The sequence below is a fragment of the Motacilla alba genome, chromosome 1, assembly GCF_015832195.1.
Source record: "Motacilla alba alba isolate MOTALB_02 chromosome 1, Motacilla_alba_V1.0_pri, whole genome shotgun sequence".
NCBI classification, from domain to species: domain Eukaryota; kingdom Metazoa; phylum Chordata; class Aves; order Passeriformes; family Motacillidae; genus Motacilla; species Motacilla alba.
Window position 1 is genome coordinate 48,922,310 of NC_052016.1, and position 144,179 is coordinate 49,066,488.

Genomic DNA, 144,179 nt, shown 5'->3' on the forward strand with positions numbered 1-144,179 from the left:
AAGTATCCACTGGGCACTGTCTTTGATCACTTATTTGGCAATAAGTTCAGAGAGGATTGCCCAGCAATAATTTATATTACTAAAAGAAAATAAGCTAAGAAGCAACGAATGACTTTTTTATAAGCTAGTTTTTCATCTTCCATTTATATTCTGTGGTCAATTATGCATTTGGACAGCAAACATCTTCCCTTAATAATGTTTGTCTTCTTGAGCCAACACAGGTTTGTGAAATCCTAAAAATGATGCAATGAAAGCTGTGAGGTACCTAAATTATCCTTATTTATACTCAACTTCATGGTTCTGCAGTGATGAAGACAGGTATTGGTCAATGAAAGCCAACAAGACCTGGTTTATCACAGTTTATCATACTGAGGTATGTGTAATTTACTCATCTATGCTCTCTTTTGCTTTTTCCTGCTAGTTTTCTGCACAGAAATTTTAAAACTATTTATGCTTTCTCATATTCTGAAATTTGATTGCTTCATAAGACTCTAGATCTTTAAGTACTTTAACAATTAAGTTTATTTCACTTTTAGATGAAACTCTGTCTTAGGTAGCTAAACATATGTTTTGCTCTTTGTCTTCTCAGTGATCAAGACACCCACGAGCCCCAGCTGCTACTTTGTGTGGTCTTCCTTGATAGTGGGAAGTAAATAAAAAATTCTCAGGAAGAAGAAGGGCTGCATTAACCTGCTGGAGTCTTCTCTCCCACCAAAGATTTAAGGCTTACAATTTGGACCCTTGAACCCACATGCTTGGAGATGTGAAAATAGGAGGCGTCTTTTCTAGTAGACAAGTTTACTGATCACTCTCATCTGTGAGAAAATGTCATGGTTGGGAGGGATTATAGTGCCATGCCTGAGCCCAAACCAGTCAGTCTGTGGAGCAGATTACTCTTCTGCAGTTCATCAAGATCCTGTAAAGACATGAGGAATGAAAACAGAGCCGTTCCAGTTTCCAGGGAATTTTTTAGAATGTTTTCAATCTCAGCCACTGATATCAAAACAAGTAATATAAAGCTGGTTAATTGTTGTTACTTGGCTCTCTATTGCTCTAAGGTCAAGAACAAAGTTACTCTTGGATCATTGCTTTGTAGATTCAGCTCTGTAAGGCACATATTATGTCACATTTACCTTTATCTAAAGATATTCATAGCCTGCAGCTTAAATTTTTGAATCCTGTACCTCTATTCAGAGACTCAGAAACAGTTCTATTTTTTCTGAGGCTGATTCATGCCAAAATCACACTTTTGACACTTTTGTATTCATTAAAATCAGAAAAACCTCCAATTTTTTTCCTAGCATTATTTCAAGCATTGCAAATTCCTAACTGAAGTTTGCAGTCATGACAGGTGTAAGGCTTCACAGTCCACTTCTGAGATTTCAAGCATCCTGCTGCTGTTTTTGTCAGTCTAACTTTCCTCTAAGAGCTTCTTAAGTAACTTTCATTGTAGCTGATCAATATATATTTTTCTCTGGTTTCTAGAAGGCATGTCAAGCTACCTGATCAGATATGAAACTGAATGCTCTGAAATAGCTAGGGAAGTGTACCAGAATTTTCAGTAGGTATGGTTTCATAACCAGATAAACTAAAATGCTCTTTAACATGCCCACAATGCCCTGTGCCATTGGAGTAAGTAGTTATGCAATATCTGGCCTGTGCACTGTTATTATCTCTGTTATTACAATAGCTGAGCTCTTCACTAGCATGGAGGTGTCGGAATCCAGAACATCCCTCTGGGTGCCCTGGATGGCCAGAGCCGCTGGCAGGGGGCTCTGAGACCCTGGCATGCAGCCAAAGACACACGTGGGGTTTTGATCTTAGCCCATGGAGCAAATTACCAACTCTGTATGAAGAATTACAAGCCACACACAAGTTTAGATAGCATAGTAGAAGTAGTCACGAAGTGAAAGGAAGGATTTTTGAGTGCTGTACAGGGGGGTTTTAAGCCTTGTACGCAGGGGTCCAAGTTTTGTACATGGGGGTCAGGGATTCTAAGATGGAGGGATTTGGTCAGGGATTCTAAGATGGAGGGATTTGTCCTCTTTCTTTCTCCTTCCTAACCTCCATGTCTTTGGTGATGTTGGCACTCACAGATTGGTTTAGAGTAGAAAGTCACCATTCAATATAGATAGTAGGTATTGGGGAAAAGGTATAAACATGTAGTACGTAATATATGATATAAAAGATGGCACCAGCCCCCTGGGAGGGCAGTGTGCCTTTGTCTGAGCTGCTGAACGGGCCACAGCAGTTCAGGGAGAAGAATCTTTTAGATAACCAACAATAAACAACCTTGAGAACAGACAACAGAAGACTACTGAGTCTTTCTTCGAAGGCACGGGTTGGAGGAGAGACTTTTCCATCTTTTGGGGTCACCACAATCCGGGACGTGAAACCCCACATCTGGAGTCCCTGGGTGGGCAGAAGACCCGACATGGAGGAATCCATTATTCCTCAGAACACCTTGGGGCTTTGAAGTAGGAAATCCATCATGTCTGTGGGAATGAATGGAGAAGACAAATTAAGAGCTAAACCTCAAAGGTCCTTCAGGCTTGCAACATTGAGATGAACAACATTTAGAGGAAGACAGAGCCTGGGGTATTCTCATCTCCAGGTCAGTCAGCCCTGAGGAGAGTTTGACTGCAACTGATCCTGAAAAACACCTGCAGCTATCAAGGACTTGATTTCAGATGAAGGAGGTGCAATTTGAATGCCCCTGCAGGTTCCTGCTCTGGTGAGTACCAATGCTTGATGTGATGAAAATAAGTTATTGGACTGCATTTATCTGAAATACCTGAAAATTTATTCTATACTTACAGCATAGGAAGGGAAACCTGGGTTGAAAGCACTCAGTTAGACAGAAGAGGGATCAAAACTAGGTTTGCTACATACCACACACAGATCTACCCTACCTACAAGAAAGTCCTTGTTCTCCTCAGTGATTTTCCAGTAGTTCTACTTCATGCAGTTTCTGGTTAAGTGTTTCTGAAGGTCCACAGCAGCTGTAAGATTGCATCACTGCTCCTAGCACAGTAGCTTTGTAGAATCTTAGGTATGTGGGATGCTCAGATACCTCAGGAATTTGGGGGCTAACCAGTTCTTCGTCAGATCATCTGTGGCTCCTAACTGGACTGTTGCATAAAAAGAGATAACAGATATCCCTTGTCTACAGAGGCAAGGTCTTCTTAGTGTCACATTATTTTTTAATATGACCTTATTCCTGAGCATTTTCCTCATTAACTGTGCCAGTAGAGGTCATCAGAAGGAGAATACTGTTTTGATTTAACTTGTGACTATCTCTCTCAGAATTTATTGGTGTGAATTGGTGGAGCCATGGTCTCCAGATGGGTCTTTCTTCATTAAAGCATGTGACAGAAATCTGAGAATAGTACTGATACCTCTGTAAAAGCCACATATTTCTATGTGCTCCATAGCCTTAAGCCAAAAATACTTTGTCCTAATCATGAAAGAATATGATTTTAGAGACCTAGTTTTAAAAAAATAACCATTCACTTTCACCACTATCCTTGTTACTGTGAATTATCTGCAAGTTATTCACAAGGCTTTTGGTGACATGTTTACACGTTTTCAGTATTCATTAAATTCATTCATACTCTTCTAACCAAGTCAAATCATTTCATATCCACTCAATGAAAGGATGGCTTCCACAGCTGTCTTTGCCTTGCTAAACACTTCTGAACATATCATCCTTACCATATCACATGCTCAAGAAAACACAACTAGAGAGAGAGACATTTTCAGTTTTCTCTTCCTGGTTAAAGTATCTCTAGACTGCTGTACTGGAAAGAATCTGTTGACACTGAGAAATCTGGAGTAGATTATCCAGAGTAGAACTGTGTACAATATAGTATCCAACTGGCCAAGAAGAAACAACAGCTGGGAGGGTTGAGGTTGCAGGCGAAGAATGGATTCCTAATGTCTTGTTATCATTCTGCCTTAGAGAAATCCATTGTGTAGGAGACACTGCTAAACCTGGGCTCAGGGACCTTAAGCAGAGTGACTTAGCATTTCTCCCTAAGATGCCAAAGCTGATTCACTTCCATGGAATCATATATTCGTACAAGTAATTTAGGTAGGAAAAGGCTTTTAAAATAATGGTATCCAAACATCAACTCAGAACTGCCAAGTCCACTACTAAACCTTGTGCATCAGCAACTTGACTATACATCTTTTAAATACTTTCAGGGATGGTGACTCAGCCACTTCCTTGGGCAATTTGTTCCAATGCTTCACAACATTTTCCACAAAATTTTTTTCCTAATGCCCTATCTAGAGCTTCTCTGGCACAGCTCGAGGCCTTTTCTTCTTGTCCTGCCACTGTTATCTGCAAGAAGACACCAATCCCCACACTCTCCTATCAGGCAGTTGTAGAGAGTGATAAGGTCCCTCTGACTCTCCTTTTCTCCAGGCTGAACACCCCTAAACATCAGCTTTCTCAGCTGCTCCTCACAGCACTTGTGCTCCAGACCCTTCCCCAGCTCCGTTGCCCTTCTCTGGACACGCTCCAGCCCCTCAATGTCTCTCTTGCAGTGAGGGGCCCAGAACTGAGTACAGGATTGCAGGTGTGGCCTCACGAGTGCTGATCCAGGCCAGGATGCCATTGGCCTTCTTGGCCACCTGGGCACACACTGGATCACGTTCAGCCGCTGTCAGTCAGCATCCCAGGTCCTTTTCCACCAGTCAGTTTCCAATTAGTAGGTACATGATTTATAGAAGGTACTTGATATCACAATTAACATTCCAAGAACAGAATTATGCTTTCACTGCACATGTCCAACTAGCTTTTTTCTAGTTTCTTTGAAGTCAGACAAGGTATAAACATGTAGAAACATAGACAGTTATGTCAGATTTCCTCTTCTTTAAATAATATAACTCTTATGTGAGAATACATCTGTGTTCATGACATTTCACTTGATAGCTCTCAGTTATGTGGCTGAAGAAGAAACCATGACAGTATCACCCTTCACATTTCAAGACAACTCCAAAATTATACTTCTCTCCTCCGTAGTTTTACCTGACATCAGCCACAAACATTTTCACTCTCTGGTTTGTTTGTAATATTAAATTAACCCTAAAACTCAAAGAGAAATATAATGATTTGTTGGAGGAATCAAGCCTCTTAAACAAATAATTTATTAACAGTTAGGACATGTTATACCCTGTCAAGAGTTGTGGAAAATTTTAAAATAAGCTTACAACATGAACATTTACCAAAAGCTTTGAAAACAGGGAATCAGTTGAAGTTCAATTAGTTCTCATTCGTAAAATTAAGCGGAGGAAACCTGTAGAATATGCAGAGCTCACATCTAACTAGCAGATAACATCACACAAAACCTACTCCAAAGACAACATACAGATCTTGAGAGGTATCCAGCCAAGTCAACCAACTAAAGCAGAAGGCCAAGAGGTCCCATGGTATCCACACCAATAACACAATCAACTCCCAAAACAATAAAAGATGAAAGTCCTAAAATATTCCTGAGACACTGCTCTATGTTTCACCTGGATAAAGATAAGTAACAAAACAGCATGAAACTATCACAGAACATCCATGTGACCAGATAAGGGAAACTCTGAGCTATGGAACTAGTTTTGCTCCTTTTTTTTCCCCACAAAACATGAGGGATTATGAGAAAAACACTTCCCTAAGTACTCAAAAAGATTATGAAAAAATTCTCCAATAAATCAGTGCATGATGATCAGAGAAAGACAAAAAAAATATAATAGACCATAGTCTGCTGACAAATTAAGAACCCTCAGCGCAGGGTTGTAGGGGACAAAATCACCAGATTTGCTGCAAAGATTTTTTTTATCAAGACTGTGCTATATTTAGCTCTTCTTGAGTGATCTCATGCCTTAAATTACACATTATTTTCTGTGGCCCTACTTCTATAGTCTGTTCTGCCAGGAAATTATCTGGATTTGTGAAAAGCTAACTAGGCTAGAGCTGTATCAACTTAATAGTGCTACTGGCCTCAATTCCATGTGCACAGATAGGCAAAGCTATTGAGAAGTACTGGTAGAAACAAGTGTCTTATGTTGGTTCCTTTCAGGTCAAGTTGAATGGAGAGCACAGGGAAAAAGTGTAGAACACAATGGAATAATAGCTCTAAATATAGCTTCAAGGAGAGGCTAGGCCATACTGCAGGAGATTACAAAATGTATTTGAAGGAAATCATCTGTACCAGTACCTGCAGGAATATTGAGAAAGACTACAAATGAAGTTAACTGGTGACATCAGTGCTAGGGAAATCTCCAGCAGTCCTTCTCATGGTCACCAATATTGCCTGGGAGGAGGCTGGTAGAGGAGGTGGCAGCTGGTTTGGCTCCCACACTGTTTCTGCATCCTCACCTTCTGAGAAATAAACTTTAGAGGAATTTAGAGATTTTAGAGGAGCTAAGATTTTAGTTAGAGATAAGCTTTATTGGAGTTAATTAAAATAAATAGGTAGGCCTTGATGAAGTTAGGAGTTAGTAGTTAACTAATTGTTTGCTGATTGCTTATTAACAGAATGTTTAGTTAGCTGGGTTTATAATGAAGAATATAGAAACTGGCAAATAGCTTTTAGGAACATAAGACAATTGTGGGCCTCCTCTGTTCTGAAACCAGTTGAAGACGGGGAGTAGGAGTTCTACCAAGGGTTCATTTGTCATATTTGCATTGAAAAGGTAGAAAGGTCAGAATGAGGAAGACTTCACTTACTTCCTCATTTTGGGACCTCTCCCCATGAAAGGGACCACTGACCCATTTCAAGGAGCAAACTACGCATGCTTAATAGCTTTTGAACTAATTACCATAGGAAGCGGGGAATAGGATGTACCAAAGTTATGAATATGTATTTGTATTTTGGGTATTCAATACTTGTATAGATAAAAGGACTCTGTAATCACCTGTAAATTGTGGTGTGTATTTGGGAGTTATCCCACACGCTGCCCGGCGTCACAATAAACATACACTTTCTAACTTTAAACTGTTAGAGAGTTTTTGTCCGTCACAGTTGGATATCGGTACTAGATCAATATCCATACTTTTTAATAAATCATTTCCTCATCACCCAAAGCAGAAGGCAAACACATAAGATTTGTCTGCACTGCACCACTAAAGTTGTGGAGTGGAGACAGTCTAACTTCTCTTTACTGGGCAGAAAATACTCCAAACTAAACAGGAAACTCCATTAAATGCTCCGCTGCTGCTACTGTCAGGCGTGAATTTCACAGGTATGCTCAGCTGCTGACAGAGGATCAGTCAATCTGGTGATTTTAGGCACCTGGAGATCTCAGGCATTAGCCAAGCAAAGGTTTATGATAAGAGTTTGGGTTGTCTAAGAAAGAGACTTGTAGATCAGCAAATTCTTCCAGGAAGGGGATGGAGCTAGATCAGTTTTACAAATGAAAAAAGATCACTTGGATAATTTTTGTAATATGGTATCTATGTACATACAAAAAAATTGTATCTAATCATAAATGTTCTAAGTTTACTCCTCCATTTCTACTGTGCTGCTGTGCTGCTACTGTGAATTCAAGCTGCTTTTAAAAGAGAAGTCTTGAAAAAAATTCAAATTTCATGACGCATTCTTGCAGCAATGCAGCTAAAAAAAAACTCCCCTGTGATTTAGTGAAGTTATTCTGTGTGTAGATAACTACACCTCAATGAGATAAGTGGTCCACAATGCTGCCCAAGACTTCACTTGGTCCCCCCAGGAGCTCTTGATCTTTTCCAACACAGAAAGAAAGGCAGGAGTACATTCTCTTTAAAGCCAGGCAGAAGTTGTGAGAGCCTCAAGCAGCAGGTGCCAGTGTTCACCACCATGCAAAACCAGTATGTAAATGTGTGCAAACAGCTGCCATCCCTTTAACTTTGCACAAAACCTTGGACATCTCAGAGGCTGGAACAGGAGCAGCCGATCCTCCTTCAGGCAGCCAGAGCAGTGTTAGCTCACTGCAGCCTTGTAAGGGAATAGAGGAGTTCCTTGGGCAAGCTGGGCAGCAGCGTCATCAGACCTCTCACAAAACCTGATTTATGGGCAGCAAGCTCTGAGCCTGACAATGTGAGGAACAGCAGGCCCCAACTGAAGTTAATGGTGTTATACCAGGGAATAGATTTCCCTAGACTCAGGAAGGTCCTCAGGCATCAATTCTGAAAAAGAGCAGAGTATCCATTTCAGGATGGTCCTTTCCCAGATTTGGCAGAGACTGCAGAGACCCTGGAAGGCAAGCTAAATACAGAATCATACATGTACAAATTAGACGAATTGTCTGGGGAAAATTCCAAAGAGAATATAATTCAATTACAATGTGAACAGAAATCTACATTTGTCTGCAGAATCCTTCTAGAAGCAACCAAACAGATAGGAATTCTGCCCAAAAAATTGTATCCAAGGGTTACGGTAGATCAGGAATGAAATGAATGTCACCTGTGACACGCTCGCAAGAAAGAGCAGGGTCTCAGCTGGACAGCTACAACTACGATAGACATAAAAAAATTCAGAAGAAACTATCTTAAATTATAAGTGTCCAAAAAGCATAAATTTGAGGAAAAGAATTGTGCTTCAGCTTGAAAGAACAGACTGCAGAAACAGTTTTCCTTAAATGCATGGAGACTGAGGCAAAGAGGAAGATAATAATGTGCTCTGATCTGTGCTGGTACAGTATGGCCTGACCATGTAGCAAGAAAATTTCAGATACCTTTATAGACTTCCAGCCTATGGGTTTTCAAAAGGCCAGGTTGAGTCCTGACTACTTTTGTTGACCCATCAACGCTGACAATATTTTAAAATACTTTCAAGTCTTGTCTTTCAGAATACGCAGTTTTAAGGCAAAGCTGATGAGCAACACAGCACATAAAATATGTGTGGGAGTGTGACCCCACTGGAGCAGATTTTTAGTAGATATCAAAGACTTTTTCCAGTCATATTCCCACTGAACTCTTCAGAAACTTGTGATTGTCCCTATAGATTTCAGAGAAAAAGATAATGCCTGCATTCATCCAGAGAGAAGTAAGAGCTGGTAAGGATTCTAGAGGAGGCCTGAAAATTGGAAATCAACATTTTATTTTAAATTCTTGCATTCATGTCTCCTCCAATAAAGCCCAAAGGAAACACATGAACAGGAAACAAATTAGGCAGAGGAAATAGACCTCCCTCTTTCTGGCTTATGACTTCTCTGACCAGGTCTGGAGAGGGATTGATGGTGTAGCTGCCAGCAATTCTCTCATCCTAGCCCCAGCAAATAGCTTTATTTTTAAGAAATTTTAGATATTGTGAGAAATTACAGGATTTCAATTCCAGATGAGAAGAAACATGCTCCCACTGGCATTTTCAGTTGCAATATATCTAGCAGTTCTTTTAGAGTGAGCTCAAAGTGTAACCTATTCAGTACCCAAAATACAGAGTCTGTGTCTGGTTTTGACTAGTTAATGAGACTTTTTTCTGGCCATATAAATAATTTTATATCCTGTGGGCCCAAGTCAGTTTTAATAAATATCTAATCACAAAAAAAAAAAAAAAAAAAAAAAAAAAAAAAAAAAAAAAAGCAAAGCCCCAAAAGACCAAAAGAGGATTTATTTTAACTGTAGATTTATTTTGCTCCTGGAATTTGGCCCTTCATTTCTGATTTATAGTGGAAAAAAAAAAAAGAAGAAGTTTGGATTCTGTTTCTGAGATTTAACCTATATTGAAAGCACATCACAATTTCAAGTCTAGAAGACATATATTTTGCCAAATCCTTTCCTCACAGAAGATTAAATTAATAGTTCATTTAGTTCACACTATAAAGGCCAAATGCCTCCTTTTCCTGGTCTGGATTAATCATAAAGTGAAAATTTTGCTATTTTAGCATTGAAAATCATTGAGATAAATCCAGTGGTATCCAATGGATACTTATATACAATTGTATGCAAAATTGTCCTTATACAAATATAGATACAGATACACATAAACAAATTACATTGTATAGATAGATACATACAGAAGATATACATCTTATATATTCACAATATATTGTATATTTCTTGCAAACGCAAATTCCCAAATATACAAATGATGTAAGAAGATGAGGAGAAGGTTAAAAAGTAAGTTTGGAAAAAAGTAAACTTTTCCCAATCAGGAATTTGATGTAATATAAAGTTTCTGTCCCTTGCTACACAGAGACAATAGGAAATAGTGCTAGTCAAGAGGAGAAAAAAAAAAAACTTTCTACTGACATAAAGAAAATAATAAACCTTCACTCTCCCATTTCTGCCTATGCTATCCATTTGCAGGGAAAAAAAAAACATGCTCAGTGCTTCTAGAGCACTGGCAGGTTGTCACTCCAGGCAGTCCTTTGCCATTTTGGTGCTTTCTGAGGTCAGATTCTGGGATCTTTATATAAAAGTTCAGTGAGTAATAATATGAATGAAAGCACTGCTTTTTTTTTTCATGAAAATATACTTTGATTGGTCCTAATACCTAGTAAATAAATCCAGAACAGGGAAGTTTGGTGTAGACCTTTAGACTTCTTGGGGGCAGCCCATAGAGGGGTGACTGGAGCTCTGGGCAGTGCTGTGTGGATTCCTGCTGGCAAAGACTGCTCTGGGGGATCCTGTTGGGCAGTAAGGACACACAGATCCCTTCCCAACACACTCCTAATTCCACAGGGGCTCTTCAGTGTTAGAAATGCGATAGCCATGAAAGCAGTAATGATATAGAAGATGGAGGCAACACCATACCTTAGGCTACACTCCATGATAACAGAGTTTACTATTGCCTTTAAAAGTAGGAAGATATCTTTCTCCCCAGCAGTGAAAGGCTTCCAATGCCCTTTATTTTGCATATCACAAAGCATTAGCACCAAATACAAACAAATCACCTCTATCTCTTGGAGAAGAGTCTTGCTGTTTCGGGAAGGGAAAAGGAATATTTCCTTTCGGGAAGGGAAACGGAATCTTGAGATTTCAATGGGGACCAATTGGGCTATCTTTGCTCCATGTCCCTGCACTTGATGCCATCCCATGCCTTTCGATGGCTTTCACTTCGGCCATGAAATTTTTTGCTTTTTTTTTTTTCCTTCAGTATCCATGCCATGTCTCTCACATCCTCCCATCAAAGTTGTGTCTTCCTTCTTGATTTTTTCTCCTGATTTTGCCCCCTCTGTGAGCTTAGTTTTGCCATGTTTTGGCCCTTTGCACTGCACCACATGGAATCCTGGTCCATTTTCTTGTAGTCACCCAATCGCCCAATTTTTTTTTTTTTTCCCTTCAATTGCATTTCCTTTGATGGTCTCTCCATTCCCGAGTGTTTGTGAGTCCTTCTTTGCTGTTTCCAGGATTTCAATGGCGATCAAGCTTGGCAAGCTTTGCTCCATATCTCTTCAGCTGATGCCATCCCATGCTTTTTGATGGCTTTCACTTCTGCCGCGATTTTTTTATTTTTTTTTTAGTATCCTTACCTTGTCTCAGATATCTTCCCCACAAAGTTGTGTCCTCCTCTTTGATTTTTCTCCCTATGTTGCAAGATCTGTGAGCTTCGTTTTGGCATCTTTTGCTCCTTTGCACGGCACCTCATTGACTCCCAGACCATTTTCTGGTAGGCTGTCCATGTCCCAGTTTCCTGGGATTTTGGCGGTTTTTTCGGTTGCATTTCATTTGATCCTATCTCCTTTCCAGAGCCTTTGTAAGCCTTTCTTTTTGGGTTCGCAAGATTCCGTTTCCCTTCCCGAAAGGAAATGAAATTTCCTTTCGGGAAGGGAAACGGAATCTTGCGATTTCAATGGGGACCAATTGGGCTATCTTTGCTCCATGTCCCTGCACTTGATGCCATCCCATGCCTTTCGATGGCTTTCACTTCGGCCATGAAATTTTTTGCTTTTTTTTTTTCCTTCAGTATCCATGCCATGTCTCTCACATCCTCCCATCAAAGTTGTGTCTTCCTTCTTGATTTTTTCTCCTGATTTTGCCCCCTCTGTGAGCTTAGTTTTGCCATGTTTTGGCCCTTTGCACTGCACCACATGGAATCCAGGTCCATTTACTTGTAGTCACCCAATCACCCAATTTTTTTTTTTTTTCCCTTCAATTGCATTTCCTTTGATGGTCTCTCCATTCCCGAGTGTTTGTGAGTCCTTCTTTGCTGTTTCCAGGATTTCAATGGCGATCAAGCTTGGCAAGCTTTGCTCCATATCTCTTCAGCTGATGCCATCCCATGCTTTTTGATGGCTTTCACTTCTGCCGCGATTTTTTAATTTTTTTTTAGTATCCTTACCTTGTCTCAGATATCTTCCCCACAAAGTTGTGTCCTCCTCTTTGATTTTTCTCCTGATGTTGCAAGATCTGTGAGCTTCGTTTTGGCATCTTTTGCTCCTTTGCACGGCACCTCATTGACTCCCAGACCATTTTCTGGTAGGCTGTCCATGTCCCAGTTTCCTGGGATTTTGGCGGTTTTTTCGGTTGCATTTCATTTGATCCTATCTCCTTTCCAGAGCCTTTGTAAGCCTTTCTTTTTGGGTTCGCAAGATTCCGTTTCCCTTCCCGAAAGGAAATGAAATTTCCTTTCGGGAAGGAAACGGAATCTTGCGATTTTAATGGGGACCAATTGGGCTATCTTTGCTCCATGTCCCTGCACTTGATGCCATCCCATGCCTTTCGATGGCTTTCACTTCGGCCATGAAATTTTTTGCTTTTTTTTTTTTTCCTTCAGTATCCATGCCATGTCTCTCACATCCTCCCATCAAAGTTGTGTCTTCCTTCTTGATTTTTTCTCCTGATTTTGCTCCCTCTGTGAGCTTAGTTTTGCCATGTTTTGACCCTTTGCACTGCACCACATGGAATCCTGGTCCATTTTCTTGTAGTCACCCAATCGCCCAATTTTTTTTTTTTTTCCCTTCAATTGCATTTCCTTTGATGGTCTCTCCATTCCCGAGTGTTTGTGAGTCCTTCTTTGCTGTTTCCAGGATTTCAATGGCGATCAATCTTGGCAAGCTTTGCTCCATATCTCTTCAGCTGATGCCATCCCATGCTTTTTGATGGCTTTCACTTCTGCCGCGATTTTTTAATTTTTTTTTAGTATCCTTACCTTGTCTCAGATATCTTCCCCACAAAGTTGTGTCCTCCTCTTTGATTTTTCTCCTGATGTTGCAAGATCTGTGAGCTTCGTTTTGGCATCTTTTGCTCCTTTGCACGGCACCTCATTGCCTCCCAGACCATTTTCTGGTAGGCTGTCCATGTCCCAGTTTCCTGGGATTTTGGCGGTTTTTTCGGTTGCATTTCATTTGATCCTATCTCCTTTCCAGAGCCTTTGTAAGCCTTTCTTTTTGGGTTCGCAAGATACCGTTTCCCTTCCCGAAAGGAAATGAAATTTCCTTTCGGGAAGGGAAACGGAATCTTGCGATTTCAATGGGGACCAATTGGGCTATCTTTGCTCCATGTCCCTGCACTTGATGCCATCCCATGCCTTTCGATGGCTTTCACTTCGGCCATGAAATTTTTTGCTTTTTTTTTTTTTCCTTCAGTATCCATGCCATGTCTCTCACATCCTCCCATCAAAGTGTGTCTTCCTTCTTGATTTTTTCTCCTGATTTTGCTCCATCTGTGAGCTTAGTTTTGCCATGTTTTGGCCCTTTGCACTGCACCACATGGAATCCAGGTCCATTTACTTGTAGTCACCCAATCGCCCAATTTTTTTTTTTTTTTCCCTTCAATTGCATTTCCTTTGATGGTCTCTCCATTCCCGAGTGTTTGTGAGTCCTTCTTTGCTGTTTCCAGGATTTCAATGGCGATCAATCTTGGCAAGCTTTGCTCCATATCTCTTCAGCTGATGCCATCCCATGCTTTTTGATGGCTTTCACTTCTGCCGCGATTTTTTTTTTTTTTTTTTAGTATCCTTACCTTGTCTCAGATATCTTCCCCACAAAGTTGTGTCCTCCTCTTTGATTTTTCTCCTGATGTTGCAAGATCTGTGAGCTTCGTTTTGGCATCTTTTGCTCCTTTGCACGGCACCTCATTGCCTCCCAGACCATTTTCTGGTAGGCTGTCCATGTCCCAGTTTCCTGGGATTTTGGCGGTTTTTTCGGTTGCATTTCATTTGATCCTATCTCCTTTCCAGAGCCTTTGTAAGCCTTTCTTTTTGGGTTCGCAAGATTCCGTTTCCCTTCCCGAAAGGAAATGAAATTTCCTTTCGGGAAGGGAAACGGAATCTTGCGATTTCAATGGGGACCAATTGGGCTATCTTTGCTCCATGTCCCTGCACTTGATGCCATCCCATGCCTTTCGATGGCTTTCACTTCGGCCATGAAATTTTTTGCTTTTTTTTTTTTCCTTCAGTATCCATGCCATGTCTCTCACATCCTCCCATCAAAGTTGTGTCTTCCTTCTTGATTTTTTCTCCTGATTTTGCTCCCTCTGTGAGCTTAGTTTTGCCATGTTTTGGCCCTTTGCACTGCACCACATGGAATCCTGGTCCATTTTCTTGTAGTCACCCAATCGCCCAATTTTTTTTTTTTTCCCTTCAATTGCATTTCCTTTGATGGTCTCTCCATTCCCGAGTGTTTGTGAGTCCTTCTTTGCTGTTTCCAGGATTTCAATGGCGATCAAGCTTGGCAAGCTTTGCTCCATATCTCTTCAGCTGATGCCATCCCATGCTTTTTGATGGCTTTCACTTCTGCCGCGATTTTTTTATTTTTTTTTAGTATCCTTACCTTGTCTCAGATATCTTCCCCACAAAGTTGTGTCCTCCTCTTTGATTTTTCTCCCTATGTTGCAAGATCTGTGAGCTTCGTTTTGGCATCTTTTGCTCCTTTGCACGGCACCTCATTGACTCCCAGACCATTTTCTGGTAGGCTGTCCATGTCCCAGTTTCCTGGGATTTTGGCGGTTTTTTCGGTTGCATTTCATTTGATCCTATCTCCTTTCCAGAGCCTTTGTAAGCCTTTCTTTTTGGGTTCGCAAGATTCCGTTTCCCTTCCCGAAAGGAAATGAAATTTCCTTTCGGGAAGGGAAACGGAATCTTGCGATTTCAATGGGGACCAATTGGGCTATCTTTGCTCCATGTCCCTGCACTTGATGCCATCCCATGCCTTTCGATGGCTTTCACTTCGGCCATGAAATTTTTTGCTTTTTTTTTTTCCTTCAGTATCCATGCCATGTCTCTCACATCCTCCCATCAAAGTTGTGTCTTCCTTCTTGATTTTTTCTCCTGATTTTGCCCCCTCTGTGAGCTTAGTTTTGCCATGTTTTGGCCCTTTGCACTGCACCACATGGAATCCAGGTCCATTTACTTGTAGTCACCCAATCACCCAATTTTTTTTTTTTTTCCCTTCAATTGCATTTCCTTTGATGGTCTCTCCATTCCCGAGTGTTTGTGAGTCCTTCTTTGCTGTTTCCAGGATTTCAATGGCGATCAAGCTTGGCAAGCTTTGCTCCATATCTCTTCAGCTGATGCCATCCCATGCTTTTTGATGGCTTTCACTTCTGCCGCGATTTTTTAATTTTTTTTTAGTATCCTTACCTTGTCTCAGATATCTTCCCCACAAAGTTGTGTCCTCCTCTTTGATTTTTCTCCTGATGTTGCAAGATCTGTGAGCTTCGTTTTGGCATCTTTTGCTCCTTTGCACGGCACCTCATTGACTCCCAGACCATTTTCTGGTAGGCTGTCCATGTCCCAGTTTCCTGGGATTTTGGCGGTTTTTTCGGTTGCATTTCATTTGATCCTATCTCCTTTCCAGAGCCTTTGTAAGCCTTTCTTTTTGGGTTCGCAAGATTCCGTTTCCCTTCCCGAAAGGAAATGAAATTTCCTTTCGGGAAGGAAACGGAATCTTGCGATTTTAATGGGGACCAATTGGGCTATCTTTGCTCCATGTCCCTGCACTTGATGCCATCCCATGCCTTTCGATGGCTTTCACTTCGGCCATGAAATTTTTTGCTTTTTTTTTTTTTCCTTCAGTATCCATGCCATGTCTCTCACATCCTCCCATCAAAGTTGTGTCTTCCTTCTTGATTTTTTCTCCTGATTTTGCTCCCTCTGTGAGCTTAGTTTTGCCATGTTTTGACCCTTTGCACTGCACCACATGGAATCCTGGTCCATTTTCTTGTAGTCACCCAATCGCCCAATTTTTTTTTTTTTTCCCTTCAATTGCATTTCCTTTGATGGTCTCTCCATTCCCGAGTGTTTGTGAGTCCTTCTTTGCTGTTTCCAGGATTTCAATGGCGATCAATCTTGGCAAGCTTTGCTCCATATCTCTTCAGCTGATGCCATCCCATGCTTTTTGATGGCTTTCACTTCTGCCGCGATTTTTTAATTTTTTTTTAGTATCCTTACCTTGTCTCAGATATCTTCCCCACAAAGTTGTGTCCTCCTCTTTGATTTTTCTCCTGATGTTGCAAGATCTGTGAGCTTCGTTTTGGCATCTTTTGCTCCTTTGCACGGCACCTCATTGCCTCCCAGACCATTTTCTGGTAGGCTGTCCATGTCCCAGTTTCCTGGGATTTTGGCGGTTTTTTCGGTTGCATTTCATTTGATCCTATCTCCTTTCCAGAGCCTTTGTAAGCCTTTCTTTTTGGGTTCGCAAGATACCGTTTCCCTTCCCGAAAGGAAATGAAATTTCCTTTCGGGAAGGGAAACGGAATCTTGCGATTTCAATGGGGACCAATTGGGCTATCTTTGCTCCATGTCCCTGCACTTGATGCCATCCCATGCCTTTCGATGGCTTTCACTTCGGCCATGAAATTTTTTGCTTTTTTTTTTTTTCCTTCAGTATCCATGCCATGTCTCTCACATCCTCCCATCAAAGTGTGTCTTCCTTCTTGATTTTTTCTCCTGATTTTGCTCCATCTGTGAGCTTAGTTTTGCCATGTTTTGGCCCTTTGCACTGCACCACATGGAATCCTGGTCCATTTTCTTGTAGTCACCCAATCGCCCAATTTTTTTTTTTTTTCCCTTCAATTGCATTTCCTTTGATGGTCTCTCCATTCCCGAGTGTTTGTGAGTCCTTCTTTGCTGTTTCCAGGATTTCAATGGCGATCAATCTTGGCAAGCTTTGCTCCATATCTCTTCAGCTGATGCCATCCCATGCTTTTTGATGGCTTTCACTTCTGCCGCGATTTTTTTTTTTTTTTTTTAGTATCCTTACCTTGTCTCAGATATCTTCCCCACAAAGTTGTGTCCTCCTCTTTGATTTTTCTCCTGATGTTGCAAGATCTGTCAGCTTCGTTTTGGCATCTTTTGCTCCTTTGCACGGCACCTCATTGCCTCCCAGACCATTTTCTGGTAGGCTGTCCATGTCCCAGTTTCCTGGGATTTTGGCGGTTTTTTCGGTTGCATTTCATTTGATCCTATCTCCTTTCCAGAGCCTTTGTAAGCCTTTCTTTTTGGGTTCGCAAGATTCCGTTTCCCTTCCCGAAAGGATAGCTGTGGGGAGTGATTTAGTCTTTCCTTACTTAGCACTGGTGTCATGCAGAAAATACAGCAAAGAGAGAGTCATGCGTTGACTTCCCTGAAAGGATTTCTTTTTCTAATATTCCACCAGGCAAACTGATTTGGTCATTTTTTCTCAGTGGGAGGGTAAGTCCTTTGTCATATACTTGTTCCATAGAACTCCCATCACTTAGGACTTGGAAAGCAGCTGTGCAGACCTTATTGTCTATGTCCTCCCAAAAACCTTCTAAAAACATTTCCCAACCATAAATAGTGAAATGCATTTACTCGGTTTTTCTGAATCCTTGTCATATTCCATATAATTTCCCAAACCTTTTTATCTGTGGTTAGATACACAACTCCTGGGGAAAGATAAGTCACATAGTTTGCTCAAAGGTCACCTGCTTGCTTGTTGCTTTCTGAGCCACAGCATGCAGATTGCAGCACTGGCTTTAATAAAAATTACTTTTAAACCAGAAGCATATACAACAATAAATGGCTGTGTTTTTTCCAAGTAACCAGCAGTTTCAGCTCACCTTCTAGCAGGCATAGAAAACCTATGGTCAATTTACTCACATCACTCCTCTGCCTGCCAAGGCTTAAGAGCAAGGGAAAAAATGGATAGACACAAGGCCAGGTCACGTAATCATCACTTTTCTGCAGAATAAAATCCAGGCACTGAAGTAATTCAACCCTCATGACCTTGCTAGGACTGGAGATGTGCCAGTCCCAAGAGAAGAAATTAGTTATAAGGCAAATAAATGTAAGTCACAAGGACAGTGACCATTAAAATGAGATTTCATATGTATAAACGAGGCAACAGCCAGTCAAGTAGCAGTTGTGGGATGGTGAGGATGAGAAGTACAAAAACACAGCCTGACAGAACTGCAGTTTTCAGTTCCCACTATTGCAGCATGACCCCAGGAAACACATGAAGTCCAAAATCATGCAACTTGTTCAAACTGTGCCACCTCTGTGGATTTCTGTGGTGCCTCAAGATAATGGGATGGGTGGCTGGAATGTTTTGTTTTCTGTGAGTAAAATGAAGACAGCCTCTGGGCTATTCTGCAATGAGAGCCACCTGTGAGCCAGTAAACAAATCTAACATGGGAGAGCCAAAAACATGGAGCTGAGGTTTGTATGCTCAATGACTCCTCTGCAAAGCCAGAGCAGATAAGAACTGGGGTGAGGAGCACCAGCCACAGGGCAGGTGCAGAGCTGAAGGGTGCACTGCTCCTGGTCCTCACGCCTTCTCCCATTGAGCCCGCACAGATTTACTGCCTACTAGCCCCATCCGTAAGGGATCAGAGGCCAGGGCCCTGCCTAGTCCCTGAGCTGTGTTTGAGCTCCAGGGCTGCTGGGTCAAAATCTCTGTTCTATTTCCAAATATTATATATGCCCAAAGTGCATATATAATATATATTGCTTATGGGCTTCTCTCAGAAACTTCTGGCTCCATCCTGAGTGAGGAAATTACAGCACAAGTCCTATACAAAGCTACCACTATTGCTGGCTATTGGATTTGGGAAAAATATGCATTAATAAAAAAATAATGAATGAAAACAGATATCATAGTAAAACACCTTCTTTTTAAAAAAAGTAATACATCTAATACAAATCCAGGAATGAAGAAGGAATCAAAATACATTTCATATTTACCTATAACCTAATAAAGTTGATCCATGGCATTTAAAATACAAAAAATCTAACCCATTTGACCTTCTGCTGTAAATCCAGAGCAGGTTCTCTGCTTCTCTCTCTCTCAGCTCTCCCGTGCCAAACAAGCTCTGTCAAACCCTCACCTTCTAGCAGCTATTCCAAAATTAATATCAAGAATTGATGACCAAGGGTTTATTGGGGAAAAAATGGTGCAAGGTAGGAAATGAGAGAAAAATAATTTGGAGTTGTTTTTCTAGTAAGAAGACGATGTGAAAATAGATGAAGTAGTTTTCATGCCTGGAATCTTAGCCTGAGAAGTGACAGCAGATATATTTTAAGACTTAAAAGTTCCTATCTTCAGAGATTTCAAACATTCGTAAGTTCTACCTGAGGTGTGACTTTTTACAGACTTTCATTTTGATGATATAATATCTTTGAAAAGAATTGTTAAGACAATTTTCAATGCAGCTTTCTAACACTGCTGTATCAGATTAGAATAATAATGTCTTTCTACTACATACAAATTTTATATTCTGCAAGACTTTCTAAGTAGGGATAGGCCCTGTTTGTTTGCCTATATTGGTTTGTCTTTTTGTGGCTTTTGCTTGGCTGATTGTTACTTGGTTGTTTTCCCTGGCTGGGAAAATAAAATAAACAAATACTGTAAGTCTACTGGGTTTAGATGAGAGGGAAGTGATTAATCATAGACACAGAAGACGTATAAAAATAATAAATTTCACAAATTCACCAATGGAAAAGTGAAATGGTGAAATCTTAGAAGATTTCTTGCATCCATTGTGGAACACCAGCCAGAGGCTTTGTAAACATGGTCAACCCATGACCCCAAATAGTTGCTTTAGTTAAATACAGGTAACACATTCAATTACTGAGGCCTGTAAATGTGTTTAAAGTTATCCATAATAATCAAAGACTTATAGAATTATGGAATATATTAGTCTAGAGGGAGGGGAATAGATCATCTGTAACACCCTCCTGGTCAAAATTGATCCAAATCCTGTTAAGGTGGCTCAAAACTTTGTCCACTCACTTTTTTAAAATCTGAAAATATTAAGACTACACAGTGTCTGTGAGCAGCCTGTGCCAGTGTTTGAATGTGTCCAGTGGGAAAATGCTTTTCCTAATATCTGACCCAGCTTTACGGTCTTGTACCTTGTGTCAATGGCCCCTTATTCTCGTCACGTGATCAGGACACGTAACCGTAAATCTGAAATGATTTCCACAGCCTTTGAGTAATTTTACTGCCATCACAGTTTCACTTGACCATCTCTTTTACAGGAAGGATTGTATGGGAATGCCCAATGCACTGTAAAAATCAGATAATTTGGTGTCTGTATGTCTAATAGTACATGCATATGTGTTATATATATATATACTATTTGTGTATGTATAGAAGCATACATATGTTCATGTATGTGATGGGTGTACATTTACATGAACACACGTGTGTAATGACAGCGCAAAGACTGTGTGTTTGTGTCTGTGAGAGCCTTTAGCCAGCACTGCTCAGTGAGATGAGAGCACAGGTTTGGCAGGACTGTGTGCAGCCAGTCCATCACCTGCTTTTTAAGCAAACCCAGGGCATTGCTGCCCCAGCGTGGTGGATTGTGCTCTTGCAAGTGCCTTGAAAATTGCAGGCCTAGAATTCACTGAACTTTTCCTCACTTTGATCCTTACAGCTTTACCACATTGATACAAATTCAAACAGAGTTTTGTTTAAATGTTCACTTCAGTTTCCCTGAACCTCAAATAATAGGGGTGCTATTAGACTAGACGGCTCCAAAAGAGACATAATGTGCTTTTTGTTAAAAGGCATATACAAAAAATATACTGCATATCAATATAATCACTTAAACACAGATTGTTTAGAACACTTGTTGGAAGTGGTGCATTCCTTGGGATTTCCTTTGGTTTGGTCAACAAGCTTGCTCATGCCTGGAGAGACTTCATGGAGGCATTATCTCCACTCACACTCCATTTTCCCATATTACCCAAAGCATGTGCACTGAGAGGCTCTGGGCATCATTGCTGCCCATAGATGGCTGCAATTCTTGCACCTGTATTGCTGATAAGGCCTTATTGTATCTGATTTATAGGCTTTCAGACCAATCTAATTGTCCTGAGGGAGCCATTTGAAGTCAAATGAAATGACAGCACTGTGGGCACTACAACAGTGACCTCAGGCCAGGAGAACATCACATTCCTATGTCAGGTCCATATGCACTTTAGCTCAGAATAATCTTGACCCGATTTTGAAAGTGTGCATGGGCTCAGTCAGCCTCTGTGTCTGGCTTTTTCTTAACACTTTCATTCAAACCATCTCAATGGGAGGCAAGGCCTGGTGTTCATGCTTGCCAGGCAGGTCACAGGCACAATGCCAGGGAGATGGAGCTCATGACTGCAGAGGTAGAGAGAGTCAGCAGACCATCAGGGGCCCAGGTGTTTTATTTACTGTGATGCCCAGCCAGAACTTCCATTGCATTCAACTGCTATTACAGCCTGAGGGTACAGATAAAATAGGAACTGGGATATAGGTATTGAATTTTATAGGGCTGCAACCTGCTGAAGGGCATTTATCTATATTACGGTTGTTTACAGTCATTTGTAGTGCTGAAGAAAACTTCTCCCAGCAGAAACTGGGCTTTTAAGGTCTGTTTGTAATACTCAAATCCTGTCATAAGGTAAACAAAAAATAAGAATGAGGACAGTGGTTCTGACTTAGAGAATTTGGTTTGCTCAGACAAGTGCATTTGTGTTTCCTCCTGGTTTTGTAAAAAGATTTCTGAAAACATGATGCAATAAATTCATACCTTAATAAACCTACTGCATAAAGATAGGTAGTTTATATCATTACTGAATCAATTCATCTATTTCCTAATTATTAATTCAAACCTCTGGCCACAGTATAGTTTATGTTTGCCAAGGCACTGCTGCAGGACAGTACTGTTTTCAAGCTCACTTGGAAGTGTTATTAAGAAAAAGGGTAGAAGGAATGTGGAAATACATTTGGAAAAGAAAATGTTAAAATATTTGCTTTATTGGAAAGAGAATGATACTTCATGCATTTACATAGCCAGTTAAGATGTTTACAGGGGTGGACTTAGCAGAAGGTAGAGTTTAATGTGCAGTGGACAGTGAGTGTGCAGCAAAAGGGAATGGAGTTCTCATAAACTGAAGAAAATGGTGTTGATATACTTCTGGGTTATAGCAAACTTTCTCTTTGATCCAGACAGTAGTTACAATTATCTTGTATAGCACTACAAAAAAAAAAAAACAAAAAACAGCATTGTTGCATGTAGGAATGTGCCCCCTGTGGACAGAGTGACAGAACTATCCTCTGTTCCCCAAAAGGAAAGAGCCCAGAATTTTCTCCCAGTGATCAGATAAAAAAGCTACCTGATAGGACCTTTCAAACTTCAACTCAAGTTTGGGGACAGCTAATTGGATGGGAGCCAAAAAGTCTCGCCTGGCCCATTTTCTACTTAGTAGAAAAAGAACAAAGAAGCTAATCGCTTTTGTGAGGTGTTTTTACCAGGAGCACAGACCTGTGAACCTGGCTCTGTTTTGTGTTTGTTATTTTGCCTTTTATTAAACCTCTTTTGTTCCTGACGCTGCACATAAGCCTCCTGCTCATTTATGCCTCCCAACGATAGCTGAGCTATCTGGGGTATAAGTTTGGGTGTTGGGAGCTTATCAGATCAGCTCAAAACCCTAGGGCAAAACGTTATAGTTGCAACTCAGCTAAGTTGATGAGAAGTTGCCAATGGTTTCTTTTCCTGTTGTCCACAGGGAGACACCCTGCCCACCCTGTCAGTGGGCAGCTTTTTCTCAAGGAAATAATTATGTTTTTAACTCTCCTGACATGTCTTGCAGACCAAAAACCTCAGAAGTTGCTAGAAGCTGTTTTTCAGACAGTCATTGCTACTTCAGTTCTATTGGAACTATTAGGTTTTGTTTTACAATTTTTGGAACTATAAACTATCAGTAGTCACTGAACTTTGTCATTAAAGATTCTAGGCTGGTTCTTGCTGGGCTCTGGGAGCCTACCCACAGTCCTGCAGGGACTTCACTGTAACTCAATCCCCATTGCTACAGCTCCCTCTTGTTCCACCTTACCCACCAAGTCACCTGAACTAAGAAGCACCTGAGGTTTCATTTGAAGACTAACTTCTCCAGGTTGTATTCACCTTTGCTATTAGACAGAATTTACTTTAGACAAGCAACTACAGGTCTGTATCACACAGAACAGGGTGATACAGATATTTTTCAGTCCCATTATAAAGTTAATTCAAATTGTTTAGTGTACAGGAAGGAAAAGTCACTCTAAGTCACTGGAATGGATTGAGAGTCTCTACAATGTATCCTGTGAAAGCAAACACAATTTACCTGTCAGAAATTCCAGGTTCTTTTTGCTACAGTCTATTTAAAAAGATGGATATCTCATACCATCGGTCATCTTCTGATCTTCATCCTGGGGTCTGCAGGTACACAGACAGCTTTACCTTTTGCTGCATCAATTGATGGTATTCACTGTGCATAGAGGAATACGAGGATGACAAACGCCTGGCTAGGAGCTGTTGGCTACACTAGAACACCACCATAAAATTTACAGACACTGAAAATGATGACTTGAAATATATTTATTTTAGTTGAATTCCTGCCTAAACCAACTATGTAAACTAAAAATAAAAAATAATTTAGTTTTCAAAAGAAGTGTTAGATGAAAGGAAGGGATAAGTAAGCAGAAACAGTTTATTGAGAGGCATGTACCTGGCAAACTTGCAGTTCCTAAGACTGCTTCCAAATTTTTCAAGTTGGTTTTTTTTCCAGAAGAGCTAGAATTATTTGTACCAGAGCTACTGCAGTACAGTGACTGCTGTTCTGCAGCTTGGGTACTCCTCTCTGAATAAAATCAACCAAAAGAAGCACATGCATTTGAAGTAATTTCAAGCAAGCCTGACAACAGGAGCATCTGTTAAAACAAATTTCCATTCTTTTCAATTATGTGTTACTTTATTGGCCTATCAAGCTCCAAAGGTAACCCCTAAGGACCGTGGCATGCCACCATCCTATGAGATGATGGAGCAGGGAGGTGAAGATACCTCACGGGGATCATCAACATGGATCCTAATCCCAAAACAATCTCCTTCATATTAAATTTTGGCTGGTGATTAGAAAATTGACCTGCATTAAATAAAAAATATCTCAGTGTTTGCCTAATGCAACAGTTGAATTTGAGGTTTAATGAATAATAATTCTGCAAGCTGTTAAATCTTGGAACGACTGGATTTTATAGTCTAAAGACAAGGGTTATGTGGGTTAATTTGTAATATTCACAATTATCTGAGTCTTACAAAAGTACTCTGTTTGAAGCTGTAAAAACTTCTGCAGGGAAGAGCACTTGGCATATTTTTATGTGCAATTGCCAGCAATTCTTGTTAAGTCAATACCCCATGGAGACGTCTTTGCTGACCCAATAAGGGATTTACACTTTCTCAAGATCTTGAACTACAATAGCTTGGGCCAAGGTTTTGCCTCCATTTAAAGCAAATATGTACCTCTGAAATAACATTCAGAGTTTTCAGAGAGTAGGAGGGGAGCCTAGATGGCTTATTGTAATGTGTGCTGTGGATGTTTAATCAGAAGGGACAAAATTTGCACACACATGGAACACTCATGAGTGAATACAGGCTAACTTGCAACATTACAAGACCCATAGGCACTTTGGGAATTACTTTGTCTTTATTTCTTTCCAGATTGATACTGAGAAATATTTCTTGGTATAGCCAGGGCTGTTTTTTAACACTCTTGATGGTACTAGGTCAGTGGCCTCCGGTAGGGTAAGAGAGAAGCCTCTGCTGAAGGATTACAGCCACTGACATTGCTGTACCAGGCAGTTTAGTTTCCTCAAACAAAGTGTGATGTCCACTTCAGAGGGAAGTAACTCACAGAATTCTAAAATTATTCTGACAGATTGAAGCACAAAGTCATTTCTAGAATAAACATTTTCTTTTGAGAAACAGAATCAACATGTCGGGAGAGACCATGTGTGCTCTAGCACAGCCACATAAAGTAGTCTTGAATCTTTTCTGCCAACATGATTTGATAGCAACCTGATATTGTACCTTATCAGTTCACCAGAAAGATTTGCCCATGCTGTATGTATTTTTAAAAAATCACTGTGTCACTGGTATTTCTCCATTCAAAAGTGAGGATGTTGTGACCCAGCTGCAGAGCCTCAGTTTGCCATTAGGAGATGGGGGGACTGAATAAATTGGGCTACAGACAGGACAAATTCAGTGAGTGTCTCAATTAGAACTTTTAGAACAGCAGTTCTTAAGAACAAGCCCACAGCAGTGCCTTTTGCAGTGAAGACATTAACTCATGAAATCCCATGGGTCTTCTCTATTGAAGTTGATTACATCATTGGAGTTCTGGTAAAGTTACACAAAATCTTCTTTGAAAACAACAAAATACTCACTTTGAGAAAGAACTGAAGTTTTCTCTTCATGAATTCATCAAATTACTTATTTGAGCATGTTGACATCAATTAGTATCATTTTCTCCTGGCATAAATGAAGAAGCTGAGGAACAGAGACTTGAGCTGGTTTAACAAGGGTCATAGGAAAATACATTTATTTGTATTTGAGAGTGAGTAGGTTTTGCCTACTAACAAAAAGGTTTTGGACAGTTTGTCACTTTATTTATGCCCTTTGCAAACCTACTAGAATATACTTGTTTATAAAGCAAATTAAATATCAGAATGGTATAAAAGTGTTAATATATAAAAGGGCATAAAAAATTGCTATTAACATTGATAATGATTTATCTGCTGCATTTTACTTTGAATACAAAATGAACTGATCTTCAATTACTTTGATTGGAGTTCCATTGATTAAAGGAGCAAAGTGTAAATGTCAATGAGCTAAATCACAGAATATTCAAAAGCTTAAAACAAAACAAAATACTACTAAATTTGTACAAAATACAAAATACTACTAAATTTGAAAATCTGTACTTTTTGATCCCTACTGCACTGTCATATGGTGACAAGATGGTGACAAGAACAGAAAGAGAACAGGAAATTTGGCTTTTTGCAAAAATTGAAACAAGAGAATAAATGAAATATTTTGAGGTTACTCATACACCAGGAAAGAAAAGTGCATGGGATTCTCTGGCCTTAAGCATGGAGCTTAAGGTACACACCTCACACCTCAGCCTTGATTAACTTTTTGATATGGGCTTCTGAAGCACAAGTAGTTTTCCAAGCACAAACATTGTGAATTCTGTTTTCCACAAGCCAAATTAAAATTTAAGCAGGAACATAAGTACTTAGACAGATTATTCACACCAGGCAGCTTACACCAATTTTTTTTGAAGTGTTAAATATTTACATGAAAATCTAGCAATTTACACTATAAGAACAATTTCTTCTGTTCTGCAAATGAGTACAGTTTCAGATTACGTGGTTTGTAATGTATTAATTATAATGTTCACATAGAAATTTGAAGCCTGAGGGAAATCTCTAAGAAGCAAATGCAAAATTTTGTTGTACTAAACTGCATTTTGGGACACAGAAGTCATGAGAACATGTTCTTAGTGAATTACAGGATACAGCTGCTATAGCTGAAGTACTGCCAAGATCAAGCTATGTATTTTAAGCTTTGAAAACATATTATTGAAAATATATGTTCACCCCAATGTACTAAAACGTGAGATATAAACTCCTCTTTATCATAAAGGTCCTGGTTTGGCAACAAGAATTTAGTTGCCATGAGCTTTGTAACAGAGTTTTTCTCACGTTTGTGATAGATTTGGTTAATTTTTATGCTGACCCACAGCAACACTAATGAAGGAGGAAAACTGAAAACATTGGTGCAGAGCAAAGAAGAACCCAACTCATCCAACTCATCCCCGGGGATGGGCTGGATTCTTGGGAAGGCAAGCTAGATCCTGCCCCACTCAGTGACTGTCCTCTTTAGTTCAAGCCCTTCCAATGAGACGATCATTTGTGACGGTTCATGGCCTTGCAGTGTTCATGAGCTGAGTGCTGATTTCTGACAAGCTGGGACTTCTCACACTTTAGTAGAAATGTTGCTAACAGCTACAGTCACTTCTTCAGAGTAACAGGAGATAAATGGTCACTTCTACTGTATGACTTATCTGGAATACTTGTCTACCTTAAGATGACACAAAATCATGCCTTTGACCATTTCTATCCAATGAACACAAAGAAAGACTAGACAAGCTCAGCTGCATAAGTCTTCACGGCTGTCATCTAAAATCAGATGAATCTGTAGATGCCACTTCTGAAACCAGTAGCATTCATTGGCTTGGCCTGTCAGTGCTCTAAAATATGGTTTAATGCAGCAGATTTTCACCCGGAATGTCAGAACTTTAATTTGAAATCCTGTAGCTTTTTCTCAGCATCTGTCACTGTAAATCTTGGGTACCTTAGGCTTGCATTGCATGATTGGTCTCTAATAAAATTTCCAGTCCTCCATGATGTAAAATCTTTTTCTCAATATTTAGACGTGATTCTGTTTCAACCAGAATAGTGTGAGAAAACATTGAACAGACATTGATTTGGGGATTTTCTTACTTCATTTTCTTCTCTTCAGAAGTTCTCAAGTCCTTCCATACCTTTTAGTGAAATACATTTGGGTGAACAGAAAGGAGATTCTCTAAAGAGTGATGAAATCTACTGATGATATTTCATAATTCAAGTTTAAGAAATACTCAGGGGATAAAAATTTATATAAAGACAATACTTCATAGCAGGTCTGGTTTAGATGTGGAAGCTGCTGATACAGAAACAGAATTGCTGAGCTCAAGTAATTAACAAGGTTTAAAGAAAAAAATTAAGTAGGTAGAAAGACTATCTTGTTATCCTAATAATTCACAAAAAAATCTGGAAATGCTTCCTCATCCAATCAAAAGGAGAACTATGTAAGGTGAAAATTATCTGTTACTGCAGATGTTCTGAAACATCTAGCATCAGACACAATCACAGGAGACGAAATACTTGGCCTTGAGTCTAATTAAGTATGAAAATACTTCTTTGAAATTTTTTAATATTAGTGTTGTTACCAAATGAAAGTTTTTTACCATATCAGTCTTCCAAGCAGGAGCAGCCAAAGGTTCCCTGTGAAATACCAAAATGTTCATACAATGGATCACAAAGGCATTTTTAGTCTGGTACATTTAATTAATCAGCATAATATATTTGGTATTGTGCTCATTTAAAATACTACATTGTTTGTCACACTACATTTGGCAATAGACCTCTTCAAATATAATTAACAAACTGTTCCATGAGTAATAACTACATATAAAATATCTTCAATGATTAAAAAAATCCATATGCATTTTCTTCATGAAATACACTATATACATTACGATCTTATAGTTTTAAGGTACATCAAATTTTGGGCTTAAACAAATTCACAGTGTATATTTTACCTCTGTAATAAAAATCTTCACTTTAAAAGTGCCTGGATCTTAAACTGTGTATTTCCTCTCTCTCTGGGTTTATGGAGAGGGAGGGTTTACCATCAATAAGCACTACAGCAGATCCAAATTGTGCATTACAATGACCAAAAATTAAGACTTCTGATTACTGAAAGTGAACACTGACTGTCCCTGTTACCTCTGATCCTGACCAAGAGATTTTCTGAAGAGCTTCTCTCAGATGGAAGACGTGCTTTGAGCAGCATGGCCTCTAACACAGCCCTTCAGTGGAGCTGAATGAACTGTGCACTGTTTCAGAAAACCAGGTCCAAAATACTCAGGTGGAACTCCAATTCAGAGGCCAGTCCTGGCCAAGGGAGATGGCCAGGAACCATCGAGGAGGTTCCTGTCTTTAACAAAACGCAGTGAAGTTCCCATCACACTGCCTTCCAGCCTAAGGTCACACCAGTTGCCTGTGCTCTACTACCTTTGAATCCTCACTTTCCTCCTTCTCCCTCAGAGGAAGATGCCTTAGAATTTTCTAAACCCTGAGTTCATTGCATCTGAGGCCCACAGGACACACATTGCTCCCAATACTCCATTTGTGGATAAACTTTCCTGCCAAGCTCTTCTTCCAAAGCACGACAAACACTCACAGGGCAAGCTGACCTCAGTCCCCTACCTCCACCTGTCTCCAAGTGATTTCAAAACCCATTCTAATGTCTTTTTTTCCCTGAAAATACACAGTGATTCCATCAAAAATTTTTAAAAAAGAACTATCAATAAATCCAGCTGGAAACTAATCTAGACCCAATAAAAATAATCTCCAGCCTAAAAGGGAAAGGCAGAAACATTTTAATACATTCCACAGTAAATAAGTTTCACAAAAATAATTTTAAAGCAATTACTGACAAGCCTTTTAAAGTCTTGTTTCATACAAGTCTTTTACAGGTGTGTTATACACCTGGATGCCATGTTGTAATTCTTCACAGCCCTTTCACTAATCTCAAAAAAAAAAAAAAGCTTAAAGAGAAGCAGAGATGCCCAAAGTAATGTATGTTTATAACACTTCCAGAATTAGTGACTGTCCAAAGAGAGAAACACAAATTACTGTATTAACCAGGGGAAAAATTACATGGAATTTATGCTGTTTCTATCTGTAAGAACAGAAAACAGCTGACTGTCCTGTATGGACATTGTTACACAACAAACAGCTTTCCAGAGCATGGGATAGCTCATCTGCAGTTTAACAGAAAGAGACTTTTAACAATTGCAGTGGGCAGGGTGAAAGTGTTGGAGCTTTCTTTACCACATGGTGTGAAGATTCTTCATTAAAAGAGTCCTAAAGAATACAGCACAAGAGCTGAGCTGTCACCAGTGAAAAAAAGGACAAGGGATGCAAATCCACAGAAGATTTCATTATTTTTTGCAACAAGATTGTTTTCTTTGCTATCTATATGTCTGAAGAAAATTTAATCATTTAAACAGGTTTAACATGGAGAAACATGGTCCCCCATGCATGGCATTCCCAGAATTCAAAGAGAGGTTTGCACCTAACATTTTAGTATCTTCCACGTCAAATAAAAATGTTGCATTCAAACACCTAACCTGCAGTTTGGGAGGTTCAGTTCAAGACATAAAAGCTGGAGAACTTGGGAATTCTGAAACAGATTGGGACATCAAGGGTTAATTATTTTGGATTAAAGAGGGTTTTCTTCCAGCCTCCTAGGCTCAGAAATAGCTTTTCAATAAACTTGGTGAAAAATATTTCTTTCTTAATGCACTAACTCCCATTGGAACCCAGGTATCTCACAGGATAGTGCAGTGCTGACAGGGGAAAATACAACACAGTGCTCTGAATGTCCTGGTATCTACCTCTACATGGAAACGTTCATAAGTTTATTTTAATATCCTGCACATTCTTAAGAAAGGGAGTTAGTTTTTTTAAATTTTTTTGATAGTTGCCATTGCTGGAAAAATTACAAAGCTTTTGATATTTGTGTATATATATATATATATATATATATATATATATATGTGCCTGATTTTTCACTTTTGCTTCACTAAAATATATGTAAGAATGGTTAAAAAAGGAAATTTGCAAAAAATAAACAGTTAACATAGGAAAGGGTTAGATCCATGATTTTAATCTTTCGTGACTGAGCTCATAAAAATTCCACTGGAATTCTAGATGGCAAATTGAGTACTTAAATTATCTCAGATCAACTATTCTTCACCAGGTAAAGAATAAATATATTTACTGAAGTGGTATGGTCTCCCTACTGTAGACCTAAAGGATTTGCCACTGTGTTTTTTCAATAAAGAATTGGAATGATGTAATTTCTGAATCTTTTTAAGAAATGTGAGTTAGACTTGAGGAAAACAGAAATATGGCTTTAAGTGAATTGTTAATATTCTGTTGCATATCTTATTTTGGTTATCTCTTGCTTTCTTCTTCCTTAGAGTCAAGTGACAGTTTTTCCCCAAGTTTCCTTATAAGTTCTGCCAGATCTTCAGAATTCTGAGATTTTTCCTCAAGGAGTTCATACCGGAGACTTGAGATGTCTTGTTTAATTTCCTTCAATTCACCTGTAACAGATTTTAAAAGATCACAATGTTAAGAAACAAAAGAAAAAACCAGCATACCCAAATATCTCACAATTATCATGTTTTTTCTGTATTTCTTCATTGAAACAGAAGAAGTAGATATTCTCCTGCCCATTGGTGAACCATAGGATAGTCTGAGTTGGAAAGGACCCATGACCATTGAGTCCAGCTTTAAATTAATGGTCCACACAGGGATTAAACCCAAAATCTTGATATTATTAGCACCATGCTCTGACTAGCTCAGCTAATCTCAGTGGAATGGTGTCTTGGGCATAGGAATATGAAGATGCAGCTTAGGAATCAAACAAATCTGAAGGCAAAAGTGTGAGACACCATGAGTTCACAAAACTCACATGATCTATTTGATGAAAGATGCTGTTCTGCTGCAAGAGACATCACAGAATCATAGTCACAGAATCATTTAGGTTGGAAAAGACATCTAAAATCACTGAATCGAATCATTAATCCAGCACTGCCCAGCCCACCCAGATGACCTTGAAGGGCCCTTCCAAACCAAACCATTCTATGATTCTATTATTACTAGATGTAGCAACACATTTTAATGCTTGTCAGATCAGTGATAGTTTCTGATGGGAGAGAAGAGACATAAATCCCATCTCCTCTTCAACAGCATCTTAATTTTACCTCTTGCACTTGTAAACATGTGAAGTGGATTAAGTATTTTGGAAATATATAATCACTTTAGTTTGTTTTGATTCTCTGATTAAACATACAATTCATCAACATACCTTCATTGACTTCATCACTTTCCTTATCTATCTGAGCTTTCAACACGTATCTTTTAATAAGACGCTTCATTATTTTCTGCAGAGAAGAAACAAAGAAAGGAAAAAAGAGTTTTCTTAGTTGGACTAGTACTGTTATGAGAGCAAAAAGAGCTCTTGTCCTGATTTCAACTGGGACAGAGTTCATTTTCCTTTTAGTAGCTTGTACAATGTGAGTTTGGGTTTAGTATGAGAATAGTGTTGATAACACACTGGTGTTTTAGTTGTTGCTGAGCAGTGATTACCCAAAGGCAAGGACTTTTCAATGCCTCACGCTCTGCTGCTGAGCAGGTGCACAGAAAGCTGGGAGGGAGAATGGTTGGAACAGCTGAACCAAAGTGGCCATATCATACAGCATCATGGTCAGTATAGAAACTGGAGGAGGCTTGGCCTTGAGGGCTGATCACTGCTCCTCTATCTCTCCTTTTCATTACTTCTGCTACTACCACTAATACTATTTTTTCTTTTTGCTTTATTTAAATTAGTGAAGCATTACTATCTCAACTCCCAAGTTTTAGCTTTTACGATTCTCCTCCTCATCCCATGAACTTGGAAGGGGCAGTGTGGGGGCAGTGAGTAAGCAACTGTGTGGTACTTAGTTGACAGATGGGTTAAATTATGGCACCTCTGTTACCTTCTGTTGCATTCAGATACTTCAGTGTAGAACTCGACAAGTTAAAGAAATGGAATGTAAAAATCTTTGCTTGCATCTACAGGTGATATTTAACCTTTATGATTCTGCATATATATATATATATATATATATATGCATTTGAAAGTTAGAGAACTAAAGACAATCTTATGAATTTATAATTCATAAGGTTTGACCCACCACTGGAGGCTGTAAGAACTATTAATACAGTTGCATCTTTGATCTCCAAGTAGATGAAGCCATCTGGCCTTTATTCGTACCCAAAGATGATAATGACCCTGCTTAGCATTGCTAGTTGCTAAACCCTTTTGTTGTTAGTTTATTTGAACCTCTTTTGATATATTTGCTAAGTTACGTTTTCCCATTGTAGGGCTTGCTTAGAGAAAATGGGATCCAAAATTTTAAGTACTTTAAGTGTCTCAGCTGGGACTCATCTAACCAAAGACAGATACTTTCTAAGGTAAATATACGTAACTGTCATCTTTATTTCCTTCTATGGATAAAATGAGCAAACCTGAGAGCACAGCTCATCTGAGACAACTAAAACTGATCAAATAGCTCACATTGTGAGAATGACCAACCTCTATGCTAATAATAAGGGGAATCTAGGCCAGCAAATTTACTCTAAATTTTACCTTTCCAGGAAAAAATGAATTCTGGCCCTGATTCTCCAAGCAGTTCAAATTACTTAAAAAGGAACAAGGTATCCAAGTACATTTTAGGATATGTATTTCTGCCTTTGGCTTTAATATTTTCATAGGGTATATTCCATGACAACACAATACTTCTTCTTTTCCATTTTAAGATATAAAACATTCGTAGATTTATATGTCTGTTTTTGTCTCCACAATAATAGAGCTGACCAGAGATGGTTTTGAGGTGAGTCATCCCAGATTAGCGGTCCCAAGCCATCACTACAGTCACACTTGCAAGGTCAGCAGCTGTACTGTTTATTATATTAATCCAAGAATGTTTCAAACACAAAGCCACACTATATGTTTACAGGGTAGACTTTTAATCTTAGTATCTATACCTGCATCATAATGAAATTGGCTGTGAAAAAGCAAGAGAGTTTTTAGAACAGACTTGTGTAGACACTGCATAACATAAAAGTGGAGCGGAGCTAGCCTGCCCAAGGGAAAATCTCTCTTGTGGTCAATAAAGTATACTCATTTTCTGTACCTTTTTTCATTAAGATTGTCTTTTTATATTGACCAGGCAGCTCTTGCTTTTTCCTATCCACCCACTTTGCAGTATTACAAGAAGGAAAGAAGCAGTCTCTGGACCAGAATAGCTGAGATTTATGTGGACTGTGCCAGGTCTCTTTATACTTAACTGCACAAAGGCTCATTGCAGTTGTTTAGGAGGCAAAGAAAAAACAGACTGCATTGATAGGATAAAGGCTGACAGATACTTGCAGTGCTTGAGGCATTTGTATGTTGAGATGTGCCACAATAAGCTGATGTGCTTCAGCAAATGGAATGGAAAGATTTTGGGTTTATTTTTGGATTTCTCAGTTCACATTGTGCAGATGAGGACTCAACTCTAAAATTAAAAACATTTTTTCTAAAGCACATAAATACATTGTACTATAAGGTACCATTTAAGAAACGAAGAGGAGTGAAAAACACTTTCAGATTGTACTGCAAATACCTAAACCATTTAATTTATTTCTGATATATACAAGGTCTGTGGATTTATTCTTGACTCATGTTATTCTTGATTCATGCCATGTCTGCCAGTTCTACTACTTCTTGATTTTATTTTAAAATAAACTGTTTTTTACCTGGTATTGTCTTGGAGGATTGTTTAAACTGTTTAAATGGATTTCATCTGTGCTTCTTATACTCGATTGCTTCCTTTGACCAAGCTGAAACAGAAACATTACTTATAGTACAAAATAAATAGAAGATCAATATGTACATTTCATGTATATATCCTATGACAGGAAGCTTAAGGCATCACAAAATGGTGAACTGGGACTCAAGCTGAATGACTGGGCTGCAGTAAGAGTGAACAGAAACTGCAAAAACAAATGGTATTTAGATAAAGAGCGGGGCCAGTTCAACAAATAGCAGTGCAAGAAACATAAATCATGATGGGTCTGGATGAGGAATAAGTGGGACTGTCACTAAAAATTCAGTTCCCTGAAATTATACATGGTCTAACAAAATTTTTACTCTTTCAAAGGACAGGACCATCAGTGCAGTGTCTCAAATCCCGTGGGATTGTTTTGTACTTCCATTGAACCTCTCCATGTTGTGTCCTAATATATTGAGCATCTACTGATAAGCAGACTGGGGCACTTTGAAGCCTGTTAAATATCTGTGGGATACGCTGGATATAATTTGCTGGGACAAAGACAGGGCAGGATTTGATGCTTACGCAGCTGTTCGCTGGGAATAATTTAAATACTATTAGATTTTGTTCAGCTTTCCACAGAATCACAGAACGGTTTGTGTTGGAAGGGACATCTAAAAACAGGCAGTGCAATGCCCCTGCCATTGGAAGGAACACCTTCTTTTAGATCAGGCTTGTATTTTGATACAAAAATTGATTAAATCTATGGTAAAATATATGCATTAACAATCAATATAAAGTGTACAGTGAATTTGGGAATTTTTTGTTCTTCAGAAAGATTCGCAAATCTATTTGTCCATCCTTTTTAAAAAAACATTATTTATCTATTCAATCTATATTTGTTTGACTAAGCAAAAGTAATGATAAAAGATAAATAGTGAAAAACATAAAAAACAATTAATATTTCTCTTATGTATTAATCTATATGTGGATGAGCACACATAAAAAGGGCACATTACTATTTTTTCATGCTTGAATAAAACTACTTCAGATATTTTGAATATATATTAGAAAATATAATCTTATCAAAATGTTTTAACTTAAACTAGGTATCTGATTTATAATAAAAAATAATGGCCAGTGAGTTTACACAATCACTATGTAATCACTATGTTTTTCAGGATTTTAGAACTAGTTATACTCTCTTGGGCCTCATCTACAATACTGGGTGGAAAGACCAAAAAACAAGCTTTCTGCTATTTCAGCTCCTGGATTTCTCACGCACCATTTTTGGAAATAAAATAGTAGAATTAGGGTAAGATCACGCTTCCTCGGCAGCAGCAAACTGAAGTTGCCCGGGGTATTCACTATGTATTTTGTTACATATTTTAAAAGCAATGTGTCATGCAGGTTATCAGTTTCAAACTTATGTTACAATGTTTCACCTCAAAAGTTAATCCACTGCTCAATTACAATTTGATTTCACTTGTAATAGCAAAATTGATAATATGCGGCGAGATGAGTTATGACACTGCAAGCTTGTAAAACCAGGCACACTGCAACGCCTTTAAGTTAACCTTCACCCTCCTGCACATTTTTAAGATAATAATTTAATTAGCCACTTAGAAAGTTGGCAGGTAAATCAGAAGTGTGTAACTTCATTAGATCTTCTTATGTGTCCCAGTAACAGGACACAAGATCCACTGTAAATTGCTGAATTACCACTTGGTGGCAGAGACTGCCAAGATTTCAATATCACATTTAACATTTTTTAACTCTCTTTAAACTCTCTTTAAGCTTCATGCCTATGGCTTTTTTCTTTCTCCAAAATTAGTACTAGAGTACACTCAGCCTATCACATGGGCGACTGACCTAGAATCTGTATTTTTAAGTTAACATTTATTGAATATGAGTAACCAGAGGGGAAATGATGTAAATTAAATAAAATACTGATATAAATTCCATCCAAAATAACTTTTCTTCTAGAGTGTGGGGTGAAATATGAAACATATATATATATGAGGATATGTGGAGGATATGAATATATGGACGATATATGAGGATGTATGGATCACTGCTTTTTGAAAACACCTCAATCTTTAAACTTGCCTCTCATTTCATTATTCTCTTGTAGTACTTAAAATTCAATGAGATCAGAATAGCAATGAAATTATTATATGGTTTCTTTAGCACTTTATTAATGTCTTAAATCAAAAGCTGCTGTCAACTTGCAATTCCAAAAATTGTACTTTCTTGGATCAAAATGGAGGGTTTCCAGAAAGTGACTCAGCTTGTGCTCCTGTAACCAGACGTCACTTGTGAAAATTTCAAAAATACTGTTTTACACTAGGAAAGTTAAAGTTAATATATTTTTCTTGTTTGAGTGAGGGCTTAAATCTAGTTCAATAAATAGTTGTCCCTTACTTCTTTTCTGAAGGGTCATGTTTAATGAACAAAATTCAAATATATTGTCTCTCACTGCTGATTTTTAGCTCAGGAAGATTAATAAGTTCTGTGACACTTGAGCAATAAATTTTCTCAATCCCTAGGCAATTTTAAAATTTAGAACAGTAGTCACAGTAGTTTTTTTTAAAAAAACTCTCCTTTTCCTTCATTTCTTTATTCCTTTTTATTGTTTTGAGTTTCTCACTCAACTGATGTTTAAAATGTTAAAATTCTAGCCTGAAACAAGAAATCTATGGATTTTAATAAACAGCCTAAAAGAAAACATCTTCACAGTCTTCAGTATTGTATTGAGATATGTCTCAGAAAATTAATTTTGGGTGTACTACACTTTGAACACAGCTATGTAAATTACTTGCTGTTTAGAACTGACAGCATCTGGCTTCGTTTTTTGCTAGCAATAATCAGGGCAGAGCTGGATCTAGGAGTAGCATTTCCTTCCTTCCCACCCTAATTCTTCTCTTCCCACTCACTCTGAAGCTGCACCCCAAAGGCTGGGTCAGTAAATCAGTAAACTCCAGTGTGTGCTAACATTACTGGGCACTGCAATGCAATGTCTTCCACCAGTAAACTTTTACTGTCCTCCCAGGGACGACTCACACCAGAATAACCTTCTAGGCACAGTTGGGCAAGTGGAATGGTTTGGGGACAAGAGGTTTCCTATTCTGTGAGGAAAACTACCTGAAGCCATTCCTGAACTGGCCTCAATGCCCAGATAAGCTACCATGTTTTACTAGCACAAACACAGCCATCAAGTCTTGGGTCTGATCTTGCCAAAGCTTTCCTTATCTTTCCACAGCTCATTTCATTTCTTGTAGCTCCCTGCACAGGTAGCTCCTTGCTCAGCAGTCATAGCAGCATCAACCCACTCAGCACTAAGTGAATCAAAAGTCAAAATCCCAAAAGCCTGACAGTGCTTTCGAGAAGATGCCATGACAGCCTCAACAATAATGAATCGTCAACAGTGGATCAAAAGTTAACACAAAACCACTTTAGCTACTTCTTGGAAGTGCACAGGATGGCAATAGCTCACTGATTCAGATAAATTCAGCAGGTAAAAGCCCAAAAGGTAAGTAAAAATGCAATTATCTGCCAGTATCTGCTGCAAAACCTGAGAAATGAATAAATAAGACTCAGATGCTTTATGTTTTTCAACGTAAACACTGTTTTTTTAAAATTTGATTTGCATTTTTATAGCTGCTTTGGCTGCAGAGTAAGCACATTTCATTTAGGATTAGTTATACTAAAATCTGAACTGAGTGTAAAAGCATTAATATTTGAAGACTTAAAATTAATTCAGGGCTAGAAAAAAATCTGATAAACAATGTTTGCATCCCTACAGTTCTCTTTCAGAGGGACCGCTGTAAAAGCTGACAAGTCTGCTACTGTTTTATGTAGAACTGGTAATTATTACACTTTGCACCTTTCTAGAAACATGCTAGAAGACATTAATTGCTAGGTTTGAATGGAATGATAAAAATACATCTTCTTTCCTTAGTAGGTATAAATGGGACTTATAAGAGTACCTGTTTTATGGGAACATAAATATCATGCTAAAAAAGTCATTAACACAAGCTTTTAATCTACTTATGTGCTTTTCAAATTCACAGAGTAAGTGAATTAGGAAAAGAACCATTTGTTGTTTTCCACCACCACTCAATTTTAAGTTTATATGCATCTCCTCAAATGCTCAATATTTTAGTTATGATTTTATCACTCACAGAGGTTTTAAAATTGGGTTGCATCACATGAGGCAGCTTGAAGCAAAGTTTTGCAAATGTCAAATTCATTAAAAACCTGAGCAAATGCATTTGCCATTTTGCTTAGGACCTAAATACATTAGGATTAGATTTTCCAAATAAAATGAAGTGAGATCTGTGAAACACTGGAAAAATTACTGGTGACAGCAATGAGACACTTGAACTTAATAACAATTTTGACCTTGATAACAGTGTTTGTAATGCCTATATTTGTTTTCATAAACTGTATAAACTTACCAGAGGCACAGGATTTTTCCCTAAAAGTCCATTTTTTCTTTCTAGGATTGTGAGCATTTTCTCCTCTTTTACTCTTCAACTAATAAGTGTGAAAAATGTGCTGGTGACATTGGTGACAGAGAATGTAATTTACTGACAGATGCATGTAAATTCTTTACTGGTCCCCAGTCTAACGACTAATGGCTCTTGACTACAGATTCAAGAACTCTCAACATTAAACAGGCCTCTGCTCAGACCACAGCCCATTTTAACAAAGATTTGTCCACACTTAAATTTCCATTGAAGAAAATTTTGTTTTGCCACCATGACAAATTCTTTATTTTTTTTCCTGTATGTTAGCAGAAAAAGCTACACTACTCACTACATCTGATCAGCTGCCTTGCACAACTTTTCTTCCCTAACACGTTAAAATAGTGCTAGAATAGTGCCAGTCTTTACATTTCCATTACGCCTAACATTGCATGTTTTTCTAAAGCAATTGAAATGATCTATGCCAAGACAGTGCAGGAAAAATACACCTGCTACAAAGTAAGCAAATCCAATGAATCAACTCAAGTGTGTCAAGTGTTTTTTACTGAAGCTGTGTAAGTAAAACAGGAAACAAAATATTTAACAATAAAAGCAAGGGACATTTTCAGTGGAAGCAGAGACAGGCTACCAAGGAGGGGTACTTTGGAAACTGTCTAGGTATGTGAGGAAGGTGTTAGAAAGCCAAAGCTTGCCTTAAACTGACATTTGCAAGGGCAGTAAGAACTATTGTTACAACAGCAATGTACAGCAGAACAAAGAAAATGTAAGCCTATTGCTCAGTGGGGAAAGGGATTTAAGTGACAGCTGGATGAAGGTAAGAATGAGGGACTTGATGCCTTTTTTGCCTCAAGCTTCATCAACAGTCTCTTAGGCCTCTGTGCTTAGTGAAGGAATTCGAGGAGACAGGAAGAACTTGACCCAAGCAAGTCCAGAGTGCTACATCCACAGGTACATCTGAGAGAGCAGATGCACCCCTTGTAAATATGCTATCATCTCTGAAAGACCACGAGTATTGGGAGAGGTCCCCAAAAGCTGGAGAACAGCAAATGTCAGATCCATCTTTAAAAAAAGTCAAAGTGATGATCCGAGCAACCCTGGGCTGCTCAACCTCCCTTCAGTAACTGGCAAAATAACTTCTTGGAGCACATGCAAGAACAGATGGTGACTGGAAAAAGCAGGTGTGTATTTATGAAAACTAAAATCTGTCTGACCATCTAGATGGTATTCTGAGATAAAATGGCTTGCAGATAAGGGAAAAGCAGGACATGTCATTGGACCTGAACTTCAGCAGGGATTCTAACTATTCTATTCTATTCTATTCTATTCTATTCTATTCTATTCTATTCTATTCTATTCTATTCTATTCTATTCTATTCTAATTCTATTCTATTCCTATTCTATTCTATTCTCCCATCTAAGCAACTGATTCAATAAGAATTAAGTATGTTGGGAAATTCATTAATAAATCAGGGCAATAATAAAGATTAAGTTAAAATTGGCTTTATCTTTTAAACTTAGCAGTCAGCATATACAAGAAAAAATACCTTGTTCATCTCTGCATCTTCCTGAAAGCTTTTCTTTTGGCACAAAAATGGTTTAGAAATACATTTTTTGATTCTGATTAGGAGATACAGCAAAGATTTTGGGCTTGGCACTAAGTTGAAGGGTACTGGAAGAGTTCTCCCTTCTTCAAAGTAAGAAAACCAAAGTTTAGCCCTTGCAAATTTCCATTCTACATCAGCATCATCCTGTAAAACAGAAACACAGCAGTTAAGACACTGTTAATACCACTTTGACTATTGAAGATGCTCTAGCTAAACTTTATCTGTGTTTTAAGTGTAATTAGCCAAAGTAAATCTCAAACAGATCAAGATTTATGAAATTTCAATGAATGGAACTGTTCTTATTAATCCATTTAAAATAATGCAATTGCAGAAGTACAGAATGGATTTAATTCAAATGTTGTTTATTCCAGAGTGAGTGCTAAGAGTCTGCAATAAAAGATCACAATGACAGACTCTGTTACTAGTCTATAGACTCTATTACTTTAAACGTGAAGTTAAAAAAGATGAGGTGACTCTTACCTAATTCCTTCAATTTTCTAGAATATATGATTAAACCAGATATACTATCACCATGGTTTATGTTCATCATTTATAAACACCAAAACACTCAATTTATTTCCCCCTGAAAAGTTTAAGAGGGTTTTCTACAGAAAAGACTGACATCAGTTCAAAGTCATGACTGTACCTGTTCAAAGTATAGCTGTACCTGTTTTTAGAAGCTGTTTTGTCCAGTCACTGTATTTTTAATGCTCCAAACCTGAAAGATTTCCCCTGTGGCCTCCTGATCCAGAAGAATGCGAACATCCCTAGAGAATGTGCTGCTCTTGCTCTAGCTTGACAACGCTAGGAGCCCCAGTCAGAGCCCAGCATGTGGGATCAAAGTGGACTCAAACCTGAGTTTGATGCTTTGGCAAGAGCATTCCCCAGGAAAGTCTGGGATGGCCCACCTCCTGGAGATCTGTTTACTTTTTTCCTAAACAGTGATAATGGTTTAGCCCTCTGTTTTCCATGGAATGCAAAAGGTCATGCTGGACTCAGTAGCTCTGCTGAACACAGTTCACCAGTAGTTTCTTATTCCAGTCTGGTTCTTACTATTGCAAGCACATGCAGACAAGTAATTGACAGGTATTTAATAATAAAAATGAACAGTAGCATTAATGTTTTCTTCTAAAATTTTCCAAAAGCTTATGTGATACTAGTCCTGATGTCAACAAGAAAATTTTCCAGAAGCCTGAGACAATTAGTTGTAACAGTCAACAGGGTGATATTTCATCATAAATGGACTTTTTACCTCAATTTCCTGGAATGAACTGTTGATCATTGCGATAAGCATGTTCAGTAAGACGATGACCATGGTAACATTATAGACTCCATAAAGAACATAACCAATATTTTCAATAAATTTGTGTTTATAATTGATAACAACTGATTTAACTTCTGAGAGTCCAAATATAGCCCAGAACAATGTTTTGAAACTTTCTTCAACACTAAAAGGAGAAATTGGACACATGCATATGTTATTGAAGAAAAGCTGTATATCCTTATTGTAAAAATTGCCAGTTATCATTTTTATACAGTGTACAAATTTTTCCATTATCATAATGTTGAACTCCACCTCTGTGCCTAAAAGTAGACTGTCAAATTTCTTGGGTACAGGCTGCTTCATAACACAAGATTCCTAACACTTAGGACTAATAATAAAACAACTTGATTCAGATCAGATGCTTTTAGCAATCATATATCCATCCTCAAAAGAATATTACAATGATTCACTTGTTAACTACTTTAATCTACATACTACAAGCTTGCTGTCAATATGAAAATTGATTTTAAAATAATTAACCTGTAAATACTTTATTTAAATTGCACCATTAGTTCACTTACTGGGAATTATTTCACCATTAATATGACAAATATTCCAAAACTATGAAGACAGGATATCTGATGGCAAATCATCAATTTTCAAAAAAATTAGCTGTATGGACCATAATCTTCCAGCTGAATTTTTACTATTCCACAATTCCAGGGTAAAGTCATGGTGTGGAAATAGTGATTTTTTTTTTTGAGGTTAGTTAAATTAAATGCATGTATTTCCCCCTGATCAGTTAATAAATATACCTAAGTCCAAACTTCTGAGGTTTTTTTCCTATTTATCTCCATCTGTTTCAAGACTTATTTTCTCTTGCTTTGATAAAGACATCTCAGTTCCCCACATCCAAAAATATAGTAGCATTGCAAAGAATATTTAGTATTTTACTGAGTTACTGTTAAGAAAATAAAGGTTACAATTCAATCAGTTGTACTTACGTTGTGAACGCTTCATTTTGTTTTGCTCCCAGATAGTAGGAATACAGATTAAACATGCCTATCATGAAAGCCACAAATACCATGATAAATATCACCATAAACTTGAAGATGTCTTTCACAGTTCTCCCAAGTGATATCTGCAGTGGTCCAAAGCTTTCATTAGCTGGTAAGATGTAGGCTATCCGTGAGAAACTTAACACCACTGCAATTGCATACAGCCCTTCAGAAATGATCTGAGGATCAGACGGATCCCAGTTTATTCTGGCTGGAAACAAAAGATGAGAATTCCTGTTAGTACATGTGCTTATCTATAGGAGGCCTTTCTGGACCACCTGCTGCTAGTGCTCTGCCTAATGTAGCCCAGGATACCACCGGCCTTCTTTGCTGCATAGACCCATTGTTGGCTCATGTTCAACCTGGAGTCCATCAAGTCATGTTTCCTACCCTACAAAAAAACTTGGCATTAAATACTCACTGTTAATACCATCCATACACAGATGCTCTTCAAGCAGACTTCAGAGTACATGCACACATGAAAAAAATGCCTCAACTAGTTGCTTTTAGGACTTACGTGAAATTTATAACCTTCCAGTAAATTTATAAGACTACAATTTAATGTGCTTCAGAATATATATATTTTAATTACTCTGCTTTTCTGTAGTCTGGATAATGCAAAAATGCAACCTTTGCAGAAATAGTATCTGAAGCACAGAATAAAGACAGAAACGGATGTAATTTAGTATCTAGAGAAAAGTATCTAATAATGGGAAGAGAGATGTGGTGGTGTTGAGTGGACACAAGTCAACAGTGCCTAATTTTTTCCTCATTTGGGCAAAATACCTTCTAGGACTTCCCAAATATCCCAAGCAAGTTTCTTAACATTTTTATCTCTTACTGGTAAAGAGCATGGATTGAAAAAAATTAAAGAAATATAATAGAGCCTCTGAACAAATAATATATAAAAGATATACTGGCTTTGCTGGCAAAAAAGGTTTATAAACTTCCTGCATATCATTGCTCAGTTCTGTCCCTGAATTACAGTACATTCCATTGAAAGCTTCACCACCACAGACTGGTTTGCAAGACAGTATTGTATATTTGAACAGATTAAAATTATCTAGAAAAGGAGTGGGTGATAGTTAATTTATTTTGATATTAGTTCATTTCAGTGCTGTCTAGAACAGTCTACAAAAAGATGTACAAACACAGCCAGAGGAACTGTGATCCAATAGTGGAATTACAGAATCACAGAATATGCTGAGTCAGAAGGGATCCATCAGGATCACTGAGTCCAGCTCCTGGTCCTGCACAGCACCATCCCCAGGAGTCACACCATGTGCCTGAGAGAATTGCCAAAATGCTTCTTGATCTCAGACAGGCTGGTGCTGTGACCACTTCCCTGGGGAGCCTGTTCCAGTGCCCAACCATCCTCTGGGTGAAGAACCTTCACCTGATATCCAAACTAAACCTCCCTTGACACAACTTCAGGCCATTCCCTCAGGTCCTGTCACTGCTCATCACAGAGCACAGATCAGTGCCTGCCCCTCCTCTTCCCCTCACAAGGAACCTGTAACTGAGTGAGGTCTCCCCCTCAGTTTCCTTCCCTCCAGACCAAGTGACCCCAGCAGCTCCTCATACGACTTCCCCTCAAGGCCCTTCACCATCATCATTGCCCTCCTTTGGACACTCTCTCTAGTTTAGTCTCTTTTTTATATTGTGGCACCCAGAACTGCCCCTAGCACTGGAGGTGAGGCCGCCCCAGTGCAGAGCAGAACAGGACAATCCCCTCCCTTGCCCAGCTGGCCTGATGCTCCCAGCACAGGGTTGGCCCTCCTGGCTGCCAGGGCACTGCTGGCTCACGTTCAACTTGCTATAAGGATAAGAAAGAGAAGCAGTGGGAATTTCTTCAGTACTACAGTGTGAAATTATGGTATTGGAGACTTATTAAAAGAAAATCACTTTGTTTTGGCCCAGTAAGTGTGCAATCAACTCACCCAAGGTGTAGTATTTTATGTTGGGCTCCAGTGTTGGACTTGTCAGATCTTTCATGTTTGCATCAACGATGTTCTGGGCTCTGGATGCATGCCAAAATGCCATAAACCTTGCAATAAATGATGCTGCAAAAATTGCTAACATGCCAAAATCAAGCATATTCCATAACTCAAACAGGTATTCCTTTGGACCTTGAGACCAAATTTCTTTACATTCAGACCATATCATGCCTGTATAAGACAGAACAAGAAAACAGTTTATTCTTTATTCTTCATGTTTGTTTTATATTTTAATTATATACAGGACCTGCTCTTGGTTGCAGTCAAACTCAAAACTACTTTTATCAGTGGGAGTTTGAACACAAAATGAAATCCTTGGACCTGCAAATTCATATACATTCTGATACTTCTTTCTCATCTGAGTAATAATAACAATCTTTCAGTCTGCTTTTTCCTGTAAAACTACAAAAGCTTTCCAAGAGAGGAATGGGATGTGAGTATTACCATCTGTTACAAACACAGGACAAAATGAGAAGAGCAGAAATGCTCTGGCATGAATAAATAGCGGTGGTAGAGCTAAAGCATAACTCAAAATTTCTTATTTGCCATTTCCCTGAGTACAGGCTCTATTATATATGTGACAAATGATCATGAAAGTAAGACTGAGACGTAATCCTTCTTCAATAGGATAAAGGTATCTGTTTGATTCCTAACTATTGTCCCTTAGTAATAAAATGAAAGTACATTATCATCTTATGACAGCTTTTTTTATTATGAAAATCCTTTTTTCTTTTTAAGGTAAAAATTATGTAATTATGAAGTAAAATACTAAAGAGTTAATAACTGAATTAAATAATGTCACTAATTTTTACATTTATCAAATTGAAAGCCTTTTTCATCATTTTCAGATAAGGACAATAATAATGTCAATTACAGTAGCTAAAGTCAATGTCACATCTGTATGCATGAATCAATTTTTCATAAACTGTCTTATGCATGACACTGATACAAAAATAGATTAAATTAGCGAAGTAGAACTTCAAATTGAGAATTTATTATTTACTTCTTTATTACAAGATGAAAATATTGATGTTTATAGACTTTGGAAATGGAAGGGCTAAATTATTCCTAAAATATAAAATTATAATAATTTATAAATAGCTTTACAATGAAATAAATAAATACTGCTAATGTCTTTTAAAGCTATAAGAATTGGTATACAACTTTCAATCACAGTGAGATCATAAAAGCAAAATACTTTAAATGCATAAGCTCTTGAATGGATAGCTTGAATTTAGCTTTTTTTTTCTGACATAACTGACATAACTAGATCCTTAAAATATTTGGGCATCTAAACCCTACTGGACTAAAAGGTAGTAGACTTGTAAGTAAGAATCTGACAACTAAAATATTTTGGAAGGTCTGTGCTCAAGTTCTGACACTGAAGAGTTCTACATCATCAAGTTGAATGGGTCAGCTCAGAGTACTGCTCATAGCACTCATTTCATTCCTGTGTTGGGATGGAAAAATCTACCACGGAATCTTCAGGGATCTATATTCTTCTCTGTCGTCACTAATATATTCAGCTAAACACTATTAGTTCTGCAGGCATGCTTGCAAAATAAGAGAATAAGAGACAAATGGACACAAAAAATCTTGGCTCATCAAGTAAAAATCTCTCCTCCTGGAAGCTCACACTGGGACTCAATCACCTCAAAAACTGGTAGACACTTTGCTTTAATTAATTCAGTTTTATGAATATCAATCTTCAGATAATATAGATTTCACCTAAATATTTAGTCTGCATATTTGAGATCAGCTAGACACATGAATCCTGCTGCCATCTAATAAAAAACACAAGGCCCATGTGGGAATGCAGACAGCTGAATTAACTCCCTTTGTTGCAATTCTTACACAAAACATTAAAAGGAAAGGATTCAGTTGGGTTCAGCTTCACTTCTAATCTTAGCAATTTAAGCAAAAATTTTTACCTACTACCCAAGAAATAATAAGCATCTCCATCCAGGAGAAACAGGATGTTTTCATCCTAAAAAGCTGTTTTACATTGTCTGTTGTTTCATTAGGTCGGAGTTTGGTGCCATCAAACCTGTCAGCTGCATTCATGACAAGCAGACCAAGAAAAATGGTGAAAGAGGCTGCATGGGCTACAAACTTCATAAATGGTCCACGCATTATCCTCCCCAGCTGCAACAGAGATAAACAAACACAAGGATATTGCAATGACCAGTTCCAAATAAAATGTATATAAAAAGAGCAGTAACACAGATAATAATATATTTCAATAATATAAAGAAGCAAATATCTGAAAATGTTTATATACTATGATGCCCTGTTCACAGTCATCTTTAGAAGTTTCTACTGATTTGCTATTTTCAGAGGAATAATTCATCAGTTTCACTGTTAGGATATCAGTGATAGATTAACAGTGAAACTGAAATGAAAAAATATAAAATATACTTTATTATATATTACTGAAATATAATGTATTTCAACGCAGTAATTTGAAATAATATTTTAATTATTTTGTGGGCATCCATGTCTATGATACATAATCAAGTGAAAAATCTATTACACTTGTTGAATCTTTTAATCCTAACCAGCTTCATCGTGAGGCAAGACAGAAAATAAGATTTTGACACACTTACTAAAAGCATTATAACTATGAGTGAATTATGAAGAAAAGAATTCCCTTTCCTGACTGATGTGATACTCAATTTAGCACAGTTATTGTGCAGTTTTCCCAACTTATTTTCTTTTTTTAAAAAAGTAGTGACACCTCAAAAGGTTATATTGGTAGGTCTGTGAAGTCTTAATTTCCTCCTGACTTGTACAAAGGAAAAGTTCTCAGCTTTGTAATGACTATGAACAACTTAAAAAATGGTTTAGTGCAACACTTCAAAACCTGATAGCTCCATACAAACTCACGTGAGGTGGAACTTTTAGCAATTCTTTATTTTTGAGAGTGCCTGTATTAATATTAAAAGTCTTAGCTTGTCCATGCAGTTTGGAGCTGCAGAAAAGTACTTTTTAATTTTAGACTGACGGTGTTTGTATATGACAAATAAATCGCTGAAAGAAAGTAACAAGAAGGTAAGTCACTGCTACAGCAGAAATTGTTGTTGTATCTCAGTAGCAGAAATGAGTTGCATCTCAAGGGGTTTTAACAGAAAATTATTCATAAAAACCCCTAGTCATAATACCAAAAAGTGAAAATAATGCAACTGATTTTTATTGTCTAGCTTGAAAGACGTGAAAAAATATGGCAAAACATAAAATGCTACAGAGTTCAACCTGCTAGAATTGTGGATCTCATACTGCAACATGTTGAACAATCTTTCTAGGAGGCCATTTGTCCCTCTAACATACTTTCAAGGGAAATCTTCCATTAGTGTTCATCAAAAGGGATACTGGCCAACTGAAAGAGGGATTCAACACAAAGCTCAGTGAGGTCAGAAATTGCAACCCATCTTAATTGGAAAGGTTTTCCATACTATATATAAACCAAAGCAGATATATTGGTAGCACCTAATCCCAGCCAGAGCATTGCAAGTGAATGCAGGGCAGGTTGTGTAACTGCTTTGAAGACCTCACAAAATACGATGAATACTAGCTCTCTCTTGACTTTTGTAGAGTTACTTTGATAATGAAAAAGAAAATTTCCTTTGAAAAATTGGAATCAACTCACAGCTTGAACTTAGCTCTGAATCAATGGAAAATGACTATCCTCTGCATCTGCCTGCTTAGGCAAGAACTAAATGAAAAACTATTTGTCTGGTTTTAAAGCAGGATTTCCTCAAGGCAACACTTGGTCAACCATTGTAACTTAGTTTACTCCATATTGCAATTAACAGATTTACCTGTCTTAATTATAATTGCCTGAACGTGCAACCTTTCAGCCACTCCATTCTAACTTGACGTTAAAACAACATGTTTCTGAAGTGTTATGTAAGCATGTCTTCATCATACAGGAATTTATGTGCTGAAGGATTTATTACGAGGCCCTGACAAGGCTTCCCAGGCTGACCTTACTGCAAGGAGCAATCCAGTAGGCCATGGAGAGGAAGGGCAGTCCAACCGCAACCGCGAGGACAACCAGAAACTTCACTGCCATCGTCTGCTGCCGCAAACCCGACAAGTTCTCGTACCAGATAGAGAGGAGTTGCTGCTGGCAGTTTGGATGTGCTACAAACTAGTTAAAAAAAAAAAAGAGCACAAAAATGATACTGCTTTAAGAATATCTTCCCTTAAAATACAGCTATAGGAAGTGTATTAAGAATGCTGGAATAGTGATCATGCAGCATAAATTCAAAGGAGCATTAACAGGGGCATAAGAAAAACTATTTTGATAAGCCAAGTCTCCCAGCAAACATGAACGTTGCCATTAGCAATAAATACTTTAACTTAAAAACTTATTTATTAACACTATGTTCCATCACAAACTATTAATTTCATCTATGGCTAATTTATCTGGGCAAACTCTGTATATTTCTGACATTTATGATTTTAATTTTACTGCTTCAGAAATTCCAACACTTTGAGTCTTCTGTTCTGCAAACAACGCTACATAATCTTCACTTAAGACAGAAATAATATATCTTATTTTCACATAATTAACACAGAAAATACCCTTTTTTCAGCTGGCATGAGAAAACACCTGTCACATTTGCAGGAAATCAGATGAGCATTACTTATAACTTGGTTCTGGAACTATATGGACAAACTGCAAAACTGAGAAGTCTGTCCTATAAGGCTCTTTGTGTCCTCTCGACAGTATAAGAAGCATCTTACAAAGGTAGACGTTAAAAAATAGTAGATTCTTGTGCACCATACAATTTTTAAATCCAAATCTATAAATAAAATAAAAATTTATTTGAATGTAGTATTTTTTTTCTAGATCTTTTCTCTATACTTAAAAGATGACTGGCTGCAGGTACAAGAAATGTCTTTGTTGAGATAAGAGAAAGTGTTGCAAGAAAGTTCACATTTGCAGAAGCACTAACACTCACACAGTATGAAGTACCCAATCTCAATGTAATCTGTTCTCTTCAACAGCTGTTTCAGCTCTCTTTAGTGACTGTAGCTTGGCAAGTGTTTTGCAAGTTGTGCTCATATACTGGTTCAGCCAAAATGGGTTTTTTTTTTCTTTTCTTCCATTCATGAACACATAAATTGTTCATGTAAATTTTTGTGTGTCCCCCAGGGATGTGAACTCAATTTCTGTAAAAATTTAGGGTAGCATGCTTTTGAAATATACTTTTTACCTGTGTTTTCTTGATCTTTGGTCGTACAAACTTCACCACACAAGTAATTTCTCCCTGGCTGACACAAGTCACCTAGAATTTTACAACCTATATTATCCAAGACAAGTTTCCTGGGAAATTCCAATGTTTATGCAGCTACTAACTCAGCTGGTTTCACTGAGCACTATTCAGATGGAGAGCAGAGTATAAAACTGTCAGTAGAAATGAAAGCAAGCCAAAAAAGGGCCAATAATTCCTGTAGTTGGCACTGCCTAAAGCCTGCTTTCTCCTGAACTAACAAGCACAGTACTGATATTCCTAGGTTGTGCTTCTGATCCCTCTGTACAGACACAAACACAATTTCTGTGAGACATGCCCTTTCTCCAGGTTTTCTCAAATTCCTGAGCAAGACACAACAGCTTGACAAAAGTCTGTATCAATACTTATTATGTAGTGCACTAGGACTGATGTACTATTTTCTAGCTTTTATTAGATCTTACATTTTTCCAGGCTTCAGAAGTAGTGCAAAATTTTTCCATCTTTTTTCTTTAAAAAACAGATCTAAAATAAAAATATATATCAAAAACTTTTGCACATAGCTACACATTGTTTTAGAGTCATTTGCTCTCATGCTTATTGTGACCAATATTCACCTTAAATATCTACTTCTTGTTTATATTGCAAGCGAGGATTCTTTAGATTGCAAAAACCAAAGGGCCCAAACATTCATTTCAGTGTCACAGGCTACCAAAACACAACATTTAACAAAAACATAATTTTATACCACCATCATGACATGCCTGTTTGAACAATAGAACTGCTTACTTTTTTAACTTCATACTTGATGGCGAGTTTTAAGCGGCTGAGGCTGGGTCGACCATGCTCTCCATTATTATGGCTCATCTCTACATCACCATTCAGAATAGCTTCCACTTCTTCTGTATTTCTGCACAAATCAAGCAGTCCAACTACAAAATCTTTGCATTGCATAGACAGTTTCTTGTAATCATTCTAGAAAACAGAAGCAGAAAGAAAAAATCTTGGTGTTTAGATCCAACACAAGAGAAGAAATTCTACATTCTACCTAAACCTCTGTGAACGTAGTTTCTTTGCATCTTGTTATGCTTTTTTTCCTAAATGTTCAAGGAATGGGATTTATCTCACCTTGGTTGTCTTGCACATCTACATTATCAGTTTTCACACCTGAGTCACTCCTTTAGACATGCTTTAGAGGAAATAAAAAAAAAAAACCTTCAAAAACATCATATGACACATTTTAATGACCAGTTGAAGTTGAGATGTATAGCACAGAGGAAATTTTTCTATTCACTGTTGCAGAAGTCTAGAAAAGACTTAGGAAATTGCTCTGTAGAGATTTCATTTGGGCAATATGAGCATCCTACACAGAATACATCTAAAGTAATTCCCAACCTTCTTCAGAATTGCATATATTTACTGAAATTTCTAAGGCCTAGAATCATTCTTGTAAACTTAGTCTTTCCCCTTTTCCAACATCTATTCTAGCTTGCAAGCACAAGGTTTGACTGCTGTTCTCCCGCAACGGTGCTAGCAGTGGTACAGCTTGTGTGGTGATACCACATCTCTGACTGCAGATCGGCTCTAGCTAAAGGACCTCTCAAAAGACTTCACTACGTGAGCGAAAATGTTGCTCTGCAACTGCAGCTTCAGTTGCTTATTGTCTTAACTAACAAGTGTCCTCCTTGAGCACTGTTTTCCAAAAGACAGAAATCAAAACAGAAAACGGTATTTTAATCATTGCAATCTGCAGGTCATTAACCACTCCTTATATGTGGAGCTGTGTTTGGGTCATAAAAGTTGGCTATAGCTGGGAATTAGGTATAGATGTGTATCTAAAGCTAAAAAAAGTCTCACAAGAGATTTAGTCATGCATGTGCCAACAACTTCTGCTATTTTATGTGATTTCTGCTCATTTTAATGTCTTTAAAAGATTAAATTACTGTAGAATTTTTTCTTAAACAAAAGAATGGAAGAAACCTCCCACCCCGTCACAGCATGCAGGACTGCTCATGTTGTCTCTGTGGCATGTTCAAAGTAATTTTCTAAAAATGCTTTTATTACACAAACACATTTCCCCCTCTTCCAGTCTGTTCTTCAGGGTATTTCCCCTTCTTCCACTCTTAGTCTCTAGTTAGCCCCTTCTCTTTAAATACTTCCTTCATACTAACTGCCATTTCATGTATCCAATACTTCATCCTAGAAGAGAATGAGTATACAGGATACCCTAATTTTTTTTTTTTGCTGAGGGTGTACTTCATGCATCTTTGTGCTTTATTACCCACAACACTACAATAACAGTTTATTACTTGGATATATTAAATGATTGCATCCAGGTTTTACACTTCACTTTGCTTAGATGGATGCAAACATTCACAGACAAATATTTACAGACATCTACATAAAACTGCTAGTGATTTATTTTTTTAATAATTTAACATAAACAAGGTAACTCAGTTCTCTCATAAGAGCAAAAGGCACTTCAATGCCATTTATCTACAAAGACAACAGAAGCTAAATACTAAAACTAATAATTTCCTGTCATTCTGAATAATTTATTATTGCATTATTTGTTTTCTCTCTATTCAGATGAATACAGGATGATAACAGGAGAGGTTAACCAAAATCCTGACTTCTGGCACTACAGAAAGACATTTTTTGAGAGTAATATTTCACCTTCTGTTTGGTTTTCATTTTTGTGCAGAAGCTAAGATTCACTATTCAGTATTTTTAACACATGAATTTTCTCTTCCAACTGAAAAGAAAATTAGCCATTTTAAATTCACAAAGGAGAAACACAGAGGCAACTACTCATCCCTGTATGATTAAGTACTAACTCTTCCAAAATTATATTTGCCCCTTGAATACCAATATAAAAAACCAAATAACTTTCACTAAACATAAGAACAATATCATTTGGCCTTCATAAGAACTTATGAAGCATTGTAATATATTAGTATGTGTATTTTTTCTGGTAGAAGATAGGTACATACATCCACACTCACATACACTCTTCATCAGTATTTTCCAGCTAAAGTGACTGACACCAGACATGGAGCTTCAAAACAGTACGTGAGGAGACCATTACTCTACAGGAGAATTTACCTTCTGAATTTACCTTCTGAAACCTTCTGAATTTAGGTTTGTGCACAGTACCACAGTATATACTAGCTCCCTGTAAATTCATCCATAAAAATCCATCAGTTTATTTTTGCATTTGCAAATGCAATCAAACATTTCCCCCTCCCATGAAATATTGCCACATCTGTGACCAGTGGTAGTAGCCGAGTAGTGGTAGAAGCCGAGTTCTCGGCAGTCAGGTTATGGCAACTGAGCTTTGGGAAATTGAGCATTGCCCATCACTGCCTCCACCTCTGCTGTGGCACAGGCAAAGTCAGCTGAAGGCAGAACAGAAAATGAAATGACAGAAAAAATGACTGATACACCCTTCAATGTGTCTCTGTCACACACACAAATAAAGGTCCCCCTCCCTGGGTCTCATATGTCTCTTACTGTCCTAGGGTGACGTTATGATGCTTGTATCCCCATTTGTGTGTTCTGTTTATGCTGGATATTATGTTCTGTGCCTTCAAGACTGGCTCTGAAGAGTGAATGTTTTGTTTGGGTTTTGTTATCTGCCCGCTCCCCCACGGCTGGCGGGACACAGAGACAGGGAGTACATAGTGCGGCTTTTGCTTTTTGCTGGGCTTTTTGCTTTGCTCTTGCTCTGGCTTCTGCTTGCTCCTGCTTCGCTCTTGCTTTTGCTTTTGCTTCTGCTCATTAGCTAGTTTAGCTAAGCAGTCCAATTTTTTTTTCCCTGGACTGTTTTTTTTTTTCCTTTTTTCCTTTTTTTTTCCCTTTTTCCTTTTTTTTTTTTTCCCCTTTTTGGAACTACTTGAACCTGCTCTGGACTGGGACCTGGAAACACCGAGAGCTTGCACCTCGTGGCTTGTAGCAGCCATCTCCAGCGCCGGAGGGACTGACAACAGAGCAACCACCCCCCAAGAGAGACTTTCTGAATTTGTCATCCTTTTCAGAGTGGTGAAGGAGTGTTATCATCTGGTATTGTTCATTCTGTGTGCTGGGGGGGGGTGCTGTGCCTGTTAAATAAACAGGTTCTTTCCACTTCTCTCCGAGGAATCCTTCCCGAACCGGTTGGAGGGAGGGGCTGTGTGGGTTTGCTTTCTGAAGGGGCCTCCTTCTGTAGATTTTCTCCCAAATTTGCCCTAAACTAGGACACTTACCATTTATGTGAGCCAAGAGAATGGGGCAATTTGTTTGGCTTAATTTATTTTCAAAAATGGACAAAGGCATGGATAATTAGCTCTTCTTTACTGCATGTTGTAAATGTAGTGATTAAAAAAAAAACAAAAAAACAAACATTCCTGAGAAACTTTAGATGGTAGTTAGAAACTAAGTTACAGTTGGAGGCTCTAAAAAGAATCAGCACTGAATTCTGCAGTAAAACATGTGTGCTTTATTCTCTGCATGTGACAACATTGGATCAGGGCTCCTCAGCAGTTTAGAAAAAACACAAATTGTGCCAAATTTCACAACACTAAGGATGAGGGAGAAGAATTAGCTGCTCCCGCCTGCAGAAGGGAGGTGATGATTTGGGGTGAGCACTGTGTGGGAAGAGGAACTAGGGAAACAATGCTTCAGAGGGGTGAGAGTGGCACTGCTCAGCAGAGTCACCTGCCCTTAATGTGGCAGACTGTCTTGGGGTGCCAAGTAAGAGAGCAAGCAGGCTCTCATCACTCTGAAAACCTCAGCTGGCCATGCCCTGCTTTACCTCTGATCATGCACAGTAGACCACAGCCAGGAGACCAGGAGAGCCTCTGTATCTCCCAGAAGAAAGAGTCTTTTTTCATACAGTCTCCTGGGACCAGTCACAGGCTCTTGCTGTCCACCACACTGTGCCTGGGATGAGAACGCTCTCAGGATGCACAATGACAATGAACCCTATGGATGAGATGGAGCAGTGCTCCAGACCATGTCCTGGCTCTGCTTGGTGAACTGTAGAGGACAAGATCAGAAATATGGATATGGCTATGCTAGAACTTAGGATTTCAAAGTAGGATGTAATGTTGAATTTAGGTGTCACAGTAGGTAGCTAAATACATCACTTCCCTTTCAAAGGTGGCCCTTATGCCTTCAGTGCTTCACTCCTTCTCTAGCAAGTGATGTTACTTTTTTTCAGGAAAGCTGACAATAGCTGTAGTGAAGATGGAGGTCCCCTTTCTGCAACGGGGGTTATATAAATGAAAAACAAAAAAAACCAAAAAAAAACCCCAGAAAATTAAACTTTGACATGGTAAACTGAATTTTGCTTCTCATCAGAAAAGCAAATTCGGACAATCTTATTAGGGGGATTACTTCACAGCAAACAGTAATATATCTATGTTTAACTTGAAAACACATTTTCCATTTCATCCCTTTAAACAATAAACCAGTCAGTTGCCATTGTAGTTGCAGTGGACTTTATAATAAATGCTAATCTTATCCATTAACAGCACTGGGCCACAACTGTCCCTCTCAAAGCTTCAGGGCACATCTCTGCAGAACAACATTCGTCATATATCATCTACATCTTCATGTATATAGTAACGATAATAGCTCTTAGGTGGGCAAGCCACTGAAATGACAGAAAACATGAACACCATCTCCAAAAATAAAAATATCCTATATAATATCAAACTTCGTAAATCTGTACACTAAGCCATGTCCTGTACATGTTCTGAAGCAATCCCAAGTGCAAGCATGAGCTGGGCAGACAAAGGATCAAGAAAAACCATGGGAAGTAGGACTGGGAATGTTGTGGATGAAAAACTCAACATAAGCCAGAAATATCAGACTGCAGCCTTAAGAGTCAACTGTGTCCTGGGTGGCATCCAAAGCAGTGTGGGCAGCAGGGCCAGGGAGGGGATTCTGCCCCCCTGCTCTGCTCTGCTGAGACCCCACCCGGAGAGGAACTTCAGAAAAAGGCCTGGCAGGACAGGACCAGAGCCAATGTCCTTAAGCTGAAGGAGCATAGGTTTAGACTACATATTAGAAAAAATTCTTGACTTTAAGAGTGGTAAGGCACTGGAATAGGTTGTCCTTAGACAACTTTTCATCCCTGGAGATGTTCAAGACCAGGTTGGATGGGGGCCTGAGTAACCTGGTCTAACAGAAGATTCTCTGCCCTGGCAGTGGGGTTGGAACTGAATGATCTTTAAGGTCACTTATAACCTAAACCATTCTACGGTTCTATGACAGAAAACTAAATTAAATGGTACCTGAAGATTTCAGAATTACTTAGGAAGCTTGAATTAGCTATTTGTTTGGTACAGAAGTACTTCTACACTATGCTTTACATGTCTGTCCAGTTATTCTTCCTTCAGAAGTAATCTACTTTTTTCTGATTTTACTCCCAATAAAGTATTTTTTCTCCAAAACACTCTTAAATACTGCAACACTTTTAATACCTGCAACAAAATGCAAGTAATGCTGGATGACACTACTTCATAGGTTTGTAGAAAGAAAAGGGTTTGTTCCAGAGAATAATGGTTTCCCCTGACTGTGGCATTTCCTATTTCGTATGACTCACAGTTTCATGGCCACTCTTTTCTCTAATATTAGAAGAGAGAAGCAATTTATAGGACAGTCATAAAACAACCAGCATCACAGTTTAGCACTGATCCTTCCTATAGCCTCTGAGGAAGACCTGAAAATTATCTGCGTCACTGGCTGCTCTAGGCAATCTCTTGAAAGTTTCCCTGCTACACTACTCTATCAGCACTATAAAATAGGTGACCTAAAATGGTCTGTTACCAAAAAGCTCAGTTTTCATTTAGGTAAGATTTGAAATACTTTAAATGGCTCAGGCTAACCCTAGGTGGAGCTAAAGATTTGCCATGTCCAGCAAACCTATGCACTTAAAATATACCTCTTTTGATTACACTAACACATGTAAAGCATTTTTACCAAACCCACACTTTTATGCAGTGATGACACTCTCCAAATAATTGTAGCAAACTCCTGAAATAAAGCAAGGGTAACATTTTTTTTAGAATAATTGCTGCAACCAGGGATATAAGCCCGCAAGAGTGCGAACAAGCCTAGACTCAGTAGAGGTGACAGCCTCCATTTCTCGTAACTTTTACACACTTGTACTGCCTTCACTGAACCTAAGGCAGATATTTTGCAGTCAAGTCCCTGGCCTGTCTAGATACTGTAAATATCACTGCTTATCAATAGCGTAAATGTCAGCTCTCATAAATTCAATTATAAATGTACTCCACAGTCTTTAATATTTATCCAGAACCACCACATGGTTTTAGTATCTATAAAAACATTCCCAAAAGACCTTATGTTGCCAGCTGCCCACTCTCTAAATTATTGGAGAGTTAAATTTCCACACTGCCCTGTGCTTGTGCTCCTCAGTGTTCCTATTCCACACCACTCTATCCAAAGAGTATGCATATTCCCAGCAGAGCCTGGATGATTAATGCCCAGCAGTATGGAGCTGCTTTGTCTCTCAGCTCCTGTTTCTGCTGAGGGACAGTATTCAAAATCTGTTAAAATTCTTTGTACAACACTACACGAGAAGTGAAGCTCTCATTTTACAGCGAGCAACTGAGAAAAAAGAGGAACTGGAAAAACAGAAGTCATCAAAGAAGGACCTCCTCATGGCACTTCAGAGCTGGCTGCAGAAGCTTTTTCTGTGACTCAAGTTCTGTGAGAACTTGGGTTCTCACCTGTGTGCTCCATTCCCTGCCTGGTGGTGCCATGGACAGGTGCTGGGCTCCCATTCATCTCACTGATTGTGTTCCGTAGCATTTGAAGGGCACCTCTTGCTGGCTGCTCGAGATGATGAGTTTATTTATCTTTATAATAACCCTAGCTTGTGTCACTCCAACTGTGGTAAAGGGATCTATGCAGTTCCTACAAATCAGACATGCTATTTATCTCAACATAGCTGCGAACTTAACAGGCTGCACTTATGGTTTATGAAAAACGGTTTTTAGCTCTGTTCTAAATTTACTCTGCTTTAAGTTAATCAAGTCCTTTTGTTGCCATCAGCAGCTGCTAAAGAGAAAGGAGTATGTGATTTCAATACTCTTCACTGAACTGTACATGAAATCAGTGGATGAAATCTCAGCCCACTGAGGTCCTAAAGGTTTCTGCCAGGGACTTCATGGGACGGATGTTCATTCTCTGCAATAATCTCAAATGGTCCTCCCAGCATTTCTCCTTGCTTCCAATTTCAGCAGTTCAGCTGCTGTTTTTAACACCACCTTGAACATTCTTCTTCCTTATTTTCCCTCTCCAATAAATATTCCAGCTTCTTATAATAGACTGGTGCCACCTATGAGGACAAGTCCAGGGGAATTCATTCAGAACTGCAGCACCTCAGCTCAGGTTGGCTGAGTAGAGACAGGTTCACAGTTTTGTGAACTATACCACTGCTGAGATTATTATTAAATATTGATCATGATAACTTCAAACACTTGCTAACACAATGTTGGAAATTGTTCTGTTACAGCTTTGGAAGGATGTCGATCTCCTGCTAGTGAAGTCTACATATATTGCTCTGTCACAAGAGCATCTGCTTTTGACAGGGTCCCATGAGGCAAACCCATGCCAAGTGATTTTAGCTTACCCAGGTCATAAATATTGTCAATGTTTGCACAAGGCCTGACTTTGCATTTACTGACAGAGAAAGCCTTACATTCTTACTGCCTTAACTCATGCTTCAAGAGTCTATGGAGCCGGGGTCTCAGCTATTAATATTTTTTAAAAAAAATGCATTTATGAAATACAAAATTTTCTATGTAATACTGAAAAAACCTTTTAACTCTGCAGAGTTTACATATTAATAAGCACAAATAAGTAAGAAAGAGGAAGAAGTGAACAGAAATACCAGAACAGTGCATTAAAAAAGGAGGACATTTATTTAGAATCCTCCTCATGAAAGAATGCAATGACACTTTAAGCTTGAAAGCTTCAAGTCCAAATACAAGCAACTAAAGAGAATGCACAAGTGTTTGATAGAATCATGCAACTTGTCTGTCATAAGTGACTAAAATGTACCATTTTAGTCTCCTCTTTCCCCTGCCCTAAACCAGTTTCAGACATGGGTTTGAAGGGTCTCCTTTACTCTCCTGCCTGATAGGAAGCAGAAAATTACTTCATTGGCACATTCTACATAAGCAGCATGAATTACAATCGGCACATGGCAATAAGACATTCACAAAGATTGAAATTTTCCATTCAGTAAAAAACTGCATCTTTTCCCACATTATTCTGCTGATTTATGATGGATAAATTTTGCACTTCCGTCTCTGTCAGAATCAGTGTCCCTCTACTCACCTTGAACTCTTTTTCAATGTTGGCAAGCACGGCCAGCTCATTGCTGAGCTCTAAGGCAGTCATGACAGGGTCTTCACTGGACAAAGACAGGTAAGCAGGGCTGGCCAGACCTTTGTAGGCATTGATCCTGGATCTAGAATGGCTGAAAGAGTCATGCTTTTGTTTCTGATTGCACTCACTGCACTTGCAGAAGTAGTCGTGCGGCCTATCGATCCGAGCTCCCTTCCGCAGCAGGGTGTGCACGATCTCGTACTCGTGGCAGTGGGCAGCCAGAATGATGGGTGTGACGTCGTGGGAGAACCGCGTGCCATCTTCGTCGTACGCGTAGAAGTCATCGTGCTGCAGCTCCGACTGGCTGGGACTCAGAGCCAGCCTCTTGCCTTCGGCAAACGCGGGGTGGCTCAGGATGGCTTCCACTATCCGAACGTAGCCCTTGCTAATGGCCAACAGCAAGGCGTCCCCCACCCGGGCCAGGTTCTCCTTCTTCAGCAGCAGCTCTGTGATCTCCAGGTGCTCATTGGCCACTGCCAGCTGCAAGGCATTCTGTCCCATGTAGTCCACACAGTTGACGTTGAGCGAGGGACATTCCTCCAGCATTTTGCGAACCACCGGGATATTCCCGTACTCGGCGGCATCCAGGAAGCGCTCCTCCTCCAGGGAAAGGCTTGTGGAGTGGTCATTGAACATGTAGGCCGGCCCTCGGCTGGCCTGCCTCCTGCCCTTCTCCCGCAGAATGGTCTGTCGCCGCAGGGCCAGTCTGTTCTCGTTGCCCCGGCTGTGTGCACACAGAGAAATTGTTAGTTCTTCTTAATGCAAGGGCATTTTGAATAATATTTAATAAAAATATTTTAGTTTATATCTGCTGTGTTTTTTGAATGCAGCAGGGACACCAGAAACCCTGCCTTTGATGAATTTTGTAACCACTGTTACCACAAAACCTGAGGATCAGTAGCCAGCTGCATTTTATTTCAACAAGTTATCAATCATCATTTAAAACTACACTTTTTTTCCTTATTTTGTCCTCCCAGCTCAGAGTGAGAATAAGCCACAGTGTGAAAGGAGTCAGCAGTCATGGGATGAGAAATGAGGGATTGCTCAGGACAGCGGGGCACACAAACATGGAAACTGTCTAAACTCCCTTCTGCTTCCCAAAAGCAGTCAGTAACTTCCCTTGCTCTTACTCTCCCTACTTCAGCAACCATCTAACTTATATTTTGGCTCTGGTTTCTCCTCTTCACCCTGGTGATGTTTTTCTGACATCTATAATGGAGTGCTCAGGCATTAACTGAATCTGAACAGGATAAAAGCACATCAAATACATTGTATGGCATCTCTTACATCCCATCTCTGCCATTCTTTTAATTATTACAGTTCATAATCTTGATATGCTATTTATTCCTTCACCCAGGGGCTTGCCAACAAATCCTGCTAATTCTTGATTCATGATAGCTCTGAAATGTCGTCCAGTCTGCTACGACTGAAATCTTCAGCCATTTCCAGCCATAATTATTAAACACCTCATTAATAATTATTTAGTCATCATTATAAAGTGAACATAGCAAACTTAAGTTTTCTGAGAAATGTTACAAAATATGCTACATTCTCTTTAAAAAGAAGGAAATCTAATTCACTAATTCAATCTTATTTTTTCAGCCTATTAAGATTCCAATCTTCAATAAAAATTAAATTACAAATAATTTTCTCTCCTAGAATTACTCTGCTAAACTACTTAATATTCCTCACAACTTCATCTTTTTTCTTTATTGAATAATAGCTTAATTATTCTTTACATACATATGTTCAAATTCACTTCACTACATTCAGTATTTCCCACAAAAAATAACCATAAGCAATATTTTATTCATTAAATATTAATGAATATGAATTTAAATTTCAGTAAAAAAATTAGTCTTATGTGATTCAAAATTTCTTCACAAAAAGTAACATTACAAGGTATTATTTATTCTAGGTTGTTTAGATTTAGCTTTAGTATAAATTTCCTTTCTGCTTCTTGCCTTTTCTGTTCTAGAGATACAGTCTTCTGCAGCACTGGAAATACTTGAAATTGTCAAAGTCTTAAATATAAAAGGACCATTTTTCTGCAAGATAACAATAGGTATGGAATGTGGAATATATCACAACTGACAACAGTAACTATCAATTATAATTTTTAATTTCATTATTTGATATTCTTAATAAATAATTATTCAGAATTGCTAGCAGGAAGCACAAAAAATTTTAAATCAAGGAAAGAAATGTTTAGTTTTATGTTTAAAACCATTTTGAAAGCAAACTTTTTTTCCTAGTGATAAATGCGAATCCTATGAACCGTGAAATGTAGCTCTGAAAAAAAGCTATATAAGCTTTATTTTACATTTATCCTAGTTTTCCTGTGTATCTGTTGAATTTTGTAAGCTTGCTGTATTTTCACAATGCAGTGTGTTCCTGTGACATCACATTTGTAGAAAGTCTGAAAAGCAATGCAAAGTTTTCACATACATTTTTTATTGATTTGATCTCTTGTATCAGACAAAGTCCTTAGCAGTGTGACGTGTTACCTACATTTAAGGTAAACCGACACGGGCTTCAATTTAACCAACCAGACAGAGTCCTGAGACCTGGCATCCAAGGGTGCAGAGGGAGGAATCATGGCAAGGTTGCTCTCTATGATCTTTTAAGTGCACCAAGTTTTCCAACTTTCTTAGCTCCACACTGGCTTCTCAGTTTTGAGTAAACTGATTATTTAAATGCAGTAGTTCCCTGTATATCTTGAACTGCTTCTTTCTTCTGTGCAGCAACCAATTACTGTTAAGCATAATTTAAATAATTTATACTGAAGTTATTTTACAGAAGGACAGAATCACTTAGGTTGGAATAGACCTCCTAGATCATCAAGTCCAACCTTTGACTCATCACTACTTTGTCAACCTGACCAAAGCACTCAGTATCAAGCACCAAGTGACTGCACCACCTCCCTGGACAGTCCTTTCTGATGCTTAACAACCCTTTCCATGAAGAAATTCTTCTTGATGTCCAACTTGAACCTCCTCTGAACAGATTATAAACAGATAATAAATTCAGCTCACAAAAAATCGGAACATATTTTTTAAACTTCTTCCAAACAATAAAGATATGTTCAATGTCAATTCAAATCTTAGCTAAATTGTCAATAACAACATCATTGATATAAAATACGTATCTTTATGTGCCCTGCAAAACTAATCCAGTATAAAATTATTTTGCTAGTATTTGATCCTTGAACAAGGAAATAGACCCTTCAACAGAATCTTGGTCATTATTTCTTCCTGAGATGCATCAGCTTCTGCAGTGATGGGGTGATTAACTGACCCAATATAATGCTTGTAGGGACAGATCTCATATGTTTAAAACAGGTAAAGGAAGCATTGAGTACCTCAGTGTCACCTGGGTCCTTTGTCACTGGGTCCACCAGCATAATCAGTCTGTGGTGGTGAACTGACACAGCCCACAGCCAAAAACTGCTGTTCATTAAACATTTCCTCTTCAATTTTTCAAATAAGGGAAAATGATTCTATTTCTATTCTAGCAATACATTCAGTATGGTTCACCAAAGCAAAGGGTAATCATTGCAGTGAAGAATACTTCGAATTAGTGTCTTTGTCTAGTACCACTTCCTCTTTCCTTGCCTGCATTTAGAAGAAAATCATTGCTTAAATGGGATATTGCATACATACATTCCTTATACAGTAGCTCATCAACTGAATTAGAACCTATTATAGACTGAAATGGAATATATATGTTTATTGTTTGCTGGCCTGTACCACATGTCTGATGCAGACCTCTAGAATCTCAATGTAACCAATTTTCCCTGCACCAATGCATTTCATATGTATGAAATTAACATCCTGGTTTGTCCATTTGCAACAACAGTTAATTAAATGTAAGGATCTGTCATTAAAACTGGTTCCTGCAACACAAGGCTGTAAGTATGTTTAATTGCAACACAGAAAGCTGAATTTTCTGTTTTATTATTTCTGCTTAACTAGATAGAGAAGAAAACATTACTTCAGGAGTTTGTTTAGAAAAGTGCAAGACACTTGATTGCCTCCAAGCACAGGGAAAGGAATTTTATGATCCAGAAGAGTATGTTCAGTCTTGTTTTATTCTGATGTTCTTACATTTATTTTACACTCACTAAGGTCCTTCCAGTTCATTTTTTCTTAAATAGATGCTCAAGTCACAATACTGGCCACATACATCTTAAAGCCACTTGAAACCTCATCCTTCTCAGACTATAACTGTTGGTTGCAAGACACTATGCATGTACTTTGGGGAAATGCAGTCTAAAGTACCATACTCATTACTCCTTAGTACTGAAGAGCCAATTCGACCAAGGCTGGAATATTTTCATCATTTTTGATACCATATTACAGGAAGGAGTTCTACAAAATTAGAAATTAAATGCAAGAGAGCAACAAAGGTCACACAGTCTCTACCATATCTTCCACTTGAAGCACAGTAAGACTGATTTTGTGAATTATACAGGATGGTACTCCACTCATCTCACTTCCACCCCAGGATCAGTAGAATTCTAGTATAAATTAGTAATTTTTATCTTCTCTGTAGATAAAGGACAGACATTTCTCCTACCTACTTTATAAGTGTAGAACTTATATTTTTTCCATTGTTTGAAAGAGAATCCCAGCAGATTAGGTGAGAGGAGTCCATTAATGCATAGAATTTAACAGGAATATGGACCACAGAAGGATGATGGAGTAAAGTCCCTTACTAGTACAGATATCACCTCAAACAATTCCCATTAAAATATCACTTCATCTTGAAGGAAATGGCTGTCTTGCTAAAATTTTATTGTCTGTCACTAATCACATGGAAAGACTAATCTTGAATTTGACTGTTCCAGTACTCAGAAACATTAACCTGATTTTCAGCCTAAATTTAAAAATCACCAATTTAGATCTATTTCACTCAAACTAAGTATCACTTTTCCCTAAAGTAGTCACCTGCAAAACATGACCTCATAGCAAGCATAACTCCTCTCAACCTTCATCTTGCCGAGTGAAGCTCCTCTAATTTCCTGCTACATCCATGAAATTAAGTCTGCCACAGAACAAAGCCCTTCTTGAGTACACCTTCCTAAACTTAAAATACAGTAATCCCTTGTGTTAGTGCATGTAGTAAAATGATTAGACACCTTTTTTGGTGCAGTACATCTTTTTGGCTATCCCTCAGGTGCATTTACATCCCAAGAAATCATTGAGGCACTATGGATTCTCCTGTGAGGAAGAATTCTGCCTTTGCTGACTCTCCTTAATCAGGTTTCAGACAATGAGTCTCAGATTTATGAACTGAAAGAACTATGCTGAAAGATCTGATTTTGACCCTCAACTCCCTTTGAGGATACAAACTGTCATTACAAAGAGTTGTGAAGCTGGGAAAGTTTGGCCATGGGAAACAACTGTGAGTATCCACAGCATTAGAATCCAAAGTAAAATGTTTTGTAGGAGATTCTGCAATATCTGCTAGAAGCTGTACAAGCTGGTAAAGTGACAGGTTAGAGTCCTCATCTTCCTTTACTCACTTAAAAGAGCTTATAATACTTTTAAATTACCTTAGCAGAGTAATCTGCTAATGCATTTAAACTTGAGGCTTGGCTTTCCTTCAAAAATTTTTAACCTTTAGAAGAAGACTGATATCTCAAGAAATTAGAACATACAAACTCAAAAAATCCAACTTTGCTACTATCTTCAGAACCATGCTTTAGTAAGAGACTACACTGAAGTCCCTGACTTGCATATACGAATATAAAACCAGACATAAAGCCTGCTGTTCTCATTAAAAGAAAATAAATGTGTACTCATGTACATTGCCAGCAATGCAAATCTACAGGCTGGAAACACAGCAAGGAAAAAAGGAGGCTGACACACTGGCAGCATCCTAAAGAAAAAAAAAAGTCAGACACAAATGCTCTCAGAGCAAGCTAAGTGGAGAAAGTTGTTTTGACACACTGGTTTAATCCCAAACTCCTCAATCTTGTGAAGCTCAATAATTTTGAAAATTGTCCAACCACTGTGACAATAGTATCCGCTGTTTGTTCAAAGTCAAGTACACAGCTGAGACAAGGTTGAAACCATTAGTAATCATTTCTGAACCAACTCTGTGGGAAGCTTCCAGAAAACTTCGAAGGCCATGAGTCTATTTTTACAAACAGAAGAAAAAAGCTAAACTAAATCAATAATTTAAATTCAATAATTTTAAAATTAATGAAATAATAATAATTTAAAATCAATAATAATAATTTAAAATAAATAATTTTCAAATTTGATTCTCTTATGCTATTGGTAAACTGTCAATAATAAGCAATTAGCTAGAGATCAGATAGGAAGTAATACCAAACAAAATGATCAGCATCAAACATCCAATAATAAATTAGCTTGAAACTATCTAATTATTTTGATTTGGATGTTCTAGTCTTCTACTGTCCTTTATCATACTTCTACACAAAAAATATAAAAATATTTGTAGCATATAACATAATATTACATATAATCTGCCAAACATATTTTATGAAATTATATATTGATATACATAAATAATAGCATATATAAAATTAAATAATATAAACTCCATCTAACTAGAGGTAGGATGGGAGCTTAGACAGACACATGGTGTGGACCTCTATATGATACCATGCTAAGGGACAGAAAATGATAGGCTGTAGAAAGTAAGATTAAATTGAAATTCTAAACATAAAGACAGTAAACATCTTGAAAAAAGTATCTGGAAAAACTTGGGGTTTTCACCCCAAGGAAAACCCAAGTTTCCATTCCCAGCATGAGGATCCAATGTTCTTCCATAACCCTCAGGAGCTGGTGGTGAATTGTAAGTGAGCTGGGGCTGAGAAACACTGTACATAACAAGCCAAAACCACCTGTGGACATATACAATAAAGCTTACAAATAATGAGTGACAGTGACTGTCTTAGAAGTAAGAAAACCCCATAATATACAACCCTTAAGTATTTAACTTTGTAGCAGAGGAAAGGTACAAGTAAGAGTATTTTTACTCTTGTGTTTTTATCGAAAGACGTACATCTTTAACACACAGTATGAAATATATCATCTTTAAGACATTTATTTGAAATTTTGGTGAAAACTGATTTGCCTTCTGCTACTGTCCTGGAGGTCCTTCAGAAACCTGGACTGTCAAAGCTTTCTTGTTTACAGACTGTTGAGAAGTGTTTTCTCCAAGCTGATTGATTATGTTGTGCAAATGCTATTGTACAGAAGCAGTTAAAAACAATTATGTTTTATAGTGTGTTTCATCAGTCACAGTTTGTGAACCTGGAAGGGTAATAGTCTGACAAACACTTTCTTCAGGAAATAACAAAAGGTTTTTCTCTCTCCTGAAAAGCAGTTTAGTGGCTATCTAATGGATGATGGAGAGAAAGCACTCAGCATAAGGCAAACAACCAGTTCCCAGGCTCCTTATTCATTTGTCATTCATTAACCCTAATTTTTACCCTTAGTTGAGTAATAAAACCAGTGGCTTATTATTGATGAAGTAGCTTCCAAGCACTGAAATGGGAATGACAAGTAAATAAAAGCATTTAGGGAAATGATTGGGAAAACAGTGTCTGAATAAAAATGGCCTAAGGAGAAAAAGTAACCTGGAAAGCTGTAACCGAGTCAGCTTATAGATTTATCAGGAGCAACACACAAAAGGTTATAGCACTCACATTGCTTGAAGCTTTTAAAGAGGGGTGTGAGATTTAAATTCTTTCCCAAGAGAAAAAGAGAGAAAAGGGGTGCTTTACCAGCCCAGAGGCTTTTATACATCACAATTGCAAAGCAAAGAAAACAGATTCACTGAATATTCTAAATTGGAAGGGACCCACGAGGATTATTGAGTCCAGCTCTGATGTAAACAGCCCATATGAGGAACAAACCCAGAACCTTGGTGTTATTAGCACCATGCTCTGACACCTCAATTGAGCTAACCTCCTGGTCAGCCTAGGATGATAAGGCAAGGCAGATGACATGAAGAAATGGGTTGAGACTGCTTAGTATGGAGTGTCAAAAGATGTCATCCTTTTCTTTGAGGATTACTATCATTTTAAGCTTTAAAAGACTTCTATGGATCTGGATTTTGTAGGCCTGAAGATTGAGATGTACCTGAGCACATTCATCATTTCATTCTGGCTGCTGAAAACATTTGACAATAAACTTTAAATACAGTTTTTGAAGCCTAATTTTATCATCATTACTGAAACACTGAATTCCTACTTTCCAGTAGTTGATCTTGCTCAGAATGGTGTCTAGCTATGTCTGCAAAACTAGTTCCTCTCTGTGTAACACCTGCTCAAACATTTTTCCTCAACTGTAAAAAAAGTTGAGTGCATTCACCCTTTAAAACACAGTTTAATTAAAGTGTAATTGCGCATTTTCACAGCTTATTTGATCAATGTGCAACCTCAACTCTGAGGTTTTTTAAAGATAGGAAATATTTCTTTTTCGGCACTGTTTCTTGTAGAAGGTGGCAAAGAATACTGGTGTGTGCCCACCAAATGCAACACTTTATTAAGCTTGGCACTTAATAACACCACTGTTCTCCTCTATACCCAGCGTCTAATAAAAAAATACAGGACTCCATATTCCTTACATGTTTTTCAAGAAGTTCCTCTTGGTGCCTACTGTACAACTTAGTTACATCCTCTGCCCTTCTGGAGACAGACCGTCCAAACTTCCCTTGTTTAAGAATAGTAAAACAGAGATCAAAGAGTCATACTAATTCAAATTAAAGCATGTATTTTATCTTCTGGACTGGGGATTTTAAAAAGGAAAATTAGAAGACATGAAATGTAAAGCATGACTTTAGCATAGTTTTATCAGCTGTCTACTTTGCTAATTTGTGGCTTTTATATGAATACCTGAAGTACAACACAGTCTTCACTGTCACATGCTTATAGAGGTATTCCACTTGCATATGCCAAGGGATATGTTAAATTCTGTATTCCTACAGTCTTACACATCACCATTTTGAGATGAAGTAAATAATTCTTAATTTCTGAAGGTTTCTATATGGCTTTGTATTTGGGGCTTAAACAATTTATATAGGTGTATCTGAGCTAGCATGTTTTGTAATGTCTTGCGCCTTGTTCACTCCCCAGTAACCTGGCAATGCCTAACTTTGTCCCTGCAGCTGACGGTCCTTGTTGAGGTTCCTTCTGTTAGCCCTGGAACTATTTCCCCTTTCAGAAACTCCGTTTTCTGGCCAAGTGCTTTCTGTCCATTTCAAGGCATGCCTTTTGCAGAGCTATCAGTATGGTACAGTGCAGCTTCCTGCCAGGAGGCTGCTGTGCCCAGCAGCTCTGGTGAGTTATGGCTTTCATTACTCACCTCGCTGCGAGATGACTGTCAGGAAGACCACTGCAGACAACAATTGCCAGGTGCCTGCTTGCCTCAAGCAAGCTTCTCCTCTCCACTAAGTGTCACTGGCCATTCTGTCTCAGTAAGCCACTGCAGTTAGCAATTTAAGAATTCCAGGTCTGACTTTATCTGTGATGGCAATTTAAGAACCATTTGTTTACCTAGATAGGAGTTCCCTGAAAAAGTATATCCAGTTCATATTAGAGTCACCACTGAAGTTTCCATAACTCTCTTATCATTATTAGTATCATAAGACTACTCTGAAAGATTTGTAGACTAAATCACTGAAGCAAACAGGTCATGGTTTTTTAAAATGAAGCTAAAACTGTGTTCAGTTAGAAGGATCACAATCGATATAGTGGCTGTAACACAAACACAGCTGTCTGTCTATGACAAACAAGCCTCTATAAACAGAACATTATTACATTAGCAGTGAAATAGCAGACATCAACAGCATAGCCCTTGTTACTTTCAGAGTTCCTTAGGAATGAAGTGACAAGAAATCAAACAAAAGCAAAATCCACTTCTCTTATATATCATGGAACATTGTACTACATTGTAGTATTTACACCACTGGTTATAAATAAAAGCACTTTAAATAAAGTGTGGATACTTGTACCAATGCTAAAACTGGATACAAACCAAGCAAACTTCTATTGTACACAAGCCACTTGATGCTGGCCCTCAGCTCTTGGAAGTGCTGAGATTCTTACAGAGAAAATATCTTTTAAACAATAAACTAAAGACAAGGTTCAGTGTTTTATTTCTCCGAATCTTGTTACACAAAATGCTGATCCCATAGAGGGACAATTTGAATTTCTTTTTTTTATTTTTGAAAGGATAAAGCCTAATTTCTATTCAACTAAACAGGTTAATTCCTGTACTGTCACATTTTATACAGTGCAGCAGTTTTGCTAGCTGCTTCATAAATTAGGTCAGGATGCTGTTTCATGAGCATTCTTGCAGAAGCACTCCAAACTCTCTGCTCTGCTTTGGCTGCTCATGGTTACTATTGTACATGTCATTCAGTTCCTGACCGAAGTTGCTGGGATATCTCCAGGCTGAACCCAAGTAAGGAGCTATCTAAATGAAAATTAACATTTCTGAAATAAGCAAACTCCTCTTTTCACCACACCCTTCCAGAAAAAATGCGTACTCCAAGCCCAGCTCTCCAACCCAGATTATCACACAGAAGTGAACCCTTGTGCTGACCCCTGGTGGGAGGCAGTGTGAGAACAGGAATCAGTGGCAAGAAGTGAGAAGATAAGGAGATTTGATTCTTATGCCAGTCTGTACCACAAAGACTACTGTCTACAGTGGTCACTTAGACACAACTGTGTATTTTACTTTGTATTTTCCCTTTGTTGAACCACCCTACTGTGAGCTCTTACTCAAAACAATAGGTTACGATGCAAAATAAAAGGGATTTTTTTTAAACCAGCATTTTGTATTCACTCATGAAGTAATCTATCTATGATGATGACAGATGATTTAGAAGACAGGGGAAAAGCAGAATAGACAATTTCATGTGGATTTTCTCTATTACGCTCTGGGTTGTGCTTTCCCATTTCACAACCACATGAACAGAACCTGGGCATATTAATCATATTTAGACCAGTAATAGTGGTCCTTCAGCTGAAAGAACTGGAAAATGCAAACCTGAAAGGCACTGCATCTCTAGTTTTAGTGAATACTGAACAAAAAACAGGTTGAAACCTATGAGTCCAGAAGGGCCAGCTTATTTTCTCAGCACGTAATGCTCTTATGTCCACTCACTGTCTGCAGTTCACAAACAGGATGCCTGCAGTTGGCACCCTGCTCTGACTCCCTGCCCCAAGGACTGCTCATGTACAGCACTCTTGTTCATATTTCTGAGTCATCACAGAACCACTAATGAAGAGCTCCAGAGGATCCCAGAGATTGGCTGGGAGCTGATGAAGATCAGAGACCCATTTACACACATCCCCCTCTACCTAGAGAACATGTGCCAATGCACTGACAGAACAATACATTTAAACCTATCTGGAGCCACAACATCACCCTTTTATAGTGTGCGTTTTCCTTCTGCCATGTCTTCTTCAATTTTGACCACAAATAGGCATGTTTTTAAGTAGCACTTGGAGGGAGAGCTGATCACTTATTCTGCCTGTCCTCCTTTCGTTTGTATGTTTTTTTCAGGAACAAGTACCAGCAAAGCCTGTAACTTATCCCTATAAAAGAAACTGAAGAAAAGAGAGCAGGAAGTAAATTAGCGGATTACTGATCCAAAGCAAGGCAAAGGAGGTGCTCTGTTGTACGGTGCAGTTAGTATGTGCAACAGGACACAGAGGTGATAAAAGCTAACAAAAGGCTCAAGGGGCAACGAGACAAATTTAGCCAACAAAAATCCACTGGGATTATATTTCCTCTTCTATATATATATATATTTTAGACATAGAATCATGTGTATACCAAGTAATATATATAATTGCATATAGTTGTCTACCTGAAAAGGTTTTCTTGAACCATTCTCACATCTGTAGGTGCTTGCATAGCCTACAGCACATTCCAAAAGCTTCTATTATGATCTATTCTAGTCTCAATAATCTTAATATTTGTATCACATAGATGTTGTAAAAATTTAGCTGAATAAAAATTTTTAATGGACATTTTGTTATGTAAACTTCAGTATGGATAAAGATTATTAAATTAGGCAACAGGAAGTTACATCTACAGACTAGAGACAAAATTACATTTGTGTTGCTCCTCTGAGTAAAGACACAATTTATCAGAGAGACATGGAATCTGATTTACTACAGTGGTAATTTAGGTAATTTAGAGTTAATGGATTCATGTTTATAAAAATCACTTCACGCCTAAGAGAAAAAAATAGACTCAAGAAGTTAATGTAAATAAATTTAAGGAATAGAAACTGTCCTGAGCTATAGTCTTTCCTGAGAATTTGAAGAACTCAAGCATTCAGACAGCTGATCTTGATTTAAGTTCCTCTATAATAAATATCAATGTCTGAAACTAAACAACAGCTTTAAAAGACACTAACATCAGCGTACAATGTACCAGAAAGCTCTGTAGCAGCCCATTCTTCTCAGCCATTCCAGGGCTGAAATGTGAAAGTTCAATGGCACAAGCTCTCAATGCTGCTGCAAGAGCCTAGAAACTCTCCAGCAATGCTGGTGGGTGTTCTACTGGTGCCATATACCATCCTCTGAATGTCACTCCTCTTGCCTCTGCAAAATCTTATTCACCTATGGCTCACCGCTAGAGAACAGCACCCATGTAAGCCTCATGGTTCTGATGATCAGCTTCTTCCTACATGAGTAATTTAGCTGTAAAAAAAACACAGGTGAGGAAAACTTCCCCCTGTGTTCTCCCAACCAAGTTTGAACCTCGAGTTCTTTAAAGTACCTGACAGCAGTCAGAACCTTTTTCTAATAGCTCCCCTCGTCTGAATAGTTCACACTATAATGTATAAAACAGACTTTGCATAGTGTCTCTTGACCTTTAGAAGGGAAAAAACCACTAGATGCAGGTACATGGGGTTTCAGTTTAATAGGATTTAATCCCATTTAACAGAGCTTCACTACTTGTAAAGCTTAATACTGCTGGGACCAGGTGATTTTGAAATAAAGGCAGGAAACCTCAGATACCTAATTTAGGATAACTGGGCAGTTCATACTTTGTGAAACTATGGTTTCAGGCAGTGAAACTATGTCTGCAGTCAGGGAAGTGACACCATCCACAGTCACTAGCTCATATTCCCAAAGCAAAGAGTAATGGCTGGAGAGGTAGGACCCTTAAGCACAGTTACACATTTATGAGCTCCAGCAAAATCCCAGCTGTGGAACTGGAGGGCTGAGACTCCAGATGGCCACAGCTGAACACTGTGGGTAGGTGCAGCATGTGAAAGACTGCCTAAATCTGTGAAACAATGAGTAAACCTAACCTAGCAGCCTTTATTCTGTTCTGCTTGCTAGAATGGGCAGATCTGTAGAGACTGCACAGAGGTACAAGAAAGATTCTGGTTGAATTTTGTTGACCAAAAAAATGGAAAACAGAAAGAAAACTCAAGCAATGCTGGGGAAGTGTAAATTTAAGTCATGCCTCAGATATGAAGCGATGTCCTATTATAGTCCTGAGGCATTAGCCTTCTGATAGCAGTGGAGATGCTATCAGAATGTGTTTAAAAATTAATTTCACTTCAGCTCATAATGTTGTCACATTCAGGAAGATATTTTAAAAGCAGGGAAACTCACACACTCACACTCACACACTTGCTAGCATTGCTATTCCTCAGTTTATTTTAACTGTGCCCTTTTACCACAGCCATTTCCATTCTGCTGGGTTTTTTCATAAACTGAATGCTGCTTACTGACATATGTGTTAATTAACCTCATTTGTGAAATGCTTCTCCCCAAGCACTTTCTTAACTCCTTCATTTATTTTTAAACCAACGCTTATTAGAGACAATATTGTCACCTACTTTATCCATATTCAAAACCTGCCAGAGGATATTAATAAGTTGTTTGTAAATAATAATATACTACGAAATTCGTATACTAGAAAAAAACCTGAAAAATACCACAACATTCTTCTCAATACTCTGGGTTCTAGTTTCATGTGTAAAATTAAAGGTATTTAAGGCACTGATGGGCTGCACTTCACATGGTTTGAACCTAGAAAATAGCTGTTAATAACAATCAACTGAACCAGATCAGGCAGAAAAGCTATCCTACTTAAAAATTCTTCAGGGAATACATATAGTGAAAATGTTGCGCAAACATTGCAGGGAGATACGCCAGATTCCAGCAGACAGATAATTACCTACTCAGGTAATCAGGGCTCAAAATCCCTTGCCTTGTAATTGTAGGAATAAATGTAGAGGTTTTACCCCTAAAATACAACAATCCAAAACAGATTAAATTAAAAAAAAAAAAAACCACAACAACAACAACAAAAAAAATCCCTCATCTAAAATTTCTATTCCTGATTCTCTAAAACACAGAAGGTATGTTTACTTTTCCAGAAAACATGGTACGATTTTTTTTCAGGATGTAGGACAGCATTTGTCTCTCTGTGCTATTATCATTCTTCAACCTCCTTTCACCCATGAGACATAAAAAAGCCCAGCAGTATACTAAAATCTCCCCTGTGACAGAAACAGGCTGCTGGATTACTCTAACCTTAGCTCCCTTCCATTAGGAAAAGATCCATCTATGGCTGTTTCTTGGTTTCTGGAAATTGGCCAATATCCTATTTCATCTTTCACTCAACACCATTTTTCCACAGCTCATAATCTCCTCCAAGGAATCTTGTCAAGTGATTTTAGAAAACATAAGGCATATCACTTATCTCATGCAACATTTTTATGATGCTTAGAAAGGACTGTGGAAAATTAACAAGGTGTGCTCCCTTGTTTTCAAATCTTCCTGCTATTGATGGATAAATCACTTATTTTCAGGGATTCTCCAATTCCTCAAACCATAGAAACTTCAGAGGGTTCATATAACAAACAATTCATTATTATAGTTATACATAGTGTAGATACCTGCTTTTCCATAAAACATTTTAGAACCCAGCAATAGAATGGAAGATGGTCACTGAAGTACAAGAATTGGAAATAACACAGGAAATAACACAGCTGTATATCCTGTCATACACAGCTTGGATTGACCTTCCACTTGCAAGAATGCTGAATTTCCATTCACACATTTTACCGCAAACAGTGCTAAATCTGTACAAAGAGCAGGTCATCTTCTAGGGCTACTGATCATTGTTTTAAGTGATAGCTTGGGCATTATATTGAGCCCAGACAGTCATTCCTTTTTCAGCAGAGTAAAAAGGGAATCATTATTCTTCATTAGATATACTAACCACCTCAAGCAATTAGTTTTGAAAACTGCTTAATTAAAATTAATACAACTACTCCCTACTCCTTTTAATGGTATTCTTTACCATTTTCTTGCTTTTTTTTTTTTTTTTTTTTTTTTTTGACTGAGCTTTCAGAGATCACTGATGATGCAGAGTAATCAGAACATGACAGGTCCTTAGTTGGATTGTCCTGATGCAAATTCCTGATTTTATCCAGAATATACTTCACAAACATGCAACTGTTATTGACAGAGATGAAGCAGATATATGGAAACTGAAAGGAACCAGATTAAAATTACCTCTGGAAGGAAAAGGTGTGCTGAAGTACTTCCAACTGTGTAAGCTTCAACTGTACTTGAGAAAACTGCTGTCTACCTTCAGCTCTGTTCTGCTTAGGAAATTTGTCTTGCATTGCACAAAAAATATGTCTCTCAATTCAAACAATGAATCTACCTAAAATCTATGTACATCTTGATCTTCCATGAATAAATAAAAACAGTGAACTTATGCTGTGGCCAGTTTTGATGAAAATAAATTCTCAATGTCAGAAAATGTACCAGACTGGGATGAAGTAAGATAAGTGTGTTCACACAAGCTGTCATCAAACAGGGTTTCAAACATTTAGTAATCTGTTAAGGAGAGGAGCATTTGTGCAATGCTTTAGTTCCACACTGATGAAGAATATTAAGCAAATGTATTGGACTGTTTTAGAAGGTATCCAATCAACCTATTCACTGCTTTTTCAACATTAATCAAGTGGGTAAATAGTCCAGGGTCACCCCAAACTGCTTTTTCTACCAGTGAGCAGAGAAAGTGATGTATCCCAAAGCCTAGTCCTCAGTTCATTATGCCAATAATCAAAATCTCCTCACAGACAACCCACACACCGCCCAAAGGAAACCTTTCTACAGAGACACCTGATATCTCCATATACCAGACAAGCAAGAGAAAATGATCTCTACTCTGAAAACCAAAGTGAGAGCATTCCAGGGCTTAGTACTAAAGGCAAAACAATATTCAAATTATCTCATTTGCAGAAGCAGATATAATTCTGATCACCTAAAGCTGTGCAGAATTTAGCTCAAAGAAGTTTGTGTCCGGTGTAACTGTTAGCCTTGCCTTAGTTTGTCACAAGTCTCATTGCTGCTCGATTTACAGAGGCAGCTTTGGTTGGAAACATAGACAAAACTAGATTTCCTCTTTCACATTTCATTCATATTACATAAAATTTCCCACTGTCTTCTTTCTGTGTGACCTAAATAAAAAATTCTTGTAAGAATGAGCTTTTACTTTTTTTTCTAAAAATACTTTGCATTTTACCTATAAATAAGTAATAGTGATATGAAGCATCTGGGCCAAGTTCACGGTAGAAAAATTAGGTCAGCTATCCAAAAAATGAACAGGTTCATTTAATCCTACCTCTAGTTTCAGAATGGATTAATTTCTTACTGAAGCACCTTTTGTGCCTCCTTAAATGCTGGCATTAGCAGACGTTGAAAATTCTATGAAAAATATGGTGGATTATTTCAGTCTTTCTTTTTGAGAGCCGCATTTTGGATATTGTGTTTTCTGTTTCTTGGTCATGAAAAATACTACTGGGGGAAAGGGACAGGCATTATGGGAATCTGAGAAGAATTATGTAGAAGAGAACAGACTTCTCTTACCCATTACAAGAAAATTTAAACCAACACTTAAAGAATTCAGAGCAAATTAAAAATAGCTTCAAAACTGAATAAAAAGAAAAGATGAAATAAAGTAGAATCAGTGGAAAGAGACGTAAACAGCTGACTATTCAATGTTCCTTATAAAAACCACTCAATTTTACCTTTATCCTGATTAAAGCATTTTGGATAAATGAATGTACCCTAGAATTACACATAAATAGAAAACCTAAGGACTTTTTCTCAAGTTTTCATATATGAGTTGTTGCACTATTTCTTCCTGTCACATCCTCATCAGTTTCTACACTGGTCTCTAACTATGAGTCTTACAAACCTTCTGAAAATTGGGCAGAGATTTTAATAGAACTTGTTTTAGTTCTTTTTAGTTTATTCCACTCTCTAGACAGGTCAGTACTAGCAAAAGCATTTGCTGTGTCAGTCTCATTCTTTCCAAGAAAATCAATATGTTTTCATTGCTATGGCAGGGAGAAAATAAATTTAATACATTATGTTCCCTTTGTCTGCGTCATCAAACATAACAGTCTATTTATCAGGGTCTAGCTCTTCAGTGTTCCTTTGCATAACTTTTAATGTTTAATGCAATTTCTAGAGCAATCCCAACAGCTTCAAAATACTGAACTGAGCAATTCTGAGCAAAAATGAACTTGTTGAAAAGATGCTAAATTTATTGTAAATTTCTTTGAGAAGAAAAACAGTACCCTGACAGAGAACACATATTTCCTTTAACTTTTGCTGACTCTGGGGCATGATTTTTCAAGTTTTTGACTAATCTCCATTAATAAAAGAAGATAAGCAAACACTAAAATATTTTAAAATTAGTTAGAATCAGAAACAGGCACTCAAAATAAATATTATCAAATATCAAACAAAAACACTGAAACATCATCAACAATATGAATCTCAATTGTACATTTTCTCTTGGAGAAAAGAAAACCTGAATGAAGTCTGAGAATCTTCTAAATAGGACTGGCTGAACTGGCTCATAAAAAATTGGATGAATGACCCAAAAGAGTCGTGTTATCATGACACAGCTCTATCAGGAAGCTCTGCTGACAAGAAAGAATATAATGCAAGAAACCTGACTCACAATCACACTTCTCATGTTGGCACCTGGATTATTTAAGGCATTTAAAAAATGAAAAGATGGCAGTCAGTTGATCCAAACGGGAAAAATGTTCTTTAAATGGGAAACTGCATGAGAAAATTAAAGGAAAAGTTAACAGTCAGGAATTCAGGTAAGGAAATTACTCAAGAACACAAACTATGTTTCCTGAAACAGGACAATATCTTGGACATTTCTCTGCAATACTAAAATCCATGGGTGTCAGAGGCGGCCTTAATTTGGATCATACAAACTCCTGAAAAACACGTTGCCTGCCCCTTTCTGGCTGCATGTCACCTCTCCTTCTGCATCATAAAATCAGCAGATCCTGGTTGAGGCTTTAGTCTGGCATAACAGGATTACACCAGCTCTAATCCCAACTATACTGTTACTATTCAGGGTCTGTGTGGCAGGAAAAAAAAAAAAGAACCAACAAAAAAATCAGAAAAACAAACCTAAACCCAAAACCAGTGAAACGGCAGCTGGTGAAGCATTTTGATTACTATTTTCACATGAAATTATGGACAGCATCAATAATGTATTAAGGAAACAGCCTGAACATGTTGCTATCTTACACTGCCAAAATTCATGTTACCTAGTACCCAGGAAAGGCTTCTTACACTTATAAATTCCAGAGAAATACTGAAAACCTGCAAGCAAACCTCCCAGCTGAGTTAATGTTTCAGGGGACTTAATGTTTCAGCAAGTAAATTCCAAGTAAGAAACGTGCAGATGTCACTATGTGAAACACTGCACATCCATAATCTACTTGGCTTTGTATCTGCTGGCTGATTCTGTTTACCTAAAAAAGGTAACAATTCAAGCCGAGTCCTCTTCCCTCAAAACAGCAGAAAGTCAAATCCAAAACCCGATGACAACAAAGGAAAACATTCCCCTAGATGTTAATTCATTTGGAATAAGACCAAAGGATGAAGCAGCTTATTTTCTTGGGAAACTTGTTCTTTCGGTTGTTCTGAAATTCATTAGTGAGGAAATGAAAGGTTTTAGTGACTTCAGGCATGGAGCAAACCCCAAATATTAACTTGGCATTCTCTGCAGGGCAATCAGTGCAAAGTTTAAAAAAGGTCTCAAGTGCTTTGCCTAGTGTCAAAAGGACACGTTTTAATCTTGATCATGAAGGTCAGAATCTAATTGTTAAATTGTTGGTTTTGCGCCTTAAAAGGAAAAACAACTGCTTATGTCTTATGCTTGGTGTCAGTGGCCCCGAGATGTAACCATTAATTTCTGTCTGTTTTTGCTTCTGGAAGAATATAATTGTGTCACCAGCTCCCCGACCACCAAGGCTTTTTGCAAAAGCAACACTACTAAAAACTGAATAATAAATATCATAAAATAGATCTGGAATAAAAAATCACCTTTTAAAGTAGCCATTGTTATGTCTAGGGTGTTTTTGTTTTGAACACTGTCAGAAACTAAATAATGCTCCCAAATAACCTTTTTTGCTAGGATTAAAGATGTCCTAAATGCTGCCCTTGGTAAAGAACTAATAAATGTCCTGTGTTTTGTGAAACATCACTTTTGTGTTCTATTTTCTGAGCTTCTGAAATTGCTTTTGTGACAGGGAGCCGCAGCTCTTTGCATGAGTTAACCATATCTGGTTATGACTGTGTACATCAAAACAGCCTTTGAGACTATGCCAAAATAAAAACTCACATCCATTTCATGTGTCCAGAATCCAATGACGTGACAGGAGTTATCTGAAAATTCTATGCAAAACTAAATAAATGGCACTCTTCTTATGAGAAAAGTTTTGCCCTTATCATTGTTTACTGATGTAGCTCCTAATTCTTCTAATCCTTATTTTTCTGGCTATTCCACAGACACCCAGGAAGCCTCAGAAGAACTTAGAGGAATCTTGAGCTCTACCTTTATGAGCACCATCTGTCATAATAACATTTTTTCAAAGATGGCAAACTGACAAACACAATCATTAACTATCACAGCTGTCTGGGGTTCCCTATACATGCCCTGTCACCTCAATCAATTTTATGGCAAGGCTAAATATGTATGAAAATGCACGGTTCATATGGTTATTGATGACCTTGCCCCTCTGTAGGTTTCATTTGGAGAGGTTTCAGAGAACATTCTCTCATAACAATGTTTAATCATCTCAATTTTCAAAGGAACAAGCCAATTTGTGGCTCAGCTCAAAAAGGGACACTTTTAGATAGGTTAAATGAGCAAGGAAGGGATGTGTATGCATTTGTGGATAATAGGGTGTGAAAGAATCAGGACATAAAAAACTGGTATTTAAGGAACAAGTAGTGTAATTGTTCCCAGTGCTGAAGTCCAGACACTGGGCAGTAGCTTGTAAGAAATATCAAAATATGCCATCAAATTCACAGATCAAAGACACAGATTTAGCAGAGCGTGGTATGGTTAAGTACATAACTTTATAATTCTAAATCAATGCTTCTATGTTTTACTTTGTGTTTAATCACAACTCAGAGAACAAGAAGTTCCTTATCACTTCTTATTTTGAATTTTATTCCTAAGTGCTTCTTTGACAGAGTTAGTAAACAAATCATTTTCCTTTGAATGGCTGCAGCATTTTTTGCAGGACTGCTTGAATGCCAGCAACTCTGCCTAGAAGCACCAAATCAGACTGATTCTCATACTGTTGCACAGAAGATTTCAACACACCTGAGCAGAACACCCCAGGCATTTCTAAATACTCCCTTAAAAATGACTCAGAACGCTAACTCATTCACATTTCTACTGCTAATAAGATCTGGAGGAACTCTTCTGTCAAGCAGTCACTCTCCTGCTATGCATAGTTTACCTCACTACACAAGATCTTTCTGACTTTAGCTCCACAAGAAACCCAGCAGTGAGAAAGACAATGTATGTCAGAATGGTCTATTTTTCTTTTAAAAAATTTAAACATGAGTCACTCAGCACAGTAGAAAATAATCTGATGCCTTTAATGGGGTATACTCATGTTGACACCAGAACTGACTTGGGAAATGAGATAATATCTAATCACATCCATTATGTGTGACACAATCAGACACGATTGATTTGACTAAATATAGATGCACACAATGCAGACATCTGCAACTGAACTCGGCATCCCGAACCCTCCACGCTGCTGATGGACAGAAATAAGCCCTTCCACAGCATGACTCACTGCCCCAAGTAAATGTCTAAATTGAACTGCACATTAGAAGTGCCTATTTATCTCTACTTTTTGTAAAAGAGCTAAGCATGGCTAGTTAAGATGGAGATACCTATATACACATGACTAAAATTATCTGAGAAGATTACGACTTTTTCATGCTCTGAATAAAGTCTACACTAACTGGTCCAAGAACGGTATTGCCTTCATCCCAAAAACCTTATCTTTCCAACATCCTTAAATCATTCTGACTATAACGTTGTCTGTAAATTAAAGCTTGCCATTTTTTTCAAACTCTGCCACTTTGTAAAGCAGAAAGCAGGAAATTTAGCTAGAAGTTGTACCAGAAATTAGATTTAAAGCAGAGATCTGAGAGATTTATGTAAGAACTGATGCCCTCTTGAAAACACACTTTTCTGATATTCAATCTAAGCTCTAGCAAAAGGTCAAATAATGCTGTGAAAATTCCCCAGGCAGCTGCATTTTCACCATGGCAGCATAAGCTAGAGAAAGCCAAACATCTCCTTGAATCTGATCCAAATGTTACTGACTTGTGTGGGAACTGGTCTGGACCCTTAATGTTCAAAAAGGATCAGAAAATTCCTGTAATGACATTAAATAATGCTATCTGTTTGGAAGAGATGAATCATTATTAAAATATGCTACCATCTTACTTTAGTGAGCACAATGTATGAGAACATCAGTCTTTGAAAAACTAAACAAGTGAACAAATATCCATGAAAAATGTACAGGGATAAAACTCTTACTTGATCAAAGACAATATAAAGTTCTGTTGCTCACTTTAATGAGGCTGGGAATTTACTGTATGACTTGGCTGTATGTCATGTGTATCAAAATGAAAACTCTTAAAAATGTATTCTGCTTTGCTGCAGTGTGCAAAATATTAGTCAACCTACGTAAACACAAACAAATTTTGCATAACATATTTTCTGTGTGTACTTGAGTTTAACCCTATAATTAAGATGTAAATGTTCACACGTGGAATCCCAGATAGAGAGGATGAAACTCATTCATTTCCCTGGCTTTCAGCACACCACTATGTTTCGTTCATTCACTCTTCTTGATCTCATATGCTAAGTGCCATGAGTTGCTGGATTGCAGGGAAGGCGAGCAAGCTGCCTCTGGCACACTGGGTCCTCAAAGGTTTCAAGTTCCTGCAATACAAATAATTTCCCAAGAAAATATAGACTCCTCCCTTCAATTCAGGAAACTAGCCATAATAATTGTTCTACGCTCAGAACAGGACACATCATGCACGGTTACAGAGAAAGAGAGATGCAGGTGCTTTCTGCTGCTTGCTCTGTTGTGCTGGTCCTGTCCCTGTCCATACTGAGGACCCATCTGGAGCATGCTATGATTGCCTTTCAACCGTAGATTAATTTTCTTTCTTTGGAATACTCAAGACATGGGAAGGAAAGCTGAAGAAAATTATGACTTAGAGTATATGGAACACATATAAGGAAACTGGTGTATCTGCATCAAAAATCGAACTGGTGCTGAACAATCTTTGACCCTTTATTAAACCCTGTTATTTACAAAAACACAGTGGCAGCATTTAGACTAGCTAACGGAAATTTTCCATGGCCTTGGTTAACCAACTCCTGAGTGGTGCGTGGGAAAATTTGGGAATGCTAGTTAGCTTATCCCAAAAACATACCAGGGACCATTCTAATAATTTAGCCATGCAGAGTGAGATCTGCTGCCCAGGAACATTCCCTGGCACTTGCTCATTTACTAGTACAGACATAGCCTAGGGACTAGAAATTGAGCAGAAATCTGTTGTCTGCGATGCTGTCCAGACACATAAGAAAATAGTACTTTCGTGACCAACAGGTTTACGAGTGACAAAATTGTAAGTTTTCAATTCAGTTCCTAGTAGTTACTGATTCCATTTACAGGTGTTGTGTGAAATTGCTGGGCACGTTCAAAAAGTTGGAAACGGCACATTGGGTCCTGAAAGAAAAATGTGTAGAGAGCAGATGCCCAAGAATAACCCTAATAAAGCTCCTGTGTTTCCAAAACAAATAATAAACCTTGAATATCCCAGGAAACATGGCTAGCTGAATGACAAGATTTCCCTTCCCCCATATATTTCCAAGGACAGTGGACATAACAAAACAAAGAGAAGAAAATAATATTGTGTAGTTATTGACGAATTTAGGAGGAGAGGGAGGTAAAAATTCCTGAGGTCTTCTATCCACTACAAATGTATGACACTCCTAAAATCAAAAAAAGCCCTTTCTACAAGAAGCAGCAGCTTCTCTTCCCAGTTTTCCTTAACTCCTTTTTTTAAAATCGATTCAGACTTACATCTATTAGAAAAAAATAAGCCACCTGTTTTCTCTGGACATGCTGTCTGCAATGTAAAAATGTAAATATTATTGTACAATTAGAAGATATTTGGGATGGATCTGCACTAATGCTTAAGTGAATCCAAAACAGGAGGGAGTTTGAAGAATGGGAAACTAAAACAATAGAAAGAAACTGACATTTCAACCCACGATATATCTAGGACTACAACTGTTTTATGCTACATCAAGCATATTTTCTAGAAAATGAAACAAAGTGAGGAAAAGTAATTCAAAATGGGCAGCATATCAATTTCATTATAATTAATGGCCATATCAGGATCCTCTGTGTCTTCTGAATCCTTCTATGTAGATAATTTGCAATCTTTCACCTGTTTGTGAAGGTAAAAACTGAGGTAAGTGGAAAAATAGAGCAGTGGGAAGAAACAAAGACTTTCAAAGTGTTCTGAAATATGCAAGGAAATAAATATTTTGGTGGAAAAAAACTGCAAGGAAGCTGCAATGAAAAAAAATATTTAAGTGGGTGTAAAATATTGTAATCAATATGTTATTGATAAGCAATAACAGTGTCTTAATTACACTTAAGGCAATGGTAGAAGTAGAATAGATCATACACTTGTAATTGCTGGAAGATTCTCATTTTCCCTCATGCAGCAGAAAAGCTAAATGGAAGTTCCTGGGCAAATACACTACTGGACATTAACAATTACACTCTGACATCTGTATAATCCCTGCCTGCAGGCAAGGGTTCATTCTGCTGGCTTTCTAAGCTGGTCTGATGTGAACCTCCACCAAGTGCAAAGCTGAGTAATCACAGCTAAACCACAAGTTCAGCCTGAGCCACTGCCTTCCTGCTGGGGGCATAACCCCAATCCCTCACCCTACCAATGGCATTTATGAGCTAAGGGCAAGTTCAGGCCATGGTGGCATCCACCTGGGCAGGACTGTGAATACATATCCATGTAGAGGCTCTCTGTGGGAACAGCAAGTTATGTATGTAATCCATATGAAATGCCTGATTCTACAGACAGCCAGAAACATTAGGTGCATATATGCTGATAGTATATGTGGAATTAAAATGCGAATGCCAAGTAATTTCTTATGAACACAGAGCAAAAGGCTACTAGTAATTTTGAAGTTGGATTCTTGAAGTTCAATTGAGCAGGATGTTTTTAGTTAGGCAAGGATCTTCCCCCCAGTTATAACAGCACAAAGTGGATTTGAATCTGCTATACAGAAGTATAAATCCTTGTATCCTGTCACCACAGAATCTCATTGGTGTTAGGTAATCCAGGGAATGACTTTGAGAAATGCTCAAGAAACCTGTCTTCACTTTTCAGATGTGAATTTATTAGAGGAGTAAAAGATTCCTAATTTTCTCATTGCCTCGTTTTCACAACTTATTGGAATGCTGCTTGTTCTTACGTTACCAAGAAACATGAGACATATTTATTCAAGTACAGCCTCATGAAACAGAAATTATTTATATGAAAAGAGGAATCTCAAACAACTTTCTGATGGAAATTCTTCATCCTTATCTGCTGAAACCAGAGCTCTAAGATAGTCAATCACAAATACCTATGAAAATTATAAACTTAAAAACCCTACTTTTGAAATCTGTGGTTGGAACTAAAGAAAACTCTTAATTAATTGAATCTAAGTATTGATTAAAATATTAAAAATCTCTTCTACAGGATTTGAAAGAGGAATTAATGTGAATTTTCATGTTGGAGGCAATATTGATAAAATGTAAGAAGCTTTTAAAGAAACCACTATTCATCTAGTTCATCTAGCAAGGTTTTCTATTCTTCAGGATGATTTAAGCTTTAGGCTGATGAGTCTTTTTGGTGTAACTATTTGCGTACTTTTGCTAGGTCCTTTCTCCACCTGTTTTTAATACGGGGGAAGCACATATCAGACACAACAGTAAGAAAACAATCTGTGTTAAACAACCAAAATTCCAGCAAAAAAACTTTTGCACAGCACAAAGAAACATTTATCAGCCTTACATGCATCTTGACCTGTGGCTGATACCTCTTTCAGTCATGAACTGGCTTCTACTGAAATCTTCAGGAAATCTCATTCTATGATTACTAGCAAAAAAGCATTTTTATTTTTTGCAAACCAATATTCCTACATAGTTAGCACCCAAACTCTCATTAGCAGTGTATCAGCACTCTGGGATTACAAAGGTAGTGAAGAAGCTGTGACAACATACACAGTGGGAGTGTGCTGCAGAGACAGAGCTCTTGGAGAGTGTCCAAAGGAGGGCCACGAAGATGGTGAAGGGGCCGGTGGTGGAGCTGTATGAGGAACTGCTGAGGTCTGTTCAGCCTGGAGGAGACTGAGGCAAGACCTCATTGATGACAACTTCCTTGTGAGGGGAAGAGGAGGGACAGACACTGATCTCTGCTCTCTGGTGACCAGTGACAGGTCCCAAGGCAATGGCCTTAATCTATGTCAGAGGAGGTTTAGGTTGAGTATTAGGAAAAGGTTCTTCACTTAGAGGATGGCTGGGCACTGGAACAGGGTCCCCAGGGAAGTGGTCACAACACCAGCCTGGCAGAGTTCAGAAAGTGTTCGGACAATGCTCTCAGGTACAGGGTGTCACTCTTGGGGATGGTGCTGTGCAGGGCCAGGAGCTGGACTCAGTGATCCGTGCGGGCCCCTTCCAACTCAGCATTTTCTGTGGTTCTGTGAACTTAAACTGCACAAAACAGCTTACAGCTACCATGCTGGCAAGAAACTGAAGCCATTGAGTCCATAGGACTCCTGCAGTGTCCCGTCACTCTGGGATTATGAGAAACAACTGACTGCAGCACTGGAGTAAACTCAGGCCAGCAGAGACACAACCCACAGTGCCCAGGTACTACATGTCTATAGCAGCATTGACTGATGATGAGACGGGGATTCTGCAGAAGCCATGTTTGACCTCTCCTGGCTGAAGAGCTCCAGCTCAGTACAAATCATGACATCTCATCTAGAAGGAGATGCCCATCACTGCAGAATTACATCAATACAGAGATTTAAATTCTGCCACTACAAATGCAAAACCTTCATAATTAGTCTCAATAAATTTGTAAGTACCATCTAGAGGAGTACATGGAGGCAAAACATCCAGTAGAAACACTGCAAACAGTAAATAAAAAAAGTTAAGAAACATAAAAAAAATCCCATACACTGTGAGTAACTATTCAATTAAATACTATCATACAAGAAATTCATAAATGTTGCCCTAGCCAATTTCTCCTTTTTGCTATTATGACACATTTTTTATTTTATTAGAAATATTTGAGAACACATTTACACCTCTATTGTATAACTATAAATATACTGCCTTCCAGCACATTGTCAGAGAAGATTCTTTTCAATGGTTACATTGTGGGTATAATATGCAGTTAGATTAAACTGTCACAGAAGATTCATTTATTAGGATCAAGTCCAAACTCTGCTTTGAAAAAACTGCAGAGTTACACGGCTCCCTCCCAACCTCCATATGAGACGTTCTTTTGTATAAAACCAAATGGAGGCAGGCTGGGGGTTGGGGAAGATGGAAATGGGGAAAGGACACTGTGATCCCGGAAGCTTCCAGGGTATGTGTCAGGTGCAGGGCTTTGGAAGTGTGCACGGACAGGTTTAATCAAAGAGCATCAGCTACTCCTTCAGTCTTTCCTTCTAGAATCAATAGGAAGTGGACTTTTACAGCAAGGAAAACCAATATAGCAGGTGGGGGGTCTTAAGAGACCACTTGTCTCTTAATATCAGTGAACTCTCTACTTAAAATTTTCTCACGTTGGCTGAGTGCTTGGGGGAACACATACAGACACACACTTAAATTTCTCTATCATTTGTTCTGTATCTCTCCCATTTTTAGAGCTAATGAAAGTCTTCTTTTATGGAACAAAGAAATGTGTTCTTTAAATTGACACTAGCTGGTACAGCGTTTTTCACAAGTTTAGTCAACTGTTTGCATGGCATGCCTGTGAGGCTAATCCTCATCGACCTCTACACTGGTCAAAATGAATATTTCACTACAGCCACTGTGCTCAGCTCCAGTAAACTCCCTCACCGTTGAGAACATGGTGGATGCATGAAAATGAACATTTGGAAACAGGTCCAGAAACACTCTCAATTCTTAAACTGAGAAGGGAACTGTTTGCGGCACTGTTATGTGGATTAGGCAAAAAGCAGGACAGGGAACTTTCCAACCTGTTACTCACAAACTAAGAATTGGTATAAGATATAAAGGTCATGAACAGCCTTGTCATCAGGAACTGTGAGGTTGTACAACTCAAAACTCTGAAAAAAGGCTGCAAGACAAAAAACAATTAAGAGTCTTGGTCTTCAGGAGAGCAAATATGACCTTGTTTAGAAAGCTGCTCAGCAGCATCCTGTGGGAAGGCAAAAAGTCAAGGAGGACTTGCTGCTTTCCAGGACACCCTTCTCAAAAGTATGGAAAGAGTCCTTTGTGATACACCAAAAAAGCATTGTAGAAGGCCAGCATGAATGAACAACAATGTCCTGACTGAGCACAGGTGTAAAAAGAATGCAATCCAGGGATGGTGCAAGAAGGAGGAAACTATTGCACTCAGTACAAACATAATGTCCAACCACATAGGGATGGAGCTAGGTAAACCAAAGTCTGGGCAAAGTTACAACTAGCAAAGGAAATGAAAAGCAACTCTAAAGGTTTCTAAAGAAATCAAATAGTAAAAAAGGAAGGCTGAAGAGAAGATAGGTCCATTACTCAACGTGGCAGTGAACCTAACTGAATGAGTAAGTTTGAAGAACTTGGTTTTGACCAAGTTAACCAACCAAACTAAAAGTTTGTCAAGTCTGTGAGCCAAGTATCAGAGTGCAGGAAAGTAAAGCATTACTTTACTAGAAGATTAAATTGGACCAATTGTATTGGATATACATCAGTACAACTGATCACATCAGACATATGCAAAGGTGCCGAGGGACCTTGCCAATACCACTGCAAGATTGTCATCTACTATCTTTCAAAGGTTTTTGCAATTGAGAAAGGTTCCTGATTCTTGATATCAGAAAAACGTTGCAACTATTTTCAAAAAAGGGCTTCCCCAGAGGTAACCTGTGCACAGCTGTAGGTGAATCAGCCCAATCTCAGTATCTCAGGAAGTCTGTGGTGAATTCTCCCAGAAGAAATTTCCCACACATGAAGGATAATAAGGTGGAAAAAGCAGCATCAATTTACTAAGCAGCAAATCACACTTGATAATTCGATTTCCTTCCATGACAAGACGTTGGGCTCCTTGCACCAAGCTGAGCTTGATTTTAGCAAAGCCTTCAATATGACCCCACAGCAGGGTAGACAACTTGACACAGTATGGTTTGGAGAGGGACAGGATAACCTGAGCAGAAAAATGCCAGGGCATTTGGGCTCAAAGGGTAGCAACAAGCACTACAAAGCCCAGCTACAGCTGGTTACCAGCGCATCCCTCCTGGAACAACACTAGTGTTTAGTAGTGTTTAATGTGTGACATGGATGATAAGGTAGAGCACACCTTTGGGAAGATGGTGGGAGCATGGACACATTGGAAGGTAGGGCTGCTGTTCAAAGGGTTGACCACAGAAGTGGGCCAAATGTAACATCACAAACTTCATCAAAAGCAGTTGTAAAGTCTATGTCCAAGACAGATTAAATCGATGCAGCAAGCTAGAGAACAACTGGAGAATATGCAGCGTTCCACAAAGATCTGAAGGTCCTCAAGCTAAGCAAGACTCAGCAATGTACCCCTCTGGCAAAGACAATCAACCCTGTACAGTGCTGTACAGTAGATCAGAGAAGATCTACTGGAAGATCTACTAGATCAGTACCAGCAGATCAAGGGAACTCATCCCTACCCTTTACTGGGCACTGCTGAGACCCCGTTGGGCACATCTGGAGTACTGTGTCCATTTCTGGACTCACATGACAAAAGTAAGACATGGACATAACAAGACAAGGCCAGCAAGTGCTCAAAGGTGCTGGAGCTCAAGAAACGAAAGAAGAGATTGAGGAAACTGCTCTTAACCATCTTGAAGGAAAGAAAGCTGAAGTAAAGATCTTACTGCTTTCTATAAAGACCTGCTGGAAGAATATAAAGATAACTGAGCCAGACTCATCTCAGCGAAAGGACAAGATTCAATAAGCAGAAGTAGCAACACAGGAAATTCAGATTTGGTTTAAAGAAAAAATGCTCCCCTGTGGCACAGACAGACAAAATAATTTGTGGAGTCTCCACTGCTGGAGATTGAGATTGTTCATACGCAGCTGAAGAATACTATGTGCAACATGAACGAGTAGGACCGTCTCTGAGTTTAGTCAAAAAATCTTCTCTGGTTTAGTCAAAATGACTTTAACACATTCTTTTCAGCCCACACTGTTCTATGATTTGGTGACTCTATGATGAGTTTAATACCATAGAAAAACACATTCCAGTATCCACTATTATAAAGGTAGTTTCCCTTTCCACACAGAAGATTAATAAATAAGTTTATTTTGGAAGCAGAGAAACATGAGAAATGTAAGAAACAGGAACTGTTTCTGAGAGACAACTATGTTACAAGTGATTGAGCATGGACCAAATCATCACCAGCAAGGTGTGATGTGGGGTAATAAATCATAAAAAGTCAAAAAAGAGCTCTTGAAAAAAAATTGAAGGAACTGGGTTGCTTCTTCTTAATCTGGGAGGACCTCCACTGTACAAAAAATTACAGATACATAATGCTTCAATGACAAAAGAAAAAACTATTTCCTTGAACTTGGCAAGGAGTTACATCATGAAAAACTGTACAAGTTAAACATTTGGAAACCAGAATTCGACCCCTTATTTCCTTCCACCAAAGCAGTTTCTTCAATGACAACAATATTTCCTAACTTAACAAATAAATTCCTATATGGAATCATCAAATGCATTATTGAGTCCTGGTACATTAACTCTTATTGTCCTTCTTATTAATATACAATTAATCTTGCAGTAGCTGGCAATTTGCTACATTTCATTTTGGCTTATTGTTCCTTTCTTCAATTTTCTGTCTAAAGCTTTGTATTCTGTTCTTAAAAATGGGGCTGGTATATCTACCATCCATTAGTCACAAAATATCACCCCTATCTGATGGAGCTATTAAAAATTGAAATGGCAAAGAAAAGATTGTTTCCCTTTGGAATTGAAAGCTTCTGATAGACTTTGAAAAACTTATTTTAGTTTTTTCCATATTCCTTTTATAACACATTTTGAATCAATTCTACGAATATGAAATTTCATTTTAAGAGACAGACTTCTAATTCTTCCTCTGAGCATCTGACTGAAATGTAGCTTATTTTTTACCCATTGTATTTCATAAATTTCTACTTACTGACCATATTTAGGATACTTAAGCTTGTTTGAAGGTGAAAGGGCTTCTAAATTTTAAGGACTCCAGCTGGTGATCTACACAACCCTTTGATATTTCAATACCCACATGAGAATATGTTGCAGAGCCTTTCTATTGTGAATTATTGTGTCAAATGCAATGATGCCTTCAGGCTCCAAACAGGAATTCTGGTAATTGAAATGTACATTTTAGGGTAAAGAAAGCATAGATAATGATCTGCTTCACTAAACTGGCCCTAGGATATGGAAGTCACAGCATCCATTTGCCCTGATTTGGAAACCTACATCTATTGCAGAAGAACAAATCATGACCTCTATCTGGTTCAGGAAGTCCCAAAATCAAAATTTGATCAACTCACAGTATAGCAGTCCCTAATGAAAGCCCTCAGCCTGAAAGTGTACTATATATCTTGAGATGTAACTTTAAAGTTGAGAATGTTTCAGTGTTTTTCAGGCTTGAAGATCACCATTAACTTCCCTTGAAGTTATTAAACTTGTAACTGGAAAAATACAGCTAAATGAGTACTGAGTTGTTGACAGACTAGTACTTTTTCAGCAGGATAAATTTTGAAAGAATGCACATAAAAACATTCTGCCAAGATAATACACAGGCAACTTTATCAAACCTTGAAGTTCACATTAGGAAAATCATTTGAAAGTCACAAAATCAGAGATCTTTTAAATCCAGTGCCAGATAAAAATAATCAAAGACATTTATTTTCACAGTATTTATAGTTGCCCATGCAGTAAGTTCCTCGTTCTGTAAGTGGTGTTACAATCTGAACACCCATAAACAGAAAAATTAATCTTCACTTTCTTAACATAAATTTACTATTTGGAGGGCTTTGCATGTATGAAAAAAAGGCTGTTTAAAGTTCATCATAAATTAGTCTTCAAATAAAATATATCTCAGTGTTGTCCATCTACATAAACTTTGCACAAACACTGCTCCCTTCCCACAGTCAGTGCCATAAATAAGGGTGATCTCCAGATGGTGCAAGCTGTTACAAAACCACTCCTATTTTCCCAGTCATGTTGACATGCATAAGTGCCCCATTATTCCCATTATATTTATCCGTGTCTCACTTAATTGCATTTATGACATCATCTGTACCATGATTCCAAAGAAATGTTTTTGTAAATTATAGGAACTCCAAAGATAAAGAGGCCTGAACCATCATTAAAGAAAGTGGATGACAGTAAACTTTAGTTTTTGTAGTTTTGCAAATTAGAAATCATCCAGTCATCCACTTAACTACTAAAAATGCAAATTTTTAAGGTTCTCACATCAAAACAACACTCCCCACAAGACACAAACAGGCAGTTTAATCAGTAAGAATGTAAGTCATCCAGGTAATTGAGAATCCATACAGCCCTTCAGCCTGCACAAGGAAAAACCAACCAGTAAATATCTGGAGAAGTGCAGGAAACAGAGCACAATTTTTATAACTAGAAATGAAAGTGTTGCATAAGTCCAGCAATACCCAGTCAAATACAGTTTACCTTCAATAAACAAACTCCAGAGATGTGAGATGGATAAACTAAGCTGAAACTTACAAGTTTCAAGGCTACTGCAGGAGAGCTAGACAACAACAGTCCTTGTCACATCCTGACTGTCATCTGTAAGAATATCTGAAGTTCTGTCAGTAGATACTTCAACAATTTGTCTAAAGCCAAGATACACTCTATCTTTTTAAAGACTTTCTCAGATATATCCAGGTTTGAGTGTATAAGTACTGCAATTTGCTCTTCAAAATTAATTCAGTGGCTGATTTTTTTTTCCCTGTAGTCAACAGGCTTTATTCTCAATTTCTTGCTCTTCAACCAGACATGAAACATTGTGATTCTCTGCACTGACTCTACTGTGAGCTAATGCCACTACTCAGGGCTGACATATTTAAATTATGTCAGGTAGCAAGAAGAAAGCATCACTGTTAAATTAATTCTCATTCTAATACTTTACAGTCAATAAAACCTCTTAGGAGTTAAAAATCCTACTGTTCATCTATGCCAGATCATTTGTCAATCTTCATTTATGCAAATCAACTTGTGTTTTTAACCCCTTTAAAACTGCAAAGCTGACAAGTGCATTAATGCCTTATAACATGCTTTATAAAATCCACACACAGAAACATATTATCTCAATAAAAGTATAATAGTTTAATGCCTACCCATCCTTCTGTCAAATCTACAAGCACTGTTAACTAATGTTAAATGCCAGAACTAAATTTTTATGCCTCTGAAAATTTCTCACTCATATTATTATCAACTCCATTAAATGACTCATTAATATTCAATTAAATACTAGAGAAAAATTAATTTATTGCTTCCAAATGTAATAAATCATAAAAACACCTTAAAACATTTAGAAGCACAGAATGCCAGAATCATGTTTAGGAGTGGGATACAATACATGCACTAGGAAAATTAAACAAATTGGTTTAGTATATTTAAAAGTCCATTTTTTAAGGTCAATGAGATGAATGTACTATGTATGTGAAACTGGAAAAAATATTTCTGTAGAAGCAAAAGAATAGTAAAATATTAGTGTGGGTTTTTTCCACTTTCTTTTATATAACTAAAGTCTAAGTTCATAAAAGTAGTTTGTTGCTTTTCACTTTAGTTGCCTTAAAACTATTAAGATATAATCACAGGGTAAAGTGCTTTCTGAACTGGAGGGGTCTTAAGGTTGAATACACATTTATGGGTAGGCTTAGATAATTTACATTTTCATATTACTTCCACTGCTCCCTACATACCTTTTGTGTACAGCTTAATTCAGAAGCTTAAAGAACAACAATTTAAACACAGAGAATCCCATTTGTCAAAACAAACAAATAGCTATCAAGTGCCTTGAAGTCCTCTCATTTTTAAGCTACTATCAATGATTCTTTCATGCATTCCTGGTCATAAGTTAATGACAATTCTGCTTGAAAGGAGCCCCTATACTCAGACACAGCCTCAGAAGAAGCAGCAGCTTCTGTAGTACTGCTTGCCCACATCTGGGATTTTACCTTCTAGGACACAAAACCAGATAAAACAGTTCGTGTGTGCTAAGTGCACCCCACAAAGCTGGCTACTTCAGACACCCCTTTTATGTACCTGTGGAGCTGAGATATACAGTCCTATATTCTCCCTGACCCCCTCTGCACCTCTGGGTAAGCCTACTGAAGGATACCCAGTCAGCAGGGCCATGCATTTCCTTGGCTCAGAGGCTGCAAGGTCCCTTAGGGGTGCCATGTGATGGGGATGGAGAAGGAACTCCTGCCTGCCTGCCTTTGTGCAATTCAAATCATGTAAGGTCTAGAGACCATCCACTCACAGAACTTTCAGCAGGTGAGGATAAACAAAACAATACAGTGACAGGATAACAACACAAGCTTGTGTTGGCATTGTCAAGAGCTCTGCTGAGCTCTCTACTTTGATCATTTAATGACAAAGGATAACTTCCTTTAATTCTATTTAATGCCATCTATTTTCAAAAAGGGGAACATATATGAGCAGGTGCATATGTAACACATATACCTATAAAAATAAGGAAAACAAACATTTATCACATAGTAGAGATAACAGAGCTCATCCTAGACACTGAATGTATCTAAATCCAACTGCAATACAGAAATCCAGGAACTGCATGGGAGGGTTCAAGCACAAGGTGAAACACTGAACAGAATTCAGACCAAACTCACAATGTCTTGTTTTATTCCTCTTCCCTGGTCTTCTAGAGGTATGAATTACTTCTGGCATGAGTCAGACACAATTTCCACCAACAGCTTTAGCACAGTTTATTTTACAGTTGTCGTTCCAGGCAATAGGGTATGGTATCAGCAAAAAAGGTCAGAGAAACACAAAAATCATCGTGAAGAGGAGAGCTGGAGATGACTAGAAAAAGAATGATAAAAGTAATGTAAAACACCTTAAAAAGACAGCTCTTCAGGTAGCTGCTTCCTCTGCTACTTGGTCAGAGAAATGCTGCTGAAGGTAACAAGTCTAAATACATCACTTTCACTTTATTTTTACAAAGCTTTATTAATTTTAGCTAGTCACATTTTTTTGTTGCTCGTTCTAAACCAAAACTACTGGATATCCTTTAAGAAAAACATGCACAAGAGCCTCAGTAGAATTGTTCTCATCCTCTGTAGCCCAGAGTTTACAACAAAACCCCATCAAGTTGTGAAGTACAAAACCTAGACAGGAAACAATGTGGCAACTAAGATTACACCAATATTTCCACATACAATAGACAGAAAAGTGGAACAAAATGAAAAAAAAATGTTAACTGAATGAGGGGGAACACACCTACATGGTTTAACCATAAAGCCTACAGTGAATGACATAAAACGGTGAGTCTGTAACAGCACAGATCAACATGCCCTCCAGTCAGCACTGAACTCCAACACAGAAATAAATTATGCCTTAATCAGATTAGTCAGCTTCTGGGTTGTAATAAAAAATCGAGTATTTTTTTTATCCTCAAAAGATCTATCCAGTCTGTATTTCTTTCTTATAGATCTGACTACTAATATCAAATGTAGCTGAAATCTGAGGAAATCTGCAAATATGAAATATAACAGCCCTGAGATTTCATCAAATTTCTAGGTAGAGTCTCCACATTCAGAATCTTTCATGGTGAAATAATATTCAGAGCATATTCTTTCTTTTTTAATTTCAGATGCTATTCCTTTTTATAAATACAATATCTTTCAATATATTCTCCGCTGTTTCACTAATCTTGACCTGTCATGGATAAAGGCTCTGAACTGAAGAAAAATTGCCAATAAAATCAGGATGGGAGAAAAATAAGGATTTTAACATTGTGGATCGTCCATGCTGAATATATGTCTCATGATTGCAGGAGAACAAGAATAATGTATAAATGCATGCAATTGCGGATAAAAGGAACTGGATGTGAAATGAAAGCCGTGTAAACAACTGATTAGGAATATGACAACCAACAACCTCAGGGCTACTCAGAGTACAGGAAAAAGTACTAAAGATCTTTTAAACACCTGAATAGAAAAGAGCAATAGGAAAATCGATAGGAATTGGATGATCCATCAGGGTTTAGGGACAGAGCTTCCTCCTGCAGAAGCAGCATGTGCATTTTCTGCTCAGCACCTGAGGAAGAAGGATGAGTAAGTCACCTCTGCTTTGCAAAAAAAGTAGAAGAGAGTATAACTACACTAAATAGAGTAACTAACTTAGAGATAATTGTGCTTCAAATAACAGAGATATGCAACAATATAGCAAATGCAAATGAGAAAAGTAATGATTAAGATTATTCCAGCAGTAACATTGAACTGATTCAGGAACTTAATATGCTTATCCATTTGTTCTTCCATTGTACTCTGTATACAATAAAATGTGTCCATCATCTAATATGAATCTAGGTCTGATGTCTTGTTTCTACAAAATTAAAATTTCACTGAGAAACTGCATTTGTAACTCAACCAATGATGAAAAGCTGACACTAACTTCAACAACTTCAGAGAGAACACTGTATCTAAGCAAACTTTTCCTGCCTAGATAAAGATACGCACAATATACAACATTCATGTCCAGGAGAACATTTTTTTAACAGCTCTGTTTGTGGGAAAATAAAGAAGTGTGCCTATTGATGCTTTTTCTGCATCTATGTTAGGAATAAGACATTTTTATCATGTAAATGTGATGTACTTCTAATTAAAGAATCCATGCAGTAGCATTAAATTTACCTTAACACACACACAGACAAAATAAAAATTGCAGCAGTGTTAACTTCAGAATGAAGAAGAGTTCCTGCACAAGATCTTAGCATTTCAATGTGTGCTTACATAAAAGGGAAAGCAATACAAAAAAATGGAATTACTTTGATTTACTTCTAATATTTGTAACTACTGTCATGCAAATTAATTATCTTATAAGAATAAAGAAACAATTATGATGTTTATTGTTCCTGCTATGCACAAGTACTTGGTATCATGATCTCAGTGACACTTTTAGAGAAAACAGAATTGGTGGCAAGTCACACACATAATTCCAGCAGGAAAAGATCATTTGGCTTTCTCAGATCTGAGATGTGATGGTAATTGCAGCACAGAGCATAAGGTACAAAAGAGCTGTGATCAGATTTGATATATCAAAAGCTTAGAATGAGACCTTTAACAGCTACTGTTACTTCATAACTGCAGAATATTTTGTAGAATATGTGACATTTGCAAAAATTGTCACTCAGAAGAGAATAAAAGGTCCTAGCCTCCACTGAACAAACACCATGTTGCCTTTGATCCCACAGAACAGAAGAAATCCATGAACTAGTTAGACACATGACAATGTTATTAGCTGTTGTTGCTCTCCAGTTAGGTAATAATAATAGAATAGCATTGGGAGGATTTTACAATCACTTGACAAAGACTGTTATTATAGCTAAAATCAAGAAGTTTGCTTTCATAGGGGGAAAATAAAGTCTCAGAATATACAGACAAAACCCCGAGACCTTTATCTTCAAGAAAAAAAATAAGGAAGAGACACAAGAAGAGTTCTGCCTTGCTAATATTTTTCTGGCAGGTAGCTGCTGTAGATTGAGATTTCTGTTTTTCCTGAGTTGAAACTGGTCTTGCAACTTGGTCTTTGACACCCCACAAACCTACCTTACTTCTAAATAATGCACTACAGTGAAATACAGATATGAGAAATTTTCCTAAGGGGTATTTATTCAAACTGACACATTGATTCAAAGTGAAAGAATTTGGAGCACTGACCTTCGGGTACAATGTTAAATACCAATCAAAACCAGTTCTCACATGGTCCTACTTATTATCAAATGATACTGGATTTTTACCATGCTCCAGAGAACTGTAATCTAATTAAAACTTTCCTTAGTTAAATAGTGTTAAGTGATAAAGAATGATTATTCAAACATCCAGAGAATCCAGTGAATCAAAGCAGAATAACAACATACAGCAGTTTTTAGCATGAAATTGCATGGGCACTAGCAGAGTTAAGACTCATACAGTAGTAGTTTGTTGGGATGGAAGGGAACTCTCCTCCTGGAGAAATAAAGTACATCTGGAGAAATAAGAATCCAAGTGGCCTTTTCATTTATTTTGTGCTGTATACAGGTTCTGAAAAAAAAAATTAAAAACTTTCATCAGGAATTCTTCTTGCTTGTCTAACTGCCTAACTTCACTTACCAGATTTTAACCAAATACATTAAAATAAAGGGGAGAAGGGGAGGCTCCATTACCTGAATCCAAACTTTCATATTGTAGAGGAGAAGAAAGCATTTGTATGGCTGCTTTGTAACTGGTATGGAATGTACAGCTTTGCACAGTTAGCCACACTTTCCTAGAGAAGGGAGACAGAAATGTAGTTTTGGCCACAATAGCTTAGCCTGGGCTGGTCTCTTAAGAGAACACCGTGAGCTGAACACCGAAAAGCAGATAGACCCTGAGTACTGCCCAGGGAGTCAAGTCACGTCTGCAGAGTGGGAAAGAGTTCAGCAGAGCTGGAACTGTCCCCTCTACAGCCATCCCGGGGGGCGGGAATTCAAAAGCAGTTAATATTGGATCAACTCATGTACCATTTATGGTGGCTTCAAGAAACCAAATGCAAACATTCTTATTTCAGCCATATTGAAACACTTTTGATGAAAAAGCCAATGGAGAATACTTCTGGGTACAGCACTGTCAAGACTTATTTGGAATAAAAAGAATGAAAGTGTTTTTTTAAACCATAAAAACAGATACAAAACCAGTAACAATCCACATGAACAGAAGTTCCAGATTTACTCAGCTTTCATTTTTTACACAGGACTTGGGAAATGGGAACATAGCCCTCATCTATATTCTCTATTGGAAAAATGAAATTGTTCTTTTTTTGCCAGGCATAAAAGGTGACATCCCAGAAGAAGGGAAGGAGAAGGAAATAAAGCCAAAAGACAAAACACACACTTTCAGAGTCTTACTTACAATTTTTATTTACTTAGAAATTGAATTTCTTTCCTCATGATCTTCCTGTAAGTGTTATGTTATGTATTCTCTGGAGCAGCAGTAAGTGCAGCAGCAGTAAGTGCAAAAGTGTGAGGAGCAGAGAGTCATGCTCTCATGCAGCAATAACGTCTGGGATATTAAGTTAGTCTAGTCGACATATCATTTCTCTAGATGCTGCACATGAAAAGTGTCACGAAAATAGTTTTACGGTCCTTGACACCCCACTCTGCAATGTCCCATTCCTCTACACAAGAACATACAGCAGCTTCATCTGTCTTTGCTGCTTTCTGGAAATTACCTTGAATTTCTAGGAAGATGCTAATTGACGACTAGAGACAGTTGGGACAAAAGGCAGTCCTATTTTGTACATCCATAACTTTTTCAAGTGCTTTTAAACATCCCCTCCAGTTACATAATTTTTAGCACCTTACCTTTTTTTATTCTAAAGTATTTAGCAGTCGTAATTTCATATTTACTGCCTCTTATATTCTCAGAACTAGTACTTTCAATATTATAGAAGAATATGAAATGTTTTCTTGTTTTCTTCTACCTTTTGTCTCAGTCTTGGGCTCAGGGGTTACCAAAGCAGAGCGAGAGGTAAGGTGATCACATCAATCACTGACTCTTCAGCCAAGACAGTGACACTGTTAGTATATCTGAACATATTCCACAAATCACCCATTGCCTATACTCAGGACAAATGTTATGGTTACAGCAACACGAGAACCAGCCCAAGGAGCATAACAAAAAGCTGTGCTTACCTGAACAAACAGGCAGCATAACTTGATCACACAGCTGGAATGATCCTGACTGCTTGCTATCACAACATAGCAGAGAAGTACAACCCCAGCAGGCACAGAGGCAGGATCCCAACCCTGCATCACACGCAAAAAGAGCCACCTCATGCCCCTTACCAGCAGCAGCCTGCTGCCGAGTCTGGATGAGAGCTTGCACAGATGGGCACACTTCCATTTTCAGATGGCATTCAGCACTACAAATCTTGTTCCATATATCTTACAATAAACAGCACTCAGCTGTACCATGCCACTGCCAAGGGGTTGTCTGGTTGGAAATTCATATTTAGGGCAACATTCCCCCTCTGCCAATATAATATTGACAGATTCAGAAGAATTATTCCAGACACAGAAATTATTCAGAAAATACACCTCGCTAACAAAAGACACTTTGCTGTTGAATCTGTCATGTAATTCTGATTCCCCAAAACCATCCTCAGGCCTCTAAATACATACAGGAACTGGACTACACGGCTCTGCAGTGAGTCCACTTCCCCTCCTCATCAATGTGTAATTCCATGCCTTTTCTGGCCCTCTGGAGACCTGTATGCAGTCAGAAGTCTTGTCATAGATGGAGTTTGAAAAAGGCACACTGACACCCAGCAGTGCTGCTACCAGCACCTTCCTCACTGAGCCATGTCCTGCACAAAGCTAGTTAAACCACAAGGGATGCTCTTTCCCTCTAAGGCATTTTCAATGCTCTCACTGATAACTAGGGAAATTTCTGCTGTTTTTTCGATTTGATGTAAAATCAGCAAAACAGAAACCTCAGGTCATGAAAGATGCTCAGATAGCTTTGTAAAATGAGAGGCATTGGCCTTGCTGTCTCTGTAAATCCCTGCCAAGGTTATATTTTTAAGTTTCTCTTTCTATTATGCATTAAATTCCATTGCTGATTCTAGGACGGAAGTGGCTTTGGGGTAAGAAATCCCAGTGTATATTTTATATATCAACTTGTTAGGTAAGATCATTATTATTTTATCATACAAAGAAGTTCTGAAATTTCACTATCACATCATTTGCTGTTTACCTACAAATGTGCTCACATCAGATGTTGCTAAATGATTAAATAGCTTTCTGACTTGAACCTCTAAAATTCCTTTCTGATGAAAAGTAGGGAACATTAACTTCTTCAGCTCTGTACCATATTCAGCATTCATTCTGCAGACCTGGAGATACTGCTACTGCTGACTTTTTTGTTAGAAGTGGTGTACAAAATGTTTCAAATAATCTAAACTGTATCTTCAGAAACTTAAGTCCCTGTCTCCTCCTAATTTTTGGTGGTTTTCTTTATTGCTTAGATGTCAGTTCAAGACATTGCTATTTTTGCTCCAACATATCTGCCATGTTGTTACATCTCCTCAGTCTTCCCTGGGCAGCAAGAACTTCTTACAGACTCCCAGCCTCACTGACATCCAAGGGACTTGAACAGTAATATGAATTACAGACCGTTTTCCAGAGCTTTTGATATTGTGTGGTTGAGTTTTTAAGATCCTGAAGTGAGAACATCTCACAATCTGAGGCCACACAAACTACACAGTATCCTTGAAAAGCTTCATCCCGTGCTTACTACTTGAAAACGAAGTCACTTCAGCTAAGTCTTCTAAGTGCTACTGCCCCTCAATTCTATTTTTATCAAGGGTTCTTGCAGTTTTTAGCTCAGATTTCTACACTTAAAAGAGAGAAAACAAATTTTTGTCTTGTATGGGAAGAAGTACTATTCTAAAACTCACTTGAGATGCACAAGATACACTCTAAGACTCACAAGAGCAGCAGTCTTCAAAAACTGTCCTCAGTAATTAATAGGAAACTTGTTCTTAAAGGAAAAGGAATATAAAATTTACAGAGAGGACAAGTCACTGCTGCCTTCCCACAGCCTGCCTTTTGCATCTGATTTGTCAAGATAACTAGGTAATCCACTCACCAGTGGAGCAAGATGATCCTTTGCAGAGCCTGAATGAACCCTGTGAGCAGCCATCCTACTCTATGAGCTTCCACAGGACAGAGGAAAGCTAAAGACAAGCAGTGGACATGGCACAGGCAGATCCTCCAGCATTCAGAATTATCCTTCATGGCTAAGAGAAGCTTGAGAGTTCTCAGAGCACAGGATTTCTCTTTGATTAAACACCACCAGTATAGCACACATGTAACTTTCAAAAACTTCTCTCCCACATATCCCCAAATAAAGCTCTATAACCTTTCATTTACCATTTCAAAAGCTTTTTGTATGTAATATACTTTGCTCATTGTGGTTCCACTGGAATTAACTATAAATTAATAAATCCAGATGAAAAAAACCTAAAGAAGCATAACTTCAACTCACACACAACACAACCACCTTAGCAAATGAAGATAATAAACTAGAAAATCCTAGCATGTTTCTTTCATTAAGACATTTTTTATAATACCTGAAAATTGAAAGTAATTTTAAGTTATCTTAAGGAAGAAAAGCACGTAACTAAAGATTAACACTGGAATTAAATCTAGTACAGAAAATCAATTACTGCATTGAAAAGCAGAAAGGAAAACTGGGTTATAATTTTCTATCATGAAAAACAGTTGCTTAGGAACAATTCTCACAGAAGTTTACTGTGGGCAATTACTACTTGGCAGGCCTAGGACAGGTACACAGAGTAGGACTAACAAAGTTTATCAGTCTGGGCTGGCTAGCTGCTCCAAATAAGGGGGGGAAATCATGACTAGAAAAGCAGAAACATGCTGATGGCAGGCAAACATCTTACAGAAGGAAAAGAAAACACAAATCACTCCTCAAAGATAAGGAAATCTTCACCTTTGAAAAGCTGCTAAGCAGTCAGTCATCAGTCCTAAAGTCAGTCAATGTGTACAACAGAAGAAACCCAGGCTGGGCCAGGAGGAAAATCAGCGTAACCAAGTGCTCCTCTGGACTAACCCCAGTGCTGACAGAAGATGTCAGGAGGCCACAGACCAGCTCTGAATCCACCTCTCCAGTCTGCTGGGCACTCACCTAGCTGCTAGTTAAGCTGATGTGAGATGTGCAGACAGGGATAGGACAAGAAGGAATGGCTTTAAACTAAAACAGGAGAGATTTGATTAGCTGTTAGGAAGAAATTCTTTACTCAGAGGGTTCTGAGACAACTGGAACAGTTTGCCCAGAGAAGTTGTGGATGTTCCATGCCTGGAAGTGTCCAAGGCCAGGTTGGATGGAGCTCTGAGCAAGTTGATGTAATGGGTGGCATCCCTGCCCATAGCAGGGGTGTTGGGATTAGACCACAATCTTTAAGATCTGCCCCATACCAAACCCTTCTATGATTTTGTAACGCAGCACAAAGCTTTATGAAAATTCTCCAGACTGAATACTCTTCAAAACTGTTAGTGCTGCAGCAGCACCAGGCCTTGTGGTCTGTATTCTGTTTTCTACAGATCAACCATGATCCTTTGGTTTATGATCCTTCTTTCTACCTGCTTGAAAGGCCTCAGAGATGCTAAATATTTTGTAAAATATCCTCACTTCTTTGTTCTCTTCATTAAGGTAAATACTGACATCAAACCCAGTGTTTAATCAAGTTCTAAGACCAAAATGAACTCCAGTCATGCTCTTCTGAGCTGGCATCATCCGAGCTCACAACCACAATATTGATATTTTATTCATATGAGTAATTTTTTTAACAAAAGGGAACTATATTCAACTCTTCAGAAAACAAGTTATCTACTTCCCACACAGCTTTGAGAAAGCTCCTAAAAATGACAATACTTGATATGCCATTATTTCACTTTCTCAGGGTTCTTGTAGTAAATCTCACATTTTATTCTTAATGCCAAAGCTTGCCTTTTGGTTTTGCTTTTTTTATTCCCAATATTGACAAAAATTTATTCAAACATATCAGACTAGGGTTACAACAGAGCTGTGCTGACAAACGCACTATTAGTAGGAAAAATTGTAGTTGGACAGAAATGGATATGGAAGATAAGCCCAGACCCAGACCTTAGTCAGTCATTTTCACATTATAGTCCACACATTTTATTTCACTTTTATTTTATTTCATTTTCATTTCAAAAATAGTATACTTGATTGTGTATGTCAGTGCTAAAGAAATAATAAACTTTCTACTTCAAGAAAAAAATGTTAATCCATTCCAGAGAACACTGCCTGTCATTTAATTACCATTAAGCTTTTTATGCACATTTAATTATCAAAACTTAGATTTAAATACTGCTTATCAACACAAATCCTTTAAGCCTCCTGTTGAGTGGACTCTGTGTGCAAGTGCTACACCCACAAGTAAGTGCACAAACCTGCATATAAAACTCACTGTATGCACTTCAAGTTTAAGGCCTTCTGCTAAGGCATTGCCTCACACTGCGTAACAGCCTGAGGTATGAAACCAAAAGAATTTGATGAACACAGTTTAACTGCCAAACTCTTCTTTTGCTCATGTCTGCAGAGCTGGAAAGCCTAACACAGCCTGATGATGCAGACCCACCATGCCAAACCTCCCTTATTTGGGGATACCAATACTGGCAGGACTTCTTCAAGTAGCCCGTTATTATAACCTTCAGCTTCTGTGGTGGGAAATGCTGCTGGGACAATGTTTGACAAACAGCATGCTGGTTATTAACATTTACATTGAAAAGTATGCCATACACATCCCACACATTTCTGAATCACTACTCCACCTTCCTGATGCAAATTTTAGAAATTACTTATATTTTCATGGAAATCTTACAGTTTTATAAAATTACGTCCCCCAGGGAGGCGACTTTAATTTGTTTGGTGACTAAATGAGAGTTAGGGTATAAATAAACTTGCAGATATATCGCAATGGCTCAAGAAAAATGATTATGAAGCATTAGCATAGGAAGTGGCTATTGTAGCTGACCAAAGCAGCTCACAGTTAAATTAATGAGTGTACACAGCGAACACAAGAGTGCCTAACAACTAAACCCAAGAAATCCCACAAGCCTTCACAAAAAATACACATATGTGGGGGAAAAAAGCCTACCTAATATGAAATAAATACAGATATGTGTGATGTTTAAATGAAGCATTCTCTTCCACCTACTTGCAGGATATACAGAGTGAAATAAAAGCTGGGGGACTTGATAACAATGTTGCTGTCCTTTTACTCAAGACCTAAGGGACTACATTTAGTCACCCAGAACATGAGAAATTCAGACATGATTTTTCTTTCCAGTGCCTGGTGTGAATTAGATCCATCAAACCTAAATCACGAGATGATTTGTGCGTTTGTTCCATACACTAGGCTATAAAAGGAAATGAACCCCCCCCTCCACACCAACTCTTCTACCTTTTTGATCTCAATGAGACTATTGCAACATATTTTCAGAAGACAAAGCATCTCATCAAAGAGGCTGACAATCTGAAACACAGCTGCCACATTGTACAGTACTCCCTGAAGAGATTATGTCTAATGAAGAGTCTGGAAAATAATTTTACAGGTCATTTCAAGCAAGACAGTTGAGACTAGAGATAAAAATTACATTATGTCAATGGCAGAAACCATTACATTGCAGGCAGGAAAGAAATCATTAAACATGTTATTTAACAAAGAACAGGTTTTTAAGTATGTACTAGGTTTGGTAATTTCGAGATACACTTAGCTGGAAAACCACAAAAGTTGAGGAACAGTCTATGTCTCAAGGCAGTTATGCTCATCAGAACCCTTTTTCCCCTGTTTTCAGCTGATAATTTGTGTACCTCACTTACTTTACAGCTGACATTTTAATACACAATTATCCCTCCTATAAGAAAACATCTATTTTTCACAATGCAAAATATTGCGAAGTATAAATAAGCAGTATAACCCGATGTCTGACTGAATTAGTGTCTTCTCACTAGTCTAGTACACTGACAATCTGTCCTTCACTAACATTTTTTTGGCAGGGAAGTTTACATACAAGTGCTACCATTTCCAAATCCTTCTGCACATCGGCACTTAGACTTGGGGTTAGACATTAAAATGCATTTTCCACCCTGTTTTAAACCTCAAAACTGGGCTATATGCCAATCAAATACTTGCACAGGAGGGACAAATCCCAACGTATACACATTTTTGCATTCTAGGAGTCAATCTTCTGACGTGTATATTGCAGTGTATTTCTTGATACATAAGGGGCAGCACTTTAGGATCAGATGGAAGAGCACAACTAGAAAGAAAATGTTTACTTGCATATAATTTCTAACACATCTTAGAAGTCTTCATTCTTAAAAAGTAAGACTTCGGAGTAAGTAAGTAAGTAATCTTTTGGAAGTAATTTATTTACAAATTCTACATTACCCAACTTTTGGGTTTCCCGCTTAAGGTTCTGAATTCAAATGAAAAGCAGGATTTTTCAGCACAAAATTCCATTCAAATTTTGTTCTGCATCATACCACATATAAAGGAAAAAAGCCTTCCATCCACTGCCAAAAGACTGTGTGACCCTACTTGGCACAGCTGATGAGCTCAAGGTACCTTCTTGAAATATTTTTTGCAGTAAAGATACCTTGGATACAGTAAAGCTGTTCTCCAGAAAGAGGAGCTAAAATACAGGAAATAGATATCTGTAAATTGTTTGGTGTTTTGTTATGATCCAGAAACTACAGCACTTAACAGCAGTCACAAAACAACACATGAAAAGCATGTTCTACAAACAATGTCCACAGTAACATCAGCATTAGCATTCAATCACCACTTGAAGAAAACTATTCCTTAGTATCAAGCTACTTTTCAAGCAATAGTGACAAGCCATATTATACCAGTAAGTGTGTTACCCTCTCAGTAATGTTTAAAAGGAGGATAAACTCAGCTTTTTTTTGGACATCAGCTGTATTCTCCATTACTGTTCTCCATTAATCACCATAATAGCATCAGGAAATACCAGTAATTTGAGGATTTAAAAAACAAAAGTAGAGAAAAGTATTCTTACTGCAGGTAGATGATAAAGAGTACAAAGATGATATGCTACACATGGCCCAGCTTATTATTTATTAAATTATGCTTATGCATTATCCATATGAAGGCCTCTAGCAAAACCAATGACTTTTGGTTGAAAAGGCATATCTACAAAATGTACCTGAAATGTGGTATAGCTGGAAGTTAGGCAGAAAAATTCAAAAACTGCCTGGTAATCACTGTAGCCTGGAGGAGCCTATTCACTCACTGCATTCATTCCTGCCAGCCAAGGAAGTCCTGGCAGTGGCCACATGAAGGCACAGTCTATGGATCTCTGTGAAGTGATTCTTTTCCACATCCAGAGAAACCCCAAAAAGAACAACTTCTCTATGCCTAATGTGCATGTAAAAACCAAGCCCTTGATAACTTCCTGTGGTTAGTGTTACCCTTACTCTACAAAGCAACTAGATTAGGATGCAGGCTTTCCTTATGGCCACTCTGAAGTGATGAGAGGCAGTATCCTCATGGACCTTGGTGCTGGACCAAGAGCTGCTAGCACAGGCACTTTTTCACTTCATTCTTGAAGGGAAATTATCAGCACTCCACAGACCTTGCAGACTTTGTTTGAAGAGATGATTTGAAACACTTAAGAAAGACCTATCCCCTCACACAGCCACTCTGAGTGAGTAGATGGCAAAAGAACTTCAGAATTGCCATATTAGTTCAAAGCTTTAGTCCACTAGTGAGAACGAATCTGAACTAAACATCACAAGGCTTTTTTTATGAAAGGATTCATTAGATATATGCATTAGACATATGCATTAGATATATCTTGAGACAAGGTTTAAGTCCAATGTGCAGTAATACATGCTGTTACAGCTACATGAGCATACTGAATTAGTGATCCACAAGACACTCAAGCATAGCAATACAGCAGTAAATTTTGAAAACTCTGATTGTTCTTAGCTGAGTTGATAAATATTCAAGCACTGTAAGTGTTCCCAGTTTCATTGTTGTTATTCCTTTCCTATATCCAGGTAGCTGTCAAGTGGCTGGTAGGTGGCTCACAGATAAAACAGCAAATATTAGGAGAGCCTGATAACTGTAATTTACCATTTAAGCAATAAAATATAATTTGCAAAGAAGAAAGTACACATTTTCTGGCAATCATCTGAGATTTTAGGACTCATCTTGCATTGCTTAATACCCATTTTCCCCCTCTGTTGGGTAGCTTCTCCGCACAGGCATTAACAAGTGGTAATTACAGTAGTCATGCTGACAGCACATAACCAAAGGGACACTGCCAACACTGAACGCCAATCGACGTGGATGTTAAGTTGTGGTTCCTGGAATCTTTGTAATTTATGTTTACATAATTCAGCTTTTGTTGCATACGTTCTTACACTCTGCTTTAAATGATAACTACCTGCCAAAATTCGCATAATGAAATTACACAAGGCTACACGGCCTTGACAAAAATAATGATAGGAGGATGGGGGTTTTTGTAATTATTCTGCAGTAATGAAAGGAGGATGGTTTTATGCACACACCTGCAATGTGAGCTCTCTCGGTGGGAGCAACCGATCACAGGAGTTAAAATTTCTGTAATTACATTAGACCCATTAGACACCATCAGTTCTATGTACACCCGACGTCTCTCGCCCCGCTCTGCACAGCTGAGCCCGAGCCACCCTTCGCCTCCCTGCCAGCGGGAAGGCACCACGGCGTGCTCAGAGGAGACCTGCCAGCCCGGGCACGGCGGCGCCGACGCCGCTCCTCCACCTTTCCAAGCACAGCTACCCCGCTCCAGCGCTGGGGCTGCCCGCGAGCGCTCCCGGCCCCGCGCCCTGACCCCCGCCCGCTGCCCCTGTCCCGCCAGCGCCTCCCCCGCGCCCGCGCAGGGACGGAGCGACCCCCGGCCCGGCCGGCGGGACTCACACGGGGTAGAAGGCGTAGGGCGGCAGGGCGCTCTCCTCGCACAGCTCCGCGTCCAGCAGCAGGTAGTCCTGGCTGTCGTTCCGCCGGGCCCCCGGCGCCGGGGAGCTGCCCTTCCGCGGGGCGTAGGGCTGCGCCTGGCTCATGCTGTCCCGCGGCCGAGGTGCGGGGCGGCGCAGCGGCTCCCTCGGGGCGCGCCGGCAGCGGCGCGGAGGCGCCGGCGCTCGGGAGGGACCGCGCTGGGCTCTCCTCGGCAGCGCCGCGGCCCCGCTGGCTCCGCGCCCCGGCAGCGAGGGGCTCCCGGCAGCCGGAGCCGCCGCCCGCCGCGCCGCGGGCGAGGCGCAGCTCGGAGCGGGGGCAGCAAAGTTTGCGGCACGTCAGGCGGCGCGGCCGTCCCCGGCCGGAGGGAAGGGGCGGGAGGTGGGAGGGCGGCGGGCTCCGCTCGCCTCCCCTGGGGCTTCGGTGCCCCCTGCGCGCCTCTCCGGCCGGCGCCGCCGCCCGCAGCGCCCCGGCCCCGCGGAGCTGGGGCCCGCAGCACCGTCCCGCCTGCGCTGCCCCGGGCAGGGGCCATGTCCCGCTGACCGCCCCGCCGGGACCGAGCCAGCCTCCCGCCGCTTCTCCCAGGCGCGGCCCGCGGTGGTCTGAAATGAATGCCGCCGAACGCTCCCGTGGGAGTTCGGCGGGACCGGCGGCGCGGCTGGTGGTGGCTCCCCGCGGCTGGGGAGCAGAACTCTTGCTTGGATTTACGGTGGCTTGGTAGGACAGCCCGCGCTGCACTTGTGTCGTCGTGTAAGTGGCCGAGGAAGAGCATCAGTGAAAATGAATGCTTATCAAGTTGACACAGAAAATCTGCAACTTTTAAATCTTTCCCATAAACTGGAAAATTTCCTTGGAAATTCTACGTCCTTTTCAAGCTCTTTGCCTCTTTCTTTCATCTCTGAAACATCCTCTTACAAACGCTGTTCACCTGTTTCACAGAAGAGCCCGTTTTTAATAATATCTAATAACTTCAGTTAAGAGCAGAGGCAAAATATCAAATATCATAGTAAAAAAACCCCAAAACAAAACAACAAAATATTTTTGCAGTAATAACACTTAAGCAAAATTCAGTCCACTTGTATTTTTCAGTTATGCTTCACTGGTAGCATTTTGTTTGATGATAGTCTGCAAATAAGTAATTACAAACTTTTCTAGGAAAAATATATGGCACTGAAGAATTAACATCTGACCTTTAGGTATCTTCCGCTTTAAACATAGTACTTACTATTTCATAAGGGAATATTTAGAATTAAATGTTGTAAATATGTAGTTAAAACATTAGTGCATCCAGATAAAATCACTCCTTCATTCTTGGCCATGTTCACATATTGAATTCTTGCCAGTGTTTGTGTTGGATAGCATACAGCCCTGTACTCTCTAGGCATGCACACCTTTCCCTGATTTAGTGATGTGCTGAGAAAATAACTAGGCAAGCCCCTGGACAGTCGTTTGCAAAGCAGGCTGACACTGCCCCTGCTCTCCAGCAGCCCCAGCCAGCCCATGGTTTCAGTGGCTGCCTGGGCCACTGGGACTCATCTCACCTACTGAAACTGCCAGAGGAAGACTGTGTAAAGAGACCTGCAGCTCATTTACGTGGTCTTTAGAGGAGGTGCAGAAATACCTGCAGTCAAATTTCTGAAATTTCTTTTGTCCTCCTAGCTATGGCTCTCAAAATTAGACTCTAATGAGTTCTGGAAATCTTCTCTTCTTTGCAAAACATTTTTTTTCTGTTAAAGGATATTTTATTTTAAATAGGAAGTTTAGTACCAATGATAACATATGTATTTTATAATTCTCATGCTGCTCCTTCTTTCATATTACTATAAAAACAGACAATACAAAATTATGTGCAGGCTTTGCGTTTGAGAAATATGTTGCTGATAATATCTCATATTTTTATTGAAAGAATATTGCTTTTTAGAATACTTTGTGATGGAATTTTGATGTGTTCCACTGCTCTTGTGTGTAACCATTTAATTTCACTTGTTCTACTCTGTTGTGAAGAAACAGTACTTCTCCACTTAGTGCTTTTTGTATATTCCCCAAATCTTTGCAGTTACTTTTTATTTCAAGTAGTCTGTTTGATATTAGGCTATTGTTTCAAATGTTTTCTTCCAGGTACCTTTTTTTTCCCCCTTTCCTTCCTGCTGTTCTTTTTTCTCCTCCCCTCTGGTATATTTTCTTCTTTCTTAAAGTGAATACCATCCTACTTTGTTGATGGACTATTAGATCCCTTGATTTCAGAGTCTGCACTAGAGCCCAATAGAGCCACTTTATTTCATTCTGCTGCTTCCTTCAGTCTTGTGCTTACTGATTGAATGCCCCTAGATTATTTCCCATCTCCCACATGATACCTGTGCATCTCTCTCAGCTTCCAGGTGACATTTCTCATTTTCTCAGTTGCTGCCCTTCCTAGATGCCAAACTTTCTTTGGTCATCATTCTTATTTCAGCTTCATAAGTTCTGGTATTTCCCAAGGCACTCTTACTTTCTCACCAATCCCAAACCTTTCACAAATCCTGAAGCCACACTCAGTAGGTGTTACTGATGATACAGTGATGACACACCTGTGTGATTTTCCAGAAACATTGAACAGATAAATTATAGGAACAAAAAATGTTCAATGCCCTTGAATGGAAAAAAAAAAAAAAGATGCTGAGCTGAAATTCTGAATCTTTTCAACCCGATTTATATTTTAAAAAGACAACTTTCAACATACTGTAGCAACTGCCTTGTTTCCCTTGCCTGGTTACAGGGTGAAAACATGCAGCACTATGGGAATGAGCCATACTTCTACTAGAGGTCAGATAAGCACAGATGTTCTGAAATCTGTGGATTTTCCAAGAGTCACAATATGATGGCAATGCTAGCTAAAGGTGGTGTGTCCTTTGGATGCATTTATGTTGGAATGGTTCAGGATATGGGAGTGGACTTGCATTTTTTTCTTTTTTAGGCAAGGGAGGACAATCCATTCTGTAACTATCTGAAAGCTAGTGAGGTTAAAGAGAATTACTTTGGATGCCAAAATGCTGGAATGAAGAAGCAAGGTGTGGTCCTTTCCTTCTGTGAGAGAGAAGAAAAGAGCTTTTTAGCAGAGAGTACAACTTTAACTATTCATTACGCTTTGTGCAGGTCTTTCCAACACCAAATGAAATTTATATATTATTCTGGCTTTCCTAATGACTTGGTGTTTCTGTTGCAAAGATGAACATATGCTATTTTTTAATGACTTAGCCATTCTTGATATTTATGCAGTCATCTATTAGACAAATTGTAAATTGAATTACAATGAAATTGCTGTTCTGGAGAAAATTATCAGACCTTCACTCTAGTATTTCCCGTAAATATGTGTGTATATCTATATGTAAAATCAGAGTGAATACTGAACTAGAAAAACAAGCTGTTTTTCCTGAATCTTTATGGGGTTTCTGTGGCATAGTTTTGGTAGGGGGGCCTACAGGGATGAGTTCTGAGAGAAGCTGCCAGAAGCTTCTCCCACGTCAGATGATGTCCGTGCCAGCCGGCTCCAAGAGAGACCCATTGCTGGCCAAGGCTGAGCCAACAGCAATGGTGGGAGCACCTCTGTGACAAGGGATTTAAGAATCGGGGAGAATTTCTGCACAAGAACATTTGCAGCCAGAGGAAGGAGTGACAGTATGTGAGAGAAACAGCCCTGCAGACCCCAGGGTTGGTGCAGAAGGAGGGGCAGGAGGTGCTCCAGGTTCCAGAGCAGAGATTCTCCTGCAGCCCATGGTACAGCCCATGGTGAGGCAACAGTGACCCTGCAGCCCATGGAGATGCCAGGGGGAGCAGAGACCCACCTGCAGCCCATGAAGCAGCCGGTGCTGGAGCAGGGGAATGCCCAAAGAAGGGTGTGACCCCATGGGAAGCCTGTGCTGGAGCAGGTTGACAGCACCTGTGGGCCCCTGAAGAGAAGAGCCCATCCTGGAGCAGCTTTGCTGGCAGGACTTATGAGCAGCTGGGGATTTATGCTGGAGCAGCCTGTTCCTCAGGGACTGCACCTTCTGGAAGTGACCCACATTGCAGCAAGAGAGTGTAAGGAGTCCTCCCCTTGAGGCAGAAGGAGCAGCACAACATGACTGCTACTTCCATTACCTGTCACCCTGTGCACTGGGGGGAAGATGTTTTAGGATTCAGATTTTATTTCTCGTTATCCTACTTTTATTTGATTGGTAAAAAAATAAACTGATTTTGCCCAAGTTGAGACTGTTTTCCCTGTGACAGTAATTGGTGAGTGATCTTTCCTTATGCTTGTCTTGACCCATGAGCCTTTCCTTATATTGTCCCTTCTGTGTCCAGTTGAGGAAGGGACTGATAAAACAACTTTGGTGGGCACCTGACATTCAGCCAGGGTTAAACCACCACTGAGATTTTATCTGGCTGGTACACATATTAACCTTTCATTCTTTAGAAGCAAAAAATACCTAACCTCAACCAAAAAAAAATTGCACCATTTACATGCTTAATATCTCCCTTGTGCAGCTTTTTTTAGTGCATTATCAGAAAATACATCTGTCTTCTCAGATTAAAAGAACTGATGTGCATCTTTTAATGTGAAGTGTAAGTCTAGTTTAGAATTGGTTTAATTTGTTTTATTACAGACAGCAAGTTACAAACTATTCCATCATTATTCACTCAATCAAGTCTAGTGACTGAGATATTTCACTCACAAAGATGAAAAACAAAAGCTGAAAGCTCCTGTTCCCTTTAGGAAAGGATGAGAGATGAGGTGAGCTTGCCTAATGAGTGACAGGCACATTGCTCAATGCACTACTAGAAGTCACTTGGGTGCCATGGCAATGAAAGCTGCAAAAGATGCCACACAGAACAGCACAGTACCATGATTCAGCCCCACTGCATAACTTACAAAAAGGTTATCTAGTGGAATATGTATGGGTGCAATTATTGTTAACTTGTAGATTAATCTACACCTCTTCAGGAACAAGAGAAAGTGGCAGCATCAACCTGTACTTCCAAGGAAATTTTCAAGGATTCCTACAGTGATGTTTAATTGCTCACATTTAAGCAAAGTCTTGTTGTCTAAGCTGGTTGGAATGCACTAACAAGGATACTCCAGGACATGCCACAGTCAGTTTCCTGGCTTTCTGTTCTGCCATGGGAATACTATCAAAACCACAGTTGAATAAACCAGGAAAGATGCAACTCAGTTTAACTGTGCAATGGCTAAGCAGTGTCACTGCTGTGGGTGTGAGTATCACTCGGAAAGAACAGAAGAATGCTATACAGCCTGGAAGTGTGAAGGATGTGTAACCTGCCTGATGGAATTCTTCTCTGCTCTGCAGTGCAGAACTCACAACTTGCTTTTAGAAAGCCTGAAAATGGAAGCATTACTACTTAGTAGTTTTGTTTTTCTCTGCATAAGATAAATGGAACAACCATTGTCTACTACTGATTCTAAGCCCAGCTGTCTTCTGCCTTTCTTTAAACGTGAATGAGGGCAGAATCATGTTGTACCAACCAGAAACCGTTCCTCGTTTCTAAAATTCTTCCTTTGTATAGTCTCCTCCGGCCCCAATCCAACCTGCTGTTTCACTACAAGGATGGTGAGGCCTTGGAAAAGGTTGTCCAGAGAAGCTGTGGGTGCCCTATCCCTGGAAGTGTTCAAGGCCACATAGGATCTGACCTTGAGCAACCTGGTCTAGTGCAAGGTGTCCCTGTCCATGCAGGGGGGTTGGAACGATGAAATCTTTAAGATCCCTTCCAATCCAGACTGTTCTATGATTCTGTGACTTGGCTCTCATAGCTGTACCCCTTTTGTTCACATGGAATGCTGGATAAATGTATGAAACTGAAGTGCATATTTTAATCACTCAGTCAGAAATTACAGATGAACCTTTTTTCTTCAAAGGAGAGCTTGATGAGGAGTTAGGCTAGATGGCTGGTGAGCTAGATGAGAGCAGTAGGACTGGATCACAGAAACACATTCAAAAGCTGTTCAAAATCGCTTGGCCAAGAGCACTCTTGGGTGTTCATGGGCCAAAGATACTGAAGGATTTTTGAACTGCAAACGAGTGGGGAGAGAAGTAGGGTCTGCAATGACAAAAGATTAATTTAAGGATGTGTTCCTAGCAGGACATTTATACTCAGGACTCAAGTTTGTGGGGACACCGAGATTTCTGAGACCATCATTATTGCTGGACTGCTAGGGATGATCCTACTCCCATCACTTAAACGTGTACACACACACTGCCCCCTCCCTTACAAGATCCCGCTTAGCCTTTATCTTTTTCAGAAACACACAGTTCTTCTCTATGCACCTTCACACAAGATCTGTCAGGCTACATTTGCCTTGGTTTACATGGTGTAATTCATTATTGTCAAATAATTTTAAATTTTTGAAATGTAGCAACACCCACTTTTGCTACATCTACGCTGTGAAAGTCAGTCCCATTGAAATACTGTCACTAAACCCATTGCAGCTTCATTGCATATAATTTTGTGAGTTTTGAATAAATACTCTGTTTCCAACCCAGTAGTCTGAGGCATATTGCTCTGAGATAAAGAACTCTACTAGTCATCAAGCCCCTATTCCTATTACATATAATAAGATACTCCTTCTCTATTTTAAGTGAGTAGGAGGACATTTGAAGTCAAAACTAGATAGAATTAACTAGAAAATGTATTTTTATTTTCCAAGGAAGTGGAAAGGTTTTAACCTTCTAATCAAAGTGTATATGGAAAGAGATATTGGACCAGAGATCATATACGTCATGAAATGCAAGACTAATTTGACAGAAATCAATAGACTTACAGCATAAGAGAGATCAAGATTACATTTTTTTCCTTTTTTACCTTCTCTCATTACAGAAAGAAATAAAATATTTTCAATTTATTATTTTAATGTCTAATCTTAGAGCTTTTCAACATCCGTTCCATGTTCATGCAAGGCACTATATTAACTTCAGTGTCCTGCCTGCCTGAGTGATTCAAAGCATCTCCACTTGTCACCTAAATTTGTCACAACAGCAAGAATGTGATACACTGAAGCCTTTTGTGAACATACTTTGCAGAATCATGTTCTTATCTTGGAGATTTGATATTTAGACCTGGAAATGTATGAAGAGTAAACAAGTATCATAAAGAGTGACAAATATATCACAGCTCCAGCAAAAATGGGTTCTTAAGCATTCAAACAACTATTCCTGGTATTTAACTTTTGCCTGCAAATTGTGTTTGAATAACAAGTTGTTTAGCTTGACATGATCATATACAGCCACAGCAATGGTGTGGTTAATAATTTGAAAAAATTCTATTTGCTTTTTATTTTAAGTTATTTATAAGTTGAAGGTGTGAAGCTTTTACTTATGAGAAGGTAATAATTTGTTTGTTTGTTTTTCTGGTGAATGTTGAAAATCTCGAGTTAGCATTGTCAACAGTAAGGTTTGTTACTGTGCCATATTAGGAGATGACATCAGTGGTTATTTTTGTTCTCAAATCAGTTATGCTTATTGATGATACTTGTACAAATTTATCAGTTATCTGCCCAGCATAACACTAGGAATTTTCTACCTCCTTTGAGAAACATACAAAACCACAAAAAGTTTCACACAAAAAGTGTGAAAAATATTTTGAAAGAAGAGCAACAGATCTGTTAAATTGAAAGCAGAGTAACTGCAGTGAGTACCTCCTAAACATCTTACTGCTATGTCAGCTTTGTTATTTAGGGATCCTGACATGATGGATACTAGTGCCACCATTCTGCCTTCAAGGTGAAATTTGTACCACTGATTTCATTCTTCTATATTTAAAATAATTAATCACAGCAGTTTATCTGTCAAAAATATATTTTCTAAGTTGTGTACAAATGATATTTATTTTTTCTCTGAATTACATATGTGCATCCTATTTCTTTACAGTAAATCAGTTTCTACCCTAAGTTTCTTTTTAACAAAGCTCTAAGTAATAAAATAATCCTGTCTGGATTTATATTCTATTTTGTAATTATTTTGCTATGTGTATGTGCTACGCCATCTTATTCAGTGACTTCAGTAGTAGAGAGCTTTAGTGCTTCTCAGCATTAATATCTTGAAGGGTTCCCACCTTTTAAAGCATAAGACACTGATTTTTGTTTTCCCTTGTAATTCTAAGGTCTGAGAGCATCAGTCTAACAGAGAAAACATGATGCAGTATTGATTGGCATCAATACTGATCTCTGAACTCAGATGTCCTTTTATTTGTTTGTTGCTCCTATACCTCCGACAGCTATCACGGGAATTTCTCTACTGGCTCCTGCAGGCAGGCTTGTGGTAAACTCTGTAGTTCTGCCACCCTGACTTTTCTGTGTCCTTGCTGCTGGCTTGAGTTGTTTTGTTTGGAAATTGGGAAAAAAGTAAGTTAGGAAAAGAACATTGTGTTGCATGAAGGGTTGCAAGTGACATCTCAAACAGCTCCATTATGTGGTGCATGACAGCCTTCTCCTCTGAGTAATTCTCTGGTTTCTCTACATTCATGCCTACCACCATTTGTCATTCATATATTTTTAGATTAGTAAGGGTTTGTTTGAATGACTGTTTTAAGAGAAAAAAGTCCTGTCTGTAATCACACATCAACAACTATATGTGACTGAGATTGTTCAAGAAAATATAGTCACTATCTTTTCCTTATTGTTACTATTTTTCCTTTTCTTTTTTTTTTCCCTTGAAGTTCCACCAAGGATTTATTAAGAGAAAATAATACAATAAAATGGGGATAATTATTTGCTTATTGTAACTTTAGGAAAAAGCACATTAATTGTTAAATTCTAGGAACCAAATTGCAAGATATAATCTATAATACATATCATATAAAACACAAGTATACATATATCTTGTGAAAGAAAACAGGGCTGATACAGAAAATGTACTACAACTCAGTCTGCTACATAGTGATTTTGTTACAAACAATTTGACAAACTCTACCCAAGATTCTTGGCAGGATAAAGTTTTTATAAACATATCCTCCATATCTTCTATTCTACAGTTTGAGCTGTGGTTGCCTCTTTCAGGACCTGCTTTGACAATCAGTTCTACTCATTGTGACTTCAGACCTGAATGAGCAGTCACTGTATCCTGCCACCGGATGGGACAGTTGGGTATTAATTACATGAAAATCTTCTATGCTCCATGTTGCAGTTCACACACAGACACCAGATGCAATTTCGGTTTCATAAACTACAGTGAAGGAAGTCAAATTGCTAACATACACTGCAAGATCCTTATTCATTGTGTCTAGCTATGCTGCCACAGTGTCAAAAAATACTTCCTGCTGTTGTTGATTTAGTAGATCACAGGTACCCCAAGGTTGGCTACACCAGGTTGCATGACATTTGCCTGCCCCTTTTTCATTGTGGCACTTCAGGAATAATGGTCACTACTTACACAGTTTGTGAAACTTCTTTGATCCAGACTATTCTGATAGCATGGAAGGATTTAGCTAACACCACAACAAGCAAATAAGAACACAAAAAAGTCCATGGAAACCTGCAAGTTAAATATTCATTAAACACAGCATCATGTAAGTTGAATCAATTTCAGTCTAGTAAAGTTAAAATATGCAACACACCCACCTGCAGTTTCTCTAAAGAAAACTTTCTGTCTGATGGACTTTACAAAATGCACTGCAATGTTCGTCTGCCTAATCTGCTACCAGATTATCTGCAGAAAAAGCAAAGTAATAGTGGCTGGGAATAAAAGAGGGAAGGTGTGTTTGAAGGCAGAGATACATCATCCTTTTGCTTTTAAGAATACCATATGGGTGGAAACAATTTTCTCACATCTTTAGATGCTTACAACACAGGCATAGAGCTACTCAGATTTCTTCTTTGGCTAATTGTCTATCCAATTTTCCCCCAGTGATCTTCAGGGAAGCCTAGATAATCACCCCAGTAGATGTTCTGATATTGCAAACATGCAAAAGCCAAGCAAAATAAATTCTGCTCCACAGTTCGGCATTCACCTGCTACCTTTTAGTCTCCCCCACAATAGTCAATAAATAAAACTTAGACCATATTGTAGTAATGGATGCATGAACATCCCATGAAATAATAAGAAACAAAATTGTGAAAAATATTAAACAGGAATATTTTTCCAGACTCCTTTTTTGCAAATGGCAGTGATGAGATAGTATCTGAATTTCATGCCATGACCACTTAACCCTCCAAAGAAAAGAAAAAGACAATTCTAGGATTTAGTAGAGACCTTCTAATATAAAGTTAGTCCACTAAAGGAGTGGGATGAGATTGGGGCATGGGGACAGACAGCACAGCTCTAAGGAACATTATTTTACCCTTCTGATTAAAATTTTTTATAAAAATTGGAAAAAATCTACATCTTTAGAAAGATTTGGAGATTTTTCCGATTATTATATGACAGCTGTTATGTTGTAGGAAATATTTCCAAAATACTGATCTCCTACATTTGGAGTAGCAGTAAACTGAAGTCTGGTTCTTACTTTTGTTCAGGCCTTGTAAAGTATCTGCATGGCTGGTGTATTTGTAAATAATGCTAGCAAAGAAATCAAATGTGATGATGAAATCATTGAATCTTTATGCTCATATCCTTTTTAGTAAATATGCAGGTTCTTCTTTTATCCCCAGAGAGCAAATGTACCACACCTAATGAGATTTGGCAAAGTATCAATATTCACAAATACCTCAAAAAGAATCTGGGTATTCAGTTCATTCCATGGAAGTAGGATTAATGAGGAATGAATAAATATGAATATAAAAAGCAAGACTGTACTGAAAATTAAGTTTTATGGACATGGTCGATGTTTAAAGAGTACTGATGATGAGTACGTTAGAGAAATTCTCCCAGAGAAAATTTATCAGGGGAAAAAATATTTTGAATATATTTTTGAAGTATATGAAATAATTTTGAATAAAGCAGGCCTAGTGAGAGTTGAGGTAGAGTTATTTAGTCAATACTTCCAGGTAAAGTTTAAGAAATTTTTGATTGTTCAATCAGCAGGTCTCTTTCTTCACCAAGCTGAAGTGGCTAAATAACTTGCAGTTGCAAAACATCCTTGTCCCAGACTTCACAGTTCTCAGATTCTCACCAGTCTGCTGATTCCTCAGAGCTTAAGAAAACAGACTGCAAAAAATACCTTAACTGTATGCAAACTACAGCAGTGATCTACTGCACACATGAGTCGTGTGGGGCACAGTTTGTTCTGTGCCGTTCACCTTCATTCTGAGATGTTTTTTTACAGCATTAGATGTTACTGAGATTTAACTCCAAAGGGAGTATATCTGCAGTAAAAACTATGCAAATGTCCTGCACTCATTCTGTTGTAGTCCATGCCACCTATATGGATCCAGAATTGTAGGATGTATTTTTAATCTTGCCTGAGTCCTCCAAACTACATCATGGATGAGTCTCCTCATAGGAAAAACCTCCTCATTGCTATACAGAGATAAACCACTGTAGTTTTAACTCTTCATGGCATCTTTGAAAATGTGGCTAACAGAACATTCTGCTGGTCTCTACAGGATCCTTCTGGTAGATCACATTTATTTGACAAAAAAATGTATAACAAGGACAGAGCAAAAACTTACCTGAAATACATAGTATTCTCAGAACTATCCATATTGTGTCACATAGGTCACACTCTTAGTTTTATTTCATAATATTGATTAATAACAATAACAAATTAATACAAAAAGGGATTAGTTTTATTCTGTCAAAGAAATTTGTGTCTTTAGGAATCAATTCAAAGGAAATGTCAAAAAGAAAGGATATTGAAGAACTTAAAAATATGTAAATGCTGAAGATCCAAGAAATCCAAGATACATGAGCTAACCTGCGTTTGTTAATTATATTCTGATTTGATACATTTCTCAGGCAAAACTCCTCTCTGCAATATTCAGCAGATGCAGTGTCCACAAAATCATCAGTTATTACTTGACAGGTTTTTTTTTGTCTTGGAAAGAACTTAAATCCCCAAATGATAAACAGTAATTCTTTGAACTTCAGAATGTATCCCCTTGATTTTTTTTTTCATGATTACTTTATTTTGATTTTAGTAATTACTTTTGAACAGCTAAAAGCAGAATTAAGTACTTTAAACACTCTCAGAGTTAAATGATTCAGGAAGCCAAATAAATTTGTTTTTCCCCATTAATTAACCATTGGAACAATTTCATCTTCCCAGACAGTTGACAATTAGTACAAACTGTTTGAGTTACTGACAAAGAAAAAAATTATTTGTGTCAGCCTCCTCAGTAGATATTGCACCAGAAAACTAACTATTGAGATTAAATTCTGATCCCTCTGGAATCCATGAAAGTCATGTCATCAATGGACTACAACAAAACCAAGAGTTTATCCTGTATATTAGCAGGATTTCTGGAGGCTTTAAGCAAATCCCAGCTGTATGGATGAGCTAGATATGCATCTTTGTATCATTAATATTTAGTAATAATACCAAAAACTTTCCCAGAAGCAAGAGTCAGCCCAGTGGAATTCCATGTTATTGTTTTAGCCTTGCTCACAGGGAATTTTTGAAAATTACTTTAAAAATTATCATTGCATGAATTACGTTATCTGTGCTTGCAATATAATATTCTATAGAGTCATGAATGCTTGATGAATGCTTTTAGAATCATCAGTTATAGACCCAGTCACCAAATTCAGAAGAACTAGTGGGTTGCTATACAGTATTTTATAACTAGTAAATCCTGAAATCCTGCAGGATTTTTAGGTCTCTGTAGGTGTTGGGGTTTAGGAATGGTATACTCAAATTTAGTGCTCCCACTGAGACCATTCCATACCACTGCTCATTCACTCCCTCCCACCCCACCCCTTCCCTGTGGTGGGCTGGAGAGGAGAATTGGAGGCACAAAAGGCAACGATTATGGGCTGAGACAAGAACAATTTACTGGAAACAGCAATGAGATAAGAAAACCAGTAACAGCAACAGTACTGATGACAGAGGGTACAAGAGGGAGGTAAAAAATTCATATTAAAACCCCCAGAGAATATCTGGCTGCTCCCTCTGCCATTGTCCTACATTGACTCAAAAGGGAGCCTTAATCTCATCCCTGGAAAATGGAAATGGGAAGTGGTATCACATAACCTCCTAGCCATGCCCCTCCTGCTTGCTGCCAAAGTTATCCTCGTCCCGTCTGTAACCAGGACAGTCGGCATCCTTGTTCTCTGTGGTTGCACCATGTAAATTTTTGGAGATAAATACATGATCTTTGCAGGACTGAAGTTTTTTTTAATCGTTCTTCAAATCAAATAATAATTTTTAGTATCCACTTTCTGTGCTAAGGTACCTGCAGTGGACAAATATTAATAAGTTACTGTGGCTACAAGACTTTTTCTGAAAGTGTTTGTTGTTCCACTGGAAAGGAACATGTAAACTGTGAGACTGGAGGTAAGAAACCCCTGCAAAAATGAATCCTCGGATTCTATCCTCTTTGTTGTGTCTTTTCTGAAACACTGGTATTTCTAAGTGCGAAGGTTTCCAAGGTCACAGTAGCATTCTAAAGAGCATTTTTCAGGCAACAGCTTACTTCAGAAGTTTGTTTTTATTGGAGAAAATACGTTGTTTTGACTTAACTGATTTGTTTAATAAATTATTGGATGAAACTCTCATGGAACTGTTTCAGAGCTACAAAACTGCTGTTATTAATCTCTAAGTGTTGTATATTGTAAATAGCTCTTTGGAATCTTGAGTCAAAGAGTCTGCTCGCCTTCTTCACTTATCAGCTCTTGGGACCATTTTACTTGCATGAAGGTTCTCAGTGAAAAAAGCTTCTAGTACTCTGAGTTGCAAAGACAGAAGTGAAAATAATAATCCACTTCACATTCCTCTTGAGAATAATGCTTTAAATTATTCTCAGGCTTTTAATGTTAAAATTAGTTTTGATTTCAAGAAGAATAGGAATTGGTTCCAATTAAAAAGGGGAAAAAAAGCAGTAAACCCCCAGTTTAGACAGAGTAGTTCTGGGGAGTTCCCTGTGCCTGTATCCTCTAATTATCCACTGAAGCAGCAATGAAAGTGCCTTTCCAAGCTCTTTCAGCAGGACTCTGGAAAAAGCTCTTTTTTTCAGGTAGGTTAAAATTAGCACTAAATTCCACTCAGTTATGAAGTGGTGTGTTCAAAGTGAGAATGCTTCTTCAAAATCATTTCTTGCAACTGAGAGGAGCTGAGATACTCTTTTGTCAGATTTAAATCAGACAAGCTGACTCTCCAGTTGTGGAATTGAGAAGTCTTAAACTTGGCCTTTTGATAATCAGTCATAATAGATTTGGAAAATCTATATAGTTTATCTGTAATAAACACAATTATACAGTTTTGTTTAAAATCATATTTTAGGCAACATCCAATACTGTCCTGGTGAGAACAGGCAGCAGCTGCTCAAAAACAGAAGCATAAATTTCTAAACACAGAGATATTGCTACATTGCATAGGATGCAAGAGGGAAATATAAGAATACTGCACAATGTAATATATATCTCTTACAACTGGGTAGTCCTCAATTCATAGGTTCCAAAATCTACTTTTAACAAAACTAGTAAATATCTTTTCCCTAAACTATTGTCTTTCATTCTGATAAAACAAAACTGTAATAGCTTAGTCCAGAACTACTTTCTGGGGAACTGAGGGTGTAGCAATCGCTTAGATTAACACTTGCTGGTGTCATCAATGCTCTTGTGCCACAGCTGTGGTGCTGCACAGCTAACCCCAACCTACCAGCCAAAGCAGTAGAAGCCCTGATTTAATGGTGAATGTAGTGGTGGTGCTGAGTTGGTGGTTAGACTTAACCATTCTATGATTCTAAACCTAGCTGAGTTGCTGTGATCCCAAAACTCCACTGCGGTACTTACATACTTCAGCAAGGTGTTCCATAGAGTCACTTTTCTCTGATTTGTTTTCTCTGTATTTTAAACTTAATCCTAGTGCCACTGTAGTCACTGTTCCTTTCCTCATCTCCTACTGCTCCTTACTTACATTTCATGCTGCAGTTTTGATGTTATATGTTTTTGCTAGGCTTTTGGATGTAACTACTGGTATATAGTAGAGACAGAACCCATCCAACAGTCCATGATACATTGAATTTAAATGAGGCAATCTAAATACTTGATTAATTTTCCATTAGCAGTAAGTCACTATTATGCAATCTGTTTCTGAAGATATCACACAGTATTAAGCAGTTATTATGCACTCCTTCTATATGAGTCTGTTCCAGTGGTTTTTTTCCACAGTAACTGAGTGCTACATCACAGTTTACATATGCAAATTAAAGCTGCCATATTAAACCCTTATTTCTTAATTACCATTAGGATATTAGAAGAATGGCCTGGCCAAACTTTAATTCCCCAGCCAAATCCTTAGATCTGAGAAGTTTTAAAAACTTTTTTCTCCCCTCTTAATCATCAAGCCCCAAACAGATGATGTTGATTTTCACTTGAACCATCTTCAGCTACTGCCAAATCCTCACAGAATGCTCCAGAATGATCCTCACTCAGCAAAGTTTCCTCTAGACGTTTCCTGTAAGAGTCTGGGCAGAACAAAGGCTGAGCAAAGATCTTTGAGTTTGTCCTAGAGGATTTAGTACCTCCTGTGTAACACGCAAGTTTTATTGTGCATGGCTTTGTATTTTTAAACCTGAATAATTCAACCTGTGTTAAATAATTAATTTGGGGGAATTAGCACTTCAGAGATCCCTTGTATTAAAAAAGTCAAATCTAGTGTGCTGCTATGTTAAAGTTTTATCATGTACAATTTCTCACTTGATTTTATATCCATGTTTTTATACTTTACAGTCTCATTCTCAGACAGTATAAGTAATAAAACTAGCCACAGCCCTACACTTGTTATTTTGATATCTGATAAAAAGCACTACCACTGGACTCCCTCCACAGTTTCTATAGGGTTCAATATGTATTTTTTGTATCATGTCATGTTGACATTTACACATTACTTTAGCTAAGGACCTTGAATTTTACATGAACCTCAATTAAATAATGAAACTTGGAAGCAACTTTGAGAGACAAGAATGAATTATGGGTAAATGAAGACACAGGAGATTTTTGATTTGCTAAATTTCAATACAAGTGAGAAGCAGAATGAAGAATAGAACTGCAGCCCATGGGGGAGACCATGCCAGAGCAGGTTGATGCCCAAAGGAGGTTGTGAAAATTGTATTGAATTTCCTCTTCAAAGCCATACAGACTGTTACCCACAAGCACTTTGCTGGTGCCATGCAGTCCAGTCCATATGTGTGCATTTAAGTCCTTTAGGCAAGCAATTAAAATATCTGAATAAAACTGCTTGCTTAGAATTAGAACAGCTAAATTCAGGAGACCTACTCTTGTTAGCAATTAATTTCTGTGTGTTTTCCAACTAAAAACAAATGCTTTTAAAACAAAACTAAATAATCATGCCAAAGCCATTCAAAATTAACTCATTTACCAATCAACTCATCAGCATCTCTTTCATCTTCTTAGTGTTGAAGAACAGCACACATTTAGCTTTGGGAAATGAGACTCCAAGCATATTAGACCCATATTTGTCAGAATTGATCCAACTAAAATGGTGAAATATTGAATCCAATTCTGTGGTTCCTGTTCTGTTTTATTTCACTATCAGATCACTGTGCAGGAGGAATCCCCTATATGAATAAGGTCTGAAAGAAAGAAGGAATAACAAGCCAAGATTTTTATCTTTGCTTCATTTTGGCCTCTACATACGCCTGTGGGGACATCCAAGTCCACCACAAGTCTGGAGCTCTGGGTATTTGAAGCTGTTAATCTATGGAGATTAACAACTACAGAGATTAACAACTTGGAGACAATTCCTCATTCTTGCTCCCCTCACAGAATCAGAGAAAAAAAACTCAGAAAAGTTGAGCTACTACTTTCCCTAGCTCAGCCCAGAGATGGAGGGAAAACACTTAGGAAATTCATCTCATCAAAATTGTGTGTTTCATTTGTTCCTCTTCTGGGTTTCTACCTAGAAGTGAATAGCAGAAACACACGAGACTTAGACTATTACTCTTTCAAAATTTTCTCACAGATAGGTATCAGTGTATTCAGTAGCCAGCTTTTTTAAAACGGAAACATGGCTCATCTGATACTCTGTGTGTGATTTGCACTAACCAAACATCTGATTTAGAGAAAAGATAACTTTTCCAGGTGGGCTGTTTGATATTGCAAGGAGAATGGTTTATGAAATCCCATAGCACTTCACAATAATACTGTGTAATTAGAATTCTAAAATCTTATCTTTCTAAAGATTGTTTCTAAAGGCACATAGACTCTCAGATTTATCTTTGGGATTATGAAGACTTGCTTCTACTATCTGTCTACCCTGAGTTCAATATGTTAACAAAAATCATAGAGTGGTTTAAAATCTCTGTGGAACCTTCTTCTCTCCAAGCTGAACAAATTCAACTCCCTCAGCCTTTCCTCATACCAGAGGTGTTCCACCCCTCTGATTGTTTTTGTGGCCTTTTTCTGTACTCACTCCAACAGGTCCCTGTCCTCCCTGTGCTGGGACCCAAGAGCTGATGCAGCCCTGCAGGTGGGGTCTGAGCAGAGCAGAGGGGCAGAATCCCCTCCCTGGCCCTGCTGCCCACTCTGCTTTGGATGCATCCCAGGGTACAGCTGGCTATTTTGAAGATGAATTATGTTCAAATGCAGCACACTGAGCAGCAGTCAGCACCATTGGATGAGGTTTTGAGGGGGCTGAATTGTTTTAAAAGTTCTAGGTCAATCTCCTAGGAATAATAGAAGGTAATAGACTTTAGAAGTCCATATGTGCAGGGTGCTGGTGAGCATGCCTAAGACATTTGCTGTTCAGAATATAGATGTCACCAAAATTTTTGTGCGAACTGTTTCAGCTGCCTGTACAGAGGTTAACTTGAAAATTATTCAAGACTCCAATCTAAAAATTTGAATTTCTCTGCAGTCCATCCCAAGAAGGATAGTAGGCAATTTCAATATGGACTAGATTCTCACATCAACTGAACAATCCTGATTCACGACATCCATCTTTAAAATCAATAAATTAGCTAATCTAGCTGGTGAAAGAAGAATAAATCAGCAGTTACTGTCAATGTTTTGGATACAAAATAATTTTATTTGAGGTGTAACACTGCAGGCACTACTTTTTTTTGTTTCACTCACATATGGTGGGGGGTGGTGCTGAAATACCTCACATGTATGTTCTGCTTGTTTTATTTCAAATATTCATACTATAATTGGATAATACTAAAAGTGTGTACTGGGTTTGGCTGTTAATGGTGGACTTAATTTTTTCCTATCAGCCTGAATGGTGCTGTGTTTTGGACTTGTGATTCAAACACTGTTTATAGCACACCAGTGCTTTGGCTATTGCTGAGCAGTGCTTGCACAACATCAAGACTTCCTTTTTTTTTTCCCATTCTGCTGCAACAGCTAGTAGGCTGGAGGTGGGCAAGAAGCTGGAAGGGGAGACAGCTGGACAATGGAGTGCAGCTGCCCAAAGGGATATTCCAGGCTATGTAACACCTTCAGCAATAAACCTGAGAGAAGGGGACTTCATGGGATGTAGCCATTGCTGGGAGACTCATGGGTCATTGCTCTGCTACTGGTCAGCTTGATGCCTACATCACTGAGGTTTTGTTTGTTTGCCTTTTCGTCTTTCCATCACTCACTCAAAAACTCATTGTGTGGAGCCATGAGTTTTTTTTTTTTTGCTTTTGCTCTTCCTACTCTCCCTCCTCTCCAGTTAAAGGTGAATAGTCAGTGAGCAGCTGGATAGGGTTTAGCTGTGGCCACAGTGAGTCCACTACCCACCAGTACATTATCAGAATCTCACAATGCTGCAGACAGAAGAAACTGATTTCTGAAAATAAAAGATAGGGAAAAAATAATGGAAATACAGTGGTCTATCAAAATGTCAACCCATTTTATCTATGGAGTCAAAAGGTGTGAGTGTATGTGAACAGGATTTGAAAAATATAAAATCAGGTATAAAGATTAAATAATACCAGACTAATATGAAACTTAATAACACATAGGTTATGATAACAGTCATAATAGGAGCAAAGACTGGTGCATTTTCTCAAGGAGTATTACATTTGCTCCTGAAAGAAAAGCAAATATGACAATTCTCTTGTGTAAAGTGTGACAATTGACTTGTAGTCAGCAAACTAGACAGCTGTAGATTGCAAATATCCTGTATTCTTGAAGTAAGGGTGCAAGGTCTGCACACATCCTTCTCCCTCATCTTGCTTTTTTCAGACAAGGGTAGGAGTTCTGCTAGAACAGATGAAGCAATGAGCACTTTGCAGAAAACAGTGTCCAGTGAGACTTGGTTGCAAAGTAAATATCTGTCCAAAATCTTAGTGTGAGAGCTTCTTCAATAAAATCTACAGCAATATCCCTTTCAGGAGAGGTGACCACCTTAGTCTGAATGACATATTTTTTATCCTTTTGTAGTCTTCAAAACGGCAGTAGGTGTCATTAAAAATAAATTCAAACTCCAGAGGAGAGATCTGATCTCATTACAGTTTCTCAAGTTCATAATGCCTTTGCTCACTAGATGAGATAGTTTTCTTGAGAAGGACTCTCCTATTCCAAGTGCACATACAACATTGCCACCTCTGAAATACTTTTAGATCATTGCCTTTTTTAAGCAACAAGCATGTTGAGGAAGTTCTTCTGTACAGCAATGTCCTTTCCCTGTAACACAGAAGGCAATTTAAATGCAGTGCCCTGGGTGCTGTGTACGCTCAGCAGCACTGAAAACAGGTCTTCAAACACAAGATACTTCAGAGATTTCTCAGTTCTGAGTGTGAAGAAACTGAAGGCAGCCTCTGAACTTTGGCCATGTGTTTATATGAGTGTCCATGCACACAAGCACATAGACATTTGCAGACTTAGCTAACCACTACCAATTCCTTGTAGGAATTCCAGTAGGACACTATACATTTGTTTATGTTTTATTTAAGGAATTTTAAATGCTGATTTTGCTAAGAAAGAACCTTCCAACAGTGCATATTAAAACTTCATTAAAGTGTTTATGCTTTCTCCTTTGGATGTCCTAGGAGCAGCAGTCAGTGGTTATGACTGCTCCGTTCCAGTGCTTTTTCATGGCTCTTTTCCTCTCCTGTCTTGATTCTGTTGTTAACACTCGGCATCTTGCACAAATCAGATAGTTGAAGCTGGATGAAGTGAATCCTGACAAAAGACAGATAATAGCAATCTTTCCCTCACTGGATATCCACTATTGGGTGTAAAACTACCTTTTAAAAGGGGAATTAAAGAAGGACTCATTTGTCTTCTAATGGTATATACCTTAATGCTTCCTTACCATCTCCCCCACACCAGCCTCTGGCAAGAAGGGCTGCACAAGGTCTTTACAGGAGCAGAGTCAGAGCCTTGCTTGGCTGAGGCAGCAGCTCTGCCCTGGTTTTTCAGCACACAGACTTGTGAATGATGCACCAACACAACTCCATCAATTCAAGCACTGAGTGACAAGAACCCATTTTTTGCCACTGATTTTATGCAACAATTCGGATGACAAGATTATACAAAAGTCTGATTTAACTAAATATTCTTTATCATTCCTCATTTGCCCAATTGATGAAGCATTCAGTGCCTCAGAACACTTTTCAGCAGATTTCTTTAAACTCTTTCATGCTCTGCAAGTTTTTGCAGATCTGCTACATCTTTATAGTTCTGTGATGTGGGTGAGCATTTTTCATGTTCTGAAAATCTTCCATTGAGAAAAAAATCATAAATTTAGTCTTCATAATTGGTTACTTATTTTAATATTATTTTACACAAGTAAACCACCCTTCAGGATTAGGTGAGTCTTGCAGATCATGATGTCAACTCAGAGATGCAAAATATGCAATCCATGCAAATCTGATTTTGGCTTGTCTCTGGCATTTAGGGGAGAAAATATTTCTGGTAAGGTCATAGTAAAACTTGTATGTACACCATTGCAGTTATTCCTATGAAAAAAATAATAAAATTTGAAAAATAATTATTTTTTGAAGAAAAATAATGTGAAAAATTCATCTGAATTGATTTGTGCTCTACTCAATATCCACTCTGAAGAGAGGATTATAAGAAAATATTACTAAGTTTGTCAAGTATTTATGAGGTTCAGATTATCTACTGTCTGTAACCAAGAATGGAGAAAGAGCAAAGTGCCATCTATGATTAAGTAAGAATGTCTCTGGCAGACCTACCCCCTCATCCTTCTGGTTGCATGGTGCCTTGGAGGAGTAACAGGTTATGCTTACATTTCAGTCAATCATGTTTTTGAAAATCTGAATGTGATATTTGTTTTTTTGAATATATGAATGTGATTTTTTTTTATATAAAAACCTTACCCAAATGAGACATTTCACAAGATGACAGAGGCCTCATTATGCTTGAATTTGTTTTTCTAGTACTTTGTAAAATGTTTTTTCATCTGATAATTTAAAACATATCCCACAGATAGAACTGTGCAGGCCATGATACACATGAAGTGAACAGAGACTTTAAACATAGTATTTGCCTGTAAAGGAAAAGAACAGCAACTGAGATATATAAATCAAACTGTTGATCAAGGAAATTCTGCAGTGAAAGGTAAACCTAACAAGAAGCGAGAAATGTATGAGGCTGCTTCTATGCATCACCAGCCCCTGTTTGCTTGAAAGCCTAGATAATAAACCATCGTTTTGTAGAGTAAGATAAAAGGCTGTTGTGTTGGGCACTTTATGAGTCAAACTAATTAGGCATTTGCCCCAATCCAAATCATGACGTTGCAGAGTACCATAAAATAAGGAAGATTTATAATATAAAAAAATATGGAGGGCATTAGTAAAAATTAGGTGTAAATCAATTGCTGTTTGCTGTTTGTTTTTGGCTGATTTCCCAGAGCCATACCTCACAAAAACAAATATGATAAAGTGCACCTGAAGTTTTATCTGCATAAATTTCTGTAATTAGGCTTTCTACAGCAAAGGAACACAAATGACTCTGTGCTATGCCAATCCCCAGAAAAATAATGCAGAATCCCATTTGGGGTATTTCTGTGGCCCAGAGTGAGTGTCTTAATTTCCAGGGATTTCAGGAATTGCACCTGCAAACCCAGAGATATTTGTAATAATTTATTCTGGAAATGTAATACCAAAATTCTGGATTATTTTCCTTGACTGGATTTTATAAACAAAGTATCATATAATGTTTAGAAAGGATTAGAGAGAGAAGTTTTTATCCTCAGTGCTGGTATGTGCGCTTTAAAATGTACAAGTCACTTAAAATGTACAGCTGCATGAATAATGCCTCTTTAGTTCATGTTCAAATGAAGAGGAGAGAAACTGAAAAAAACCCAACAGCCAAAATAAAGTTGGAATGAAGTGGGAATATTTTACCACTTTTAAAACTCAGGGAAACCTAATTTCAGATTAAATACAAATGTTTCATTCTTCAAAGAACACGTGATTTGTATTCCATGTATTTGAAGAAGTTACACTGTTCTACAGAGAGTATGGCAAGCCTCACCCTACCAGAGAGGGCGAGCTGAGCTGAGAGAGCTGGGAATGCCCACCTTGTGCCTCTGGCAGGGATGCTTCCTTCAAAAATTCTGGCAAAGACCTAAGGAAGCAGTTGCACAGAGGAAAAATTACTTCAGGCCTGAAACAGGATAACATGACAACAGGACTAGATGACTATTCAGAATTTAATAATTCATGCTTTCCTGATGTTAGCAAAATCAAATTAAATGATTGTCATTTCTGCCTGGAATTCTTCAGAGCTGAGCCACAAATCTGCTTTGCAGGATCTGCCAGGTCACTGGACACCACTGAACATTTACAGCAGTTTTGAAACGTGTCTGGATTTTCTTGTTCAAATGTAAACAACCAAAGGTATAAATCCAATTGTGAGCATGAGACAACTGTAATATTTTCAAGTGAAATGAAACTGCACATCATACAAATGTTTTGCCCGAGCAATTGTGAATATGTTACAATGGTCATCATTCTTTCTTGTGCACTCAATAATTTAATGTCTTTTAATTTCATGTGAGGAAAAATATTATATGCTTTTTATCAAGTTTAACAATAGAAAGGAAGTGTTTATTTTTTGTTTCTTACCTATGCATGCTTTTCCTATAGTGATTGCATATTTGCTGTAGCCTTGCTCTCCTCAAAACTAAAATTGCTGCTATAAACCAAAGAAGTGTTACAGCATCTCAGATAAGATATTCTGAACAAACCTCTGCATTTCCACAGCTCTATTTCAAAAAGTTGGCTGAAGAACAACCAAGAATCTTGATGATAGAACATGATCTATAGCACCTAGAAACTGCATAGCGTAAGGATTCTGTAAATTGCAAGATCTTTTAGGAGACCAGTATGAATGAGGATTTCAAATCCCATTTGGACTTTCCATAGGAAAATCACCTGGTCATCAGCTGAGCTAAGTTGAATTACTTCTGGGTCCGAGAAGACCCTGCCAGGATGGGCACACAGCTTCCAGCTTCCTGCTAACATACCTAGTGTAGCTCAAACTGCCTTGTAGCATTGCTATAGACAAAGTTTCAAAAGCCCCATTCTAAAGCCTCAGTGAAGATCCACGTGTTATTGCATTCAGTTGTATTAAAACAAAACTGTAGTATTAAAAAGTGGTTTGTGTTCTCCTTTGTCCACAGCCATTTCAAGTGAAGGTAGTTGAAACACCTCAACTCCAGAGTGAGTTACTGAGAGAAGTTAATAAACCTGTGACCATGAGTGGCATCAGCAGCCACTCAACACTTCCTTAACACACCTTGTGTCTTAAAAAGCAGCTAAGTTGCTGCTGGAGTGATGAGTCCTGTGGCTGAGACACACGTCGAGGAGCCAAAGTGAATCCTGGGTTGTGCTTTTCATGAAGGGGTTAATTTCCACCATCAAAATGGAGGCTTGAAATATTTAACTTCAGGCTTGCCATGTAGCTTTTCACTATTTGAGGAACGATCCAGTGCAAAATCCTAAAGATTTTGTTGTCTCAGGATATTTGTTCTCATCTATTCCTAACCTTTCTCTCATCAAACAGTGGGAGGAATCTTATGGGATTAAATTCTCTGCTGTTACAGTAAGGGCATGACATTAAAAGCTTGCTAGGGCATCAGCACAGGATGATTTGGCCTTTTTGTCATTTCTAATAAGCTTAATGAAAATGGCAACATTCACCCTCCTTACTTGAGGCATTTAACTTTGTGCCTGAGGTGGGAGCTCAAGTGGGAGTGGAGGAGGCTCCCAGCACGGCTGCTCTCAATTGCTCTCCAAAGGCTGCCTTTACTGCAAAGGGGCTCCGAGGTCCCAGCCCATGCACACAAGTCAAAGGTCTAAAATTATCTCCTGGCTCTGTTATAGCCAATTTTCTGCACTTGATATGGCCAGGCTGTGTGGGACGCTGTGATTAGAACCACACCACACAAAGGTGTTCAAAACTGTCACTCACAGAAAATTCTGCTGCCTTGGTAAAATATAATGACCTCTAATGATGTATAATTCAGTTTTGGAGGATTGTAATTAGCGATAAACCAAAGCTGAAAGATTGTGTAGGTGAATTGCGGTTTATAGAATTATAGGGCCTGCTCTTTCTGCTGTTTAGTTCTGCAAGCACTGAGCCATGGAGCAGCTGCAGCTCCACTCCTCACACCCCACTGAGCAGGGCAGAAACTGAAGCTTACTCTGTCTCCCATTGAGAATTGCTACTCAGCAAGTACAAAACCAAGAGAGGTGGAGAATATCATAACCCAAGAATAACTTAAAGCTAGGATGTTTCCAGGGGAAAAAGAGGCCTGAATTCACTTGGGTGCAAGAGCAATTTAAATGTGAGGGTGCCACATTCTGAGCAAGTGCTAAGATACTGCTCAAAAACAGCAGCATAAGACTAAAGATTCAGTTTTAAAAGAAGAAACTGTTCCTGCTTCTGCTTTAGAAAGAAAGAAGAGGTGCTATCCCTGCTGTAGGATTCAGAAGTGAGAGTCTCAAATGGAGAGAAGCACTTATCTGCCATCCTGCATGAGGCATCTCAGCCCTGGAGAGAAATGGCATTTATCATTTATCCTGTTTTCACTGTTTCTCCACAGCCTGACCTTGTCTGGCTTCTCAGACAGTGCTCTGCTTTAGCTGCTCTAATCTTTGGGCACTCCCTCCTTTGGGGCATCACTCTTCCTTCCCAGGCACTTGGTGAAGACAGCAAGCATGTAGGCAGGGACAGGGCATTTCAGTGCAGCAGTGAGGCACCCAAACATCTGATTGTACCAGCACCAGAAAAAATTAAATGTCTTACTATTTCCCTATCTCATAAAGAAGAGCACCTGTGAGAGACAGTACATTAAACGCTGCGAGATGCTCAGAAACAGTAATGACTAGGGGCTATGGAAGAGCACCAAGGGTATGCTCAGTGGCAGCCCCTTTGATTTAGGAGCATCTGAACTGGCCTTGAACTGGCCTCAAGTTACTGTGGCAGTGATTTTCTGTGTCAATGCTTAGCACCCAGGAATTCACATTAAAGTTAAGTGAACAGAGAATCCCATGGCAGCTTTCTTCTCCTAGGTGTTTAATGTTTTTTAATACATGTAGATGTTACCCAAAAATTTATGGGTTTTTTTTTGGTTTTTTTTTAATTCACCAACTGTTTTTCACTAGGTCTTAGTTTCATTTACAGCCTTCCAAACATGGTTCTGTGTCATAGCAGTGTTACAAAATGAAAGCAAGCATTTCCCTGTTTGTGAAAAAATAGTGTTGTAGAACTGACAATTACTTCTCAGGCATAAGGCACAGGGACCTATTAACTTTTTCATTGGAGTTAAAGTGTCCATAATTTTGATGCATAATCAGAGATATATACTGGGGATCTATGGAGAACATGAATTCCTATTACTGAAACCCCAGCCTTTTCTCAAGCTGTGAAATGCTTTTGTGAAAGAGCACTGTTATTATGAATATATGCACTTGAATTGTAAATTCTCAGGGTGTAATCTCAGACTTGGGTATGCATATGTGAGATAGTGATACAAGAATACATACGGCTTCATTACTTGAATAAACTGATGTTAAAAGTAGTGATTTACTTCTCATGGTATTTTTGTCTCTTAGCAACCTCAATTGTTTTCATCATAGTGCATTTATATTTGAGTTATTCATTAACTTACAGTGCTTGAAAGTGGTTATTACTATAATCTTTTGGGTTATGAAATGTTCTTTTAGGCTACAAGCTAATAACAAGAGACGCAGCCACTTTACCTTTTAAAAGTTCTTAAATGTTGTCAGACAAAATAATTATCTTATTGGAGTATTAACAGGGTTACCTGTATTAACAGGATAACCTGAGAGACATCTTTTCTGGATAATTTAGTCTCAGACCTCAAGCATGCATAAATTAAAATATATTCCAAACTTTCACATATACGTTATGCATCATCTATGGATCTGAAGAACACATTTTGAGCAAATGCATTTCTTGGTTCTATTTATTGGCCAAGGCTACTGACTACTTCTCTGCTTTGGTTTTCTATTAAAGTTCTTTTCACTGAGGGGTTTTTATTAACTTACTTCAAGAAGATTAACCTGACATAGCCTAATAGTTGTTATAGCTTTTTGGAAGCTCAGTTATTAAACTTCTTATGGGATGTTATAGTAATCATCTCCATCACAAAAATTGCAAGAGAAGGAAAAAGAAAAGACAGTGCTTGCAAGGATTCAGGTTTACACTGGTGTCCTTTTCAAAGTATGTAGGCTCAGATAATATCCATGAAAATGTACCCAAAATATACGAACTATTATATGCATTTTTCAATATTTATTCTTTCCTTATTTTGAAAACACTTACTAATTTTTATGTGTGTAAATTATTAAAATCATACCCCACTAATATTTCAACATAAGGAAATTATTGTCTTGGAACAAGTATTGTTCTATAGCATCCAAATCATGAATAGAACAATTCATAAATGTGATCTTTACTGAAGCAGAAAAACTGAAATTAAACTTGACAATTAGGAGAGAGATCTAATTGTCTAAATCAAATAAGGGTGGAAGGTAAGTCACTGGTCTTTATAATTATGACAGAAAAAATTCAATTCTGGACTGTAGCAGTCAAAGTGTTTCCTCAGATAAACAGAAGTACCTGATAACTGAGTCACTGTGGACAATAAACTGATGTAGCTGAGATACCTGTACTAGGAAGGTGTATATGGTAATAAAACATGCCTGACCTACAAATGGCCATGGGAATGGCCAGGGAATAAAATATCATTTCATATTGCACTTGTCACAGATGTTTGGGCCTCTGCAGTGCTCCCTGGGATGTGTACCTGTTTAGGTTCATTGATCAGTAATGGAAAGGGAGAGAATGGAGCCCAAGAGAAGAACGTTTCTCCAACTTAACATTGAAGAAGTTGTGAAACTGTTCCTTTAGGTCCACAACTTTCCAAGAAGTCCATTCCATTCCTATGCAACAAGAAATTTTTCTTTCCTCAAAATAATACTTTCTTCTAAAAGCAAAGAAACAAAATATTTCTGGCTGTACTTAAATGAAACTACAACTTTTCAGGGGCACTCCCCATACTATTAGGAAGTGACAGCATTAAAAGCTCATGATTGCTGCTTTGATGTCTCTTTTAATAAATGGAGATATGCCAGCATTAACTGATGTATGGCTGCTGTTTCATGAGCTGGTTAGAGATGCACTGAAAGTTTCACACAGTTTTTCAAGAGCATGTGAAGCAGAATACAAATCTTCTAAGCTTTCCCACAACTTAATTTTACAAATGCCAATAATGTCCACCACACATACCCATACTCATCCAACAAACTCACTGCTCATGTGCACACCCAAATGAAGACTGGTCTCATCAAGATATCTGTCTTTCCCTTTGTCAAGTCTTTTCACGCAAAAAATATGAAACATGGTGAATTTACATGGTTATGTTTCAGATATCATTTCTTGGAATGAGGTTTAAAAAATCCACAGTATAGACTGTTCTAGACTTAGATATATTCTGATGTTTGGCATTCCTAATCACTCTTATTTAGGCGTCTTCTAGAGGAAGGCCAGCCTGTTTTGGCTATTTTATGCCTTTGATGACACATCGTCCAAGGTCAGAAATATTTTTTGTTGCCAGAGAACCTCATGCTGGCTGTACATAAGGCAGTGATGTGGAAGAAAAAGACAGGCAGTGCCCATATTCAGTGAACATGTTGTTTCATGTATTTGAATGTCAGGTTTGGAACAGCTGCTACATTCCCTCCTGGTTTTCAAACCTGCTAAAGCATCATCCTGCTAAAGGTCACCTGGCTACAGTTAGCCTGTGAAAATTTCATTCTTTGTTCCAATATATAAGTCATTCCTCTTCAGATTTTTTTTTCTTTTTTTTTTTTTTTTCCCAGAGATAGCCCAAACCTGCATATGACTCCTGTTGCTTCTGGAGAACACATCCTTCTCCCTAAGGATCACTTTATAATTTTGAGACTGTTGAAAATGGAAAATATGGAATACAATAAAAAAAGTCTGTAAAAGTATTGTTTGCAAGATGAACCTAATGTCCCAAATTAACAATAAAATTTGGTCATTTATTTATTTGTCATCTGGTATTTTACAGAGCTACCACGAAGTTCTAGTGCTCTAACTGAAGGACTTCCAGAAGAAGAAGTATACAGTCTGGTGAGAGAAAAAGCACTACAATTCTTTCCACAAACTTCGCAGATCTTCCCAACTTGGCTGTTGGCTTTCACTGATTTAATTTGAGTTGCCATAGCTTTTCACTTATTATTAGTGAACCAGTTTTGTGGTCATACCTAACAGCAACAAGAATAAAAGCTTACTGTGGTGGAAACTTTATAAAAAGAAAGCCTAGAAGACTGTGTAAGGATGCTGAAATTGAGACGGTGAACAGGAGGTAGGCTGAAGACAGAGATGCCAAAAGGGAAAGAAATAGCTACTTATTTCTGCAGAAAATCCTCTAAATGTTTAAAGACCTGTTTGGTAATGTCCACATCCACCAGCTGATGTTACTTGCTGATTTATCTTCACTACAAACCCCCAGTCAGACAGAACCCCAGATTAAAAAAAGCAAAAAACAAAACAACACTCCCCCTCAAAAAACCAACAAAGAGCCACTGTGACCAAAACAAAACAAAACAAAACCAAAACCAAACAAAACCCACAAAAAACCAATGAAATTCCACCACACTCTGGTAGAAGAGAGTGAATGGAGAAAGGATTCCCCAAGCCTGAAAAATTCTCCCTTGTGCAGTCATTTGTTTGAGGAAATATAGAAGTAATTGCATTTTAATTGGGCATAATCTTATTGGAACAGGGAATAGTGAATTTAGCACATTAAATAAATAAAATCAAACTACTTTCTAATTACCTTCTTACAATCTCAGTAAGGAATTCGCAGTTAGATTAGGGTGTTGTAGGCAATTACATTAAAGACTTCCTAATTCAGAAAATAATCCAGCTGGCACTTGAAAAGCAATATTGTCCTTGCAGTGCAAAATGCAACATTCTCCTGGTTTCCTTTAGTCTTTTTTTATCTGTTCTTTTGGTTTGCTGGGGTTTTTTGGTTTTGTTGTTTGGGTTTTTTGTTGTTGTTGGGATTTGTTTGGGTTTTTTTTAAGATAATGGAGTTTGGAAGGAAGTGTTAGATCATAGAGCAGTACATCCTAATGCATGTTTCAACCCACAGAACATGGCAGAAAAACTAACTGAACACCACCAGCCATCACTATTGCTGCACGTGCTCCGTGTCCTGACAGAAGCTACAGACAGACAGGATATGGAAAAATGCAAGTAATGTTTTCACACATTCATTTTTCATTCTAAAACTACGGCTTAAAATGGACGGAGTACAGGGGGAGTATGCCTGATAAATGTCACCTTAAGATACTTAGAACTGGCTAAAGCAGCATCAGAGGAGTGCCTGCCCTATTTGAGAAGCTGTGGAGAATAAAGGCAAACACAGCATCCTTCCTTTAAAAAAAGAGTCAAGCATTTACAGACTAATCCACTTAGTCTACCATAGAAATTCTGCTAAAAATAATTAACTAAGGTCTCAAATGAAGACATACTAAAACAAACTTGTTATGAACAAATACTCTCAATCCAGCACAGCTTTTTCCATGACTGCATGACAGGCAGAAGCCCTTGTTTTGGCACAAGCCATTTGTGTGCTTGTCAAGTATTGTGTAGAATTTGATAGGCAAAACAATGGATTAGGCTTCACTTTTCTAAAACATGATACAATTACCATAGGCTGGATATAGCATTAGTTAGAAAACCTCATTCAGATTTTGTTGATTATCAAAATGGAAGGTTGAACTATTCAGTAGGGATTAGTGATAGCACAAGGGGTAATGGCAATAAACAAGGAGAGGGTAGGTTTAGATAATAGGAAGAAATTCATTTTTTGAAGGGTGTGAGGCACTGGCACAGATTATCCAGAGAAGCTGTGGATGCCCCATCCCCAAAAGTGCTTGAGGCCAGGTTAAGATGTGGCTTTGAGCAGCCTGATCTCATGGAAGGTGTCCCTGCCCATGGCAGGAGGGTTGGAGCTGGATGACCTTTAAGGCCCATTCCAGCCCAAACTATTCTGAGACTCTGACATGCACTGAATTCAATACTCTTCAATTACCTCCTGTACCACCTGGAAGACTGAACAGAAAGTATGTGCTATTAAATTTGCAGGTAACAAGAGGCTCAGAAACAAGAACTGTCTTGGAAACAGAATTGCAATACAAAAGGAACTCTTGCGAAGGGTTCTGTAAAACAAGAAAAAAATTCAACAGGAATAAGTACTAGGTATTTATCTCAGGATATTGAATTTTACAAGAGTCAAGGGAAACAATTCATTAGAAATATTTTCCTAGTAACTCTAGGGACATCACAAGCTGGCAATAAGTTATGACCATCTTAATTTTTAAAAATATATGTGTGTGTGTGTGTGTATTAGAATATAGCCTGCAAGACACAAGAAGCAGTCCTTACTCTGTGCACCATACTTTTAAGTGTTTTGCCCTAATACTGTGCTCAACTTTGGAAACTGCACTCTATGGAAAACCACTTAAGCATCAGGGATAGCTCAGAGAAGAAACTGATGAGTGGTTTTTATAAAAGAAAGGAAAAAAATTGCTTTTCATTTTCATGCCTATTGATTCCAGTAGCAGAAGGCTAGAAAAGTTCCTGTTAGGCTGAAAGATTCATGTTAGGTAGTAGAAAAACTTTGCTAATTATATGGTTTGAGACCTCTACACTGCCTGGGAAATTGGGTTGGAATAACTGATTATGATACAGAGCAGTGCCTTTTTAAACACTTCCATGAAACATATTATATTGTCAATTTTGAAGCAAATAAAAATGTTTACACTATTTTAAATCAGATGGCACTAATACCTGGAGAAATTTGCTTTTTAATATACTCACAATTGTAAATAAATTTGTGATGATCTTCCCAGCTGCTGTTCTATCATAATAAGCTTTTATGACAGCTCTTTTTAGACTTGTAAAGTTCATATTTTGGTAACTGTATTTTATAACTACCTAAATTCACTGAAACTGACAAATTCAGTTAATTCCCATTTTGGTCATTACTTACAGCAAGTTGTAACTAAGACCAGTTTATAGACTGAATTACGGGAATTAGCTGAAAGCTGTTTATTTCAGCTGTCCAAAGAACTTTGAAAACACCCAGATTTCCTGTCAAAAACTCAAGGTGAGTGAAGTGACATGACAGATTCATGTGTGGCCCCAGTAAGTGCAAAAAAACATGTCACGGTATAAAAGGGGTGCTTTAACTGAATGAGTCGCAATAGTGTATCTTACAATAAATTCTGAAGCACCAGAGAACAATATACAGATTTCACAAAAGGAGAATTACTACCACTGTGCCAGCATCTATGGGGAAAAGTCTAATTATCATTTTGAGAGCAAAAGAAAAAATTAATAGATCTGAACTACAGTTTTCATACAGAGACAGAACCATAAAGAAAAATATGGTATAAAAAAGTGTAAAAATCATTCTTCCTCCAGTAAATCACTTGAATTTACTTTGTCCATAAGTACAATTTTCTTACATCAAGGTCTGAGTAATTTTCATTACTTAAAACGAAAGCACAGATGTTTTGCTTTGTTTTTGCTTTTTTGGGAACTCATATCACTGGGTCCTGCTTTGGAGATTAGGAGAATCTTTTTTAAACCAACACAGGCAAAACTGTGAAGAGGCCCAGATAGCTCAGCTGAAAATGAGGCTTCCTGGATTGGAAATATTTATAATATTTTATACTCAAAGGTCAAGGTTCATGAAATTCTGTTGCATCATCTCTGTTACCAGTGCTGTGCCTTCTGCCTAGTCATCTGCATTAGTGAGGTGTATGTCTGGGTTCAAAAATATTATTCAGATCAAGACAGTACCTTTTTTTTATTTAGCATTTTTCACAAAGTTTCTCTTTTCTGGGACTTTTATTGATATTGTTTCTTACTTGCTGCATTAAAACAATGCCTAGTAGTTTACAATTTATAATTAAAATTGAATCTGTAGTCTGACAGACCAATATTAGCTCTTCAGTAGAAAGATTAGTTTAATTAAGAAAGAATGAATACTATTCTTTCACTGCGCCAAATTCTCTAAGCTGGTAATTTTTAACACCTGGATTTTTCATTGAAATAATTGCAGGTATGCTATCTAAGTAATGCAAGATATTTTTATCATACATGAAATTATGTTTTTAATATGTTACGCTCATCACTTAATCATCCTGATAAAACTGCATTCATCAGCAGAGTAGCATTTAAGTACTGCCATGACTTCAGCGAGAGCACATCCATGATGCAGAAGAAATCCTTCAGCTGGCATTAACAGGATTTTGTGCCATGTGCAGTAGTGGCAGCAAATTCTCTTTGCTGGGAGGACAGGGCTGTGACATTGGCAATAGGCAGTCGCTCCCTCCATGCCAGCCAGTGTCCAGCTGGGCCTCGGGGGCAGCCAGGACCAGCCTCTCACTGGGGACACCTCTGCAAGCAGCGCTTTGCTCCTTGGCACCGACTCCCTTCTGCCTCCCTCCAGCAGACACCATGTTCTTATGTAGGGACTGGGGCAAAGAGAGATGCAGAGACAACATGAGGTGAAGAGAGATGGGTAACATGTCTTGCATGTTCCTTTACAGGATCCTCTGTCCAGCTGGTATGGCTGCACCAGGAAGTATGAGTCTAGGTTAATTTTTTTAATTTATTTTTGGGAGAGGGTTGTCATTCATATAAGTTTCCCCAGCCTCTTTTGTTCCAGTCATCCAGGTTCTGAGATATTAAAGGCTCTTGACCACTTCTATGGCACAATTACTTATCTAAGGCACAACTAAAACATGGGCTTTATGTACAGAACTTTTTTAATCTGCACATGACATTTACATATTCTTTTTAAGATGTTAGAGAAAAGTATTAAAGGTCTCTGTCCTGGAGTTCTTAAACAGAATACCAGTACTGGCTGACATACCAAGATCAAATACTTCATTATGTCATACTAAGTAACAGAATTTTTCTATGAGGTAGCTAGGGAAACCAGAGCTCCCTTTTTGCCCCAAGTTTTTTCCCTAACATTGTGATCTGATGCTAGAGGCAGAAGTAATTTCTCTCACCATGGATACCTAATACCATCTGAGGTGCTCTAGTGATATCAAATAAATTTCAGACAAAGGACTGGCACCCACTAGACATCCATACTTCACTGGTACAGCCAAAGGAAGATCAGCAAAATCAGCCATTGCCCTACAATGGCATTAAACATTCACAAATAGGCAAACACGTGCTGCCCAATCTATATCTCCTCTGGGCAGTGGAGACATTCATGGGAAACATGAAACTGGAGAGGGATAAATACTTATATATCAGCAGTCAACTTAAATTTTGAATCTCTGTGGGCTCTACTAGAATTTTGGACAACTGCTTAAGCAAATATTTACTAATGTCTTAAGTGAGGTATTTATTTGCATCCTGAATCCCATCCTCCATGGATGGTTTGGATTGTTCTAGGGCCATGGCAGCATTTCTAGCGTTTTGACCTGGGGTTATTGAACTTTTCAGCTTTATTCTGTACAGGTTTGCATCCTGGCTGCTGGACTGTCCTCAGACAGTTTATTGCCCTCCAGTGGCTGCGCTGTAAACAAAACTGAGAGCTTCACCTTCATCTAACCTACCTTTTTCCTCAGCATTGTTACAGAACAGATTCTTTCCCAGTGGGTATTTACCTGGATAATCACATCCTCTATTGTATAATCACATCCTCTGTTGTAAGACCAGTGTCACACAGCCCAGCTTTTAGCTGTTTTACTTCTTTGTTGTACTAATATCATTATTTCTGGCACAGATTTTGCATCTTCACCTTTCTTTACCAAATCAAAATTTGCAAATATTGTGTGTGCTTTTGGGCTGCCTGTTTAATTTTTGCTGCAGTGTCACATTTTGTGTCTAGCCCTAATTTTTTTGAATTAAGGGCACTGCCTCAATCCTCCACTCCATGCTGTGCACACTGCTGTCATTTTTAAAGCCCAGAAAATAAAATAATCTCTTCCTAATATAACCAAAAAATGCTAAGTTAGTTCTGGAGCTTGATATGGCAAATCTATGCTGGCTCTGAGCCATTTTTCACATTGGATAATTTTTCTTCTATTTCATGTTGTGCCTCTGTCATGTCTGCAGTATCAGAGCCCCCTCCATTCTTAATCAGCCTCAGCTGGAATGGAGATGTGGGGGCATCTTAATTTTCTTGGCAAACCCTAGTGTCTCTGAAGGGTTAACTCTATTTCCTAGTGCAAGTCTGCACATCTGCCTCTTCTGTTGGCATCCAAAACAAATCTAATTATGTAACCTGTGTAAGAGTCCTGATCACTGAGTGCTGTTAAAAAATAATCATAAAATCCACCACCAGAAGCATAGCTGCCCTCAGACTTTGTGCTTTCATGCTGCAACCCATCAGTTGCAGATTCAATGATGTGTGAGTAAATCTCTGCATTTCATGAGTGTCAAAGCTAGCAGAGCTCCTATCCTTACCAGTCTCTCTCTCGGGGTGATGTTTTCATCACCATAAAACTGACTCCATATTATTTCTTATTGAGCAATTTCAGACCGGCATTTCATTTCAGGAGCATGATTCATTTCCATCTAAAATAATTTATCCTGTACATATCTCATGATATTTTGTTGCAAAAATTTCCATGCTGTTGATTTCATAAAGTACTGACAGAATTGCTTAGAAGTTTTATCGTGGGAGGAGTGCCCACCCTGTGAAGTAAGGCACAAGTATTATCCTGATTATATTCCTTTCGAGCTGATACAGTAATTTCACCTATCAGTGACTACATATCAGTTAATACAAGATTTTAACCTATTTATTCATTTAAGAGTTGTCTTCTGATTAGTTTCTGCAAAGGTGTTTGCTACTGTCCCCTGCCAATACACCAAACTCCTAATTTTGATCCCCTGACGAGGGTGTGGTAGAGGATGTGTCATTCCCTCGTGTCCCCTATTTAGGATGCAAGCTCTGGTGTTCTGCCCCCTCTTTGCAAAAAGCACCTCCACGACGAGGCATCATGTTGCCAGTTTGTGCAGTGAGTGCAGGAGGTAATAATTTGCCACAAGACAATCCACAGTGAAGTCTCATAAAAATATATTTCTCATATTTATTACATAATATAGTGATATAGATTTAAAATCCCATTTAAAATGCCTTTGGGTATTTCAACTGGTCTAGGGCAGAAGATGCAGCTCTAAAGATGCAGCTCTATATTGGTGTTAGAAAAGCAATACAGGATCATCAAATTCAGTTCTTTTATTTCTTCCTCTGCTATTTACAGAACATTTTACATTTTTGTAGACATTAATCCAGAGTAAACCAGAAAAACCAGTATATTTTTAAATGTGTATTGTGAAAATCATGTTCTAGGCACAGCTGCACTATTTTCTAATAGTTTCTTAGCAAGAAATGAGGCTGTGATGAACACCCATTACCCAACACTTAGCCCAACATTTTTCCTTTCTTCTTCACTGCAGAATTTCAGGTTTTGCTTGTCCATACACAAATTTCATTTCCAGCTGAGATACATGACATGGTAACAGCTTCCTTAGGGTTGGTGTCCATTTGAAAGATTAAAAGGCTTCTGGTTCTTCTCTGGAGCATTTTAGAAGTCAATTCTTAAGAAAAATTACTCTTTCCCACGTGAGAGCAGCATCTCAGTGCTTCAGACATCTGCAGGAAATGCTGCTTTGCATA

At 38.3% G+C, this 144,179-nt stretch overlaps 1 protein-coding gene across 3 annotated transcripts; it reads right to left on the reverse strand.

Annotated features, from left to right (window-relative positions):
• Nucleotides 1-24,500: 24,500 nt before the first annotated feature.
• On the reverse strand, nt 24,501-108,439 carry TRPC6 (transient receptor potential cation channel subfamily C member 6). 3 transcript variants are annotated; one of them, XM_038148410.1, is made up of 13 exons: nt 99,031-100,498; nt 95,309-95,417; nt 59,375-60,149; nt 50,810-50,995; nt 48,769-48,933; nt 46,715-46,928; nt 44,727-44,954; nt 42,733-42,997; nt 41,717-41,912; nt 40,405-40,608; nt 34,357-34,440; nt 31,883-31,958; nt 24,501-31,115 (listed from the first exon to the last, which is right to left on the reverse strand). In XM_038148410.1, exons 1-13 carry the CDS (start codon nt 99,239-99,241, stop codon nt 30,964-30,966), a joined length of 2,865 nt encoding a protein of 954 aa, XP_038004338.1. In that variant the 5' UTR covers nt 99,242-100,498; the 3' UTR covers nt 24,501-30,963. The 3 variants fall into 3 exon arrangements, with proteins under 3 accessions (XP_038004338.1, XP_038004356.1, XP_038004346.1); XM_038148428.1 differs by lacking the exons at nt 95,309-95,417; nt 99,031-100,498 and adding exons at nt 107,489-107,540; nt 107,877-107,929 and having other exon boundaries at nt 30,964-31,115; XM_038148418.1 differs by lacking the exons at nt 95,309-95,417; nt 99,031-100,498 and adding an exon at nt 107,877-108,439 and having other exon boundaries at nt 30,964-31,115.
• Nucleotides 108,440-144,179: the final 35,740 nt, after the last annotated feature.

Bases quoted from the DNA above. Each gene is read 5' to 3' on its own strand.
- TRPC6 (XM_038148410.1), bottom strand. From the start codon at position 99,241: ATGGAAGTGTGCCCATCTGTGCAAGCTCTCATCCAGACTCGGCAGCAG. The intron at 95,418-99,030 runs GTAAGCACAGCT...CTTCTTCCTCAG, and splicing joins TATGCTGCCTGTTTGTTCAG to GTGCTGAGCAGAAAATGCAC. The intron at 34,441-40,404 runs GTATTTTTTCTT...TTTCTGTTTCAG, and splicing joins AAGATGCAGAGATGAACAAG to CTTGGTCAAAGGAAGCAATC.